Source organism: Apis laboriosa, unplaced genomic scaffold, assembly GCF_014066325.1.
Source record: "Apis laboriosa isolate Shangri-la unplaced genomic scaffold, ASM1406632v1 scaffold34_cov151, whole genome shotgun sequence".
Taxonomy (NCBI): Eukaryota; Metazoa; Arthropoda; class Insecta; order Hymenoptera; family Apidae; genus Apis; species Apis laboriosa.
This window is the reverse complement of record NW_025222928.1, coordinates 7,871,296-8,015,474: the sequence shown is the minus strand read 5'-3', so window position 1 is coordinate 8,015,474 and position 144,179 is coordinate 7,871,296. Positions and strand designations below refer to the sequence as shown.

The 144,179-nt window shown below is 26.2% G+C and overlaps 20 protein-coding genes across 26 annotated transcripts in view; 9 read left to right on the top strand and 11 right to left on the bottom strand.

The window, feature by feature from the left end:
- Positions 1-30,646, bottom strand: part of LOC122714787 (acetylcholine receptor subunit alpha-like) — a 79,593-nt gene extending 48,947 nt beyond the window's left edge. The window contains exons 1-2 of one of the 3 annotated variants that reach the window (XM_043936451.1): positions 30,169-30,646; positions 11,437-11,489 (exon numbers count right to left, since the gene is read on the bottom strand). The gene's annotated coding sequence lies outside the window, so the exon portion shown is untranslated. Of the gene's footprint in view, positions 1-11,436; positions 11,490-11,634; positions 12,121-30,168 lie in introns of those variants that run through there. The other 2 variants (XM_043936453.1, XM_043936454.1) reach the window with 2 other exon arrangements.
- Positions 30,647-32,760: 2,114 nt separating this feature from the next.
- LOC122715120 (dynein regulatory complex protein 9-like) lies at positions 32,761-35,036 on the top strand. Its single transcript, XM_043937042.1, has 6 exons — positions 32,761-32,918; positions 33,022-33,111; positions 33,258-33,498; positions 33,619-33,825; positions 34,105-34,236; positions 34,836-35,036. The coding sequence occupies exons 1-6, from the start codon at positions 32,761-32,763 to the stop codon at positions 35,034-35,036; spliced, it is 1,029 nt and encodes a 342-aa protein (XP_043792977.1).
- Positions 35,037-37,563: 2,527 nt separating this feature from the next.
- Positions 37,564-44,270, bottom strand: LOC122715345 (AP-3 complex subunit delta-1). The gene is made up of 14 exons (XM_043937468.1): positions 44,012-44,270; positions 43,801-43,896; positions 43,555-43,683; positions 42,761-43,171; positions 42,253-42,326; positions 41,510-41,953; positions 41,205-41,432; positions 40,965-41,127; positions 40,461-40,643; positions 39,803-40,187; positions 39,459-39,727; positions 38,783-39,355; positions 38,184-38,609; positions 37,564-38,106 (listed from the first exon to the last, which is right to left on the bottom strand). The coding sequence occupies exons 1-14, from the start codon at positions 44,105-44,107 to the stop codon at positions 38,014-38,016; spliced, it is 3,570 nt and encodes a 1,189-aa protein (XP_043793403.1). The 5' UTR covers positions 44,108-44,270; the 3' UTR covers positions 37,564-38,013.
- A 613-nt stretch (positions 44,271-44,883) lies between these two features.
- On the top strand, positions 44,884-48,009 carry LOC122714844 (zinc finger protein 345-like). Of its 2 annotated transcripts, none has more exons than XM_043936552.1 (3): positions 44,884-45,171; positions 45,607-45,948; positions 46,017-48,009. In XM_043936552.1, the coding sequence occupies exons 2-3, from the start codon at positions 45,646-45,648 to the stop codon at positions 47,967-47,969; spliced, it is 2,256 nt and encodes a 751-aa protein (XP_043792487.1). In that variant the 5' UTR covers positions 44,884-45,171; positions 45,607-45,645; the 3' UTR covers positions 47,970-48,009. The 2 variants fall into 2 exon arrangements, with proteins under 2 accessions (XP_043792487.1, XP_043792486.1); XM_043936551.1 differs by having other exon boundaries at positions 44,884-45,191.
- Positions 48,010-49,609: 1,600 nt separating this feature from the next.
- On the bottom strand, positions 49,610-51,038 carry LOC122714744. The gene is made up of 5 exons (XM_043936383.1): positions 51,024-51,038; positions 50,777-50,853; positions 50,460-50,651; positions 50,191-50,378; positions 49,610-49,863 (listed from the first exon to the last, which is right to left on the bottom strand). The coding sequence occupies exons 2-5, from the start codon at positions 50,849-50,851 to the stop codon at positions 49,686-49,688; spliced, it is 633 nt and encodes a 210-aa protein (XP_043792318.1). The 5' UTR covers positions 50,852-50,853; positions 51,024-51,038; the 3' UTR covers positions 49,610-49,685.
- Positions 51,039-51,571: 533 nt separating this feature from the next.
- On the top strand, positions 51,572-52,204 carry LOC122714747 (BLOC-1-related complex subunit 7). The gene is made up of 2 exons (XM_043936386.1): positions 51,572-51,914; positions 52,025-52,204. Exons 1-2 carry the CDS (start codon positions 51,777-51,779, stop codon positions 52,202-52,204), a joined length of 318 nt encoding a protein of 105 aa, XP_043792321.1. The 5' UTR covers positions 51,572-51,776.
- Positions 52,205-52,854: 650 nt separating this feature from the next.
- LOC122714743 (ubiquitin thioesterase otubain-like) lies at positions 52,855-54,722 on the bottom strand. The gene is made up of 5 exons (XM_043936381.1): positions 54,328-54,722; positions 54,209-54,261; positions 53,593-53,892; positions 53,292-53,492; positions 52,855-53,163 (listed from the first exon to the last, which is right to left on the bottom strand). The coding sequence occupies exons 1-5, from the start codon at positions 54,368-54,370 to the stop codon at positions 52,966-52,968; spliced, it is 795 nt and encodes a 264-aa protein (XP_043792316.1). The 5' UTR covers positions 54,371-54,722; the 3' UTR covers positions 52,855-52,965.
- A 398-nt stretch (positions 54,723-55,120) lies between these two features.
- LOC122714746 (DNA polymerase epsilon subunit 4) lies at positions 55,121-56,090 on the top strand. Its single transcript, XM_043936385.1, has 2 exons — positions 55,121-55,463; positions 55,848-56,090. The coding sequence occupies exons 1-2, from the start codon at positions 55,209-55,211 to the stop codon at positions 55,986-55,988; spliced, it is 396 nt and encodes a 131-aa protein (XP_043792320.1). The 5' UTR covers positions 55,121-55,208; the 3' UTR covers positions 55,989-56,090.
- A 3,047-nt stretch (positions 56,091-59,137) lies between these two features.
- On the bottom strand, positions 59,138-62,933 carry LOC122714741 (dnaJ homolog dnj-5). Its single transcript, XM_043936379.1, has 6 exons — positions 62,640-62,933; positions 60,729-62,263; positions 60,190-60,631; positions 59,809-60,024; positions 59,501-59,730; positions 59,138-59,414 (listed from the first exon to the last, which is right to left on the bottom strand). The coding sequence occupies exons 2-6, from the start codon at positions 62,249-62,251 to the stop codon at positions 59,288-59,290; spliced, it is 2,538 nt and encodes an 845-aa protein (XP_043792314.1). The 5' UTR covers positions 62,252-62,263; positions 62,640-62,933; the 3' UTR covers positions 59,138-59,287.
- Positions 62,934-63,955: 1,022 nt separating this feature from the next.
- On the bottom strand, positions 63,956-65,469 carry LOC122714745. The gene is made up of 5 exons (XM_043936384.1): positions 65,337-65,469; positions 65,134-65,250; positions 64,815-64,919; positions 64,657-64,736; positions 63,956-64,130 (listed from the first exon to the last, which is right to left on the bottom strand). Exons 1-5 carry the CDS (start codon positions 65,392-65,394, stop codon positions 63,996-63,998), a joined length of 495 nt encoding a protein of 164 aa, XP_043792319.1. The 5' UTR covers positions 65,395-65,469; the 3' UTR covers positions 63,956-63,995.
- Positions 65,470-65,673: 204 nt separating this feature from the next.
- LOC122714742 (calumenin) lies at positions 65,674-67,795 on the bottom strand. Its single transcript, XM_043936380.1, has 4 exons — positions 67,300-67,795; positions 66,431-66,998; positions 66,196-66,311; positions 65,674-66,082 (listed from the first exon to the last, which is right to left on the bottom strand). Exons 1-4 carry the CDS (start codon positions 67,399-67,401, stop codon positions 65,894-65,896), a joined length of 975 nt encoding a protein of 324 aa, XP_043792315.1. The 5' UTR covers positions 67,402-67,795; the 3' UTR covers positions 65,674-65,893.
- Positions 67,796-68,944: 1,149 nt separating this feature from the next.
- Positions 68,945-71,925, top strand: LOC122714988 (tetraspanin-2A). Its single transcript, XM_043936828.1, has 5 exons — positions 68,945-69,174; positions 69,799-69,996; positions 70,179-70,355; positions 70,522-70,707; positions 70,805-71,925. The coding sequence occupies exons 1-5, from the start codon at positions 69,088-69,090 to the stop codon at positions 70,880-70,882; spliced, it is 726 nt and encodes a 241-aa protein (XP_043792763.1). The 5' UTR covers positions 68,945-69,087; the 3' UTR covers positions 70,883-71,925.
- A 392-nt stretch (positions 71,926-72,317) lies between these two features.
- LOC122715076 (flocculation protein FLO11) lies at positions 72,318-90,732 on the bottom strand. Its single transcript, XM_043936993.1, has 9 exons — positions 90,666-90,732; positions 78,697-78,787; positions 77,764-77,937; positions 77,346-77,572; positions 77,043-77,207; positions 75,602-75,980; positions 75,215-75,371; positions 74,553-75,141; positions 72,318-74,466 (listed from the first exon to the last, which is right to left on the bottom strand). The coding sequence occupies exons 2-9, from the start codon at positions 78,740-78,742 to the stop codon at positions 73,330-73,332; spliced, it is 2,874 nt and encodes a 957-aa protein (XP_043792928.1). The 5' UTR covers positions 78,743-78,787; positions 90,666-90,732; the 3' UTR covers positions 72,318-73,329.
- Positions 87,234-95,019, top strand: LOC122715077 (alkylated DNA repair protein alkB homolog 8). Of its 2 annotated transcripts, XM_043936996.1 has the most exons (8): positions 87,234-87,300; positions 87,404-87,477; positions 92,805-93,036; positions 93,162-93,281; positions 93,417-93,614; positions 93,733-94,118; positions 94,220-94,375; positions 94,446-95,019. In XM_043936996.1, the coding sequence occupies exons 3-8, from the start codon at positions 92,811-92,813 to the stop codon at positions 94,998-95,000; spliced, it is 1,641 nt and encodes a 546-aa protein (XP_043792931.1). In that variant the 5' UTR covers positions 87,234-87,300; positions 87,404-87,477; positions 92,805-92,810; the 3' UTR covers positions 95,001-95,019. The 2 variants fall into 2 exon arrangements, with proteins under 2 accessions (XP_043792931.1, XP_043792929.1); XM_043936994.1 differs by lacking the exons at positions 87,234-87,300; positions 87,404-87,477 and adding an exon at positions 92,551-92,730.
- A 693-nt stretch (positions 95,020-95,712) lies between these two features.
- LOC122715012 (putative high mobility group protein B1-like 1) lies at positions 95,713-98,319 on the bottom strand. 2 transcript variants are annotated; one of them, XM_043936877.1, is made up of 8 exons: positions 97,991-98,319; positions 97,848-97,876; positions 97,124-97,206; positions 96,582-96,756; positions 96,327-96,445; positions 96,100-96,242; positions 95,858-96,032; positions 95,713-95,789 (listed from the first exon to the last, which is right to left on the bottom strand). In XM_043936877.1, exons 4-8 carry the CDS (start codon positions 96,688-96,690, stop codon positions 95,727-95,729), a joined length of 609 nt encoding a protein of 202 aa, XP_043792812.1. In that variant the 5' UTR covers positions 96,691-96,756; positions 97,124-97,206; positions 97,848-97,876; positions 97,991-98,319; the 3' UTR covers positions 95,713-95,726. The 2 variants fall into 2 exon arrangements, with proteins under 2 accessions (XP_043792812.1, XP_043792810.1); XM_043936875.1 differs by lacking the exon at positions 97,848-97,876.
- Positions 98,320-99,298: 979 nt separating this feature from the next.
- On the top strand, positions 99,299-101,657 carry LOC122715037 (exosome complex component RRP45). 2 transcript variants are annotated; one of them, XM_043936913.1, is made up of 9 exons: positions 99,299-99,364; positions 99,461-99,555; positions 99,822-100,044; positions 100,216-100,433; positions 100,521-100,748; positions 100,859-100,992; positions 101,085-101,164; positions 101,234-101,360; positions 101,435-101,657. In XM_043936913.1, exons 1-9 carry the CDS (start codon positions 99,299-99,301, stop codon positions 101,497-101,499), a joined length of 1,236 nt encoding a protein of 411 aa, XP_043792848.1. In that variant the 3' UTR covers positions 101,500-101,657. The 2 variants fall into 2 exon arrangements, with proteins under 2 accessions (XP_043792848.1, XP_043792849.1); XM_043936914.1 differs by having other exon boundaries at positions 99,336-99,364; positions 99,441-99,555.
- Positions 101,658-101,806: 149 nt separating this feature from the next.
- LOC122715004 (histone deacetylase complex subunit SAP30 homolog) lies at positions 101,807-103,552 on the bottom strand. The gene is made up of 4 exons (XM_043936860.1): positions 103,521-103,552; positions 102,935-103,209; positions 102,186-102,413; positions 101,807-102,058 (listed from the first exon to the last, which is right to left on the bottom strand). Exons 2-4 carry the CDS (start codon positions 103,103-103,105, stop codon positions 101,930-101,932), a joined length of 528 nt encoding a protein of 175 aa, XP_043792795.1. The 5' UTR covers positions 103,106-103,209; positions 103,521-103,552; the 3' UTR covers positions 101,807-101,929.
- A 9,755-nt stretch (positions 103,553-113,307) lies between these two features.
- LOC122714915 (high mobility group protein DSP1-like) lies at positions 113,308-127,516 on the top strand. Its single transcript, XM_043936696.1, has 5 exons — positions 113,308-115,661; positions 122,645-122,869; positions 125,000-125,163; positions 125,345-125,519; positions 125,627-127,516. Exons 1-5 carry the CDS (start codon positions 115,074-115,076, stop codon positions 125,735-125,737), a joined length of 1,263 nt encoding a protein of 420 aa, XP_043792631.1. The 5' UTR covers positions 113,308-115,073; the 3' UTR covers positions 125,738-127,516.
- Positions 127,517-129,300: 1,784 nt separating this feature from the next.
- Positions 129,301-141,236, top strand: LOC122715315 (protein mini spindles). Its single transcript, XM_043937407.1, has 31 exons — positions 129,301-129,516; positions 130,327-130,394; positions 130,505-130,698; positions 130,874-131,080; positions 131,170-131,289; positions 131,375-131,550; positions 131,629-131,852; positions 131,943-132,137; positions 132,560-132,740; positions 132,810-132,922; positions 133,025-133,235; positions 133,305-133,468; positions 133,558-133,709; positions 133,844-134,062; positions 134,189-134,372; positions 134,519-134,722; positions 134,786-135,790; positions 135,914-136,117; positions 136,214-136,349; positions 136,415-136,608; positions 136,686-136,903; positions 137,667-137,840; positions 138,075-138,246; positions 138,345-138,503; positions 138,572-138,759; positions 138,900-139,062; positions 139,153-139,326; positions 139,422-139,571; positions 139,690-139,864; positions 139,940-140,083; positions 140,885-141,236. Exons 2-30 carry the CDS (start codon positions 130,338-130,340, stop codon positions 140,056-140,058), a joined length of 5,832 nt encoding a protein of 1,943 aa, XP_043793342.1. The 5' UTR covers positions 129,301-129,516; positions 130,327-130,337; the 3' UTR covers positions 140,059-140,083; positions 140,885-141,236.
- Positions 141,237-141,752: 516 nt separating this feature from the next.
- The window catches only part of LOC122714943 (transmembrane protein 165), a 2,673-nt gene continuing 246 nt past the window's right edge, over positions 141,753-144,179 (bottom strand). Inside the window, exons 1-6 of the mRNA XM_043936750.1 lie at positions 144,037-144,179; positions 143,759-143,960; positions 142,681-142,856; positions 142,370-142,552; positions 142,107-142,212; positions 141,753-141,949 (exon numbers count right to left, since the gene is read on the bottom strand). The exon at positions 144,037-144,179 is cut by the window's right edge and continues 246 nt beyond it. Coding sequence (XP_043792685.1) covers positions 141,873-141,949; positions 142,107-142,212; positions 142,370-142,552; positions 142,681-142,856; positions 143,759-143,960; positions 144,037-144,174 — 882 coding nt within the window. The 5' untranslated portion in view covers positions 144,175-144,179 and the 3' untranslated portion in view covers positions 141,753-141,872. The remainder of the gene's footprint in view (positions 141,950-142,106; positions 142,213-142,369; positions 142,553-142,680; positions 142,857-143,758; positions 143,961-144,036) is intronic.

Here is a 144,179-nt window from a genome sequence, read left to right as displayed (position 1 = left end):
GAAATTTCAAATTCCAAATTTTTCTCTATCCCATTCTTGACATTGAACGAAACATTGGACGATGAACGAGAAGTTCGTTACAAGGACGAAGAGAAGGATGACATAATTGGAATTTCGATCATTGGCGTAGACAGTTGATTCAGCAAAACGACGAGAGAACAATAATTCAGGCGTTTCCTCGAAGACGGGAGTCTTCGTGGAGATGACTTTAATCGCGTCACCGAATCCCACCGGCCGGTTTTACCAGCTCCCGGGATCGACCATTATCGTAAATTAGCTTCAAAGTTGCTTTCAAAACAGGCCGCGAGAGGGGCTTATTGTGCTGGGCCGGCCCATCTCCTGGGGTCGTTGTCTTAATTTCGTTCCAGTTTCTTTGTGCCCGGCATGCAGGAACTAATTATCGATACTTGGCAAGTCTCCAAACTCTCGACAGTACGCCGTTATATATATATATATATATATTTTATATATTCTTGTAAATTTATTACGCGAAGAAAAAGAGAGAGAAAGAAAGAAAGATGGAAGGATCTTTCTTTCTTTTTTATTTTATCTTAACGGGGAGAAAATGGTCGAGGAAAGGAGGGAGGATAAATAAACGGGATACGTGATTGGGTTTCGAGAAAATTTCATCTTCTGAAAATCGGTTCGATTAAGAGCTGCTTCTTTGATAAATGGCGTCGCTTCGGTTTCTTTCGTGAATAAACGGAAGAGGTCGCTCGATCTGGGAAAAAAGAAGAATTGAGAAGTTTTTAGTGAAAAATAACGCGGTTGAAATTGACGAAGGTATATTCGGGTGTCGCTTATTTGATCCATTTAGGGAAGGATCTTGGTATTTGAAAGGATATTCCGCAGAGTGTAATAAAACTGTTGAAATTGTTATAAAAGTGATACAAAAATTCCTGCTCTACATGAACGAGTTCGAATCTTTTAACGAGCAAACTGTTAAAATTTCTGCCCTAATTTATAAATTTAAATTTTAAATTTATAATTTAACGAACTTAATTAATAAACTTATTATTCATATTAAATAATTAGAATTTAAAATTATTAATATAATTTATTTATTTATTTTATATATATATTTTCGTTCCAATGTCGAAAAGAAAAATGGAAGAGTCTTAATGAATCATATAGAAGACAACAATTTTTTATCCAAATTATCTTAACCAGCTTTGTATAGAATGCCTTAACTTTTCTTTAACTTTTTTTTTACCTACAATTCCTTAATTCATTTACAAAAAGGATTTAAAAATTTCTCTTAATAAAATATCAAGTATTAAAAAGTATTTGAAAGAAGAATAAAAAACATTTTAAATTATTTTAGAAACTGTATTGTATAGTCTAGCCCGTTCTTTCCAATCCGACGACGAATAAAAATTAGCACGGGCAGAAGTAAAGCAGAGCTGTATTGGTGCGCTGGTTCGGTTCAGTTCGAGTGGAAGGGGAAAAAAGGAGAGGGGAGAAAAAGAAGGGAGAGATGGCAGTTTGCTCAGTGGCTTAAAAGGCCGTTTGCCTCGAATCCAGAAGGTGCAACTCTGCCAACAAATTGAGTTTACACCGTTGGAGCGTTTGCTTCGAGGCAATCCCTGTACGGGAGGATTCTTCCCGAGGATGAATGGAAATGCTCGAAAACTCGATCGAACACTCTCGGACGATAAACGTTCCCGCGTGGCCAGGCTTCTCTCCACGCCGCAAGGAAAAATAAAATTGATCGCCTTTCTCCGCGATATCGACACACGGGCACAACGTTTCCCCTCCTTCTTTGTTACGCGATGGTATCCATCTAATATCTATCGCAGTTTGCGAAAGGGGAAGTGGAGCTGAATGGTGACGAGAAATACAATTCTCTTTTGTAGAGATGACGAATAATATTTATATCGAGAAGAGAGAATGTTTGAGAAGAGAGCTGTGTATATAATTTTGATTAATAATTTATTTTATTTTGTGCCATCCGTTTGAAAAAAAAACGTTTCCGTTTATTTAAGAAGGAACATGGTAGGAAAATAAAATTACGTAAAACGTGATTAAACCGTAGTTTCGTGCCAGTGAGTTTCCTCCAAGCAAGTACGATTAATCAGTAAATTTGATTTAATGTAATTAAAGTTTTTCTTTATTATTTATATCATAGAAGATTTCCATAAAAATTCAAGTAAAAAATTGGATCATTTAATTCAAGATAATGCATATGAAAAAAAAAAACGTAAATACGCGATAATTTTATAATTCACTTTCGTGAATAATTTTCGACGAGAGAGTGAAATGGACATGTGCAACGTTCTCATACTTACTTACTCGTGGAGGTTATCGCTTCAAGAGTTCAAACACACGGAGTCGCAAGTGTGTTTTTCATACTTTGGAAGCCGTGTCTGGTTTGGATTTGGCCTTTTATCAAGTGAACACGGAACGCCGCTCATCATCAACCATGAAGCGAATTCGCCTGGTTCCTCTGATAACGAGATGAACTTTCGACTACTTCGCAGGTAGTCTAGGTGATACATGGATCATTAGGGAAACTAGTCTTACTAGTTATCATCAGTTCACCCCGATAATCTTGGCCGCGCCATCGCTAACCTCGTCTAACCTCGTTTTCTATCTGGCATCACGTTCCGACCGAAATCTCTCTCTTTCTATACTCTCTTAGAAAGGAAAGAGCGTGGGAAAAATGAGCAAGGAGATAAAAAAATTAGAGGAGAAAAGAATTCTAAAAGAAAAAGTAATAACGCGAAGTTGGAAAACTATGCATCCAATAAAACTAAGACTTTCTTGAATAAAGGAAAAGATACAATGCGATGGATGGAATCTTATAAAAAGCATGTATAAAATGAAAACGCTTCGAGAATATGAAAAAAAAATAACATGAGCGAAAGGAAAGAGGATAAATAAAAAAAAGAAAAAGAAAAAAAGATATACAAAAAGTATCCATCCAAGTGTACGCACGGATAAAACATAATAAAAAGAAGAAACATCCACCTATATCTAAAGAAAGATATTAAAGAAAAAAAAAAAAAAAGAGAGAGAGAGAAAAGCCAAAGAGTCGTAAAAAGGATCGTAGAGGAGAGGATTAACCGCGTAATTGCGCACGGTTGTTCGAGCGTCCATCGCGTAATTAACGCATCCTATTAACACTCGTGTATACACAGACTCACTCTGGAATTAACTCGAAACTGGTTCTAGAACTAACGCGTGAACTAAAAGGAATGCCCTCTGGTAAAATTACTTAGTCGTGTAGAGAAAGGAAAAAAAAAAAAAAAAAAAATAGTACAGCATCTTTCATAAAACTAATTTATGTTAAAAATTTATTAAAAGGAAAAACGGTATATTCTTACTATGAGCCGTTTCCTACGTTAATAATACAACAAGGAGGAAGGAAAGAGAGAGGAAGATAGAGACAGTTCTCTACCGCTTGTCAATTACGAGGCTTCCGATAAAAGGAAACGAAATAATTGTTGTTACAGGTCGATAGCTCGCCGATAATTTTAGCTCGTCGGTTGACCGAGAACTCGAACCAGCCTTGTTCTAATTTCGATCCCGCTGTTTCTTGGAAAGGACACGAGGCGACGCGGATGGACAAAAAAGGAAACTATCCCAAGAGCATCGAACGCGAATATTCGTTTCTTTCCCAACTTTCGCAGTTCGGAGAGAGAAGTAAGCCGATAAGCTCTCTCGGTCGAATCGTAAAATTCGCGAGAAATCGTTTTCTTCTTCTTTTTTTTTTTCTCTCTTTTTCTTTTTCAATTGGCAAAGAAGACGGAAGAAAAGATGAGATATTTCCTATAGCAGATATTTTTATCTATCGCGAGATCTCGAGTCACGTTTGCTCGTAGGAGGGAATATAAAGAACGTTCCTTCCTGGAAAAGAGGAAATGCGGCAAAAAAAGGCGATCGCCTCTGAACAAACGATCGTATTCTGGACATCCATGAAATAATTATGACCTTTTCTCAACCCTCGGCCGAAATTCATACGATTTCCAATAGCTTTCTTTCTCGTTCACGTTAAAAGGATCTCTCTTTTCTCTCTCGTTCGACTTTTAAATCACAATCTCCACCATTCCTCTGTTCGACAAATCGTCTCACGATTCCTTCTTCTTCCGATGAGAAAACGTCTTCCCTTCGCCTCATCCATTCACCATGACCTCTCGATCCCTCCTCCCTTAACGTAGACGGAGGTTAATCCCTTTGTTTTGGGATCACCACATTTTTTTTCTTTTTTTAAAGTACCCGTCTAACGTAATACAACAATTTCTTTTCTTTTTTTTTTTTTTTTTTTTTTTGAAAAAGAAAATTTTACATTATTAATTCCTCTCCACGATGAGAAAATGTCTTCCCTTCGCCTCATCCATTCACCATGACCTCTCGATCCCTCTTCCCTTAATGTAGGCGGAGGTTAATCCCTTTGTTTTGGGATCACCATTTTTTTTTTTTTTTTCTTTAAATTACCCGTCTAACGTAATACAATAATTTCTTTTTTTTTTCTTTTTTTTGAAGAAGAAAATTTTATATTATTAATTTCTCTCCAGAAAACTTCCCTTCGTTTCATCATGATTCTCTCGATCCCTCTTCCCTTAACGAAGGCGGAGGTTAATCCCTTTGTTTTGGGATTACCATTTTTTTTTTTTTTTTTTTAAATTACCCGTCTAACGTAATACAATAATTTCTTTTTTTTTCTTTTTTTTGAAGAAGAAAATTTTATATTATTAATTCCTCTCCACGATGAGAAAACGTCTTCTCCTCGCCTCATCTATTCACCATGACCCTCTCGAACCCTCCTTAACGCGAAGATTAATCCTTTTGTTTTGGGTTCACCCATTTTTATTTTCTTTAAATTACGCGTCTAATAAGATAATGCAACGATATCTTTTTTTTTTTTTTCATTAATTCGTTTCATCGAATAATGTTGGAAAGAGTTTCAGAAAATTTACGGAATCTCCAATCATCCTAGAACAAATTTCATTCATAAGGTATCGATCATCCCCTCCTTATAATTTCCCAAATTATTCGCGCCTTGATGCACGCGATCGAACGACGGCCAAATTATTTCCGTTTCCAGGCCCCGAGGTTTAAACCTCGACTCCTGATGGACGCCCACGAACTTCCACCCGTTACGTCCAGTCCGCTCGAAGCCAAAGTTTCGAACGAAATCGGCGCGGCTGGACCGAGCTCCGCCCAATTATTCCCACGAGCCGCGAAAAAATAGGATCGGGGTGGGGAGGAGGACGAGCACTGCGACTGACAAGCGATCAATTCTTTCGGCCGGAAGCAGGAAGCGAAATCCCCCAAAGAGCCAACCCTTCCCTCCTGAAGTTCGTGAAACTTCATCCCACTCTTCCTCTCCCCCCTCCGATTATCCGTTTTCCATTCGATTCGAACGATTTTCTATCTTATTCCTTCGTTCTTCGACTTTTCCTTTCGTTCGAACGAATCACAATCGTGGAGAAAGGAGATGGAAAATAATGATGAGATGATGATGATGAGACGTATTTTTCCTTTTTTCTTTTAGAGGAAATTGAAGAGAATTTTCGTCATCGGTTTCGTTTGCTTGCGAAACGAAGAATGTTTTGAGAACAAATGGATGGAATGTTGCTTTTAAGGGAAACAGTGGTGTTTTGACGAAGAGAAGAGAAGATAAACGAGCAAAGAGCTTCCATTGGAGTTTGATTGGATTATTTTACATTAAATTTGTAAAATAAAAATTTTACAAATCGCACGCGCGTGGTGAGTTCAATTACCGGCGGAAGAAATCGAGTTAATTTTTAAAAATGGAAAATTGTTTGTTTCGTTCAATTTCCTCTCATTTCTTATTTCCTCCACCATCGGGGATTCTCTCACCAATAAAATTCGATCGTTTCAAAACCACGCGCGATAACGCGTTCCCGCTCTTTTATCGTAACGCGATAAATTTAAAACGAGAGGCAATATTCGTCAGTGAAATCGTTTCAATGCACGAGAATCAAAAACGATCGAATGCGATGATCGATCATCGACGCTTGATTATGTTGCACACGCATCAACGATGTAACAATTGATTATTACCAACCGTGATATATTAAATAATCACGATAATATCGTTCCGAAAAGCAAGATTTAAATCGTGCAATAGAGTCGGGATAAACGGGATGTTATCCTCCCCAATCCGGTTAGATAACGATTTTTCACGGGTCGAATAACAATTCGAGAAGATAAGTTCGATTTCAATTCCTTCCGCGATACAATTCTTGAAGACGCGTGAAAATTTTCGGAAATGATGGAAATAAAGCCTCGAGTAAAGGCGTCGAAAGAAAGAGAGAAAAAAATAAGGAAAATTATTGTATAATGAAATTGGATCAGATACGAAGGAAACGAGGAGTGTATGATTTTATTCTCGTTTGCCTAATTTCTCTTTTTTCGTTGCTACTGCGTTCGAGAATGCACGACCGAGTGCATAGAATTGTATATTAGATATAGGTAAGGATTTTCACGAGTCGAATAACGTTCTCGTAATGTGAGAAGATAAGTTCGATTCCAATTCCTTTCACAGTACAATTCTCGAGGACGCATGAAAATTTTCGAAAACGATCGAAGCAAGCCACGAGTAAAGATGTCGAGAGAAAGAAATTACTGCGCGTTCGAGAATATTGAGAGATCTTAGATATAGATAATGATTTTTACGAGTCGAATAACGTTCTCGTAACGCGAGAAGATAAAGATTCTATTTCTTTCGCGATAGAATTTTTCACGAGAGAAGACGCGTGAAAATTTTTGGAAACGGTAGAAGCAAAATCTCGAAAGAAAGAGAAAAAAAGAGAGGAAAGTTTTGTCAACGAAATTATTATAGATTAGATACGAAGGAGACGAAGAATATACGAGTTATTCTCGTTTGTCTAATTTCTCTTCTTTCGTTGGTAGCGCGGTCGAGAACTTAGATATAGATAATGATTTTTACGAGTCGCGAGGAGATAAATTTAATTCTATTCCTTTCGCGATAGAATTCTACATTTCGAGATGAAGACGCATGAAAATTTTCGAACGATCGAGCAAACCACGAGTAAAGATATCGAGAGAAAGAAATTATTGCGCGTTCGAGAACATTAAGAGATCTTAGATATAGATAACGATTTTTACGAGTCGAATAACGTTCTTGTAATGCGAGAAAATAAGTTGGATTCTATTCTTTTCACGATAGAATTCTTGAGGACGCGTGAAAATTTTTGCAAACGATCGAAGTAAAGCCTCGAAGGAAAAAGAAAAAAAGAGAGGAAAGTTTTGTCAACAAAATTATTATAGATTAGATATGAAGGAGACGAGAAATATACGAGTTATTCTCGTTTGTCTAATTTCTCTTCTTTCGTTGGTATTGCGCGTTCGAAAACTTGGATATAGATAACGATTTTTACGAGTCGCGAGGAGATAAGTTCAATTCTATTTCTTTATATATAATATAATAGATAGAATTCTACTTTTTGAGACTGAAGACGCGTAAAAATTTTTGAAAATGATCAAATTACGAGTAAAATACATCGAGAGAAAGAGAAAAAGTTTTGTCAACCAAATTACTGCGCGTTCGAGAATGCACGATCGAGTGGACAGAATTATTATCCGCTCAAAATCCTTGGCATCCTTGCAGAGAACGGATTCAGCTAAGATCGAACTTATATCCTTTAACACCCTCTCATTAAGTTTCATTAAATTTTTCCCAACCCTCTAATACCTTCGAAAGAATGCCTTTCCCTTTCCCTTCTCTTTTATTGATCTTTTCCATCGGGCTCGAAAATCGAATCGAGAAAATGAAAATTCGACGAGAAATTCTTTAAATATTATAATATTTAAATAATATTATTCGAGCAGGAGAACGATATTTCTTTCTCAACTCATCTTTCCCTCCGCCATCATCCATACCCCGTACACGATGAAATCGTGGGGAGAGGCAATCGAGACGCGGTTTATTTTTCCATTCACGAAGTGGAAAAAAAGAAGTATCGAGATAGGAGAGAAAAAAAACAGAGAATCGATCTTTCATCGATGGACAGGGGGGAGTCGGTGGCAATTATTCTCAACGAAGTAGCACGTTTCCGGCAATTTTCACGGACTGGTACGCCGTCTCGAATCGAGCAACGTGCGCCCTGATGATTCGTGCTTCTGTCTGTATATCACCTATATATATATGCACTGCATTACTGTATCTCTCTCTCTTTCTCTCTCTCTCTCTCTATATATATATACATATATATACTATATTCCTAAATAATACGCGTGTGTGGGAGGTGGACCGATGGAGGTGGAGGGTCGTCGGTGTAAAAGCAACGACCGGAGCTGACCTGAATCCACGGCCGGGGCGATGAAAAGGGAGCAACAAAAGCTGCACGCGGGACGAGGACGAGAGTGAAAATACGGAAAATAGGCCGTTGTGCAGGGCCACCTTGTGCAACTATTTTGTGGAACGTCGATTCCTTCCTACCCTACCCTGCCGTAGAAGAGAAGAATCCGTAACCTCTACCAAAATCTAACCTAACCTAACCCTCCCTTCTTCGTCTACCCGAAGCGGCAACCATGCCAACTCCTCCTGTAATCCTTTCTTTGGATGGATGAACGGACGGTTAATATCGAGCAACGTTCAAAACGTTCTCTGAAACACGTCCACGCCACGAAGGGAGGAGAAATAAGAATAATATAGGGAGCAGATTCAGACGAAAAATTTTCGAAAGGAAATTTAAGAGGTGATTTTCCATGCCAATTTTCAATTCTTTAGACACCGTTAAAGTCCGGAAATACGAAGATAGCTTGGATCGCGTAATTAATACGCGATCTCCAATTAAACGAGCGACTCCGCTCGAGAGTTTCCTATGCTCGATCAACCGTTTGTCCATTTCGACACGGTCGCCCGTGGATAATTATTTCCAACGAGGGGAGGGGAGGGGGGATCTCGTCCCTTCCCATCCTCGTCTCCCCGATTAATAATGCAAGTGCATAGCGTTGTATCGTACGCTTCGTTCCCCAAACGGGGATCGAATATCAAACTCGTTCTATCAATTAATGCAATCCTGACCGTTCATTCAACGTCGCTCGGCTGCCACCGCTGACTGTTTTAAACAAAATGGAAAGTGTGCATCAATTGTATACGTAATTAACGTGTACGTTTCTTTTTAGTTTTTTTTTTTTTTTTTTGACTTGCTCGAGATAATCGAATTACCCTCGTTGTACCTCTCGTTGTATTTACGTTATATTTAAACGGGGAAGGAGCGGATAAACTTTTTTAAATGGAAATTCAAATGAGAGGATAAAAGTTTATCAAGGATGCTTCCTACTTAATACTTGTAACGGGCTTCGTGGGTTTTCGTGGATTAAAAAACGTTGGATGGAATTCGCCTGTGTGGGCGTTGAAAAATATTTTCCTCTTCTCTATTTCCTTCTTCTTCTTCTTCTTTTTTTTTTTTTTTTTTAACGGAAAGAAGATGGTGTCAGCGTTCCGTATTCCATTATTAATAGTTTTAATAATTTAACGATATAAGCAAAAGGCTTTCGATCAAATTTTATTTATTTTCGAATAAATTTTATTTATTATTTATTTTATACCGGAATACGTTAATTTCTACGACGATCGACTTCGAAAAAAACAAAGAGGCGCTGCTTCCGTGTTGACCAATCCACTTTCCCGCGGATCCTATCTAACGTTTTGTTCAACCAAAGCGTGTGTACCAAGCGAATAAGCATCGTCCATGTAGCCCAGTCCCTGCGTAAAGTGGTAATCGATGTCGAACCACGCTTGTTTGCTTACTTCCTCCCCCCCCCCTCTCACGGCACGCATGCACGTGGTGCAACGCTCACCCGCTCGATGTCGAATCTTGGAAATAAGGGGACGATATCTTTTCCCCTGTAAATTACAAATTTCTATCACGAATTGTTTATTTGTATATCGAAAAGTTTTTGACGACAAACAATTTAAGAATGGTTAAGGTTAAGATAATGTTAAGATCAGTAAAAATCCACGGTCTTCGTGGTACGAGGAAAAGTCACGTTTCGCAATATAAATATATATATTTCGTTGTAGAAACATGTACAGTTTATATACAGAGTATATACCGTGCTTTAGTAATAGAAGCGATGGTAGAAATTTCGCGAAAGGGAAAATGAATTTTGAAAAGATTTTGTGATTTTTGATTAATTTAATTTGAATATATAATAATATATTATTATATGTAATAATAAATATAATAATTAAAAAATTGTATAATAATTGATATATATATATATATAATAATTAAAAAAATTTATGGAGAAGGAGCACATTTTGAATATACGACCGACCGATCAAAAGGCACCGCTTAGAAACTTCTACTAATTTATTCACACGTGCCGTCTACCAAAAAAAAAGAAAAAAAAAAAAAAAACCATATTTTCTGACTCTTGGTAAAAGAGAGAGTCTCAGTTTTGTGAGAGCATCTTTCCTCCTCAACGGAAGTGGAACAACCCTCTACACGCACATACACATACACACACATATGGTCAAAGAGAATCCATCGTAAAGAAGAAAGGTGTCGGAAAGATGGATCTTGCGTGCCGCCGAAAAATCGAAAAAAGGAGAAGTTTTTTATTTTTTTTTTTTTTTAGATTCGAGGCAACGATGCTACTTTGAAAGTATAATTCTTAATTCATTGGCTGAAAATCGTTCGCTCGTAACAGAGGCGTCTACAATTTTGTTCGGCCAATTTCCTTCCCTTCGTTGTCGAGCATTCACTCTTAGTCGGATAGGTTGATTGAGTCAGATAAACGAGGTGGTCGTTTAGAAGACCGATTCCTCCATTGTTTCTTTTTTTTTTCTCTCTCTTTCTCTTTCGATTAGCAAAGATTATTAAACGTATCGGGATGAATTTATAATAAATTTGATCGATTATTTTTAAGCCGAATTGTAAAAATCAATTGTAAGAATTCGAATCGATTGATTTCTCGAATATTTTTAAAGCAATGGATTTAATGTTTATAACAATTGAGACAGATTCTTTTTCTCTCGTGCTCGATTAACAACGATTTCGTTATGTATCGAGATGAATTTGGTAGAAATATTTTTAAAACGATGGATCTATATTATACTTGGGACGAAGTAAAATCAATTATTTACACGAATTTAATCGAATATTTTTAGAGCGATGTATTAATTCTTATACTTGATATATTAGTTGCTATATTACTATTAAAACATTTAACGTACCGTTTAAATTAAGAAATTAAGAAATTAAATCGCAAATTAGTTCTTGTTAATAAAACTCTAAATTATCGTTCTTGATTTAAGAATTACCCATGGTAAGAAATTTTTAATCTTATCCAATCATAAATACATGTATTCGTCCGACGGTTAAAATAACTCGACGTGCACCGAGTCACTTTTATTACCGGTAGACAAGCTTTACGATTATGCCCCACGCATAAAAAGGAATCCTCTATATCGCGAAAAACTGACTTTCTTACCGTAGGCTGGGTTGACGTGTAAACGCCTGGGAGCACCGCTATTGGACGGTTACCTATAACACAAGAGTAACAAAATTTATGGAGATGAGAAGCACCGCTTAATACGAGAAATCTAAACTTTACCAAGTTTTGTAAAAAAAAAAAAAAAAAAAAAAAAAAAAAATAAAATAAAATAAAACCTTCTCTTTGGCAACTCACTTTCGGCCACTTTCGATCTCGAGATCAGGCGTATAAGACGTGTAAATTCATAACGACGAGATAAGATTAACCGAGAGATAAGATAAAGTTTGCTCCAACTACATTTCACGTTTAATAAATCGATGTACAACGAACGAATGCCTCGACCAAAAGGAACGAAGAGTTAATGATCAGTGAAATTGCGTTCGTAACACAGTATAGACATCGTTGCTTTTACGATCTTCGTTTCCCCCATCGTCCACAATACGATAAATCAACCGCGCGATTCTTGCCCGGTTTTGCCACCATTATTATTCCATCGAAGAAACCAGATGCTGAATTTAAACGACATTCCAATTTGAAAAATTCGTCGAGGGAAGCGAACGTTTAAACAAAATGTTTTCGAAATGATCTCGACGGCACCTGTTACTCTTTAATGTCATCGGGACGTATTTGTTTCAATATTTTCCTCGACATAGCATAGGATGGAATAGAATCGACCGGATCGAGAATTAATATCCCGCGCGGAAATAATTCTAGATAAACAGAATCATTCCTTTCCATCCGGACAGATCAATATTTCACCAAGATATCGTTTCACGAGGTCGTGTATATAATCGAATTTGCCGTACCGAAAAATTCATTTATCTTTCGAATGATTTCGTGCCGCGTGTGCATAGGCGGAAGTGATTAAAAATGAAACGAGATATCGAACGCGTCTCGCTTGTTTGCACGCTCACTCGATACTCTAATAATATATCCAGATACGTGAGTGTCATTCCTCTCGCCTAACTATCCGATATTTATCCAGCAGAAAAAAAAGAGAGAGAGAAAAAAATATGGAAATTTTTGTATTAAATATTTTTCAAAATCAATCAGAATTGTTTTTATGGATAACGACCAACTATCACCAATCGCTCTTTCTCTCTCCCTCTCCCTCTCCCTCTTCCTCTTCCTCCCCCCCTCTCCCTCCCTTTCCCCTTCTTTCTCTCCATCGTTTCTGTCGTTTCTCGTTATCTCCGCATTCCATACAATAGGAAGGGGAAAAGAATTGTAAATTCCAAGTGACTTCGTAAGCGCGCTTCGAATCCGACAGATACCGACAGACACATCATTCGTCCTCGATCGACCGAGGAGACCGAGGTCTTATATTTATTATTATTATCACGAATGAACGAAGAGAACGGGAGGGGGAAAGAGAATCGAATCGAACCGACTACTGTGCACGAGCCGACGACTTTATATTCAAGAACATATACTCGCGTCTCTGCTCGCCCTAATACGTCGCGCGCCACGACTACTCGACTGCGTTGCTCGGATAACGCGTAGATCTCGACCGCCGCCGATCGATATTTTTCATTTTCTTTTACATCTCTCCCTCGAAAATGTACTTTTAGGAAGAGCCTAGAATGATATTCTTTATATACCAGATGCCAGGATTCAGAAAACGTGTAAAAAAAAAAAAAAGATGGCGGGCGTTTCATTTCATTTCGTATACGAAGAATATTATTATTTTTCGAGTTTAATCAATTTAGAATCGGTTCTTCCCTTTTTCCTGTCAAATATTTTTAATATTTTTAATTAATAAATTTTTATCACTTTTAAAGAACTTTTACGAATATATTCTTTATTAGATGTCAGAAATTCGGATAAAAAAAGGGTGGCGAGAATTTTGGGTACATTTTAATATTATAGAGTTGAAATTCTATTTCATTTCGTTTTGTGTACGATTTTTTCGACTGGAAGAATCGTTTCTTCTCTCTTTTTTCTCCCAAATATTTTCACTAATGCCAAAAAACTTTTATCAGATACTACTAGACACTCGAATAAAGGAATTCGAATGTGTAAAAAAAAAAGGCATTTCGTTTCATTTCGTATGCGAAGAATATTAGTTTTTCTATTCAGAAAGAATTGATTGTTCCTCCTTTCTTCCAAATATTTTTAATACTTACGATTTTTAAAAAACTTACGAAATTTTTTATCAAATACTCGAATAGGGATTTGGATGTGTAAAAAAAAAAAAAAAAAAGAACAGCGTACCGAAAAATTCAATTTTTTTGAATTTTGGGTAAATTTTAACTCACAGGATTGAAATTCTATTCCATTTCATTTCGTGTGCGAAGAATAGTATTTTTTTTTTTTTCGATTTTTTCAATTTACGAAGAAGTTTTTCAATTTACGATTCTTTCCCTTTTCTTCCAAATATTTTTAATACTTATCACTTTTAAAAAATTTTTTTATCGAAAGTTTTTACTGTAGTCTTTCGAATACAGGATATATACAAAAAAGAATGGCGGATTTTGCGTGAATTTTAACGCACAGGATTGAAATTTCGTTTCGTTTTTGCGTGCATAGAATACGACTTTTTCAACTTTTCGACTTAGGAAGAATTCTTTCCCCCTTTTTTTTTTTTTTTTACATTTTCCAAATATTTTTAATAACTTCCCCATTCCTTCGGCATTTATGAAAGCATGTAAAATAGCTGTTTAAAAAAAACACCCGAAAAAAGATTCTTTCAATTAAAAGAAAGCTCATAAAAAAAACTCTCCATCCAATTAAAATAACGTAAAACGGGTAAAAAAAAAAAAGGATATTCTTCGAATTAAAAAACATAAAAAAAAAGAAGGGGAAAAAAAGACGCTCTGGAAATATATAGTCCGCCCAATTAAAATAAAAAGATGCAGTTGGGATAATCTTCCCAAAAATTAAAAAGGAAAAGCAATATTCGAAAACACGATCAATTTTAAAATTCGTTGCATTAAATATCGATCTCTTATGGTAGAATGATAGAATGAAAATATAAGAGAAAAAAATTATCAAGAACTGATTAAACGGAGACATTAACTTTTTTCACGCTCAATCGAGAAGATCAAAGACAAATTTTTGTTCGCTAGAATTGTTCATTAGAATTTTATGTGATCTTTTTTTTTTTTTTTTTACTTTTTCTTTTCAACTCTTCTTGTACAATCCCATAATGGGATTCTCCACCTCTTTCACACATTCGGCAAAGACGATGCAAAAAGACTGTGCAAAAAGTCTGCTCCAATAATTCGAGATCCTCGGCCCGCTTTGAGGCCGAAGGCGGTCAATACGCTTTGAATCTTCTCTCCTTAATCTCTAAGGCAACGTTATTTCGGGTCAAATTTGTCCAATTGGATCGATACAATACTCGAATTTTCCCTCAAACTTCCACCTTTCGCTCCCTTTTTTCTTCCACATTTTCGAAAGATTTTCCATCTCGAGCTAATTTTCAAACATGTAACATCTTCGAAATTCCCGTGACTTCCTTTTTTTTAAGTCTCTCCTTTTCCGCATTTTCCGAATTTAAAAAGAGAATCCAGATTTTGGAAGTTCGAATCGATGTAATATCTTCGAACGTTTCGAAATTCCCGCCATTTCTTTTCTTCTTTTCCGTAGTTTCGAATTTAAAATTCAGAATTTGGAAGATCGATTTCAAATCGAATTTTGAATCGATTTTGTTCGAAAAAATATTCTTTCTTTTCCGCACTTTTAAATTCAGAACCAAATTCAGAGAATTTGAATTTAAATCGAATTTCGAAATATAATATTTTCGAACATTCCCATCATTTTTTAAAATTTCTCCTCTTCCTTTTATTTTCGAATTTAAAATCTAAAGTTTGAAAGATCTCGAGTCGAATTTCGAAATATTCGAAAAAGCTCTTTCTCTTCTTTTGAAATTCACAATCCAAAGTTTGAAAGATCGATTTTAAATCAAATTTCGAAATGTAATATTTTCAAATATTCCCGCAAAATTTACTATTGCGATATCGCGATAAATTCGAGATGGAAATTTATCTGGTCACTGGTTCGCGATAAATCTGTGATTGTTGCGATAAACCTTCCGCGAACGTTTTTAAAACGTTTTTCACGAAGATAGAAATCAGTTTTTCTTTATCTTTGATACATGAAAGTTGGAAGTATCGTGTATCTTGTAAACACAAATCTGAAAATATTGATAAGAATAGAAATAAGAACATAGAGCAACGTTTAATATTGTCAGGATAAACAAAAGATTCAGCAGCCAATTAATGTAAGTTATATTCTCAATCTGAAAGTTGGATAATTTAAAAATTTCTTTAATCCAAGAATCGAGTCACCGTTAAATAATTACTCGATCAATTGATTTTTCAAGTCACTTTTCAAGAAAGCATAAATAATAAAGAGATTCTTAAATTACGTAAATCATCATCTTCAGAGAAAATATAATTTAAGGATTGTTCAATCCTTCGAATATATTTCAAGAGGATGACAGACTTAATATTCTTCAAAGAGAAACGCGAAATGTAGTAAAATTTGAAAGAGGTAGAGAAAATAAATTACGAAGATTCGATTTAAAAATGAAGGAGAATGCAATATAAAGCAAGAAAGAAGAGAATTTCTTTCGTTGAAATTAAATCGTTCCCGTTTACCAAGAGAAAAAGATCCCACCACGAGAACATCAAATAGAACGTAAGTATGTGTGTACGAAACATTTTCAAGCAACTAAAAATATCTAACACTTTGCACTTCGAGAATCGAGCTGACATTATTGAACTCGAGTAAATAAAAATTAAGCATTACCATCCAAGGAAAAAGATACAGGAATACATTGTTTTCTCCATTTTTATTCATTTATTTATTTTTTTTTCTTTGAAGATAACTTTGTATGTTTTAAAGCACATGGATATTTAAAAAACATTTTAATTCAACCGAGATTAACGATCGAACACGATATTTCAAAAAGAAAGAAAAATGAAAATTTAATTTCCAACAAATGAAACTGTTAAAAGCAGACGAGACGAGTAAAATACAAAGTACTGTTCATTGGTGGAAAGAAATCTCACGAAATGGTAGGAGCAAAAAGGGTTCTTTTTAGGGTTCTTTCCTAGGATTGTCTTTCTCCACTTCAGACACTTTGTTAACAATCCTGACATAGCAGTGGAAGAACTATAATTTGAATATTCAAAATCGTAAAAATTATTTTCATTTTCATGAAATTATGTATTAAGATAATCATCCAAAACTGGAAGCTAAAATATTTTCGAAGCTATCTAGGTATGTTAGATTTTCATTTTATTCGTATACGTACAATTATTATCTTAACTACGTTTTACATTAACCAATCAAAACAGCGTTTTTTCCACGAGACTTCTTTCCACCACAGTGAACAATATTATTCACTGTTGAAAAAAAGTCTCGCAGGACGGCAAGAGAAGTCCTTCAAATGCTTTGTTGACAATCCTGACACCACAAGCTTACATTATTAGTTAGTGAAAAAGCTAGAATTTGAATATTTAAAAATCATAAAAATTAATTTCATTTTTATGAAGTTATGTATTAAGATAATTATACAAGACTGAAAAATATTTTTGAAACTATCTATAGTTACAAATCATAATTAGCCTACACATTTTATATTATATCGATACATTAAAATAATATTCTGGATTCTACGTTATGCACGAGGTTTAGATACAGATTGTTGTTTGGATTATATATATATGGAGTATATATGACAAATACCACGGTAGAAACAAAATGCGTGTGGAAGTAGGCGTTTCCTTTCACATTAACCAATCAGATCCGCGTTTCTTCCACGAGTCTTCTTTCCACCTCAGTGAACAATATTATTCACTACTGAAAAAAAGTCTCACAGGACGGTAAGAAAAGTCCTTCAAACGCTTTGTTGACATCATCCTGACATCACAAGCTTACATTAGTTAGTAAAAGAGCTACAATTTGAATATTCAAAAATCATAAAAATTAATTTCATTTTCATGAAGTTACATATTAAGATAATTATATTACAAGACTGAAATATTTTTGAAACTATCTATAGTTACTAATCATAATTAGCTTACGCATTTTATATTATATCGATTATCGACATTATCGATTATATCGATTATATCGACATTAAAATATTCTGGATTATACGTTATGCACGAGATTTAGATACAGATCGTTATTTTGGATTATATATATATGGAGTATATGTGACAAATACCACGGTAGAAACAAAATGTGTGTGGAAGTAGGCGTTTCCTTTTACATTAACCAATCAGATCCGCGTTCCTTCTGTGAGTCTTCTTTCCACTTCAGTGAACAATATTATTCACTGCTGAAAAAAAGTCTCGCAGGACGGCAAGAAAAGTCCTTCAAACGCTTTGTTGACATCATCCTGACACCACAAGTTTAGTAATGGAAGAGCTGTATTGTAAAAATTATTTTTATTTTTATAAATTTACGTTAGAATAATCATCCAAGACTGGAAACTGAAATATTTTCGAAACTATCTATAGTGTGTACAAAATTATATTTATAAATTAAATTATTGTTACAAATCGTAATTAGCTTATATATTTTATATCATATCGATACGTTAAAATTCTATCCCTATGCGCTAATGCATCGAGGTTTAGATAGGGATCGTCGTTTTGGATTTATCTAAAATAGACGTTTCCACCAATGAACAGTACATTAGTTGGAATTTAAATTTCTATTCGTTACATTCTCCTTTAGAAGGAGTTTTACCAACGAGTGTGATTGCACTCTCGAGAATCTTTATCGAATAAGAAATCGAACACAATGCTACATGTGTTTCACAACCATTCAGTCCCGATCGATAAAGTTTCTCCTTGGAAGAGGAGAGTATACATTAGGCGGGCTGGTGTAAAATATGCGGAGGAAACGCGACACTCTCGACCGGTCTAATAAAATATTCGATACTTTGCATGGTGAAAACTCCTATCCGAACTGTCGTTTCGAATTTCCACTCTCCCAAGAGTGAAACTAACTAGAGCGTTTCACGAAACAAGCGCGCAGTCGGGGAAACGATTCGCTCGAACGCGGAGCCAACGAGCAAACCATCTGTTTTTGTCGGAATAGAAAAAAAAAAAGAAAAAAAATTACCCCTTTACAATTCCCAATTCGCAATTAAAACTGTAAACGATTGGAACGGAATTAATCGGCGAGCTGGAAACATCGAAACGTTGGGTTGAAATTTTTGAGCGTGAAATGTTTACTTTCACAATCGTGCAAAAATATCTCTCGCTTCGAATCTCCTCTTCGTTTTTCGACAACATTTCATTCCATTTTCGAAACTAATTATAATACCAAGTCTCACTTTTGCCCGCCCACGGATCCCTTTACAATCCCTGTTAAGGACACGTGACGCATCTACGATGAGAGAAGTCGTTAAAAGAGGATGAAAGGTTATTACCACGAAAACTTTTGGAATAATGGGTAAGGATCGGAAAAAAAATTAATCTTTCTAACTCCGATATCATTCGTCAAGAAATTTTTTTTTTTCGTGCACTTTCTCTATTTTCGTAATACGATCCGTTTCTCTTCGAAAAATATCAAGTTGTTAAAAATAGATGAAACACAACATGTAATTATTAAACGAAAACTTGGAATACAAAATAAGGATCGGAAAAAAATTAATGTTTCTAACTTCGATATCATTCGTCAACCACAAACTGTTCCTTTTCGAAAAATATCAAAACGTCTGGCCGTTAAAACGTCTAGCCGTTCAAGAGTCAACAAACGCGCTCCTACTTCTTTCCTTCACCCCTTTTCTCTCTCTCTCTCTCTCTCTCTCTCTCCTCTCGTCGCGGCGGCAGTCGCCTCATAATTAACCAAACTTGTTGATGCGACACGAGGGGAAAAGCACGACTCTCCCCGGCTTTAAGGCCGCGGGGAAGAGAAAGTCAACGAGGCGTCGTCACTCGCCTTGGACGCGTTTTCCGCGGAAAGGAGAACGCGTCGCGGCCAATTAATAGCGGAAGGGAAAGCGGGCGTACAGAAAGTCCCCACGACTCTCTGTCTCTCTCTCTCTCTCGACGCCACCTCTTCGCGCTACCTGTCCTCGACCCTAGTTCGCTCCATCCGCCTCTATAGTTTCAGTAAACTCGAAGAGAGAATCCACCGCTCGAAAACGTCGCGGTTTAAGCCTTTGAGCGTTCCCAGCGTCCCGACAAGCTTGGAAGTTGGCAATGATGTTTAAGAAGGGGACGGCCTCTCGGGAAAGGGATTTCGATGTTTTATGCATGGATCGTGCGCGTCGGTTGCGCGGAAAATTGAAATTTGATCGCGGTAACGATGGTTATTCCGTCTAAAAGTAAAACTTTCGTCTAGTATGTTTTTTTTTTTTTTTGATTTAAGGAGGAAATACAAGGGATCGAAAAATAACGTAATTTTAAAAAGGAAAATATTGTTTGAATACAAAGAATAAAAAGTAATTCGATGGATGAAAATTATTTTATTGAATTTCATTGGATTTTTCTTGTTTACACCGAGTATTACCGTTTCAAGTGTTATTTGCATCGCGATAATTGATTTTCGAAAATTAATGGAAAATTGATGGAAAACAGCCTCGTCGCGTGTGAAATTCGAATCGCGTGTTAAATATATGAATTTTGTAGAGGATTAATAAGCCAAGCGTAAATGTGTAATTTAATATACCATTAAAATACGTATAAAATAAATATAACTAAATTTCATAGGATTAACGGGTGACCACAAATCAGTAGTCTCCGATTACTGGTTGTCGCGCTATAGATGATGCCTGACCACAATCGCTTCAAACTACTGAATCCATACTGGAATAGAAGGCCACGCGTCTGTCTAAACATTACTTACTCTACTGTGCGATATTTTTATATTTGCGTTCGCCAAAAAGAGTCGATTAACACTAAAGATTAACTTCCAACTTACATTACTCCTAATTTCAGCCTAAATTGAAGAGAAAGAATTTTTTTTCATTCTCGTCGCACACGCGATTATTGGCCAATGGACAATAAACAAATATCGACGAAAATGAAACGGAATAAAAACAGATTTTAACAAAACTTTCTAATCGAAGAAATAATTTGTTAATAAAATTGTTATTGTGAAAAATTGTTCTCAGCCGATAACAGCGCGTGACACGAGGAAAAGTGGAATAAAGATTTTCGAACGTTTCGAGAAACGAAGCGAAAGAAAAAAAAAAAAAAAAAATTCTCGAGATTCGATTACAGAAGTATTCGAAAAAAAAAAAAACAAATCGAAGCGGAAGGAAAAGAATTTTTAAGGGGGAGAAAACGCTCGGCTTGTCCCTCAAGCGCAAAGGGACGAAAGGGCAAAACTTCGTGTTTTAACTCGTTATAAAATAAGTTACAACGGTCAACGAGAAACGAAAAACGGAAACGGGGCACAACGAGAGGAAAGAAATTGTACCATAATTTAATTAAACTGTTGCAACTCGGCTTTCGTGTCGTGGTCATGAGATATGCTCAGAGCTCAGAATTCAGAATGAAACTGAAGAGAATTCCCGGGTCTTGGGGCGCGAGGCCGCCCAGGCCCTCGCAATTATTCTTGTCGGCTCGTTTCACCGAAACTTGCCACACTTCTTCTTCGAGCACGGGCACAAAAGCTGTGGACGCAGGCGAGAGGGAGGCAAAACAAAGGAGACAGAAGGCAATAGAAGGCGAGAGAAGAGGAAGAAGGGAAAAAAAAGGAGGAGAAAGAGGAGGAGTTAAGGAGAACGGAAAAAGGGGGGAAAAAGTTGGGGAAAACGTTAAAAAAGTTAGCCTCAACTTCCCCAGAATCTAATTTCTCGCCATTAAACTTGTAAAATGTTGTTCGAGTCCTCGAGTATCTCGATACCTCTCGAGTAGATCCTCTTTCCCCTCGAGTGAATATTGCAATTCATCCGCCTTGCGTATCCCCTCCCTTCCCAGTTCGACTTAAGCCACGAAACTCTTGCTCGCGCTCCTTCTTGCGAACTGTCCTCAATCAGATTTATGCAGATTCGACTTGGACAGGGTGTAGAGAATATTATCTCGAATGGAATAATCGGATCCTGTATCGAGGATTTAGAAATAGACCAATGCGGTGCTACTTATCCTAAAAAGGTTAAAGTATTAGGTGTGCAAATAAATTCTTTCACCTTTTTTTTCCAAATTCAAGATTTTATTATATAAATCAGGTACAAGATTACCCAATCGTAACTCCCAATCTTTCTGTCGATTCTTCTCGCGTCTGGATCGAATTTTCATCGAACGATTTCTCCAACTCACCGTCGTCGAACTTTCTCGATGCACCTGAACGATAATCGTTTTCCAAATTAAAATTTCCGGCTTTAAATCTTTGGTACTACTTTTCACATGTTCTGTAAGATACAAGGTTCTGTCCCAGTGCCATGCACAAACCATTTCAATAGCTTCGATAGCCGATCTCCTGAATCGCAAAAAGTAAGCAATGACGGGAACAACGCTTCTCGCACGCCATTTCGCTCGAAATTATTGCGTAGGACTGGAAACTCTTAGAGCGCTCGTCGCGACTCTTCTTGAAAACAAAAGAACGCTCTTTCAGATGGCGCCACGAACGGTAAAGTAATTCGAATTCGGTGAGAAGTTACGATCGTAAAAATAAAGAGGAAGGAACTTATTTGCACATCTAATACATATATAAGCGATGTTGAAAATATCGTAAATTAAAGGATAAACGTGGAAGGAAAAATACGAGTAATTCTCTATTTCTCTTGCATTTAAACCATTTACAAGCGTCATAACGTCAATCGAATTACCATTACAGAGGGAATAGACGAAAATTCCAAGGTGGGGGAACGAAGAGAGAAATACCGTTTCAGCTGTTCACACTCGCGAGTTGCCTCGTCGTGCTTTTACGTCACCCCCTCTGTGTATTCGGAACACTTGTAGCAGATAAACGGCAGACAAGAGTTGACAAGAGAGACAAGAGGCTGCGCCAGACTTTCTCCCGAAAGCTTTGAGCTCGACTAATGCGGCTCCCTCTCTCTCTCTCTCTCTTTCTCTCTTATTCTCCCTCAAAGCCACGCTTTTGAGGTGTCCATTGTCACTGGTTGAATTTCTTCCTCGCCTCCAGTTTGCTCGGAACTAAATTATCCCGGCCAATGACGGGATTAACCCCTTCAAATGTCTGAATTCTACGTATTCGAGCGCGAGAAAAGAGAAAGAGAAAAATTTTAAAAACACATTTTTCTTTTCAAATCTCGGCACAAAAAATTCGCCACTCGCCGCGCTTTCGATCGATTGAGTAAAAAATTATTTATATCTAAAATCTTCGAAAACTATAAAAAAAAAAAAAATGTTTCGTAATTGGGATCAGATCAAAAAATAATTTGGACAATTTTGTTCGAAAGATTAAGATTGTTTTAAAAACGTGGAATAAATCGAGGAAGTCAAAAATCTGGATCGGAACGAGGGAGGGAGGGAAGACGTTTGGAAACGTTGAAAGAGCAATTTTATTGCGCCGTTGTGTGCGCCGCTTTATGCAATTACGCGAGTCGTTGCCGGGTCATCGTGAAAACGCGCCGTTCATCTTGTCTTTTCTCCGCGCATACTTTCCCTTCCTCGATGCTCCCCCTCCTCGTGTAATTTCGAGTTGCTTTTATATTCACATTTCAGAAAGGAAGGGGAAACCGCCTTCAAGACAGAGAAAATCGAAACATTTGATTCGGTGATCAACATTTTAACGTTTCCTACATGCTCGCCTGTATCTTCATTACGAAGGAAAGAAATAAATAAAGGAGAATAAATTTTCACGTATATTTATAAAAGGAAGATCGAATCAAATTTTATTTTCGAGATCGAATATCTTTGGATCGACCGAAGTGGGGATCGAGAACAATTGGAATCAAATTTATAACTACGTACGAAATTCTACCCGGTCGAGTTTGATTTGATTCGCGTCACGAAGGAAAAAAAAAAAAAAAAAAAAAAAAGAAAACGTCGAGAAATGATGAACAGTAGATTAAGAGCGCGGAATGGATTTACTCGTTCGATTCCACTCGGTGATCGTTTCTAGTTTCCTTTGATTTACAAAGGATCGTGATTTTCAGTTCGATGATATTCCGTTTCGTTACAGCGTCTTTCAGCGTTCGAATCCGGAATGACGGATGAGAAACAATAGGGAGCGGATAGTGAACAAAAGGAAGAGGAAACACAAAAAGAGAAAGAGATAGGAACGAGCAGGAACGAGAGGAAGAAAGGATGGAATAAAAGGGGGAAACGAAAGCTAAAAGGTAAACGCAGATAAATACGAGCGAAGAGAGGAAATGCGAGAAACAAGTGGGATCGATGGAAGCTGACCAGAAAATTGCATCGTATAATTTAACCCATTCAAAAAGCTCGTTAACACTAAAGGCTTCCGTTTGCTCCTATTAGCCGCGTCTTTTTATATCTTGTAAATAAAAAAAATAATAATAAATCTAACGAATTACTTTAAACTTTCGTAGAATTTTTCATGATCTTGTTTTTAACGAAAAAAAAAAAAATTACCAAACGAGAGAAATTGTAATTTGCTCTCGCTTAAGTTATCTCGCGTGTTGAACGCTTGTTTAGTCTAGACGAAGCCGCGAATGGTACACAGGCTAGTTGATGGTCAGCAACACTATCTGTTTACGCTAGTAAATCCCCCTGTACACGGTACAATGTCGCATCTCCCTCGCGAAATGAGGAATTAAGCGTCAAGGAGGCTTCACGCTTGTCCATTATCCACGCGATTACTGTAGACTTAATTCCTCTCTTTGAAGTGAAGAACGTCCATAAGCGTCCACAAGACAATAGCCGCTTCTCCTTATATCAGATTGCGTGAAACATTTTTATTCCTTCTTTTTGCTTCGTTTTACAAATTGTTAGATATATCTATCATTAGATCGTTAGATATATCTATCATTGAATTAAAAGAGAAATTTTTTTTTTAATCAATCCAATTTTATATTTTTTTTGCAACATCTATCCGTCGAACAACGAAGATTAATAAAGAAAGGAAAAAGTTTCTACGATTCAAAAGCAACAAACAACACGATTCGCGATAAATAATATCCCTTCAGAGTCTAAAGAAAAGAACTTCAGTTGAGCAACGATTAAACGGTGTCGTATTCAACAACAAAAAATTAATGGTTTTTCCGTGGCGAGGCACGCGCGTATCTTCGCCGAGGAAATCGAAGAGGGCGCTCTTCCAGCGAAGAGAGAAAGAGCGACGCTCCTTTATGCGTTGATCGAGTTTCTATGAAATCGGAAGAAGTTCAATGGGTATTATTACCGCATAAGAGGAACGTGGCCCGTAACGACGGTAATTCCACCGGTCGATAAGCGATTGTGCCGGCCTTAAAGGGAGAAAGATAAGCAACACGTGAAAAATCTTTTCGCGTTCACATGCCGCCGTCCACTCTTATCGCGAAACCTTCCAAGGAAGCCACAACGAGAACTCGTGCCTCTTATCGCTGGTTAGTATAGTCGCCAAGTGAAACGAAAATCGAAAACTCTCCGCCTCTCTGTTTTCGATTCCAAACTAGAAACTTGGCTCACTTCGCACGATTTTTGTAAACATCGTTAAACTTGATGTTGGAGTTTAAATCGTAACCGTATTCTCCAATCGAATCGGTCTCATCACTCCATTCCTTGGCGACAGATGGCGCCAATAATGCTCTAGTTTAATTAATGTTACTAAATAATATTACTAAATAAGTCTAGTTTAATTAATGTTACTAAATAATATTACTAAATAAGTAGGCGGGAGATTTGAAATTGAAATACAAATTATAAATATTTATACGTGTACAAAGAATATTATAGAGTGGAGGAAATTCGTTAATTTTACGTAATAAAATTAGCGTTTAATTTTCGTTTTAATAAATATTCGGAATTTATACATATCCTTGTTAAGTACATAATTTAATATTTGATAGCTTCAAAAATTTTAATTGAAATAAGTCGAAACGATAGATTTTGCGCGAAAGAATTCTTCGTTTAGATAAACCTGAATTTTATCCAAGATTCGAGAATAAAATCTGAATCTCCGTCGTGAGACAAAATAGACTTCAACCATATTTTTTCGGTCCCTTTGTGCTCCAAAATTGGTCGAAATTCTTTACAAGTTTCTCATGTACACACATTTTGCTGAAACGTAATTTGAAATATCTTTCCTCTAAATCTCTCAAGCTGTCTTTCTTTCAATAAAGAAGAAACACAAAGAAAAGAAATAATATTCCACGGAACTCGTTGATACTAGATATCCTCTTCTTTCTATTTTCTTTTTTTTTACATTTATTTTTTCAATTTTTCCTTTCTTTTTTTTTAAATATAAAAAAAAAAAAATTTAACACGTCTGCGATATTTTTTTCTGTTCACCGCGATTCTTCTTTAGTTAACCATCAACAAATCATAGCATACGATAAAATTCGAAAAATATCGATAAAAGTTGTAATCATTTCTTTGCATGCGAGAACTATTGTTCAGTTATCCATTGAATCCCAATAGGATTCGAGATTTGTTTCGCGGTAACGATTTTACCGCCGCCAGACCTTTTACAAAAAAAAAAAAAAAAAAATCTAAAAAACTTCGTACAGCATGTAGATTTTAAATCAAATTCGTTTAAAGTACAAGCAAACAAACATTTCATAATATTTTAGAAAATTTATCATAACATACGAGTAACTTCCTTTTCGAATCATTCCTCCAAACAAACATTATAATAATTTCGACATTTCCCAACAAACATTTTTCCTATTAACTAGAAAGAAAAATCGAAAATATTCCTATACAACATTATTATATATATATATACATTCGAATACAACAGTATAATAAATATTAAAATAAATAAGCATTAAAAAATCACCAATTATACGAAAATAACAACAAAGATACGTTACATCGAATGCGAGTAGGAGATCCCTTAATATATATCCAGGAAATCAGTACGCAACTCCTCTTCCGGATCTCGAGGAGTTTCCGCCTCCCATCGGAAATCGCAACCACCACGCCGCTTCCGGTCTGTTCGTTAACAGGGAATCTTCGGTGGTGCAGGCTCGCGTGAAACGATTCGTGCAACCTTGCCGATACGCTGGCGGAATGGGTAAGTAGGCTGTTAGCGCAATACGAAAATGTATACGACGGAGGTCTATTGCAGAGGCCGGGCAAGAGTTCACTGCGACACCGGCTAGGTTCGGTGAAGAAAAACTTTAATTATATCCACTTATCGAAGTTTTGTCTCGAGTGATCACTTCTACTTCGATCCGTTTCCATTTCGAAATATTATAGGTAATAGGGCTCTCAATGGGGGTTATCTCTAGGGTTTAATTTTAACCTCGAATCGAGTTACGTATTACTTCGAAAAATAACCGCGAACAGTTCGCGCGGTGAGGTGAAACGATGGAGGGTTCAACTATTAGTGACAAAAAATGAAGAAGTAAGAAAGAAACGTGTATACGATCGATATGATATAGAGCGAATGATGATGTCACATGTTCGTCTCTATCTGTCATTTATCTCAAAATTTATTTTTTGAATCACGCATAAAACATGCATGAAAATTACTTTCAAAATTTTCTCGATGAAGAATACACGATATTCCGTAGCGAGCGATAATTTCTTGTTGAAACGACGGGCAGAAAAAGTTGATGGACTAAAAAAAGTTAATTGCTCGTGACGTAAATTGTGTCTAAGAGAGGGAAAAAGGTTTTCGCCTAAATAAGTTGTTGGGTGAAATGAAAAAAGAAAAAAAAAAGAAAAAAAGAGGGCGCATCAAGAACGGATAAAAGGAAATGGGTTAGATTAGGTCGGTCGTAACGAGCAATAAAACAATACTATGAGAGGAGAGGTTGAACGGAACCCTTTGATTGTGCGTGGAAAATGTCGTCGATTCGGTTGCGCCTTTATCGATCAAATTTCTCTCGAGCGAACCCCCAAGCATGGGAGGCCAAACCGTTTCTACAACGTTCCTCCTCCACCTCCTCCTCCACCTTCACGACTAGCCCCGCTTGTTTTCCTTTCACCAGGGTATATTTCAAACAGTACATAAAACCGTTATCAGAAATGTTTCTACCTCCGTTTATGCGCCTCGCGTTTCTCTCATGAAACTGATAAAGGACAGGTCTCGAAAATCGTGCTATGCCGTTGTAACGTATTGTTGTCGGGATTTACGGCTGCGTAATTGCACGACAATCTCCCGATTAATCCTCTACAATTCTGAGTTGAAATTAATTATAAATGTTGAATTAATCTTGATACGGAAATATTTGAAAATTGATTTTAAAACAGAATATTAGGTAATGATCTTTTTTTATCATTTGGAAATTTTATGATATAATTATTGAAAATTATTTGTTTTTTTTTTTGTATAAACTTTAAAAATCGAGAAACTTGTAAAACTCGAGAAAATTTTTGATAAAACTTTGACATAATATGAAATTTGAATTAACGATTATCTAATTTCAATTTCAATTTTTTGAACAATTATATTTTTAAATGAGAATATATATGAAAAACTAGATCAAAACATTGAGAAGCAACGAATGTTTTGAAGGAATTAAAAAATTATTAACATTTAATTAACGAGCCTTCTTAAACAAATGACAACTGCATCGATAAACCATCGTAACCAAGCGAATTCGATGCGTCGTCCCGTTTCAATGGGACGACGATAAATAACCGAAAATGATCACGCCATTCGAGTCAGTAGTAATTCTAGCAATAAATCCGACAGTGCCGTTTAACCAATAATCGCGAACGTCATCTAGGGAATCGAGGATTACGGTTAACGGCACATGAACAATCAACCAATCACATGTACCTAATATTTACCATATATACCGAGCAGAACGATTAAGAAATTTATCCACGTACAGGACCGTTCAATCTTTCTTTATTATAGGACGTAAAATTTAATCGTTTGAATAAAAGATTCTCTTGTTCTAGATAAGTCAAAATACCGATTGATCTTCATAAATTCGAAACCAAATTTCGCTAAAATTCGAACAATTATGAATAAAACGAGAATTATGTAAGCGTTATTAATACAACTTAAATTCGCGCGTATCGAAAAATGTTGTCGCTTTCAATCGATTTTAATAAGTTGTTTATTTATTTTGTATCTTATGTTCGATTTTACAATTGGACATTAGATTTCATGACAAAAATTTTGAAAAAAATGTATAATTTGTTTCCAGAATACATAAAAAAAAAAAAGAATATGCTGAAAAGTGAAAAATAAAAAATATATTTATTATTTAATCTTATAACGATTATTTATATTAATGATTTAGTTTCCAAGTATATAAAGATATAAATTCATATTTTTATCGTTAGAATTTGTTTTTATAAAGTACTTTCTGATATTTAGATGAACGAGAAATTGAATATAAAGAGAAAATAAAGAGAAAAAGTAATTATAACTACATAAAATAATTCTTTTAAGTTAGCCGCACTACACATTTAATAATGGCGTACTTAATACGTGGCAATGGCCGTTCTTGACGCGTGTGTAAACTAACTACTCGGCCATGAACCCATTAATTAAAAAGATGGTGAAAGAAAAAAATTCTTTTCAAACTCGCATGTTCCCAAACGGAACAACAGAAAAATAATCATTTAATGATAATTTTTGGGATGAATTGCATGTTTGACTAGTTTGTTTATATTTGTGTATTCTTCGAGAATTTTTATCAAAATTTATTATTAATAAATTTTAGAATATTTCTTGAATTAAAACTTGATCTTATTTAATGTTTAAATTATTTCATATATAAAAAATTATAAAAATAGAATGACGAATGATATTTCAATAAAAAATATTGATTTCCATATTTTTTTATTCTGAAGTATACTTAAAGATTAACAACTTAATTAATTTCATTAATTAAATTCAAGTATTGATATGCATTGAAAAGCATTACAGAAAAATAAATTCTGCAAAAAACGAGGCTACCTTGTATAATACAAATAAAACTATATTTCTTACAAACTTTCGAATATTCTTTCTTTTCGCGGTATAAACACGAGGGCGTACCGAAGATTCTGTAACTAGGTTAACCCTGATAGAATTAAAGACGCTGCATATCTACTGCCAGAGATTCATAAAATCGTGCAAGAAGCGATTTAAATTCTGTATTTACCTACAAAACTGCCAGCGGGAAAGTGCAATACGAATATTTACGTAATTTGCCTTTTATGCCTGTCAACGCTGAGAGAACTCAGCGAGGACTGTTATCCTCGGTTGCTAAATTAGGTAGATTTAAGCGCCACACAAGTGACTGTAAACTACGAGACTACTTAACGCGAAACGAAAAGTCTATCTTGAAACTGTTTTTTTTTTTTCCTTTCACGTTGCACAAAAATCAAAACTATATTATATACAACGCGTTTCTCATGCAGTTCGAAGATTCGTAACTAGGTTAATCTTGATAGGTATGGAATTTCCCTTGGGATTCCTAAATCGGTAAAGGCATCGAGAACACCAATAGATCGATAATTTCACTTATCTACATCGACCAAATTATATTCATAAAAATTATATATACAAATAAAGTGAAAAAAAATCTTACAATAATTAAAAATATAAGTGAATTGTTTCAATCGACCTTTCTTTCTCCCGGCATTTCAAACGTATCACATTTTCGCGGCATAAACACGAGGGCGTTCCAAAAGCAACGCAACTAGGTTAACTCTAATATCCACAGTGATATAAATGATCTTTGACGAACACGAGTAAAAGTTCCGTAGAAAAAAAACATAAATATTCTTTACTCACCCGCGAAGCAGCTGATCGAGACTGACGACGACGACGTCGGCGGCGCCGATGACGATGACGACGATGACAGGTTATAACCTTTGATTCCACCGTGACCGAGGATCCCTCGCGACAGGTCGACAGCTCGAAATATCATACGCGATTGTGAAGAATGATATTACTGAAAGGAAGAATACAATCCGAACCGCGTATCGACTCGTCGACTGCGGCAATACCACTCACTGCACCGTTCGCCACGAGTATGCACAATGAAACGATAGATGAACATACGATGACAACGAGGACGACGACGACGACGACGAGCAAAGGGTAGAAAACGTTTCTCTGCTTTCACCACCGACACCGCCCTCGCGCCTCACCACACTCGCCGCAGTATTACGCATGCGTGACGCCGCCTCGATTGTGCGCATGTGTACACATCTTATTCCTGTTTCCAAGCTTTCGTAGCAAAACGGAATTCTCGTGCACGGCGAAACTTTCGGAAGCACATTACATTCCCGTTACAATGTTTCCGACGTGTTTCTGTCACCTTTATCAAACTCTATCCTCCACATTTGTCAGTTTTCAAGCTTAAAGTACCATCATTCTCAATGGCTTTACTATTTCAGCAGATAATTAATGAAACTTGAATCATATTTTGAAAGAATTCTTTTGAAAGAATTCTTTGTAACTATTCGATTTTATTTCATAAAATTCTTTTGTTTCTCGATTTATATTTGTTTCATTTGTTGCTTTTTTTGTTTTTTAATTAAAACAAGTATGATTCGTGCTAAAAGATTAATAAGTTATGCTAAATTAAATCAAATGAGAATTTAAAAAAAATTTGTTAGCTTTATTGACTATTAGAATGCAAATTAGATGTAATTTGAAGTTAGCGCGCATAATAGTGGAGCGCGTCGATTATATATATGTATACACATTATCTGATATAAAATATATTTAAACCATTCTGCTAAAATAATTTATTTTTACTTCATAGATTGTCTACAAACAAATATCAAAAGATTCTTTACGTTTTATCTTTTATAATCTTTAAACGAAAATATGAATCAAAAATTAAAAAAAGAAATTTAAAAATATTGTATTCATTTTATACTGCTTATCTTTTTATAGAACAATTATGACAAATTCATTGCCACCGTGAGATTAAAATATGCGAGATTAAAATAATCTTTCTAAAGAAAGACTATTATAAAATATGCATAATTTAAAATAAAAATTGAAAAAAGAGATTACTTTTTTTTTTAAACAAAAATTTGTTCAACAACAGAATATTATATCTTAACTTATATTCTTTTTCAACGATTTTAATGAATTACAGATAACATAAATATCTCAAGCCGCGAGTTGGTATAATATATATATATATATAACTTTTAGACAATGCAGATTCGATTAAAGTTCAAGGTACAAAAAAGTTTTCCAATTAGAACGGAATGTATTCGAATGAACCTTTCTTTTCTCGACAGCCAACTACCCGGCTGAGACAATCGACGAATAGCACCAAGGAAGAAAGTTGTCGAGTGTCCACAGAATATCTTTCCCAATGAATTCTTCAATCGAGCTTTAACATGGAAGACTATCTATAACGTTTCCCAACTGCTTAACTATTTTTGACTCGACCTTCTGCCGCAGTTCCTTTCCTTCGAAAGTACTTGAAACTTTTAACAAAAAGGAAATAATGCAATTAATAGTTATTCTCAGTAAAAGAAAAGTAATTTTAAATTATTCCTAAAATATTAAAAAAAAATCGTATATCCGCCAAATTAAAATTTTGACGATACGAAAAATATATAACAATTCAAGCGGTTCGATCAATAGTAAAAATACAGTTGAACCGAAAGACGCTCGAATAAAACGCTGTTTCCAAGGGCGACGTACCAGTAATGGATCAAACCGTATCACGTGTTTTGAAACTCGGCGAACCACCTTTCTCGAATATTCAGTTCCGTCAAACGTGCGCCGTGTCATGATTAATTTTACGTATTCCTTTTATACGTGTATTTTAATTAACTGGACATCAGATCCATAGCATTTACACTAACGACATCTATAACTTTAATTTGGGACTCGGGAGTTGAGAAGTGAGCGAGTGAGTGACCGCAATGTGTTAAAGAAGAAAGAAGAAAGGATGAAAGAAGAATAAAGAAAAAGAGTAATTGCGATTTTTATCTTTACCGTTTAAAACAAGCGGTTGATTTGCATTTAAATGAAATGTAAGTTGTTTTTAAAATTAACTAAACTAAAGAAAAAATATGTAGCATACAGGCTAATTCATTTGAATGAATAAAGAATAAAAATCAAATGGATAAATGTAAATATATAAGTCGAATAATCATATTGGTATATCAATAATATCAATATTATAATTGTAATATGTATCCAATATTTTCGACATTGAATATTTTACTAGCAACACAAGCGTTAAATTTATTAAATAAACATCTTTTTAACTCTAATTTTTTCCCCAAAAGCTTGTTTCAAACAAAAATTATCAAAGATATAATTCCATTTGAAAAAATATTAAGAAAAAGAGAAACGTTAACGCGAGATACAAGATAAAATTCAATGTGAAGGAGAAAGAGATACTCAATGGCCACGAATGGTTCTTTACGGTTCTCCCTGGCGGAACGGCCCGTAATTTTAGCAGCGCTCGAGGAGTTCACGAATGCGTTGACCATTTACCACGGAACGCTGAGAAAGCCCACAAAACACGATAACGATATTCTTGTCGACTGTTTACCTTTTGAGTATGCTAAACCAAAATGCTAGATCGAAATTTTACCGATCACGATCGAAAAGTATGTTCTTCTTAAAATTAAAAAATCAATTTTATTTTTATATTCGTTGCAGTGACTTGAAAGCAATGAATCCCAAAATGGAAATTATGGAAATCGACGATGTTAAAGAACGAGACATTTCGAAGAAAATTCACGAAAATAGGTTGGAGAAACGTACAAGAAAACAATTCGTAATAATACGTAATTATGCGTAAAAATAAATGATAATTTTTACTTATTCATTTCTTATTCGAAGCATATTTTAATAAGAAGATGATAAATGATAACACTTTAAATTTTAACGTTTAGTTTATACGTGAAAAGAATCATGGAGGAGTTGAAAATAGAAATACGAGAACGAGGGACGTTCGAATTATTAACCGAAGAGATCGAAAAGATCGTGACACGCGAGAAAGAAGAGGAGTGTTTTTTCAAAGAGGAAGAGAAATTGAGAAAAAGTACAGCAAAATTGCAAAGGATAATCGATGAGAGAAAGATTGTTAACGAGCAGGAGAAAATACGAATGTTGAACGAGCTTTCAAAGGAACAGGTATTCTTATTTTTTCTTGAAAAAATCTTTTGAAATCTTTTAATTTTATAAACAATTATTTTATTCGTTATTTATTTTATTTGTTATTTCTGTTATTTATTTATTTATGCAACACAATAGGATAACGTGGAAAAATTAAAATTAATCTCGAATATGGAGTTGGATTATGTTACGGAATGGGAGAAAGCAAGATACGAGCAGAATTCATTGCGTTGCAACATGGAAGTAAAAAAATTGGAGAAGATGTTAAAAGATCAGCGCGTACGTGAAAAAAATGAACGGCGAGTTCACGCCGAATTAACAAAATTTCTGACCCAGGAAACAGCAGTGAGCGTTATTTCTATTTCAATTATCATAAACAAACTGCGAACTTTTACACAAACGTGTTTTTCAATTACGTTATTTCATACAAAATATATAAATAAACATTTTCTATATTACATTTTCTTTTTTTTTTACAATTTTATTTATAACAATATATGAAACACGAATTGAATAAATGTATATAAATTTCAAACATCGAACATAACCTTAAAGCATTTATGATGTTCATATAAAAAAGAAAGGAAATTAGATAAGATAAAAATTTTCTTTTTAAATCCACAGTTACTAGAGAAAAAAAACAAGGAATGGAAAGAGCGATATATTCAAGAAAAAAAGATCTACGAGAAGGAGATCCAACAGCTACGAATTGAAATAAAAATAATTCAAAAAGAGATGGATAAACTTAAAGAAGAGGTAGCTCGATTTCTATATCAGAGTTCCATGTTTGTTTGTTTTTCTTCAAACGAATATATCAAATTGATCATTGTTCGATCGGAATTTTTTTTTTTAACTTGTAACTTGTATAAATTTATACAATCACGTATAAATTTATATTTTTTTTTCTTTTTCTTTTTCTACATTTTACATAATAAAGTTATCGTTGTCATATTAATTGTAAATCAAAACTCGACACTTTCATAAGCGTAAGAATCAATGTATAACGCGGAAATTCTTTTAGGAAATCGATAACTCGTGTCAAGAGTCTATTTGTGATTATTTTAAATCATGTTAAATTTCATTTAAATGAAAAAATAATAAAGGGAAAATAAATTAGTATTTTGGTTAATTTTTTCCATTATAGTCGACAGTTAGATGAAAGAATTAAAAATTATCTGCAACACTATTGAAATAAATGGATTTGTTCATATGAAAAAATTAATACAAACCGAAGATAAATATAACTACACGATACTTATAAATTTTTTTCCATATTTTTTTTTATTTCTTTTTATATTTGTTCTTCTTTGCAATCTTTAAGTATTAAATCGATTTTTAAAATCGTATTTTTACAGTATCGATGTAATCAAAAGTTCATAAACACGTATCTGGCGGAAAAGGAGGCATTGAAAAAGGAGAAGGAGCGATGGAAACGCATGCAAAAAAGCGCAATCAAGATTCAAGCTTGGTGGCGAGGCGTTATGGTGCGCCGGAAGTTGGGACCATATCGACTTGCGGAAAAAAAGAAAAAACGATCAACTAAAACAAAGAAGTAACCCTCTTTCCGTTTTATTTACCCCTTAATGCCTGTACAGATATGATCTTCATCCTTCTTAGAATAATATTTAAAAATAATATTTTTTTTATCTAATTTTGTTTTGTACATGTTTTATCTTTTGTCGATATATTCATTATAAATAGATATATTTAAAAAAATGTGTGAAAAATGAATTCCTATTAGATAAAAATTTAAAAGAAATATTAATTTATACAAATATATTATAATTCAATTGATTATATAAAAGATAAAGAGAAATGTGTGTCGTTTATTAAAGATAAATTTTTACTTAAAAAATGAAAATCATGAAAACTAACTAAAAGAAACTAACTTAAAAAAAGAAATCAATAAGTTATTCAAATTCAATCAATCACAGATAAAGAAAAAAAATATAATTTATAAATATCTTGACAAACGATTTAAATGATTATGATTCTGCTCTAATTATTATTTCATTTTTTTTTATTCTACTATATATAATTTTGTTTAAAATTTTTTATTTTTTATATTAAATAAATAAATGAAACAATTAAATAAAATAAATAATTTTGAAAATGAATATTGATATCTGAATGATTTTTTTTTAGATTTTATTTAGATTTTATAAATATTTCGATATTTGATTCCATAATAGCTTTAATTAAAATTTTCTATAGTTATCTTCTATTATATAAATTTCCAATACATTTTTTTTAAAATTTAAATGTTTGTTCATTAGGCGGGAATCATAGATTATTATTCGATATTCGATTCGATTCTTCGATATGAAATAATAAATTATTTCGAGTTATTTAAGAAATATATATAACTACGTAAGTCAAATCAAACTCAATCCAAAATCAGATTAAATTTCTCTGTCTATTCTCAGCTAGCAATCAATTTAAAATTCTTTCAATTAAAATATGTGAATAAAATTGGAAAATAAAATTCAAAGAAACAAATATATTTAATACAGTCTGTATTCGATTGTTGCTTTATTTTTTTTCATGTTAATCTCTAACCCCTAAGTCAATTATTAGTAATACCGATTACCATTAGACTACATGTAGCCACATAATTATAGAATGAATTAGTAAATAATTACCTAACTGTTAATTGAACACTTTCGCTAATCACAAATTAATGTATTAAATATATACGATAAAAAAATGATATATTAAAAAAGAATTAACTTTTATTTATAAATTTAGATTAAATTTCAATTTTAAACATATTTAAATATTTAAAAAAAAAAATATAAAGTTAAAATTAAAAATAGTTTACATGAGATTTTTTCTTTTTATAAGAAAAAATTGTTTACATAAAATATATTTTCAAAGATAAAATCTATTTTTCTTTATATATCAAGTACAAAGAGTAAGACAATTTTTATGAATAAGTTTAACAGATTATTATTCGTAAAAACGAATATTATAAACATCAGTATACATAAACTATAATTAATGTAAAACATGATATCAATAATTTTCTCAAATCAATATGTTATATATTTAATATTATTTATATATAAATGCAAAAAGAAAACAAAAAATTATTTGGCTTAAATATATCTTTATATTGTTATGTTTCAAGGACGAAGTTGTTACTGATTAATCATTTTTGGCACAGTAAATGTCATTATAACAAAATTTATGTTCCATGAAAATTTCTTGATTTCAAATATTTTAAAAAATAAGTAATTTAAAAATTTACACAAGAAAGAATATTTAAAGCAAAAAGTTTAGAAGTAAAATATTTTAATATTTGTATTATTAATACGTAATAGTTCTATTTCTCATTGTTTACATTGTCTAAATGCTGAAGGATTAATTTCAATTTTTATAAATCATTTACTGGCATTTAACGTTAATGTTTTCAATGATTCATTAGTACTTATTTGTTCTTTATGATTTTAAATGATAAATAAATCATTGAATGTTAATGAGGAGCAATGCAATTAAATTATTTTCTTATATAGAACATTTTTTCATATAAATGAAATTGATTTTTGGAAGATATTTAAAATAAAGATATTGTTTATCAGCATACAAGTATCAGCTATTTACATTTGGTGTTCCACATGTTACTGTATTGCGTATTTATATGCTTATCATAAATTCTTATATGTATTAAATTATTGATATTACAAAGTCATTACATGCAGAAAGTATATATTCCGCTGAGAAACATCGATGTACATTCACACGAGTCGCGAGTATCCATGATGTATTTTACAGTTCAATCAGAAATTCAACAATGTAATGATATTAATTTTTAATAACATAAAATTGAAGATATCAGCGTATAAGTAGTTAATTTTTAAAAATATGTATAATTTTCATAATTCATTACAATATTTTACAAATGAATATTCTTATAAATAATATTTCACATAACTTTATCATGCTTTACTTTGGCAAGATAATGTAATATTTCAATGCTATGAATTATATAAACATGTTTTATTCATATTTATATAAAACAAGATCAATTTTTAAAAAAATTGTTAAATAACAATATTTACATATAGTAAATTGTACAAAGAACTTTTTATTACTTAAGAAATGATGAAATTAATTAAAATAAATATTTAATTTTATCACTACTATCTTATTATTGCACTTTAATTTATAAATTGAAATTACATATAAATAAAATAAACTACTTTCATTCTGATGTCTTCAATTCCCAATAATAAATCTCTTTCTCTCTCTTGAAACGTTATCTTACACACTTATTATGTGTGATATTTATACATATACATGTATTTGTTTACATGCATATACTTAAAATTTCTTTACCTAAATTAAATTTAAAAAGTTTAGATAAGATTTTTTTCTGAAAATATTCGATAAGTTTGCAAAGATGATTTCCATAGCTATATATAATGAATACTATTAAAATTTCATTTTACTATTGAGTTATGCAATGAGCATGAATGTAATGAATAAAGATAGGACTCGTAAAATACGGAAAAATTTCAATTTAAATTTATATTATGTCAGGATCCTTAAAATTTCGTCTCCAATTCCTGACAATAACGTATTATTGTCACCTTTACCTTCAATTACCAAATTTCTTGATGATTTCTGTAAAAAAATTTTATTATATCTTTATTAAAATCATTAATAATATTAAATTTTAAAAGATAAAATGTTTTACTTACATTACATTTTAATAAAAGGCACACATGATGTCCCTTCAAAGAATGTCCATATAAAGATGCAGTATCATTGATTTGTTCCACAAGTGTAAGATTACACTTATTACAAATTAAATTTAAAATAACATCAAAATCTTGAGAAAGAATAATTTCTTTTTTAACTTTATATATAAGTTGACCACTTTTAAGTAATTCTGTTAATATATCCTTATGTGAAAGGTGGCCAACCATGAATTTACCGCACGTTAAATGTATAGTAAAATCAAGTTTTTCTTGCAACGTACTTTCTTTGCTTTCTAACATATACGTAAGTGTGCCTCTCAACCTCTGAGCAAATGTTACATCTGAGATTAAAATAGTAAATTGTGTTTCTTTAGTGATCTGTGGAGGCAATTGGAATGGCAGTTTTATACCAAATTCATCTCCAGTCTAAAAGAATCATATATATTTATTAAAACAGATTCTTTATTTTATTATTATAGCAAAAAGTAAATAATAAGTTAATAATAAGAAATAATATTTATAAAAAGAAAAAGGAAAATAATAAATTTTGAAAATATATAATTTTTTTGTTTAAAATTTGTTATGTATAATTAACTTACATTTCTCATTAATCTCAAAGATGATGTATCTGGAACATCAAAAACTAATTCCTTTACAGGCTTTTGACAATTATTCGTAATGAGTATTGACGCAATTAATTTATTTGATTCATGAGGAATTTGTTTTAATTTGTACATTATAGATAGTATTTTATTATTAGCTAATTCTTCATATGAAGTAAGTGGTTCTAAAATTGTATTATCCTCAGAATTTGTAAAATTATATCTTAGATCTGGTAATATTTCTTTAGATGGTGTTGAGATTCCAGCTGTTTCTTCATAATCTGAAGATTTTTTTGAAGATTCTTTTTTACTTTTAGATTTCTTTGATTTTCGATGTTTTGAGTTCTCATCTGTCTTTTTATACTTTTCTTGACTTTTTGATTTTTTGCGTTTAGTATCTTTCCATTCTGATTCTTTTTCACTGAGAACTTCAGAATACTCATTAGTAACAGGTGGTTGAATATTTTCCGAAGAAGTATTATTTTCCAACCACATATTAGTAAGTTCTAATTGATTGTCATAGCATTTATCTTTAACTTCTTTAATCTTCTTTTTAGATTTTTTATGTCCCTATAAAATACAATAAAATAATATTTAATTGTGGTAACAATTTCTTTGTCAAAAAAAAATTTATATTTAATATTGCAACAAATGAACAGAAATAAAATATTACTTTTTCTTTTTTCTTTCCTTTAGATTCAGTAATTTCTTGACTCAAATTATTTTCAATAACTCTATGTTCTAAGACAGGTAATCTTTCATCATCTCTCAAAGGTAAATCTAGATTAATATTTAAAGCTCTATGTGGATCATTTATATCCACTTGATCATAATCATCGCTGTCACTTAATTCTGCACCTGGTGGTAATTCACCTATTCCAGTATTTACTACTTGAATAGGATAAATATCATCATGCTCTTCTTCCGAAGCAGGCTTCTTATCTGAAAATTTCATTTTTACAATTTAATATCTTATAATGATTATGAATTATATGTACATATAAAATTTCAACATACTTTTCTTAGATTTTTTCTTTTTCTTGTCATGTATTTTATATCTTTTATGATTATTTGTAATTTTTAAAGAAATTGGAATATCTAACTCTGCTACGGGAATGTTTTCAAATTCCTCATAAATATTTGATGAATTATGATATGATGTGGAATTTTTAAATGTGCCTTTCAAATAATGTGGATTGTTTTGTTGTTCCAATTTTCTAGCTTCACGGCGTTTTTCAAGTTCTTCTGCTGATGGTTCATTAAATTCACGTTTAGAATAAGAATCATTAATTTTCTCTGTCTTAATGAAAATGTCATTCATATCTAAATCTTCTGAATCTGAACTTTCTGATGGTGGATCATTGATCCATGAATCTAAATCCAAATCTTCAGGAATTGGTACCTAAAAAATATAAGAATATACATATAAATAATTTTACATTTTTTTATTATTGCTAGAAATAAAAAAAACAAACATCTTTTTAATACTTATTTAAACGTTATATTTATAATATATTTAATGAAGAAGACAAAAAAAATCGAAATAAAAAAAATTAATTATCGATTACTAATTACAACAATTCAATTTTATTATAATTATTATAATTATTTTAAAAAAAAAATTTTTACAATAAAATTATGTAAAAAGATAGATATATATATATATGATTAATACCTTTCTTTGTGCTTTTGGAGCAACAGGATTAAGTTCTCCTTCAAATGTTTCCATTAACTCTTGTGCTAAACCAGGATTTTCTTTTAAACACTCAAGTAAAACCAATGCAGAACTAGATCTTTCTTGTACTTCTAAATCCCCACTGCACACAAAAGCAGCTATTTTATCTTTTAATGTAAAAATCTATAAAATATAAAACAAATATGTCATAATTCTGGACAAAATATTCAACATTTAAAATTTTTCAATATTTAATATAATTAATATACTAATATAATTAATATAATATAATATACTAATACTTGTATAAAATATTAAATAGAATGAATTATTGATTAAAAATTAATAAATAATTGATTAAAAAATTATTTATTACAGATTATTTATTATTATTGATTATAAATTAAAATTATACAATAAAAATGAAATAATAATAATATTTATAAATTATTTTACAAAAACAATAATAAAATATATAATGTATCATAAGATAATGTATCATACCTGTTCCATAATCTCTATATTTTTATCTTTTTCAGCCTTACATAATGTTGCTGTTGCAAGTTTTAGAATATTATGAACATAAACAGCTTGAATATGCCCTGGTAAACTAGAAGCTTGTGATCGTAACATTGATTGTAATGTTGCTATAGGATCTTCTAGTTCACTATTAATGGAATGTATTATCAATTATATTTTAAGTAGAAAATTAATATGAATAAAAAACTTTTTTTTACAAAATACCTAGAAAACTCCCCACAAATCCATGCAGCAGCATATAAAACTTCAGACATTGTTGCTCTTGGTTGACCTGTTAGAAGATATGAATTTTCTAACAATAAGGCACATTGTTGAACTGCATATTTTCGTATAGCTTGTACACGAATTGCTACATCAAGTAATTGAGTTGCTACTAATGGTCCATGTTTGGTACCTTCCATTCTTGTAAGTTCAACCAATACAGATATGTACCTATAAATATAAATAAATATTATATAAATATAAATAAAATATTTGTTAATAATTAGAAGATTTGATGATTATTTTACCATTCAAAGTAAGTAACAAACTGATAATTATTTTGTGAACAAATTTGAATAATTTTTGAAAGTAATTCATCTCTATAAGCAGTGCCTTCAGCTTTATCCATATGAACCATTAATTTTTTAACAATTTCCATTAAATTTTTCTTTGAAACCATTCCATATAGTAAGTCCAAGGCACGCAATCTTATACTTTCATCTTTATCATCCAAGCATTGCATTATAAGATCTTTATGAGCTTGTACACTTTTTGGATGAGTTTTCAAAATTTTCGACATTGCTAACAATCCCAAATATTTTAAATTTTGATCAGAATCTTCTATCAATATCCTCAATTTTTGAACACATAACTGTATTGAATCAGAATGATTTGGCATACCAGACGAAATTGAAATTAATACAGCAATTACAGTATTTATACATTCATATAGTAGAGACATTGCAGATGTACTAAAAATCAATAATACCATATAATTAATTCCAAATTACAAAATTATAATAATTATATAACTATTATATAATTAATAATTTTAAAAAATTAAATAACAAAATACAATGAATTATATAATTTGTTTTTTAGCAATTTAAATTATTTTACAAAATATGACTACAACAAAATATAAATAAAAAATATTATAAAAGACAATAAATATCTAACTTTTCCACATTGAAAGCAATAAATATTAAACTAGCAATAAACAAACAAAATAATATATTTATTTATATATAGACAAAAATACATGAAATACCTGTGTATCAAATTTGTAAGGGGTTCTATTAATTTTTTGCCAAGCCTAGGTTCTAGTGGTGTCAATGCGCCAAACTGGAAATATAATTGCAATCTAAGAAATATAATAATATTTAACACATGAATATTTCTAAACATGTAATTGATTTACAACATATAATTTGTAAATACATATTAGAAACAAAAATAAGCTACTAAAAATGCAAATACAACTAATATCTATAATTTACTATATTTTATTAATAAAAAAATAATCAACTAATATGAAAACCTTGAAATCAGGTCAATTAGTGGTTGAGTGAGTCGCCGACCCATTTTTGGCTCAATCAGTGTTATAGTGGAGAACTGAGCATGTGAAACAAGACCAATATTATTTGGCTCATGTTAAATATATATGTATACATATATATTCATGTATACAAATATTTATTAATTACAACAATGAGCCTATGTCATTAATCTGTTTCACTTTATTAATATAAGAATTTTTGAAATTAATATTTACTTACCAGTTTGATAATTTTTATTAGCATCCAATTGTTAGTAGATGTTGTCATGAGTTTGAAAAAAACAGGTGCTAAACTTAAATAGTTTTTTGGATTTTTTCTTGCTAATTCACAAACTACATTAACAGCAGCACTTTGTACACCACTATCTGGATCTTCTAATTTTTCTTTCAATCTAGGAAAAGCAGGCCTTAAAGCCTCTGGAAATCGTAAGAAAACTTTGTACATCATTAGCACTGCTTTTTTGCGTAGATATGGTTTTGTAGATGTTAATAATGTCATTATATCATTAACTAAATCACGTGCAAGATCTGAACTTATAAAACAAGAGAGACCACTCAGAGCCAAACCAGCATCATACTGATTTTGACTATTTAAATCTTTACGAATCATATTTGTAGTTAACATCAAAAGCTGTAATAAATCAAAAATTTATATTTGTTAAAATCAATTTCATTATAAATTCAAAATTTTTAGAAACCTGACAAATCTTCTTTGTCATAACAGAAGTTATAAAATAATTGAATTATTTACTTGTATACAAAATATAGCATTATTTTTACAAATATGTGTATTATATGTGTTAAATGTATGTGTTAAATCTAATAAGAAATATCAATTAAACATACATTATTAAAAAAAAACCTTTAATATACATCTTCTACCATAATTTTTAACAAAAATTTCATTTTTTATAAAAAATGAAACATATATCTAATTTGAAATGAAATATGTAAAATACTTATCAGATTTCTTTGAAATTTAAATTTTATGTCAATTTCCAAATAATATCATACTTCTGTATCTGCATGAAAACTTTGACTTGCCGCTAAATATCCAATTCGTTTATATGTAAATTTTGCAGATGACATCACTTCAATTATATTGAAACCAGCCCAACTAATATCATAGCCTAACATTTGAAGCTAAAAAAATTAAAATATATATGTATATATGTATATATATGATGTATATATTAATAATAGAATTATATATTATCTTGCTCTGTATAAATTGATAAACTATATAAATCTATAACTTACATATGTTAGCTTTGCTACAGCATTTGCTTTTACTGCAACATTATCTTGTCGTAATTCTTGTTTAATTTCTTCTATACACTGTGCAATATATTTTGCCTATAATAATATATTAACATATTATTTAGATAAAAATTTATGTTAATGGTTCAAATAAGGTTATGTCCTTATAATAAATCTTAAAATAATATATAAGATATAATTATAAATTTACCTCATTTTCTTTATTGTTTCTAATTCCACGTACTAAATCGGTCAGATTTTTATCGAACATACGTTCAAAATTTCCTTTTACTTTGCGTAGAGCCATAATGGCATTTAAAAAATAAATATATTTCCAATAATGCTTAAAATCTTGTTTTCTACATCCGCCTAATATTCCGACTTAATCGGATAATTTGCATCGATTGCATTACCGTATGTTAGAAATCTCAAACTTCAATCACAGTCTTACATTTACATTTTTTGACAGATCGGCGGATAAGAAAGTTCCACGAGAAAGTCAAACCTAAGAATTATCACAAATAGACAAACCACTCAACAATTGATTTATCATACATAAAATTCCTAAATTTTGTAAAATTATAGATCTGCTAGTTACAAGCTTTTTCTTTCGATTGGCTATCTAATACAAAAATATAAAATACATAAAATGATTCTATACTTATGCCGAGTTTAAAATAAAAAATGTATATTTATTTCATAAAAAATTAAACAAAATTTAATATTAATAAAAAGTTCCCTTATTAATAATGCATAAATTTATAAGAAATATATTAATAAAATATTTTATAATTAACATTTAATTTATAATATATAATCAGTTGTTAACAAAAATAAATTAAATATTTTAAAATTAAATATAAATACAAATAAAAAAATATAATATTTTTTAATAAATATTTTGTTATTATATTATCTTGTAAAAATTATCTCTAAATTATATTGCATTTTATTACATGAAATAAATATTATCAATTATTGAAATATATATACATATACATATAAACTTTCTTTGTATTGACCCATCTAACAGTTCACTAAGTCTCTAGATTCCTCATTTTGTGCGTTCATTTCAGATTGCTCTCAACTTTTGTAGTATATCTTTGGGAATACATAGGGAAGCCATTGAACAAAGAAATAGAGAAGTATTAAACTTTTTCATAGAAAAATAACGCAGGAACGAATAATATATAACTAAACGTGTGACATTGTTCTTAAATATACAGTGAAAATTTTATGAAAACTGTGTTTGATAAAATTTTAAAAGATAAAATTTATTCAAAGAAACTTCAATGTATTCACCTGGGCATCACTGTTAAAGCATTATCTCAACATCGTGGCATGTTTTCGCGGTGTATAAAAGATCCGAAGGTTGAGAACCTCTCATTTTTGTATGTTAATTTTTTTTTATTTATTTTAAAAAATAAGTTTTTTTTAAATAAAATAATTTCATGTTTTATATACATTCTAATTTTTTATTACACATATATTATAGAATATGTACTAACGCCTCTCAACACTTATTTTATCACAATGTTTTTAAACTCTACAATAAATTTATAATAAATTTTTATTTTTTATTATCAATAACATATTGATTACAATATTGTTATTTATATACAGTTTTTAAATAAATACTATATATATTTAAATTCAGATTTAATGAAAACCCAATATAATGTCATAAATATTTTTTTTTTATTAAAAGACAATTTAAAATCAAAAAATAAAAACTGTTTTATTAAAAGAATATATTTTTTTATGTAGAAATTATTAAATAATATTATTTTTATGAATTTTTTACAGGAAATATATTAAAGATAAATTGCTTTCTACTAATAAATAATGACAGAATATTTTGATTTACCACTTAATATGGACAGAATATGTAGAATTTGCCTTACAGAAGGTACTAATTTATCACCTATTTTTTGTACGGATCAAGAAGTGAATGATTTTTCGGCTCTTCCTCAAAAAATACAAGTTTGTGGATCAATAGAAATTCATGAACAAGATGGATTACCTTCTTTAATTTGTGATATTTGTATTTATAAAGCAAGTGTCGCTCATGAATTTAGACAACAATGTCAACATTCTGATGCCAAATTACGAATGTATTATAACAAACCATCTAAAATTACTATTGTGGTAAATATATGATATATTAATATTTTATATCACATAGCAAATATAAACAATGAATTTAAATATTTTAGGATACATATACGCAAACTGAATCTGAGATAAGAACATTGTTATCTAAAGAACAAATTAATCAAGAGAGTTATTTTGTAAAAGAGGAAATGCATGTAGCATCAAATTCTCAAGAATATGTACAAACTAATGATTCATATTGTAGAGATGAATCTAACTTAAACACCAGCCAAATTGATATGCAGAATGAGAAACTTTTTATTTGTTCTATTGGATTTGAAGGACCTAAAGAAATTGAAAAAGAATCTTGTACCTCAGAAAATAATATACATGAGACATCTCTTACACAAGAAATCAATAATGATATTTCTGAAACTATAAATATGCAAAATAAACCAGAAGAAAATCAAGATATCAATCAAAATTTAGAGGAAGATGATAGAAAACAAGAAGTAGAATTTTTTGATGAAAATATATTAAATGACAATGTTAAAGAAGAAGAAGAAGTTGTGCAGAAACGTACTTCTACTAGGAAAGTAAAATCAGTGCCTAATAAAACTTACAGCGAAGATGAAATTCATGATAATTATTATGACTCAAGTAATGATGGTGAAGATTCTGGAGAATTAAAATTTAAATGTAAAGTATGTGCAAAATGTTATAGCACACAAAGAGGCTTAAAGAAACATTCCCTTGTTCATGAAAAGAAACATAAATGCAATATTTGTTCAAAAATGTTTTATAGATTAGAGAACATGGAAAATCATAAAAAAATACATGCATCAAAACCACTTGCATGTCAATTATGTCACGCATGCTTTTCTAAACCTCAAAGTCTTGTACGTCACTTAAAATCTCATACAGAAAAAGTAAATAATATGATTAAACAAATTAGTACAGATGAACAAAAAGACAACAAGGAACCAAAAAAAGAAATGAAATTTGAAGATGATACAGATGATGAAAATGGTACTGTAAATGAAGTTTATGATTTTGAAAATGCACCTGAGTTGTACAAATGTGAAATTTGTAGTCAATATTGTTCTTCATTAAAAAATCTGAAAAGACATAGTCTTGTACATGGAGATAAAAAATATTCCTGTACTGTATGTAAAAAATGGTTTTTTAGGCCTGATACATTAAAAAAACATGCAGAAAAACATGGTCATGGATTATTAGATAATTTAGTAGATGATAATAAATTTTTTGATTCTGATGATGATTCTTTCCCAAATACTACTCAAAATACTTTACAAGAAAATGAAAATGTTAAAAAAGAAGAAAGTGATGAAGATGATTCTGGTGAATATAAATGTCAACATTGTGATAAAATTATGGCAACAAAGAAAGGTCTTAGACGTCATGTATCAATGCATAAACCAAAAGCTGAACCAGTTACTTGTGAAATCTGTGGAAAGGTATGTGCTAGTCAAGCTCGTCTTGTTCTTCATCAAAGGACACATAAACCAAAAGAAAAAGTTCCAAGAGAATATTTGTGTCACATTTGTAGTAAGGTGTATCCAAGTAATTCTTCTCTAACTTATCATATGAGAACTCATACTGGTATCAAACCACATGTGTGTAAAACTTGTAATAGTGGATTTACTACAACAACCAGTTTAGCAAATCACATTAGAATTCATACAGGTGATAAACCATTTGTTTGTCATGTATGTAGTGCTGCATTTGCTGTGAGTTCAGCTTTTAGACGACACTTGACTCGACATACTGGAGAAGCAAATTATTTGTGTAAAACATGTGGTAAAGCATTCAAAAGACTAAGTACTTTAAAAGAACATACTTATACTCATTCTGGTGAAAAACCATATGTGTGTAAAACTTGTGGAGCTGCTTATAGCCATAGTGGTAGTTTGTTTGCACATCAGAAACGTTGTCGAGCTCAATATGGAGAGATGGTTGTAGATGAACATCATCATACAGTTGCTCACCATATTCATGTAAATAATGTGCAATCTGCAGTACGATCACTTGCTGTGATAGGACAAATGTTTTAATAAATAAGTTTTATTATATCAAAAAAACAATGGTTTTGCTTGTGCATTATAACAAATTATATACATATACATACATACATATATATATATATATATATATATATATAAATTAATATATGTGTATAAATTATATTATATACATTGAAATGTGCTATGATTTATAACATATATAAGATATGTATACAAAATTATTGTAGAAATCGTGCACTTATGTAAATATATAAACAGCTTTTTTTACTAAAGAAAATTTATTTAGATATTCATATATTTAGAAACTTTGTAGATTGATGTTTTATTGCAAAATTTATTTCTTCATTTAAATAATGGTTATTGTGAATATTTTTTAATTATATATGAATATTTTTTTAAGTTTAACTTTAATATTCATAATTATAAAAATATAATTGCAGAATTTAAATATATTAATAAATACATTATTTATTTAGAGTGTCCCAAAATCATATTGAAGGCAAAAATAGATGAATTTCTTATATTAAGAAAAAATAGTGAGTTCATATAATTTTTTAATATAAAACCTAATTATTGATATAAAAATAGATTTAAAAAAAATTTGAAAAAAATTTTTTTTAAAATTTAAAAAAAAAATATTAAAAATTCAGGCCTATGGCGAACATATAAAAAACTTTTTAACAAAATCTATTCAAATTTCAATAATTAAATATATATTCATATATATATATACATATATATATATATATATATATATATATATATGTATACACAATAAATAAAATATATTTTGCCATTAATTTCGATAGTTTTAATTTATTTTATAAATATTTATATATGTTTAGTGTCAATGTCAATGAATTGTAATTATTATATTCAGATCTTAACTTTTTTAATTTTTATTCTTTAAATAAATTTAGCGAAAATTTTTTTATTTTCTATTATGATTTTAGAACACTCTATATATAAATTGAATGTATAATTTAAATAATTTTTTTTATATGCAAATAATTGAATAAAAGTAGAAAATTATATATTACTTTATATGTCATTTACATTTTTTCGTTTTTTTTTTTAAATTGAATTAAGAAATTTATTATAATATTGGCAGTATTATAATTTTGTATAAAAAATTAAAGATTTTTTTTATATATATTCATGTATATATTATACAATTACTTAAAACATTTTATTATTTATATATATATATATATATATATATATATATTTATTGGATTATATGAAAAAATACATTTAACAATCGTATATTAAAAAAAATAAATATGCAATATAAATATATTGTGCCATTAAAACATATAAATAATAGAAATTTAAAAAATTTTTTTTATTATTTAAAATTTTACTTTTTTTATCTATTTTGTATTAATATAAAAAATATTAAATTTTAATATTTAAATTAATTATTTCAATAAATATTGAATCAAATATAAATAAATGCTTTGTGAAATGAATTTATTTATATATAATGAATTTTGTTTACTATTTATTTATATAAGAAATTCAATAATAGTATAAAATTAATAAAAAATTACTTTCTTATTTATTTATTACATAATAAATACAATCATAATTTAAATCAATTTAATTATAATCAGAAAAATAATATTATATTTTTTGAAATGAAATAGTAAAAATTACAAACATTAAAACAATAATTAACATACAAACATTATACAAAATTAAAATAAATATTATAAAGATTTTATTTCTTGATTTGATTTGATTTTATTTCTTTTGATCTGATTCTCTTTGCCTTTTCTTTTTAAGCAATTCATAACGACGCCAAATAGAAGCTCGGGTTCGTTTTAAAACTTTCGCTAAATCTGCATATTTCCGCTTCTGATCAAGGTTTGCATTATGTTCTAAATAATTCAAAATCATTTTATCTTCTTCTGGATGAAACCTTTATATATTAAATATTATATTAACATAACAATAATAATAAGATATAAAAATAAGATATATAAATAAGCATTATATTATATAATGTATAAATTTTGTAAAATCTGAACTATATTATTTTTAATCAAATAAAAAGCATTCAATATCAAAAAAAAAATTATTTTATTATGATATAAGTATTTTTATTTTTGATATAAAAAATATAAATTTCTTTTTTATATAATATTTAATAGAATGTAAATATTACGTGATATAAAAATAGGATTTATTATATAATAAAAATTAAAATGTGTATCGGTATTTAATATAAAAAAATTTTCTACATTACCTTCTTTGAAAATGATTTGTATATAAATTTCTAAATCTGTGATATACACTATATAAAGTTCTATTTGGCAAACCATCAGCTAAAAATTGTACAAATTTTCTTCTTTGTTTTTTACTGCGAATATATGTTTTATTTCCTTCTCTCAAGAGTAAAAATGGTTCAACCTTTTTAGAATCCCATTTATGCAACTATATTTTTAATTTGATCACAATAAAAAATTTTTTAATAAATTTTTTTGAAAACAAACATATAATATTCTTCGAACAAACCTTACAAAATTCTTTCCAATTATTACTAATTATTTTATCTTCTACCGAATCATAACATCCTTTTTTAATGAATGTTATTTGTTTAAATCTTTCTATTTCTTCATTTTTTAGAGGACGAGATCCTGCTCTAGTTTCAATTTCATGTTGTGGTAACACAGGATTTTTTAATTGTACATTCAATCCTTTTAAATACTATAATAAAAAAATTTGTATAATTACTTTAACTTAATATAATATGTTGATTTAAGATTATTAACATATTAATTTATTAAAATTTTTATATTGCATTATATTGCATCATCTATTAAATACATTACTTGTGTATCTTCTTTACAAAGTTTATTTGCTTCTTTAATTTGTTGTACAATTAAATTGACATCATCAATGCTCATTTCTGAAATTTATATTTTAATAATAAATGCTCATATATATCATATGTACATATATATATATATATATTTAATACGTATTATTATAATATTTTATAATAATATGTAAATTATAATTAAAAATCATAATAATATAAACTATTTATTATTTTTTTTTCAAAAATGTTTTTCATACTTCGTTTCGTGTTATATTTTTATGAACTATAAAATCATTATTTTATAATTATAAAGTCATATAATATTCAAAATATACGTAATTTATAAGTTATCTTCTACAAAATTTTTACTATATATATATATATATATATATATATATATATTATATATAATATAGCTTAAATTAGATTTAGGTTAAATATATTTACCAAGTCGACTTATTGAAAGTAAACAAAATAAAATAATCAATCTAGGGGAATTCAATCGATTCAATTAATAAAATTGAAACTATGAAATAAAAAGATATCTTTCTGCACATAAATTTATTCGCAAAATTCAATATAAACATAAATAATGCAATAATTTCGAACAATAAAATAACGAACTTAATTCAAATTAGTCAACGTCTGAAATATTGAATGATAAGGCTACTCTATATCTAGTCTGTGGTAATATTTATCAGCTGATTTTATTATTTTGATTATTGTATTTTAAATGTCATATAATTTATTTGTTTACATGCGATTTGCAATTTTTTATTAAAAAAGAATTTTAATGAATAAGATTCTAATATATTATTAATTTTTAAATATTATTTAAATCTATTATTAATCTATAATTAATAATTACAGACAATAAAAAATTATAATATTTACATAATTTAATACATGTGGTAATAAGTTATCAAAATGAAGATATGAACTTAAATTTACTATAATAAATAAATTAAAATTATTTATTAATTTTAAAAATTAATAAATACTTATACACTATGGCTTCAGCTTCAAGTACAAGTGCTCGAAGTTTATTTGTTGAATCAAAAATGAGATTAGCTGATAGAGTACAAGTTAATGTGAACAATATTGCATCTCTTGCCAGACAAATACAAAGAGGTTCAAAAAGTAGCGAAGTAAAATTTAATTATATAATTTTTCAATAATTCTATTATCTATTATTTTATTATCCAAATATATAATTGTATAAATATTATTTTTTTTTATAATTAAAATATTTTTGTAGATAATAATGCATAGTGCAAAAAATTTTGCACAGCAAGAACATGGTGTAGAGATTGCAGAAGCTAATCTAAAAAAAATTGCTCTTATAACTACTCATTTAGAATATCAAATGGAATCTATTAACAGAAGTTTTATGACTTTGGAAGAAGTTACTGAACAAGTACGTGCTATGCAAAGATAAATTATAATAAATATTTACCATATTTTTATTTATAATATATACTTAATGATATATTTTGTATTTTTGTATTATATTATTATTATTACTAATATATTATATTATTATAATATGTTTTAATTAAATATAATATTGTATTATTACTACTAGTAAAACAAATTAATCTATTAAAATTCAGTTTATATAATTGTATATATATTTTATAATATATAATATATAAATAAGATTATATGATTTGTATAATAGAGTTCAATTTTATGAATATTTATATAGTATTATAAAACATTGTTTACTTAACATTTATCTTTAATTTGTAATAAAATTTAATCAACTACTATATTTCATAATTATTATAATAAAAATATATCATTCTTGTAATATATATAATAGAAATTTGATATATATTATATATTTCAAATTAAAATATAAATATTCAAGATTTATTAATATAATTTTTGTTATTTATTTAATGCATTTAATAAACTTATAATAAAATTATAAATAATACAATATATTTATAAATTATAAAGATCAATTACAATTTATTATTTAAAAAGAAACAATTTTTTTTACATAAAATTTCATAATTTTATTGAATATTCTATAATACTTAAATTAATTACTTACAATTATAACATATATTTAATCAAACTTCCAAAAATTTTATGAGATTTAATTACATACATAAGATATAATTTGCTAAATAATTGATCTTTGTCATGAGATTTTTTAAAAAATTGTATGTAAGTTTAATGTATCATTTATCAAGGATATAGAATATCATAATGACCAGGACGATATAATAAATGAACGGCAGGAGTAGCACCTTCAGGGAAATCATGTGCTGTTACTTCAGTTCCTGCACCTCGATCCATATAACGAACACGTACTCCAGTTCCTAAAGCAGTACTCATAGCTATGATGTGAATATGATCAGATTCTTTGTACATTGGTTCTACTTCCTATAAAAATAATTTAATCAATACTAATTAAAATGTAAGAGATTTTAAAATTTTCTTAGAAAATTTTACTAATCATAATATCTTATATACAATTTTTTTATGATAAATAACAATACAATAATACTCACTTGACGACAAAATTCTGAAACAGTACGTTCTCCTTCAATAAAATGCTGATAAAAATCAGCTTCTCGTCGTAATTGACCAGAAGTAATTAATCTAAGATATACAACAACATAATCAGAACAACCTTGTTCATTGAAAAGTTTATGTAATTCAATATAACTTGACTCTGCATCTTCTCCTACTTTATCAATTACATCCATAAACTATAATGCAAAAAATAAAACATTTATTTCTGTAAATTTAAAGAAATAAAAAAACAAATCATAAATTTATTATTTATAATTTATAACAATACATATTTACCGTATCATGAAAATCTTCAACTGTAAATTGAGGAAAACCTAATGCTACCAAATTATCTTTACTTTTTAATGCAAGTTCTCGAAATTTTTCATATTCATCTTTATTTCCAATTAACTTTTCAAGATATGCATAACTAAAAGCTCTAAAAAAGCAATTTCCATCAGGTCTAGTTCTCCTAATATATGAATATTTTTGACCTAATGCTTTAGCTTTTGATAAATATACTTCATCTTCAGAATATTCACGTTCCAAACTTTTTATAGATTCTTTTTCTCCAACTAAAGCAATAGATTCAGAAATCTGGAAAATAATTTTATATTTTCATTCATAAAATAATAAAGAAATTCATATAAAATAAAGAAATAAAGATCAAATATTAAATTAAAAAATTTATATTTGAATTATAATTATATTTTAATTACATATAATCTAGGATATAGTAAGATAATCAAATAAACAAATGATTTAAAATCAAAAAAACAAAAAATAAGAACGAAAATTAATGACAATTATTGAAATCTCATAAACAAAGATATATAATTTTTCAATTTAAATATTACTTAATAATCAAGTGAAAAAAAAATAAATTTATACAGTAATAATAATATATATTAACCTCCATTTCGATTCGCCTTTGTTGTTGAAGAATCAACTCATCTTGGTTGACATCTGTAATAAAACAAATATGATAAGTTATATGTTCATTCTTTTGAATTTTAATTTATATTTGTGAACCTGTATTTTCTGTTAATTGCTCTTTACAAGATTTCTCTTCCATATTTCAAGAGGTTTTCATAAATTTTGAAACGACTGTCAAATTATCAGTCGTAAATAAAAGCCCAATGTCCATGTGGAAATTGAAAAGACATCTACCGTTGTATTAAAATGTTTTAGATTGGTAACTATATCTCTTGATAGTTATAGCATAGTACATAATTTTTTAACAGAATAGATTTTTAAATAATTTTTTCTATATGTTATATATTATAGTTAAATTCATTAAAATAAAGTAGAGAAAAAAAATTCTTTTCTCTTTAAAATCATAATAAAGAATACTATTAAAAATTTTATATTCTACCACTAGAATATCATGTTCTCACTAGATTAATATAACCCGCCAAATATTAAATAATATACAATATAAAATTATGTGAGTATTTAATTTTTTGTTTTTGATATAATTAAAAATTAAAAATTCTGGAATCATTATATATTATATATTATGAATATATAATGATAACCTAAAAGAAAAATAAGATTAACTATTCAAATTCTTATGAAATTTATAACTTTCAAATATTATTTAATGTTAATTAATTTATTTATTATTTATTAATAATGTTTAATTTTAAAAGAATATATATTAATATAAAATAATATTACATAACAATATAAGACCTTAAAAATTTAAGTACTACATTTCTATACATATAATATTATTTTAAATGGTTTGGAATTTAAAAATATAAATAAAGTATGAATAATATAATCTTAAATATTAATAAATTAATAACATTTGTTCCTTTAATAATGATTTTTAATATGCGTTACTCAATAATCGAATTATTTGGAAATTTTATTATTAAAACTAATTTTGTAACTGTTGCAATTTTGAAATGAAATCAATATGTATAAACATGGCACATTTTGAAGAGGAAGGAAGTGTAAGTGACAAGGAATTAAATGAAAGTATTAGTAGTACAGGAAAAGAAAATTCTCAAGAAGAAATTGAAAATAATGCTCGTATTGATGAAGAACAAAAAGAAAAATTAGTAAAATTACCATTAGGTAGAATAAAAACAATTATAAAAATGGATCCTGAAGTACATATGGTTAACCAAGAGGCTGTTTTCTTAATTACAAAATCTACGGTAATTATATTTTATTTATTTACGGAATTAATATAATATTGTTTCTATCTTAAAATATTAAAAAATTTGTAATTAATAATCTTTTAATAATTAAATTATAAATATAATAAAATTATTTTCCAATTTATATTTAATTTATACTTCTTATTTTTATAAACAATTAAACAAATTATATTATATTATATTATATTATATTATATTATATAATATAATATATAATATTATATTAAATGAAAATTGTAATATGTAATAGTATATAGTCTATATTTTGATATTATATATATATATATGCTTTATTATTTTAATTCAATTTTAATATTTATTAAATGAACTAATTTTTATAATAAATATTTTATATCTTAATCATTAAATTTTATATTACAGGAACTTTTTATTGATTCTCTTGCTAAAGAATCATATAAATATACAGCACAAATGAAAAAAAAAACAATACAAAAAAGAGATGTAGAAAGTGCAATTAATAATATTGATGCACTTGTATTTTTAGAAGGAATGTTAGATTAAAATTTAATAAAATATTTAATTTTTTTATATTTCAATATAATAATAATATAATAATAATAATAATAATATTATCTTTTTATTTTTTTTCAATATTATAATATTGCATTGAAAAAAAATTATATATATACATATATATATATATATATATACACAGAATATGTAAATATAGCTTAAATATTCCATATTTAATACAAAGAAACATAAAACAATTTAACTTATCATTAAAAAATGAAAGATAAATATATAATATTATATTTTATAATTTATAGAAATTAAGGCTATGATAATGAGTATAATAAAATTCATTTGTTTTTTATGTACATAAATTAAAATTTTATTAAATTTATTATTAAGTTTAATATTTAATTAATTAAACATATTTCACATAACAGAAATGTTTTTTATTATATTTATACTAAAATGTTAACATCCATTTAAGATGTATTTTAATATCCATTTTATTGTAAAACTCATTTAATACAATTATATAATTTCATCTGCATGTACAAAGAATTGCATAATTTTATTATTATACAAATATTTAAATAAGATTTATAATATTATACATATGAATATATCTTTAAAATATTTTCACATTTTATTAAATATTTCTAGGTTATCTGTAATGTACCTTCTATGATGTAGGATGAAATTTGTACATTGGAATTAATTTTAATTTTCATTTTAATTGTTGTAATTTGTATAATACAAAGATTAAATTATTTAAATTATCTTATTTAAAATATTAAAAAATATTTTCCATGTGGAAAAGAATATTTAAATTTTTATCTAATATATATTTATGAACAACATAGAAAGAAAAAATCAGTCTTATTTTATACATGCCAATTAATTAGTTTTTATTTTACCATAAAAATAGAATTATTAAATGAAAATATTTATTCATTTTTATTTATTTTATTCACTTTTTCATTCTTATATTAAAAATAAAAATAAATAACATTGCATTTATTTATAAATTATTATTTTACAAAAAGAATTCAATAATAGTTTAAATTATCCATTCTGATTTTTCAAAATATTTTAATTAATTCATTTAGTTAATTAAATTAATTAACTAAATTATCTAAATAATATCACTTTATAATAAAAAATTGTTATCAATAAAAAAAATATATATATATTTTTTAAAAAATATCTATCATAAAATTTGATAGAAATTATATGAATTTTCTGGTTAAATGTGTTATTATGAACATTTCTATTTGTAATTTTGTTTAAAAATTTTGTTAAAAATCATAAATTAAAAAATATAAAAAATTATTGCTAAAATTTTATTACAAATAACAAATTTTTATTAAATATTTTAAAACAAAATATTATAAATTACAAAATATTTCATCTAATATTTACTAGTACGCATATAGTTTTAACATAAAATTTAGTAAATAAATTAAATTAAAAAGTAAAAAAAATTAAAATAAATAACAAGTTATATTATTCTATTTTAAAAATATTCTATTTTTGATTCTATCTTGCAATAAACATTTATATAAAAAACATTTATCATGAAATCAAATGAGATAATTCATCAATTAAATGAGATAATTCTTGTTTTAATTTTATCAAGTAAAATCAATTATCATTTATATAATATTTTTTATCAATTTGCTAATTTGCATATATATAATATTTTGAATATGTACTACATATGTATTACTAGTAAAATTTTATTATTATTACATTTAATAATAAGATAGCATTTTTCATATTGAATTTATAAATTCAATTATATATTTTTAGCTGGTTTATAATTAAATTATATTATTTAAAATATTTTGAAATCAGGTGATCAGAATGTACATTAATATTAACTTATTAATTAATTTATATAATTAATTAATTTATATAATTTATAATATTAATTTTTTTTCAGAGTATTTTCTACTAATTTTTTTAGCAATTTTAAATAATGATAAAAATATATATTTTTTCAGAATAATAATAATAAAAATAATAATCAATATTTATAAAAAATTATAAGTATAAAGCAAATCAAATAATGATTTTAGTAGTCTTATATTTTGAAAATTGTTAAAAAAATATTCTTAATAAAAACATTTTTAATTTTGAATTATATTAATATATCTCTGTCACCTAATTGTATTTTTATCCCTGAATCTTTTTTTTATATTATTTAAAAAGATTTTCTTTAAAATATTTATTTCATTAATAGTAAAAATAAAACAAAAAAATTTTAAAACTTTGCAATTTTTACCATAAATATTTCATTAAACAAATTCATTTTTCTTACAAATGAAATAATGTAAATTTTTGACTTCTAGATAACATTTTATTACATTAATCATGTGTATTTAATTATAAAAAACAAAAAACTTAAAGCATATAAAATTTGTTGAATTTATAATAAAAAAAATTGTTCGATTTTTATTTATATTACATGGTTATGTCGTTTTATAAATATTAGCTTAGTAATAGTTTACTGAAATAAATATATTATTCAAAGCGATTTAAAAGAGATTTTAAATTCTTTTCATTGCTTTCAGTTTCTTTAAATTCAAAATTCAAAAATTATTGAAATAACTTACTATAACTATATTTTGCATATTATATTAAAATGATATATAACATTAATATAATATTTGAGTATTATATTTCAGTTGAATTGAAAGATTATTTATATTTTTATAAGAATTGAAATTATTATTTTTTATATATTTTTGTTTTTCTTAATATAATCTACAATTAGAATTGATAAATTCTATATTTATAAATATAATGATTGTGAAAATGATTTATATATGGGGTTATTATTTTATATGGATTAAAAATTAATCCTTATTTTTGAAATTTTAATTCACAATACATCTTAACACTTGAGTATGATTGCAATTTTTTGTATTTTAACATACATTAAATATGTATATTTTATTAATCTAAGATAGTATAAGTTGATTTCATATATAAATTAATAATTAAAATATTTGTTTTAAACAATTTTTCTAACATTAAACAAATGTTACCTAGTTATTAAATAAATTGTAATTTGCAATTGCATTTTTGTATAAATATATACATTTGTTAGAAATAAATTTTCATTGCAATAAATAAAAAAATATTTTTGGTAACAAAAATTATGTAAATATCCTTTTTTTAAATTCATTCTAATATGATTTCAATATTGTGCTAGAGTTAATGAATATCATTTATATTTATATGAAGGAAAGAATATAAGAATTCATTATGGTATTATATATATTACTGTATAATTATACATGACGAATGCTAAAAGATTAGGAAGTAACTTGCCATATTTTTTACTTCTTGCGTTTAGTTTTACGTCGCTTACAGTCCCCTCTAAAAGAACTTTGATCTGGTGGACTTGAATTTCCGGTCTTGCTGTGATTGTATAAATTATTTAAAAAGTCTTCAAAGTCTGCTTCACTATTCAATGTGAATAATTATTTATTATAGTGTTATATGTTATTAAAAATCATAAAATATTTATGAATTTAATAAAATTTCAGTACCTGGTATTCGGATCTATTTGTTGACGTCTTTTACCATTATTGGGCGTTTGTGACGGTGGTCGTTGACCTAAGACAATTCTATACTGAACACTATGTGTATTTGCTCTTAAGTGTTTTAAATTACCAGCTTGACAAGCTGCCCAATCAGTAACATCATATACTGCTCCTTCCATACAAGCATAATAATGCCAAAGAAAACCCATTAAACGAGACTCTGCCCAGATATCTCCCTAGTTAATTTATATAAAATAATTTAAGAATTATTCAATATATTTGTTTATATATATATATATATTTTTGATAATTACTTCTTTTGCGCTATGACGTATTTTACATTGAGCACAAAATCGCGCTGCATAACAAGGACGTTGTGTTGGAATTCTTTTATGCCTTAAACCACAATTTGTACATCTAATTGTATTTGCTGCCTGTTCCATCTTTCTATGAAGTTGAGAAAGTAAATCACTTAATACACCCCAAGCTGCTTCAACTTGTCTAGTTTGATCAAATGCTTGTCTGCGTTCCTAAAAAATATTAAAAGTACAATATAAATATTATGTAAATATTAAAAGTACAACAAAATTATAATAAAAATAATAAAAATGAATTATGTATGAAAATATAAATTTTTCAGAAATATATATAATAAATATATATATATATGTATATATATATAAAAATATATATACCGGTTCACCAATTATGTCAAATGCATGTACAAGTATTTTGAATGCTTCTTCTGCACCAGGCTGATTATTTTTATCTGGATGAACCAAAAAAGCCTGTCTCTTATAATATTTTTTAATATCATCATCTGAACATGTTGGTGTAACACCAAGTATACTATAAGGATCTTTTCCTTTACACGCTAATAATCTTTTCATAGCTTCTTCACCTGTACTAGGTAATGCAATATTGGCTTCAAGACCACCATGTATCCAATTACTATTTTCTTCTTTTTCTTCACTTTTAGTTTTTATTTTACGCCAAAATGCAAATTTACTATTACCAAACCAGTTATCCAATTGCTTACCAACAATATTTAAAATACGAATTTTTGAAAATGTTATAGCCATATAAACCCATGAGTATTTTAAATATAATATAGTGTGATACCATCCACATTTTGCACTATAATGTAAATATATATGATCTGATTATTCAGATTATGTAAAATATATTAAAATAATAAATACAGAATTAAAATATAATATTTTTCATTACTTACAGTAAAATCATAAGATTAGCACTCATACTAATTACATCAGATACTAAATGTAGCAACCAATGAAATATTTTTAAACCAATTTTAATCCAATGACTGGCATACTTATTTAGATTTTTATATAAATCTTTGACTGGTGATTCTTTATTTTCTCTTCTTCGATTTCTTTGAGCTTTTTTGATTTGTTGTGTTTTTTCAGTCTGAAAACGTTTTGAATTTTTTTCTTTGGTTGCTTTTTTTTCTTCTTTATTCATTTTATTTACAATTTGTTGATTTTTCTCTATTTTTTCAGGAGAAATAGTTTGACTGGAAGCATTTATTATATTTAAATTATTATTTATTTGAATAGGACGTTTAAGAATATTTCCAATAGATTTGGGATTATTATTTTGAATTTTTGAATTATTAAGTGTTTCTCCTTTTTCTATTTTTTTAGACATTTTAGAAACTTTTTTTTTTTCAAATTGATTTGATCTATCAAAAGTATTTATTTCATGAGTTTCAGTTGTTGAACCAAGATTATCTAATGATACCCAACGTCTTGGAAGATTTGAATTATTTTTTTCTAAGATTTTTCGTGGTATTTGCATTTTTGGAGAATTATGATCATCACTTCCAGATGAATTTTGTCTCTTTAATGTTGTAGATTTAGATTTATTTTTTGAATTTTTATTAGAAATTTTTTTATTTACAGATTCTGTTTTAGGTTTTATAGATTGAATTGTTAAAGGTGATGGAGGTGTTGGAGCAGATTTTGTTAGAACATCAGAATAAGAAGGTCGCATAGGTTTTACTTCTGCTACAACACGAGGTTTTTTGTGTTGAGAATCAGTTGAATTTCTAGGTAATTCTTCAGAATCTCTAATATCTATATTTGATTGTACTACTGAAGTTACATTTGAAGATCCACCAAAAGGACTATATGTTCCAGATTGGTTTGGTACCCAATTACCAACTAAATTTTCAATTAATTGTTTTCCATTAAAATTTTGAGTTGGTAATTCAGGTGGTATATTTATATGTTGATCATTAAAAAGACCATATTCTCGATCAATCATATTTTGATTTCTGTAAGATGTCATATTTGATAGCTGACATTGTTCTGCCATAATTTGTGAAGCATTTCCATAAATCACATTAATATAATTGCCTCCTCCAACATCTATAGTACCAATTAAATCATTATTTTCATTTATACCTAAATGATTTACCCCTGTTTGGGATGGAAAATAAATTGAATCTGTTGGAGAATCATAATTAGATATATCTTGCATATAAAGAGGGGCACCCATTGGAGACATGGATTGCATTGTGGGTAAATTAGAATGAGGAGATTGACTAGTAATATAATGTCTTGTTTGATTTGAAGAATAATTTCCCCAATTATGAGATGTAGTTTGCTGTGGATTTACACCAAATTGAACATAATGACCATTAGAACTTTCTAAGTCTGAAGTCATAGCTTCGATGATTTTATCTAAAGACATACGTTTAAAGCCAGAAGGTGACTGTTGTTGTTCTGCCATATTGTGATGTTTCTTTAAAAAAAAAAAGAAAACATTATTTGAAATATATGCATACATAGTAAAAAAAGATAAAATATTGTAGCAAAAATTATTCTATTAAATATAAACTTTTTTTATTTTATCAAAAAAAAATTATTCTGTGATAAATTGAATTTTATTTTTCTTTTTAAAAAAAAAAAAAGATAAAAATGAATAACTTAAAATTGTTTATAGATTGCATATAAAAGAAGAAATATATATAATAAGACAAAAATATCAAAAGGAAAATAAAATAAATTTAATTTAAATTATTAATAATCAAATGAAATGATTTTAAATAGTTCAATAACCTAAAGCAAAAGTTTTTGTTTCGTAAAATCGTGTTAAAATATAACGATATAATGCTTACATTTGTTGGCAAGTATATCCATTTATATTATACTCAAAATAAATAGTTTCTTAACATATTGCAAACAAAATATTATATGCAAGTGACATATACAATTTTAAAGTATATACCATGCGGTTAATACAAAATCAGTCACTGTATTTCGTGGTCCGCACTACCAGCAGATTCATAAACGGATCATATAAATAGTTTTCTTTCTGTATACATACAACCATATATAATATTGTTACGAAAAGTTCCTAGATAAATGGATATGTTCAATTACTGAATCGTTATGGCTTCGACATATAGAATCTGAAAATAATTTTTATTAAGAAATTTTTACTTTCTTTATATTATATTTCGTTATTTATTTCGCTGAAAATAATTAAATTCATAATTAAATAATAATCTTATAATTTTAATATTTTAGTTATTTTTACTATGTTGTTTTATTACATGTTTTACTACATAAGTTTTATTAAGAAATAATATAATCATAATATTTATTATTAAAATATAAGTTATCAATATTTTAATCTGCAATTGATAAAGTTATAAATAACTATATAATCTTATTATTTGATATTTATTGACTTTATACATAGATAAAGTATAATATAGATCCAATATTTGATGCATTTTTTTCCCATGCCTTGAGATATAAAATAGAATTTTTCTTTATTATTTTCGTATTATTCTCAATATTACCGATTTGGCTTAAAATAAGATTAATAATGGTTGGAATTGAAATTAAATTTCAATATAAAATTACAAATAAGAAATAGAATAAATATTCTGTTATAAAATTTAAATCTATCAATATCTTGCTATCAATATCTCGAATCAAAACATTCACATCATATATTATGTTTAATGAAATCGTCATTTTAGAGATGTATAATAAAATTGAGAATGTAAAATATATTACATTAAAAATTAAGGCATATTATAGTTTTGAATTTAATATCCTATATAAGCTACACATAGCGAAGTCGAAAATTAATTAATTAATTTTTTATTTTTTTTTGGTCTATAAAATTTATATTATCTTAGAAATTGATTCTAATAAATTTCCAATATTGACTATTAATCGAAAACCGACAAGAAAAAAATAATTACCTTTGTACAGAAAAATTCAAATTGTTGATAAATTATAAAATTTTATTCATGTATCTTCGATTTTATTATAAGTACTTACAAAAAATATAAAAAGATAATATTAAAATATTCAAATATAATAATATTTATTATAATGTATATATATTATATAATATATAATATAATAAATTATATAATAAATTATTATAATAAAAATTTATAATAATAACATATTATAATTTAGTTTATAATTTATTTATAATAAGTTTACAAAAATTAAAATAACCTTATAAATATAAGTAATAACATTGTGTTTACTAAAATAATAGAATATTTTACTGTTACTGATGTGTTACAAGGTTTTCCTTTTCTAGCTTCACAAGCACACATTTCAAGTACGTAACCATTAATCTACAAAAATATTAGTATATAAAAATTTTATATAAAATAAAATAAATTTAGACAAAAGTTATTATATCATTGTGGTAATCTAGACATAACAATTGCATAACTTTAAAAATATTATTATTCTTAAAAAAAACTAATATCATTTTATTATATTTACAATGAAATAGTAAAAAAGATAATGATATTAAAAATAAAACATAATTACTTTTAAATTGTATTAATTATAAAAAAATATTTAAATATTATTAATATAATAAACTATTATTATAACATTATAACTAAAAAATTATTAAATTGTTGAAAGAGAAATAAATTTAATAATTATATATATAATTATTATATTAAATTAAATTACAAATTACAAATATTTCTTTTACAAATTATAAATATTTCTTAGATTAATGATATTATTAATCTAAAAATTTATAATTTTATAGTTGTATCATTTGTTTTTTTAGACTTTAGATTATATTATTTATAATTATATATATTTTATATATAATAAAATAATAAATTTAAAAATACTTACTTTTTGTTCATAACATCCTGATGTGATAGCTAGTATATTATCTTCTATTACTTTTCCACAAAACGATGTTGTATTAACAACTGCAATTATTTTTATCTTTATAAAGTATTATATTTTTTAATACAAATTTTTATTATATAGAACTATTATATACTTACTGTTGTTATCAAAATAAAAAGTATATTTTATACAAATATTGCCAGTCATTACAGAACATAATTTTTGTTTTGTTTCCCACAATTGATTTACATCTGGTGGTTTTTCTAAAATAAAATTAATAATTATTATATATAGTATTATATGGTATTATTATATATATTAGTTGTTAATTAAAAATATATATAAATTAATATATAAATTTGAAATAAGTATTATTAATATAAATAAAAATATATTATTATTATTATTATTATTATTATTTTATATAAAAGTTAGATTTAAAAAAAATCTATTATATAAAAAAAAAAATAATTTTACCTGTATAAAAAGGGGGAGAAATGCAAGGGCTATTTCTGATTGATGAACAATTATACTTATTAGAATTTTCAAATATTGGAGCTATCCATGTATATTCAAAGCAATTTTGTCCATTAACTACAAAATATATGACAAATTATTTTACTATTCTTTTCTAATTCTTTTACAGAATTGCAAAAATTAATTATTTCAAAAATCATTACCTGATAATAAGTATCCTTTATAAATAATTAAAAATACACAAAAATAAATTTTCATCATTTTGATGTTTTCAGTATTTTACTTTACTAATCATTTCATTGACCATATTCAACAATTTATAGAGCTTATCTGATAAAATTAAGCATTATCATAGTGATGTATCAGCTATTCATTGTATAATATCATATTGAACTAGATAAAGATTAAAGAGAAAATTACAATTAATATTATGTATGTAGAAACATATTAGAATATTAATTAATAATTAATAATTATATTATTATAATAAATAATTATAATATAATATAATAAATAATTATTTTAATAAGGGAGACAATATTTAAAATATTTGAAATTTATTACAATGATTAATATATATTTACATTTTGATGTAATGATTTTTTGTTTACAATGAGGTAAATAAAAATCAGCCATTTTCGATTCTTAATCTATTAGTAAAGATAAATATCTCTAATAAATGCTTTATAAATGTTCTTCATGTTTCAATTATGTTATTTTGTTTATTTCTAAGAGTATTATTCGAAAATTATGTATGATATTAGAATTCATCATGTCTAGTTAATGCTTCACCAAAATCAGTTGCTTGAGAACCAACAAAAATATCGTATTTTTTCAATATTTCATCTTTAGTAAGTTTTTGATCTGCATCTGTATCTGCTTCAAATATGAGATGACGAGATTCTGCCTCTGCATGATCAAAATCAGCTGGAATAATCCAAGTTTTAACCTAAATCAAAATATTTAATTAAATAAAAATTGATCGCATTTTAATAGATAGATTATATGATTGCATTTTAATAGATAGAATATATATTTTATATGCAAAAATATATATATCACCTCTTCCAAATCTAAGAAACCATCACCATCTTTATCACGATACATAGAAAATTGCTCTTTTTCATTTTTTACCCACTCTGGTTCTTCTTCACCTTCTGCACCATCATATACATCACCTAAATAAAAAAAATATTAAATTGTTTAATAAAAAATTGATTTTAAATAATCTCCAACAAATATTTATAAATTATATATATTTTATAAATTAAATATAAAGAAAAATATATTCAAATACCAATATATTCTGAAAGAGATATTTTGCCATCACCATCTTTATCAATATCTTCCATGGTTTCTAATACTACAATATCCTTTGTATGATCAGCTTCTTCTACATGAAGGAAAGCAGCAAACTCTTCTTTTGTAAGAGCATCATCACCATCTAAATCTGCAGCTGTCCAACGTCTGCGATCTTTTTTAAGCATAGCAGCATATGAAAAAGTATTATCTTTAGGTTTTTCGTGATTTTCTGCTTCCTGTTCATCCATATCTCCATAAACCATTGCTAAGTATTCTGTCCATGGAAGTTTCTCTTTTTCTTCAGGATTATGAGATTTCCATTGATGTTCAATATTGTTCCGTATATAACGTCGTTGAGAATATAATATCCAATCTTTAAGTTCTTCTCCAGTAACATAGCCATCATTATCTTTATCTATTTTATCAACTATTATTCCTAATCTTCTTGTACTTTCTTCAGGAGTAAGCTGATCAAAAGTTTTTGCTTCTTCACCTAAAAAAACTTCATGATCATAGGCAGGATTATGTTGAGAATTGACATAATGTTCTTCATTGTTTGGTTCCTAAAATAAATCTTATTTAGAAATAATGTGAAAAAAAGGTATAAATAAATGCATAATTATTTGAATTAAATATTCATTCATAATATATATGATATTTATCTTAATAAACTTTAGCATAAAAAAGAAAATATTATGAAAAGAGTATATATTATATGTATAAAATTATTTTAATATAAGGTTATGTATAAATTTGTATATATTATTATCAAAGAAATTGTTTTCATTTTTGGATAACTGAAAATGAAAGTCTTTTATTGTAAAGATATCTAAATATTTTGAAGCATAAAAATTACAAACAAACCTTATTAATAACTCGCGGCTTGTGATCATTTTCCGGCTTTGGAATTGCCGTTGCCAAGAAAGAAAAACCAATCAAAATTTGGAGAAGCATGAATTCTTGCATAACGCACGTGAGCACGAGAATATGAAAAGAGTATCCAAAATTGGCAAATAAACAAAATTATTGGAATCTTAAATATTAAAAGTACTAATGATAGCTTCTTTTTTAGTTTTAGTTCAGCTTACTCCGACTTCCACATCAGCAAAGCTTAATGTCTTGCTTGACGCTACATCCCCACTTCTCAACTGTATATTCATTTTAGAAACCATTTCTGATGCTGATGCTGAAATGTCTTTGTTCCATATCACAAGCATCATAGGAGTATTACACTCATAGGATACTGTTGCCTAGCTTGTGTTGTGTCGAATGCTATCAAATTAACCCGCGTATGATTACGCATGACTAGTCTACGTAATTATTAATAAGCATAAAAAATGAAATTTTGGTCAGAATTGTAATTATTATATATTAGAATAGTTTAAGATAAATATTTAAGATAATTTAATTATCATAAATATTATATTATTAAGTTAGTTATTATATTGATATTAAGTTAATTTTAAAAATTAATTTTTTTCTTTTAATTTTGTTATACATAAAAGACTTTATTCAGCAGAATTCTTTAAACAATTAACAAAATAATGTGAAATTTTTATATTATTGACGATCATTTAAACGAATTAACAAAAGATATCTTATAAAAACGATATGCATATTTATATTTAGATATATTTATATTTCGTATAAATAATCATATTGTGATTGTGTAAATATTTATTTATTTATTTTGATAATTGTTTACATTGAATTTAATGATTTAATTTTTAGCATGTGTTTAATTATATATGTCAATTAATCTATCCATTCTGATTATTAAAAAAAAATGATGTATCTAATGGATATGAATCTTACGTCTAATTTTAGATTTAACATTTGTAACATCTGATATTTCAATTACTATTGAGAACTACTATTAAAAAATAAAATTTTATTATCTTTAATATACGTAATTAAAATCAAATATATATTATATATTATATATTTATATAAAATTTTATATAATTATAATTTATATTTTAGAAAAATACAATATATTCATATATTTTAATATGAAAAAATTATAAATTTGTATAAACTATGATTAATTAAAATTAATTTAAATTTTAATTATTATTTTATTATATTGTTTACAGCGAATCTAATAATGTTTAATTTTTATTATGAATATTAAAATTTATTTGATGTTGGATATAAATTCTTTTTCAATACTTTTTAAAAATATTGATACATATGTATAATACCAATTAAAATAAATACATTTACAAATAAATAAATTTTTAATATTCATTTATCGATATATTCAATTATCAATTATAGTGTTTTTATTTTCGAATTCACTTTTCAACAATATACATTTTTTCAGATGAATAAGAAATATCAATAAATCGTCTTTAGCTTTTTTTTTAAATCGAGTTATTCCAATAATAATTTCCTGTAATGAATCATTTGCAGCGATTCTTTTTATCTAGGACGCGCTTATCCAGTTATCTTATATTTGTCAGCGATAAAGAGAATACTAGCTAAAAGAATCAGGTGTAAATTGTCGAGAATACGTTCATAACTAGTGTTCACGTTTTGATATCATTTTATTACAGTGATTTTCGCGAAAAAAATTCTTATTAAAACGTATATATTTTTGAACGTAAAATTTATTTGAAATATCCAATTGATAAAATAAATTTTTAAACGATGGTTGCCAAAACTTCTGGACCTCAATTAGAGCAACGAATTCAGTGTATAAAATTTATTATTTTCTGCTTGAATGCCATCATATGGGTAAGTAAAAAATACTTTAAGAAGTAGTATGATTATGTTTCTATATTGTTATCTAATGTTAAAATTAATATTTAATTATCAAATAAAGATTTATTCATTATTATTTTTAATCCAATTAATCCAATGTTTAACCTAACGACATAATTAAATAACGAAAATTAAATAAATTTGAATTAAATAAATTTGAAATCTCGTGTAATATTTAATATTTGATTAATAGTTGATTAATATTATTATTACATTCCTAAATGTATATAAGAATGCAATTTAGTTTAAAATAGTTTATATTAAGATATGAGTACTATATCTTCGTTATGTTTATATCAATATGAGTCAGATTTGTAACAATCATATCTGTGTTTATCAGCGTGAATATAAAAGTGTAATGGCTTAAAACTAAATATTAGAAATGAAATAAAATAATTCGATAAAATATTCCTTCTTTTTATGTCCTTATAATTCTTCTTTTATTCTTTTTTTTTTTTTATTAAATTAAATTGATTACTATAATAAATAAAATATTTTTAAATTATGTTATATATATTGTCATTGATTAAAATTAAAATGTAGAACTTATTTCAATTATTTGAAATAATTTTTTAAATATTGTTACACATTTCTTAGTTACTTGGGAGTTCAATGTTTGGATTATGCATGTGGTTAAGGTTGGATCCAAATTTTCAAGAATGGGTCAATTTTCTCGAGATATATGAATTTTATATCGGCATTTATATCTTACTTGCGGCTTCGATATTTATCGTAATTATCACATTCATTGGCTGTGGAGTTGCTCTTATGGAACATATTCTTGGTCTCTACATTGTAAGATATATATATATATATATATTATTATTATCAGCTTAAAAAATAATTTAAATATCTATACAAAACAATGTATATTTCTTGAAAAATAATTTTATTATATATTTTAAATTTTAAATTAGAGAAAAATATCTCGTATTTATATGAAAGAAATATTAAAAATTTATTATTTATTTTTCAAGTATGCAGGATTGCAATTATTTTCCTATATCCTCGGCTTGGTAGGAACTTCAATTCTTCTCGATTATTCAACCTACGACAGTAAAATTCAACCTCTTATACGACGATCTATGACAGCTCTCATTAATAATTATCAAGACCCAAAAGCAACGTATATTCTACAATTGATTCAAGAAAGCGTAAGATATTATATTATATTTTTGTTGGAAATTAATATCTACTGTTTCTCCTATGTTGAAATAATTCATTTCAAATATAATAATTTTTTTATAATAATTTTTATATTTATTATTATTTTATATTATTTTTTATATTTAATCAAATATAAAATTAATTTTAATATAGATCGGTTGTTGCGGTGCCGACGGTCCGATGGATTATTTAACTTTGAAAAAACCATTGCCCACTGAATGTAGGAATACGGTTACTGGAAATGCTTTCTTTTATGGATGCGTCGAAGAAATTTCATGGTTTTTGGAAGGAAGATCGGGTTGGTTGGCTGGTTTAGCATTGGCTCTATGCATGCTCCATGTAAGGGATCAACCATATTTTATATTCATAAATAGATGAGTATTAAAAATAGATTGTAACTTATAATTTGTTATATTTCATAAATTAAATTTTCCAGATAATAATAACAGCCCTTACTCTAACATTGGTCCGAGCTATTAAAAAAGAAGAACAATATATCACATTTAAACGTTAATTTATGGTAATTTAATGGTAATTTTCATTTTCATTACATCACATTTCATAGTAACGTGTATTAATGTAATCCATTCATGAAATGAATGGAAACCTATAAAGGAAAAAAAAAAAAAAATAGACTGACGAATTGTAACAAATTTAAAACATTTTTTCCGAGAAATATGCGGAATAGGTATAATATACAAGATATTCCATTTGAAATTTTTGCAATTATCTATCAAATTTTTAATAGTAAAACTTATTTTGTTTCAACATAATTTGATATAATCTATTTTTAAATCACATAGAGGTACGAAGCTTAATTTTAATTTTAATTTTGTTAATTTTTTTTTTATTTTAAATCATATTTTAATTCGAATTTAAATTTCACTCGAAACATTTTTGAAATAACGAATAATTACGATAGATAATTGAGTCCAAAATTTCGAACGGATGGAAATTATATAGAATATTTTTTTTAACGCAATTTATATTTTTATTTTTACACATATAGAATGTTCCAAAAATATGAAGGCCAGATAAGTGAAGATTCTCGAGATAATTTCAACGAATAATATTTTCCTCTGCAAAAATTTTGCATATTGGCCAATCGTGCGTCGATTAATTAAGTTGCTACGATAATATAAGAATATTTGCCACGAACAAATCCAACAAACAATGTATCGAGGAAAATTGTTGAATTATTGATGAATTATTCAAAATGAATAATTACTTTTCTAACAAACGAATGATAAATAATATTTACAATAATTACAATATATAGAAGATATTCATTCGAATAAGGAGAATAGGAAGAGAAAAAACGACAAGGAGAATTGATAAAGAAGGGAAAAACAAAGTTTTTTGCAAAGGAAAATGTTGCTTGAAATTACTTCAGGAATTTTCAGTTAACCAATGTTCCAATCACATTTTACACCTAATATAATAAATATTCTATCAACTAGTGTTTTTAAATGAATATAAAATATAAAAATAGAATTTCATATTGTTTAAAATGACTATTAATTAATTAAATATATTCTAGTTTTTGATAAAGTAAAAAATATATATGTATTGGTTTTACATATGTATTTACTTTATTTACAAAATTTTTAATGTACAATACTAATATCGTAGTCACTATAATTGTAAATTTATATACAATGTTTTTATTATCGGCCAATTAATATATTTCTATACATCGAATAAACAAAATAATTTTTCTAAATTATAATTCGTTTTCGATATTTGCATATTATATATTAATTAAATTTTATATATTATTATCTAAAACGTTATTCTTCTAGAAATTAATTCAATTTTTGAACATTGTGTATAAATGTATATAATACGATATTAATTAATTTGTTTCTGATTTAATTATAATTTTTATAAAATGTATTTTTTAAAAGTATCATATTAATTTGTAATCAATACTTAGTTCATTTGCAGATTTATATTTAACGAAAAAGAAAATTCGTAAAATTTTGCTTCAAAATAAGAAAAAAAAAAAATGAGAAAAATATCAATTCTAAATATTTCTAAATAACCATTTCAATAATATTTATTTTTCACTTATTAAGTCATGCACTTTAATTTATAGACGTATCTGTAGATACACACAAATATTGAAATAGCGCATAATAAAGATCATAAAATGTCGTTTGAACTTGTAATCTTTTTGTTTGATTAAATTGCTCATGTATTATAATGTGGCATGCAACACGATAAACGATTAATTTAAGAAGAAAAATTGTTATACCTTTTTTGAGTAATCATAAGACTAATACACATATTTAATACCTGTATACCTGTAAATATATCAAACATATATAATTTTCTTTAAAATTAATCAGTCTTTGTAAACGTATGACACTATTAAGAAATATTTTATTATTCTATCTTTTATTAAAAAAAAAAATCGTATTTTTATTACTTTTAAATTTGATTTCAAAACTTGAACTTCGTCTTGTCGCAAATGATGTATTGCATGTCGCATTATAACCCATGAATATAAACGAATATAAGCGAATCTTAAAAAATATATTACAGATCTGTAAAGAGCTATATTTCGATTAGCACGCGAGAAATCATTATTCCTCCGAGAATAACTCGTACCTTACGTATTACGTACATTAAACGCTAGATTTTAAATATCTTAAATAAAATTACACCAAGGCACCAAATATCTGGTCACTAAAAATTGAAAAATTGATCGATCGAATAATAATGCATTTCTCCACTATAATTTCTATACGTATCCGTATAAAGTTGTCATTGTCATTTTATTTATTTATTTATTTTTTTCCCAATCACTTTCACGATCTTTCGATGATTTATCCGATCCAAACTGTTCCTTTTTTCTCCTTTCCCTTCCACAAAAACAACATTCGGAAAATAACATTCCCTATTATTTCTTCATTCGTATATTTCTCCGCACGTTGAAGCGCGAACCTGCGTGAAACTTTATCCCACGAATGGGAAAGGTGGGTAGCCGACAGGCGGTGGATAATAGCCAGGGAAAGGTGCGACCGTCGGTTGAACAGGAACGGTTGTCGTGACGTAGGTGGTAATTTCGGTGGGCACTATCCTACTCGAGAATAACGTGGTGTAAGCAGTCTTCGCCCCGAAAGTGAGTTTCAACACTTTCGAATCGGAGAGCGTTGCAAGAGTTTGGGTGATCAGTGGAGCGCTGGTCACCGTGAACTGCGGTTGCTGCGGGAATAGTGGCAATTGGGGGGGCAATTGTGGAGGCAACTGAGGCGATAAAACAGGTGCTATAGTGGATGTTCCATATTCGTAGGACGTGCGTGGCACAGTCCCGACTGGCCTCGACAACGTCGAGTATATCGTGTTTCCGTTGTTCACTACCGGGATCACGTGGGACTCGTAGAGAGTGTCGAGGACGACGATTGGTCGCGACGTGGTGATCACTTGTGGTTGCTGTTGACCGAAATATTTCAACAGAGCCAATTGATCTGGAGTCAATTGGGACTCTATGGAAGCAGTCTGCGTCTCCATAGACTTCACTTTCGACGAGGAAATCGATTTAAAAGGTTCCAAGTCTGCGTCCATGTCGTTGCTAGGAGCCACCACTCTTTTAGGAATGTCGTCGTCGTCCCTGTCCTCGTCACCGACGTCCAACTCTAGATGAAGCTCGCTACCTGCTTCGTCCAATTTCGAGTTGAACTCGTTCAACGCTTTGCTTGGAATAAACTGGTAGATGTCCATGGGCGGCAATGTCTTCGTTGCCGTGACAACTCGCGCTATGTTATACGTTTGAACGAGAGTGATTTTGGTCGTGTTATTGCCGGAAACGACCGGGAGCAGATGAGTTTTGAGCAACGTTTGAGTTGTGGAGAATGTTTCGGTCAATGTCTCTAAAGGTGGTGTCGCTTGCCCGGTTTCCAAAGATATTGCTGGAAGAGTTGCCACAGCCGAGTCCAATGGCAACGTCGTTTCGTACGCCGCTCCCGTATTCGCGAGCAAATTTTCGGTTAATGGTTCTGTCGGGGATATCGTGGTGGACGGATCCATCGTTGAAAATGATTTCTTCATCGTCGACGTAACCGTCACGTAACGGGTATTCCTGAGCGTTCCAACCTGCGTTATAATAAACGATATATTATATGAAACGAGAAAATTTGTAATACAACGAAGATAGGAACATAGGTTTTTCTCTTATTTACCTGGAATGTATACGGCGATTTAATAGTAGCAATTTCGAAATACACGTTGCTCATATCGGCGGCCGTCGAGATCTCGACATTGATCGTTTCGATCGGTAAAATTTGTTGCTCGGAATGTTGATCCTGAACGCTTACGCTGGCCACGTCCTCGCTTTCGCTCGGGTCCAATTCATCGTCGCTCCCCGTCTCTTGAATTTTTCTCTGACTGTTAACCGCTTGGCCGCTCGCCACCGAGGTGGACATTGTTGGCAAGGGGGGCGAGGACGCAACGGTAATCTTTCCCTCGTCCACGCCAGATGGAGCCTCAGTTGTGCTACTTTCGACGGATAACGAGCTTCGTTGATCCTCCTCTATATCCACTTGCTTTCGAATAGCTATCCTCGGCTTGGGCGTCGTCTTGTAGGACCAACGGCCTTGGGTTCTTGGCAACTTCGGTTTCGGCAAAGGATTCGAAGCTATTGGTTGCTGCTCGTTCTTACCTTTGTTACTCTGCTTCGAGGGCAAACTCGAAGGTTGATTGTTGGGCCTGAAACCGGTGCGGCGGCGAGTGATGGGCGGCTCGGTGGTCGTTGTCGGAGGATTTCGATTTCTGATCGAAAAATGTTCAATTATCGATTCTCTCGATTCATAGTGACCGTCATAATGTTCGTTACGATACTAACTTGTAACTTGGCCTTGAGGTAGTGTTGCTACGATTCTTGGTCGGCTTCGATTTTTGCACTTCCCCACTATTCTCGTAATCATCGTTGATTTTATTCCGGAATTTCGGCCGCGATGAATTCGGAGTTGAATTTTTTCGAGTACTTCTTACCGTGGAACCTAATAAACGGAAAAAATAATATTTAAATTTCATTGAACAGTATTTTCTCTACCAACTAATATATATTATATTATAAAAAAAAACAATATAATATAATATCGTAATAATATCGTAAAGATCGATAATTAAGAATTTTTATTTTTCTTTTAAAATAAATCTTATATTCTTCTTAAAGCGCGGAAGAAAGAAGGGAATGTAATAAAAATTTTATCAAAATTCTATGGTTTACCAGCCGGAGCGCTAAACAAAACTTCGAGAGGTAAGGATGATTCTTCTTGCGGATGGGTTGGTGTGGGCTCCAATTGCGGTTTCAACTTTCCCTGTTGAGGCCCGATAGTCTTTAAGATACGTTGCGTGCTCGAGGGACGGATTTTGCCTTCTGGAACCGGCGGCGTGCCAGAGAGTATTCTCGACGAGCTCTGAAGCACCTGGGCGTATTTTCCATTTATGTAAGTACCGATCACGCTTGTTTCGTGAACAGTAGTCAGTCCATCTTTAACGATAGTTCCACCGAGCTTCGTGACCAGCCCAGTTGGATTCTCCTTCTCCCGACGACCAGTCGGCCTCGGTTTCCCGTGAGCTTTTGACGATGGCCTCAAATTGATCAACTGCAAGATTAAAAAATGGACATGATTTTGATCTTGAATTAATTTAATATTTCCAATTGTTATATTAATTAAAATACTTTCATTAAAATGATTCGATTAAAATATTATAATATGCTAAGATTAAAAATTTTGGAAATGAGTTGTTAATGTTATGATTTTGATCTTGAATTAATTATTTTAATTAAAATGATTCGATATTCGTTAAAATATAATAAGAAATTTTGGAAATGGATTGTTAATGTTATAAGTAAATGTTTTAAATAATTTAACTTGAGAGTTGAGAGTTGAGACGATGTTGATTGAATCTTACTATAGGAATCGACATTTTTCTTGTATGACGCATTAGGTAGATAGATTTTTATCGAATGAACTTTAAGTATAAATCGATGAGCTTCAATGGTGAAATCGTTTATCAGAATGCTATCTAACGATGAGACACAACTTTCACGTGGTTCATGACCGATATTGCACATTAATAAATTAATAAACGGATGAACAAATATATATATATAAATGAATTTCAATCAAAGGAAAATTATCTTATCATCTTATTATCTCGCGTACTTGTAAATGCATAATATTATAAGAAATATAATTTATTACCGCGTAAAACACGATAAATTATCTATCTTTCTTAATTTTAATAATGAAAATATTAGAATCTATTAATTTAACAACTGGAAAGAACTAGATTTTCTGGTTCAGTTGACTTATCTCGTATCTATTTATATACAACCAACAATTCGTGTCAATGTTAATAACATGCAAGAACTCGATAAAATTATATTACTGTTCAATGGCTTGGAACACGGAAGAATTTTTCCATAATTTTGTTGCGCATACGAGTTTTATTATTCGAAAATACCATAAAAATACTATAACCAAAAAAAAAAAAGAAATCGAAAAATTCTAATTCTATTCGCAACAAATTAATTCTTAAAGCCTCAAATAGAATAATAATAATAATAATAATAATAATAATAATAATAATAATAATTCGAGAGACTTCTACAGTTGAAAATTTTAATGAAATTTTTTTTTTTTACATTCGAATTTATTTACCTTGTACGTCTCATCGACTATTTCCGTAGGTTGCTTCGACAGGAAATCATATTCGGGTTCCGCAAGATTGTTCTTAATCACGGGCGCTTCATCCTTCGACTTTATTTGCACTTGCGAGGAAACTACAGGACTTTTTGTCATCGCTTGAGTTTGAGTCTTTGGCTCCTGCAAATACATACGCGCATACATACAATATACAGGATTCATCAAATATGAAATGAATCTTGATTTCGAAATATTCATTCGATTAATATTACACGAAATATTTTTAATATTCACGAAAAATATTAACATTAATCTTACTTGATTTTTTGCAGTTCTCAATCCATTATCCTCGGAGGAATTAATGACGTTCTGTTCGATCACTGAATTCACAACAACCTTCGTTCCTTTGACTTGTTTTTTCGTTTCTTCCTCGGAATTAGTCTTGTACGTCTTGCTTGGTTGAATAGCGGGGGCCACTTTTTCCTTCGTTTCACTCGGCTTCGTTTGGATAATCGAAACGCTGCTTTTCTTTTCCTTTTCACCGCCTGAAAAGCGGTGCCGATAAACAAATAAAATCATCGAATCATATTTCCAAATTTTAAAAATATTTCTTCCAACGAAAATCCAATTTATCAATTTATTAAATTTCTCTTCCTCTTAGAAAGATGATAGGATTGGATTAAAAGACGCTCTCCCCCCCCTCTCTTTGGGAATAAAGAGATTCGTGGAATTATACCTGATGGCGCGCTTTGCGGGCTGAACACCATCACCGTGTTCCCAATAGTGGTAGTAAAATCTAAGAATCCATAGACGGTTTGTGTAATAAAGTCATCGTTCGCGACTGCCGGTTTGACCACTACTGCAGTCTCGACCGAATGACTCTTGTAAACTTGGGTCGCGCATTCTGTAACTATAAAAAGTGAAATCAAAAAGAAATTCCTTATCTCATTATCTCGTAAACAATTCGATCGTCATGCGAGGAATCATTGTAAAATGTAATTACATTTACGTAATGTATTGCATTACGAAATATGGTATGGTAATTTAACGCATGGTTAATTTTATTATTAACACGAAAAATAAAAAAGAAAAAGATGAAGATGTTCTTTCTTTTTTTTTTTTAATTAATAATTTTTTTTTAATTAAATTGCATAAGAAATGTTCCCATTCCTACAATACTTTGTTGTACTGTAGAGAAATTCGTGTCTTCGTCTTCGAAATTTACATTTGAATCATAGTAGGTTTGAAATGGCGTGTCCGAAGTATCCGACGCTGTAACGAAACGCTTACGAATCGAAGTCCTTTGCATTACAGAAGAATACGTGGCATCCATGTATATACACGTCGATACATGTGGCAACGTGTGGGAACGAATAGCCATTTGGCAATAAAGTTACGCCTTAGAGTTAGCTACGAAATCTTTTGATCGATAGAAATAGCACAAGTTGGATGGAAGTGTCGTGAAAAATATATATGGATATCACGGACGAGGTTGAAAAAAAATTTCAAGTGAGAAAAACGATATATAGTTTTTAATGTTTGATGGCAATTTTTATTATTAAATCTAAAAAAGTTTATACGCGTTATTCTTACTGCTGAGTTGCCTGTACTTACAATTAACGTTTTATTAATGTTAAAAATGTCAGAGTAGATTATGATAAATACTCACCATATATTAGAGATATAGCAATAATAATGTACCTCGGCGGCATCATATTCAGTTTGATTTCATTCTCTGTCAAAGCAAATGAATTTTCAATCTGAAATTAAATCGAGAAACATAAAAATAAAATACATGGAATTGAAATGAAGTAAAATTTTCTTTTTTTTAATAAAAATTGACATACGTAGATAAATCAAGTCATAAATTTTCTTTAATCCTATTTTTTTCATTTCATTTAAAAAATGCAAATTAAATTCTAAATTTCATAAATATTATTTACGTTTAAAATTGAAATTCACGATTGAAATTCATTTTTTAGTAGACAAAAAAAATTAAGTTTACAATATAATAGAAATATATTTTTATATAATACAAGTGTGGTAATGAAAGATTCCAAGAAGGTAATCATGGTGAATGCATAAATAAATGGCTTTGTTGGGTGCACTTTTCAAACGTTACACGCTTCATAGCCCTCGACATTAGCATAATGGATTTTGTGCAATAATTGTCTTAAATACAAATATCCTACGCGTAACGTGTCACACAAAATTGTCATTCATGAGAAGGATATTATTATATTCTATGGATAGAATTGTAAATAATCGTAGAAAGAAAGAGCTTACATCACTCGTATAAAGTCTAAAAATAAAAATTGAAATATTTACTGTTGAATTATCTTATCAGGAATATTCTAAATTAAAATTTTTTATCATTCGGCAAAAATAATTTTGTATTTTTGAATTTTATACCTTATATCTAAAAAAGAAAAAAGAAAAAAAAACAATACCTGTCTTATATAAATTCCTAATTATGAAAAGTGATAAATTATCGCTTTAAAATTTCTTTTGCAAAATTTTATAAATTTCATTTCTTAAAATATGCAAACATTATTTATATTCTTTCGAATATATCGTATCGTATCATTAAATATTCATAACAACAGATCAATACAAATTAATAATCTTGAAGTTTATCTTACATCCTTGCAAAAAACCATGCACACGTTTGCTTTACGCCAATTTTTATATAAGTTGAGTAAACGTGATTACATACAGAGGTGTTTATTTTAAATGTATCATTGCAACGCGTGCAACGCATCCTCACGATGTATGAATGGCGTCCTGAATGATGCGCTATCTCACCGCGCATGCGGTATAGAACCCATGTACCGTTGAGAAGGCAACGAAATTGTTGCATAAGAGCGTTGGTAATCGGTTAGCGTGTAACAATAGTAAAAGGCAATACCGTTGCAGCTTAGATGTTTAACGGGCATGACTGGAATTCGTAATTCTAGATCGATTCGATTAGGCTAAACGCAACATCAATTTTTCCTTCCTTACAAAGATTTCGTTTATAAAAATTGTTCTCGATCGATTGTAATAATCTTTTTAAAGTTATTTTGAGACTTCGACTCGACCAATTTCATAATCAATTAATTGTCTTTTTCAACTGGCTAATTTTAAAACGACTGACATTTTGGATGGGTATTGTAGAAGCGTAAAGAATGGAAATGATCAAGGTACATTTTTAAAAGCTAATCGATTGTGACTCGTTCATTCATACGTGAAGCGTGAAACATCGAATGTAATTGAGGTTTCAAGGTAAATTTTTATAAAGAAAAATTTAGTGTAAATAGATAAAACGAAACCACTATTAGAAGAGTTATCGCGAGTTCATAACCCGTTCCTTTCACTTGTATTCTCCCAAGATATTGCGGCAAGGTGTTCCTATATAATCTACACACTCGTGGTAAAAAGCGCGAGCAATCCTTGATTCGTACGTTAGTTATCGTGGAACAGTCCAATAACAGGAAAGTTGAAGTAATTATCGACGATTCGTTGTACCCTTTCTCGTTCACTTCGATCTCTTTCGTCAAATGCATCATTTCGGCGAACAAAGAACTCGAATTCGATTATCGATTAATTTTTTTTTTTTTAAATAAAAATTGTAAATCTCCTTGTTTTATACATTACTTGCAAAGCTTAGATGAATATAATTTCTACGAGATACCAAAATTTGTATTTGTGACACTTCAAGGATTATCGAGTTCCAAGTTTCCATGACGTCTCCGCGAGCCAAGGAGTGGTCTCACAAATGCATAATATAGCACGCCCAAGTAGAATACAAAGAGATATAAAGTTGGAACATGTTTACATTTATATTAATTGTAATAAACAGAAAATTTGCTATTCGAAAATTTTTCTATTCATTCTGATATATTATTTTCTTTTTTTTTTTTTGTAAATTATACATTATAGATCAAGTTCCATTTTAATCAATAGTATAAATTACAAAGATCACGATCGAGAAAGAAGAAACGTACACGTATTACATGCAGATTTCAAGTTAATTTAGAAAAATTAAAAATATAAATTTACATCATTTTAAATTAAATATTTAATTTAATTAATTTATAATCAATTTATAATTACAATATTTTGAATTAGAGTTAATTCTCTCTTTAATTATTTAAAAATTATAATAACTATAAATTATGATAAAATTATAAAGTTAATTAGCAGAAATTCCTCTGACGTAATGTGGAATTACAAAGTGGATAAATAAATATTCAAACAACGAGAGTTGAGTCAATAATAAATTAATACCTAATTAAATCATTTTTTTGCTCGTTCCTTTTCCAAGTTAAACGATCATTTTTCATTCATCGGTATCTTGTTTTCTTTTTCTTTAACACATCTTCAACTGGCTAATTTTAAAACGACGGATCACTTTTTTTTATGCGAAGTAGTGGTGGTGGCCATTGCTTAAAAATTCAGACGGACACCATTACTCTATCGCTGCTCCCCCCGTGTCTGGAATTCCAAATAAAGAATTCATCCAAGTCCAAGTTAACGTGTAACGGTCCTTCCACGTCCTTCAAGATCCACCTCGGAGGAAAACTATTCGTATAATTTGCAATCTCGTCTAATTTATAATACCATCGGATGATAATACCTCGATGATAATTATAGATAACGACAGTGATGTACAACCAGGATATCACAATGTAACGATGATTTAAAAAATCATCGATAATTTATAATTTTCTATAATTCTAAAAACTAGGATTCTAAAAATCGAATTTCGAAAAAATTTTAAATTTTACGCCCCGCGTTGCATTCGCGTTTCTTAATAACAATTTTAATAATAATAACAATGATCGATAATTATTAATAAATTGACTCGAAGAACGACAGATCAGAAAATTTCACGCCTTCGAAAAAAGTTAATTTATATTCCTTTCAGAAGTAAAAATGATACGTAATTTTTAAATTACGGATTAACAAACGGAAGAATGATTTTCGAAGGGTTTTCAGGATGAAAATTTCGGGGTGGCTGTGTCTCGACGTGGTCACGCGTTTCCATTGCATTTCCTCGTTTCCTGGCGCAACCGAGCCAGCGTGCGTTTCGCAAAGAAAAAGTGAGCGGACACACTCGGCTATCTCGAGGCGTTCGCATATCTCCCCTGGGCGATTCAGATTTATGTCGTTCGATCACGTGAAACTTTCCGCATGAGTTGAACGAGATACTACCACCTATGGAATGGAAAACGAACTTCATCCATTATCTGTCATTTGCCCCACTTTTTCACCATTCATTTTTTTTTTGTATTCTCGAGATCGATTTCACGAAAATTATATTAAACAGAGCTCGATCGAATTGTGCACGCAGAAGGTGTCGCTTCTTTCTGCGCTTGGAAACGGATTGAACGGAAGTTTAATTGCTATCTTTGGCGTTCGATTTTATCTCTTAATAACAATTTTAATAATAATAATAATAATAATATTAATAAATTGGCTCGAAGAACGACGGATTAGAAAATTTTAAGCCATTAAGCCATTCAAAAAAGCTAATTTGTATTCCGACTCCTTTCAGAAGTAAAAATGATACGCAATTTTTAAATTAACACGGAGGAATATATTTCTCATCGCCTTTTTTGGCGACAGCTTATCAGTTTGATAAATAGCTGATTCTATGTTATTATACGTGTATGATAATAATGGAATATGGTAATTGGACAGGAAGCGTTAATCGAGCTGAACACACGAGTCTAATACGCGCGATAAATTATTACTATTTCTAAGTAACTCAATCAAACGTGGCGTGCGTAATATAACGCGAAATATAAATTTCTTGCTCCCCGTCATTCGGTCGTTGTCGTGCTGTCTTTCAAGGCCATCCGGCAGAACACGTATTCGACTCACCCACTCGTGAAACTGAATTACCTCCACAATTTTTCGCTATTTGACTCGAATAATAACAGAGAGAACGAGATAATAAATATTTAACACGAGAGATTATTATTTCTCTCTTGCTATTTAAAAATATTAAAAAATAAATAAACGAACAAAAATCATTAAACAGAATATTAAATAATAAATTAGAACGAATTTTTAGAATTTTTAGAATTGGAAACAACTTGTGAAATAATGTATTTTACATATGTGAAATTACACGATCACATATATATATATATATATATAATTACACTGTCATTTCCTTGAATGCGTTAAAACCGGTCATCAATGGAGAACGGGATTTCTGGCCAAGATCCAAGATCATGGTCATCGGTTGACCATCGATTGCTTCCATTACCACGATTCTTATTCTTCTCGATGTTATTTCAAGATCAAATTTCACAATAAAAAAAAAAACGATTTTTATTCCACGAATAAAAAAATCATCGCTTTCGTTTACACGATTTGATTGAAACGAAACGAGAATTCGTTATTAACGAAAACGTAGAATCGTATCTCTCTCCCCGAGTTTGACGAGGTGGATTTTTCGTGCAATTTATCCTCTATTGAAAACAATGGAACGAGATCCGTCGTAAAGAAAAAAAAAAAAAAAAAAAAAAAAAAAAAACTTGAAACGAATTCATGGCGTATAAATAAAAGACGGTTGTTGAATGATTTTGAATAACCGAAAGGGAAAGTACCGATTCTCTAATCTTTTACAATAGAGAATATTGAAAAAGGTCGTAATTAAAATTTTATTTGAAACGAGCGGTATGCATAAACCATAATTACACGCGCTACATGCCGTGCGATCAATGAAACGGCGATTTAAAATCTGCGAATCCATAGAATTCTAATAATATTTATTATTGTATAGAAACTGAAACTGTGATTGTGAGAATCCTTAGGAAAGTACTTTCCCATGCATGGAGCACCTCCATCGTCGAGAGAAAAGGTTAAACTTATGAGATGGCAGAAGCTCTGTGCGTTTACTACGAGGTAAAGTAAATTGCTATTGGCTCATCAAATGCGCCCTTGTGCAAAATAATAGAATAGAAGTATCAAGGAATATGTAAATGGCGAAATAATAAAATCGAGTTAATGCGGCGTTTTCCCAACCTTTGTCGAAGCATGGCTTTGCGACCCCTTAAGGATCCTTAACAGGACTCCATGACGTGTGTATCATCGATGTTTAAATTATTAAGAAAAATGTGAAATCGAGGCTCGTCGTACAACGCGATATATTTGAAATATTTGAATTCGTGTTGCTGCTCGATTAATCTTTTCAAAAAGTTTCAAAAAAAGATTATAATTAACGTCAAAAATATTATTAAAATATTCATTCTCTGTCGAGACGTTGAAAGATGTTCGAATAATTTTCACGAGTCGCTCGTGAAAACTTTTTCAAGTTCAAGGGAAGAAATTTTGAAAATTACAAAAATTTTGTCCTCTCTCAACAACAAGGTCAAGAATCATGGCTGGCGAGAGAGAGAGAGAGAGAGAGAGAGAGAGAGAGAGAGAGAGAGAGAGAAGCTTTCTAGGTTTTATTGTGAACATTTTTATTCCCAAACCGAGGTCGCATATTTTTGCATGAACAACTGGTATTCGCGCGAGGACTTCTGGTTCCAGGAACAGCAAACTGCAGTTAACGGCAGATAATACAAAATATCACTATAGAAAATTCGAATTCTAAATCTAAATTTAAAACGATAATTATTCGTTAATATTATATTTAATATTTCTAAATGATATAGATATTACTTTTAAATTGAATAATTTTGAAGAAACACTTTGAAGAAAGACACTCGTAAAGAAAAATTGGTTTTCGTATATTTCTATACATATATTATCTGAAGGTAATCGAGATCATTTAAGCATGAACGATAATTGAATAAAAAAAAAAGAAAAAAAAAAAAGAACAGACTGGAATGCACAAGGAACTTTATCTCTTTTAATATTTTTCTCTGATATATATATGTATATATATATATATATATGTATATCGTAATTCAATAAGAGGGAACTTTAGTGATTGTAAGAAATAAAAACGATTCTCACATTAAGAACTCGCTATATTATCTTGCGAACGATCGTTCTTTGAAAGCAATTCCCAGCAGGTGTGATTGTTGCGAGAACAATTCTCGAAAGAATCTTCCAATTGTCAAGAGCCAGTTCACATCTAACGATTAGATAACTCATTCTGACTCCACGCATCTCAGTATTCGCCATCTTCTTCGAAACAATGTTACAACCATAAATTAACGACACTTGTTCACCGACTCATTGCAAAAAAACATTCTCTTTCAACAAGCTGTTTCTCGATGAGCTCGCTGAAAATTAATGTTGATTTTAATTAATTCTAAATCGATAAGAAAGTTGATTTTCCAGGATATTATCTATTTCACTATATAATTCTTTATACAGTGGCTCACGAAAGTGTAGTATTTAAATATGTTATCTCGCTTAAGGAAATTTACGTAATAGGTAATTTCGAAAATTCTGATTTTAATGAAAGTTTGTATATATATATATATGTATATATATATAAACGAAAATTCTTTTTAAAGCGAGTGAAATCAATTCTCAAAGTTTCAATATTTTTTTATTTTTTGAATTTTAAATTTTATAATTTGCCAAATTACTTCGCAATAGAACACTCAATTTTTAATATTTTGTAATTTAAAATTTTGCTTCATTTCCTGCATTTTCCATTATTTCTTTCTTTAAAGCGATATTTTGATTAAAATTTCACTAATCTACTTCAAATTTTATACTATATCATAAAATTCACTATTAAATTTAATTTAATTCTACTTACGTGATTTAATGTAGAGAAATGTACGAAAATATTGAAAAAAGTTAACAAAAATGCTAAAAACTGTATTCCATATAATATATATATATATATATATATATATATATATATATTCTTTCCAACTTCGAGTTTTCAAGAAAAAAACTATATTTACGCCGAGAAGAATGTAATACAGAGAGGTGTCGAAAGAGAATCATAATTCCTCGCGTTCTTGAACTTTTTAACAACTGTCTGATTCACTATGATACGAAGCAAACTTTCAGAGAAAGGAAATCGAAATGTTTTGAAACGTCCCATGTTGGTCTGGTACTGTTGCCACATCGAGTCCAGTTTTAGTGCTTTTGGACCGGTAATACGGCTAATGTGTACATTTTGCCTCGTTTTTCTTCCCTTTACGGGAAAACCTAGGCGATCGTTATTTTAATTACTTCCCGCTCGAACGTACAGTTTTGGAGATGGTTGAATTTTGTTTCTCCAGTTTCTAACAAACAACGGATGAATCTTGATAGCGGAAGCTCGATTTCACTTTTTCGATTATCAAATTAAAATTCGTTTTTTATATTATTTCTTTGTTTATTAAATAACGTTATAAATCGCAATAATGATAACGAATGCGATATTGATTTATAAAGCACAAGGATACAATCAAAAAAATATGTACAAAGGACTTATAAAAAAATGTATGAGAACTGTGCTATCGAATAGCTTAATCTGATCTATTACTTCCGCTTTTCTTCCTCAGTCTTGCAGAAAGAGAAAGTAACAATCCTTTCACTCTTTGAATCAATAAATATCAGAATTTAATAATATTCATATATATATATATTTTATTTCACATTTCAAATTTAATATTTTCAATCTTTCAATTGACACGAATAAATCGTTTTCTTATCACATTGTTTCAAAGTTAAAACGTTCTGTTTTCTTTTCGCGACATATCCTTCTCCGTATATTATACTATACATATATATTATATATGCCTCTGTGCTATATCGTCCAATACTTCGTATCCTCCTCTATCGTCGCTTAAACACGAAACTCCTTGCAATATAGAATCAGATGTTATCCGCATAATCCTGTTATCTCGAGTGCTTTGACTTGGATAGAAGAAAATTCTGTTACATAAATCGCGATTTCACGTGAGACAAGAGAGAGAGAGAGAGAGAGAGAGAGAGAGAGAGAGAGAGAGAGCAACATTCCGAAAGAGAGCAGTGAAGGTTTTGCACGCAAAGTGTCTTGCGCGCAGTCCTTGTAAAATCTAAATGGATCGTGGTCACGAGTAAACGTTAAACGATGCACGTGTCTGTACACAAATATCCGCGTGGTGATAGAGTGCACGTGACAATCGTGGTTAGAAAGCACACGATCCTAGTGGAATGTCAATTTACCGATCAACCGTTAATACCTTCGAATGGAAACCCGCGGAGACAAGTGGCTAAAGAGAAAAAAGAATTATTTTCTCTTTGTCATAACTAACCTAACTCGTGTTAACTCGGTTTCTCGACCGAGTTTACATCGGACAGTCGGTCGGAGAATTCAACGATGAAATCAGTACGAGTAAGAAAGTCGTATTGGCAATATTATTCTTTCCTCTGACAAAATTTAAAAGTTGATCGTTCATCGCAAAATTTTTAAACGAGTTTTTAAAATTATTTTCAAGGATGAACAAGACATTGGTATTAGTGCAAATACTTTTCAAGAATTTATAAAGGAAAATAATATTCAGCTAATAAAGTAAGTTTTATAAGTAATTTTATCATGAGATCAGTATAGAAGTTCTAATCAGTGTAGAATTAAAAATTGGAAGGAGTTTAATTATTTTTCTCTACAATATGACATAATCAAAGAAACTCGCAAAAAGAAAAAAATAGAATTTGTATGTTCATTCGTCAATATTCATATTTATATATAAGAAATGTTAATTGGCAAAAAACATATTTCTAGTGCTAATTTCGACTAACTCCCTGAGTTTCATTTCGTAATGTGGAATCGCAGAATAGTGTAACGTAACGCAATGTAAACGATGCCCCAATTATAATAAGGAACGTAAGCACGTGCTAGCTATACACACGTTCGCACAAATTGTGATGTACTTTCACTTGGATTTCGTTGAACACGCTTGGTGTGATAGATATACAGAAAGATAAGCAAACCGTGGTTACACCTTCCGTACCTGAAAACTCTGTGAGTTAATTGGCAAAACTAGTTAAAAAATTTGATCATTTCATTAGAATTTTTTCGAATCGAATATAAAACAATAAAGATTAATGGGAAATGCATAATATGTAAAAATATGTCAAATATAATATCCAATGTAAAATATTTATCAGATAATATTGAGAGATTAAAATAAGTCTTTGCTTAAGTGTTCCATTTTGTTGTTTATATTTTATTTTTGTAATGAAATAAAAGATTGCATGAATATTCGGACATTATTTGGACATTATCATCAATTTCGATCGTTTACAACACTTTCTAGGTGGAAAATATTTCATATGTCGTAAATGCAATGAGAATAAAAAAAAAAAATAAACGAAAGATTTAAAGGAGTTCATAAATTAACACTAACTTTTCTTTTTATTGACTTTACAGACTTTGATAAAGTCGTTTTTTTTGCTAGAACCATAAAAGAATACGGAAAAAGGTGTGTCACGCAACATGAAAAAAAAGAATGAAAAAGTTTTAAAATATATAGAAGGATTATTTGAATATTCATTATATGTATAATCAAAATATTAATACGATATTTTACAATGTAATATATTTTTCAAATAATATTTTTTTTTATTATTACTATTATATCATATTTTTATTATTAACGAAAATAATTTGCAAATTTCAAATTGTAATTACTCTTATAAAAATTATATAGTTAATTATATAAATTTTAAATAATTTAATGCCATTATTTTAGAAGATGAAAAACTGCATTTATTCGTCCAAAAAGTATATAAGTTCAATTTTAAAAAAACGATATATATANATATATATATATATATATATATATATATATATCGTTTTTATATTTGTATATATATATATATATATATACACACGTAACTGTCATAATAAAAATTAAAAAAATATTAGAAAATAGTACAGAAATATAAAATATATTAAATTAAATATATTTTCACATCCTAAATTTCTTTCTAGAATACGGTATATCATGGTATAATTAATGAACAAGGGCAATGCTAGAAAAATATCAATGATATAATCTCTAATTTATATTCATAAATGCATTCATCGATGATTCATAGGTTAAAAAAAAAAACAATTATATATTTATATTGCGAAGATGAAACGTGGGAAATTTAATTTCTTTTTATTTTAATACTTTTTTTTACGATCCTTCTAATTTTCATATTATAATTTTCAATTTAAAAAAATATATATATATATGTAAAAAAAATATATGTAATGGGAATGCAAGGATAGAAAAAGATTGCTCGAAAAGAAATTTCTATAATACATTTTTCATAATCGAGCAATTAGTTATTAAACGATATTATATCACGACCATTACATAAAACTATTTAATTTAATGATCATATACTTTTCTATCATAAATAATCTATAATTATATTTCATTTTTATTATGGTATTATTATGAAAATCATCGCGATGAAATATTGGAAGATAGACATGTAAATTTTTTAACACAATCATGATATGTATATCATATAAATTATTATATGTTATATAAATTATTAATATAAAATTATTATAGAATATATTTATAAATTACTATCTTTTAAGTAAGAAAAATTTATTTCTATCGTTTTCTTTAAAAAACTTTTAATCCTAAATTTAATGTTTTTGTAGAATAATTGTACTTTCGTGTAATATGCAATTAAAAAAATTTTAAAAATACAATTAAACATTTCAAAAAACATGTTACAATTTAGTATTGAAAAGAAGATTTATTCTATTACAGCAGGATCTCTTTTTCTACCGATATGTATCTAAATATTTACAAATAGATTGAAAAATATTTGAGCGCATATTTATTCAAAGATACTTAAAATTATTAATACATGGAAAAATATTATTATTATTATTTTTAAAAATATTTCGAGTTTAAATACTATAATAAAAAATATATACGCTTTCACTTAATGCGAATTAACATTAAAAAGTCAATCTAAATAAAATTTAATGTGATTTTCATTAAACTTTTAATAAATTTTTATAAGTTATATTTTATAATTGAAGAAAATAATATAAAGAAAATTTTTTGCTAATAATAACAGCACTTTCTCTGGTATATAACAAATATCGAAGTGATACATTTCAAGAAGAGAATAATCGTAAATTGCCGTTCTATTAACGCTTTTGTTCATAAAAAAATTTACGAATTAATTTACTAAATTATTTTGAAATATTATACAGTATTGTCCATTAATTCTTATTCTTAATAGATTCACAATAAATATCATTATTATTCAATTAAATAGTATATTTTTCAAAAATATATTTCTACAAATTTTATATAAAAACACAAAAAAACTATCAAATATTTTAAATAATTAAAAATATTTAAACATATCTAAAATATAATCTATAAATAATCTATAATCATGCTTTATCAATGATAAAGTTCAATTATTTATTAAATTATTACAATTAAAATCCAAAACAATATTCTTTCATAACGTCTCCCCTGGAAGAAATTTAAAAGTGCAATTCGAAAAGGTTGATTAAATTTCTAATGCGAAATCAAGTATAAATTTCTCGAATCTGAATTAAAATCTCAACGATTTCTTGAATCAGGAAACGATTTTGAAAAAATCGATTATATAAAAGTATCAAAAGCAAATGGTTATATAGACTTCGTAACGAGGGTTGCCGAGAGACTACTGTCTGAAATAGGGGGGAGCAAAATGGATTGAAGCGCAAGAAGAGGGTTGTTTACTTACCAATGGCGCGTCGCCGTTGATGTTGATTAGAGATGTTCAGTGTGAGAGAACTCGTTGGCGTTGCGATGCACACCGCTCAACATTCCTTTCAGCTTGCCTTGGAGTAACTGGACAGCAAAGCGGTTTCCCTCTCTCGAATCGCATAGACTTCTTTACATTCTACTCCAGCCTCGATCATGGCTTTCACTTCATCCGCCGAGGAAATGGTGAACCATGGATCGCGCGATCATGTTCGTACGCGACATTGTTGGTTCAGCATCGATAAGACCTGTACCATCTTCGGTGAATCTGGATAGAACATGATCTGAGTAACGCTCTTATGGAAATATTTCGTTGATAAACAAAAGCGTAATGGATGAAGCAATAATTTTTTTAAAAAGTTTTTTTCGCGATTCTATAATGATCAATTTGACCAGAAATCAATTTATATCAATAAAAATCTTGATATTTTTTATTTTTTATATTATATTATATTATATATTTTTTTTATATTATATTATATTATAAATTGAATATCTCTATATATCACGTATATTAAAATGTTTATATATAAATATATATACGTTATCATTATATATCGTAATATATTTTATATACATTTCTTTTTTCATATATATCGTATTATATTTTATATATATTTTTGTATTTTAATGTATATCGCATGTATTTTTTATCGTTATATTTTTTATTTTTTTTTTTCTTCCAAGAAATTTTTTTTTCCTGTTTTCCTTGATATTTTTGTAAGTTCCCTACTTTATACATTTACATTTATTTTCCAAATATTTTTCATAGAAATTTTTTTACTAGAAATTTTCAATCATAAAAATGTGAATATATATTAGAAGAAAATGGAAAAATTTAGTGATGCCATCTCGCGGATAAATGCTAGAAGCTCTGACTGGTATTAAATAACAGTGTATAAGGAGGTATTTATAACATCATAGAGGAGAGTAACAGTACGAGAAAGATAAATAAAATGTGTCACATTATATTTTTGATTATATAGTTTCTAGTACTTCCTATCACGCTATATTGCTATATTGCTAGAAATTAATTAATAAATAATTTTCTACTAAAAATATTTGGAAAAATATTTATATTTTATTTATATTTTAAAATTAAGATCTCAAAAAAGTTTCGTATTAATTTTAACAATTAATTTATTACTAATAAATAATAAATAATTAATTAAAAAAAATTTCAAATTAAAATTAATATAAGAAACTTCTTTGAGATTTCAGTTTTAAAATGCTTTAAAATACAAAAATTTTTGATAAAAAATTAATTATTAATTAATAATTAAAATAATAGTTTTCTTTATAATTCTTGCATAATGTTCTCTGTGACATGAATATCTCCTTGCATATTCTGCTATACTAATAAAAAATCTAAAGAAGTTTCTAATATCCAAACATGAGATGGCATTACTATCTAAGTTTTAATTTGTTTTTTTTTTGTTAAACTTATAGCAAAAAATACTTTATATTTCTATATTTCGTATCAAATCGAGAAAAATTTTGTATATCACATTTTTTTCAATTTTATTCTCCTGATATAAAATTATAAATCTAGATTAAAATTTTTTGTTATCAAAGATTTCAATTTTATATTAGAATAATAATCTAAGAAAAGATGATATATAAAAGTTTTCTATAATTTTTTTAAGAATGAAAATTATTTATAAGACATATCGTGTACTTATAATCTGCATACATGTGAAATTATAATTGTTATATATATTTTTGGATATATTAATATTGGAATTTTATTCTATGGTATATTTTATTCAATCGATAATGTTGAAAGTGATATTAAAATGATAAATATATAAGCAAGTGCTGTTCTTTCCGATACATATATATAAAACTATATTATACATATAAAACTAAATTTAATTAGGGTTAATATATTCTATACTTTGTCTCTATTTAATTTAACAAATTGATAAAAAAGAGATTAAAAAATGGAAGATAAATTAACTAAAAAAAGTTATCGTAAACAAAAACGAGCATATCATAGGCTTCTTAGAGATATGAACATTAAATGTTGTAATAATCCTACACAGGTTATTATTTATTTATGAGATTTATTTATAAAAACATTGGAAATATTTTACTTTATCATTTTACTTTATTATAGTATATAATGATTTGCAATGCTGGATTAGTAACTGGATTACAAAGAAAAACATTACAAGATGTGATAAATCTATTTGTTAATAAATATGATTTAATAATGTTGCCAAATAAGTCATATTGTTTCATTAAATTTTATTCAATAGAAGATGCTATATATATACATAACAAAATTCATGGTAACATTAAAATTAATGGACAAAATACACCATTGTATACAACATTTACAGAATCAGGTATTTAATTTATATATATAGAATATATTTTAATTTTAAGTATTAATGAAAATATAACATATTCATCTATAGATAAAGAAATAAAGAAAGATTTTCAATATTTTGATATTATATTTTTGTTTTAGTTCCTGATTTAAATTGTGAATGGTCTTTAAATCTACCTTCTGGTATTAAATTAATTGAAAATTTTATAACTGAAGAAGAAGAAAAAATGTTATTAAGTACAATTACTTGGAATAATGAAGGTAATAAAAATCTTGTTTTTATATAAAAAAAATGTTATGTTAGAAATTAAATAATAAAAATTAAATTAAATAATTAATAATTAAATTTAATAATTTAATTATTAAATATAAATTTGTTTTTTATTTAAATTTTAGGATCATCTGACTTAAAACATAGAAAAGTTAAACATTTTGGATATGAATTTCAATATGATACAAATAAAGTAGATCTGGATAAACCTATTATACCTATACCTAAAAATTATCAATTTTTACAAACATTATTTAAACAATATCATGATGTTTCATATGAATATGATCAACTGACAATTAATCATTATTTACCTGGTCAAGGTAAATTTTAACTTTTAATGATTAATATTAATCTTTTCAAAAAAAAGTATAATTAAAGTATAATTAGAATTATAATATTTTATATTTTCATATTTTAATATTTTATATTTTATATTAGGTATTCCATCTCATATTGATACACATAGTGTTTTTGAGGATAGTATATTATCACTATCATTAGGTTCAGCATGCATAATGAATTTTAAAAAGGAAAATAAAAAAGCTTCTCTTTTTTTACCTCCACGTTCATTATTAATTATATCAGGAGAAGCTCGTTATGCATGGTCACATGGAATTTGTCCTAGACATAATGATATAGTACAAACTTCAAATGGAATAACAACTCAATCACGGGGAACCAGAGTATCATTTACATTTCGAAAAGTTCATAGGGGTGATTGTTGTTGTAACTTTCCTGAATATTGTGATACAAAACAAAATAATTCTATTACTATTATTGATAATAAAATAGCGCTAGGAATAGAAACCTCTTATGTACATGATGTATGTATTATAAAATATCTTTTATTCATATCATATGATTTTATTTATATTATATATATTATATTACTTATATTATTTATATTTAATAAATTTTCATATAGGTTTATGACAAAATTTCAAATCATTTTGATGAAACAAGACATAAACAATGGCCCAATGTATCAAAATTTCTTCAATCTTTAAAAGTAGGTGATATTTTATTAGATGTAGGATGCGGAAATGGTAAATATCTCTATCAAGATAAACATTTATTTAAGGTATGAATTATTCATTCTATAATTGTATATAATATAATAGTATATAAAATAAAAACTTTTAATAATATAGGTTGGATGTGATAGAAGTTATAATTTAATGAAAATATGTCGGAATAAAAATTTTGAAATATTCCTATGTGACTGTTTATATTTACCCTATAAAGATAATAGTATGGATGCAATAATATGTATAGCTGTAATTCATCATCTTTCAACTCATGAACGACGAAAACAAGCAATTTTTGAATTAGCAAGAATTCTTAGACCAAATGGAAAATGTTTAATTTATGTGTGGGCAAAAGAACAAGAAAAAGATTCTATCCAAACAGCTTATTTGCGATATAATTTAATTAAAAAAGAAGATAATATTTCATACACGCAGAAGTTAACAGAATATGGTGTAACATTACCAATACATGAAAATCGTACAAAATTTATTTGCAATGACATGCTTGTTCCATGGAAAAGAAAAGGAGGAGGAAATTTCCTTAGATATTATCATGTATTTGAAGAAAATGAATTGTCGCAATTATGTTTAGAAATACCAAATTTTACAATAAATGAAGCATATTATGATCAAGGAAATTGGTGTGTAATTTTACAAAAAAAGAATGAAATCAAATAAATTAGTTTCTAATAAAAAATTATGTTAATTATACCTTTTCACAATTTTAATAAAATTTGAAAAATAATGTTTAAAAAATAAAACAAGAATTTAAGGATTATAAATGCTTTAAATGATTTTATCTTTATTGGAAAAAGAACAAAATACATGGAATATGTGTTCTATACAGGGTTTTAGATATAAATAGTCCCTGATATCTAATTTTATCATTATAAACATGAATAATGCATAATTAGACAAGAAAAGTGCACTGTACAAAGCTCACTCTGCTTGACTTTTATTTGCTATTGTGCTTCAATTGTATAACATATTTAATAGCAATATAGATTATCATCATTTTTTAATAATAATAATAATATTATTATTATTATTATCAGCATCATACTTTTCATTATCATTTTCATTATTATTACTATTGATATTAATATTATTACTTGTATTAGGTATCATTTGTAAATATATTAGCACACCTTATTCACAAAAAATAATATCCAATTACAAAATAAATGTAGAATAATTGCTTTCAAATACTATTTGAAAAATAATTATAACCAAATATGATAGCTTATAATTTTTTTTCAGATTTGTTAATGCCAACAGTGTACATAATATATACAACAATTGACAATACTAAACTATTAATAAAATTGTTATACATTTTTAATTGGCGAGTGCTTGTCTTAGGGCAAAATACATTGTCCCTTCTTTTTTAATAGATTTAAAAACTTATACAGGTCCAACTTCTTCAGGATCATAGTTTTTTACTCTTTTATTATATGCAATAATTTCCTTAAAAAATAAAAAATTAATAAAAATTTTATTTTTTAATTAATAAAAAAATTTAATAAATTATTTACTCTTTCATATCTGGCTCTATCTTCTTCTGCTATTGCCATATACTTTGATTTAGTTTGAAGGTCTGTACTCATCCATAATTTACCCAATTCTTTGGCAATGTCACCTACTCCCATTTCTGGATGTAATTCTCTCATTTTCCCACGTAACTCTTGGCAAAAATAGAAAAAGGCAGACCTAAAATAAAATTTATAAACAAATATTAAACTATCAAAATATTAATCAATATACAAATACAACATACAATGCTCTTTTAGGTGCATCTTTATCTCTATATCTTTTTGTTCCTCTACGTGTTGGTCTCTCTGTTTCTTCATGGCCAGTATAATGTCTATCATAATAATACATTTTCTTATTGCAATGTGCTCCATCTTCAAGATGAACGATCTAAAAATATAATATAATTTCATTAATATGTATTTTAAATGTACATTATATAAATTATTATCAATGTTATTTTATAATATTTACTTCATTTTTTACTGGAACTGCATTAATTATAAAATTTTTACTTTGTGTATTAGACCACTTTGCTTGATTATTTGAAACACTAGATACATTTCCAGGTTTCATTACAGGTTCACCACATTCTAATAATTAAACAATTAATAAATATATTTATAAGATAATTATATGTTTTTTGATTAATATTTTATAATTTTATGCTTATATTATTTATATGAATATTTAATGAAAGTTTTCAAATATATTAAATAAATTTTTCACCTTGTGTCATATTTGTCTGACCAACAATCATTGTGTCTCTCATTCCAGAATTCAAAGAATTATCACCCGTTTTTGCAAGGTAAACATTTTTCCTATCATTTGATTCCATAATTGTATGAAATTCTTTATAATATTTTGACCAAGAAATGAATGATTTATCCAAAACCACAATAATCTACACATAATATTTTATATATTTTATTGATTTATTATTTTAAATTTTAATTAATGTAAACAAAATTGAAATTTGATAAAAAAATATATAAAATAAATAATAAATCAGATAAATATGATATAATTTATAAATCAACTATAATTATTTCTTTATTTTTAAAATATATAAAATAAAATATATATTTTTATTATATTATATTATATTATATTATATTATATTTATATTATATTATATTATATTATATTATATTTATATTATATTATATTATATTATATTATATTTTTATTATATTAATTTTTTTTAATAATAAATATTAAGCATTTAAATAAAAGTTTATAATAATGATAACATATTAATTATTACTTACCACAAATATAATTTATAGAAAGCACATAACAAATTGTTGTCATGACCTTAATAAAACAGCATCATTGATAATTGTTTCAAGTTCTGCAGGAATATAAAAATGTATAAAATTTAAAATAATGTAAACTATATAATAAGCATGATACATATATTTTTTTTCTAGCAAACCAATAATTAATACAAATAATATAAATTTATAATTTGATTTTAATTTTTAATATTGATTAACATATTATATATTTTAACACTATGTATGTAATTTATTTTAAATATAATAATTATAAAATTTTCTGTATTTGTTTATATAATTTACAGTATTAATTACTGTATTTGTTTATATAATTAGTATACAGTATTAAGAAAATTTTAAATTTTATAAATATTTGATTTTTATTATTTAAATATAATATCTAATAAAATTATCTAATAAAATTTTATCTAATAAAATTATATTTTATATAAATTTATATATTTTTTATAGTTATAATTTGTCAAAAAATTCTATACAAACATATAAACACCGAAACTTTTCATTAAGTCAATCAAAAAATGGTATACATTAACGTAACACACATACCTTTTTGAAAAACAAGATATTAAAAATATAAAACACTAAGAAAAAGAAAAAAAATATCATTAACAAAAAAAAAAGAAAACAATGAAATATTTGGAAACATTAAAGACATATAAGTAACGAAAGAGAGATAAATGTAACAGATATTTACCTACAGATGACGTACAAAGGCAATCGCTACTACAACAACAATATAAAAGCTATCTTACGATGCATTACTCAGAAAAATGAAAGAATAGTCAGTAGAAGTGAAAATAAAATTAGATATGCTTTTTAAATGGTAATACAACTTACCAACAATAACTAAAAGCAAACGTTATAAAAGATTTCGAGAAAAATGATTATAAGCAACGCGAAACGTAACTTATTAAGCATCCATTCCACAGATCGGCCCTATCTATATGTATCTATCCGTACGTATCACGCGTACCGTGATCAGCATTATATACGAAACGCGTATGATATCTAAATACAACTTTTACCAAACACTAAAATTAAGATTATGTGAAGTTTTAAAAATTCACAGATACAATATTCGTCAGTTATTGAATCATAGAATTCGGATTATTGACGACAAGACTCAACGTTAAAAACAGATCGTATAAACTAAGCTGATTGAAGCAGATATGACCGGGCATGGCCACTTGTGTAGTGTAGATATATATATATATATATATATATACAATACGCGCGAGCGCGTAACTAATACATCAATTTTTTAATATTATTTACTTTTATAATATCTTGAAATTATTATTTTGTTATTAAATATTTTATTTCAGTATTTCGATTCTAATTAATAAAATCACATTAAAATTTAAAAAGAATCAAAAAAAAAACAATTTTTTAATAAGAAATATTAAGGGACGTTCATATGTTGAATGATGATGTCAAATGTTATCAATATATATTATATTTTCAGACAATATCGATTGGAAGAAATCATATATTATAAGAATGAAAAATCAATTTAATATATGTTCTTTTATATTCTAATTGAATAAATGTATATTTTTCATATTTAAACATTAATTCTCATTATTTAAGATTATTATTTAAAAAAATATAAAAATTACAAAAAAATTGTAAAAAATGTTAATAATTATATATAATTTTTAAACTTAAATTAATAATAAATATATAATCTTACATATAAAAATTATATTTGTTACATATCGTAATAATAAATAAAATTTAATATTTATAAATAAAATTAGTAAAATTAATTTTAAATTTTCTTAATTAATTTTAATTATTTTTTATTATTTTCCATTATTACTTTTCATAGTGATAAAATAATATACATAATCTATTTATAAATCGATTATCTCGAAAATAAAATATCGATTAATAAATTTATGTTGTCAGCATAAATGTCGATAATAAAAAATGAAATGGGATAGTGTTTAAAAATATTTATATTTTATTTACAACTATATTAACATGAAAAAGAAAATTAATTTATATTATAAATAATCAAAAATAGTGATAAAATAACAAAATATAAAATTTATATAATAATCATTATATCATTATTTGAATTAAAGGTTATACTTTTTTAAAATCTATATATATCTTTATTGTAAATAGATATTTTAAATCATGAAGGAAATTCTATTATCAAATTGTGAAAAAAATTTTGTAAATAAATCAGTTGAACAAGGAATAGTATGTAATATTTTATTTTATAAAATAATGTATAATAAATAAAATAAATTTTACTTTATAAAATAAAAGTTAAAAGTTTATTAAAATGTGTTTTAGCGATTAGATGGTAGAAGTTTATTGGAAGCACGACCTGTTAAAATTTATTTTGCATCTAATTGGGGTAGTTGTATGGTTTTGCTTGGTCAAACAAGGTAAAATTAATGTCAATTTAATATATGACAATCTTTTAAAAATATTATAACATTTAAAATTTATTTTTTTTTACATAAAATTTTTCTATATTTGATATTGATCAATAAACATTAATTATAGATTATATATTTATTTTATATTTTTTATTTTATATATATAAATGATTTATTATTTAAATATTAAAAAAATATTATATAATATTATATTAAAATATTATATTAAAATAAATATTATATAATAATGTAAAATAACAAATTTATTACAGAGTTATAGCACAAGTAACTTGTGATATTCAACAACCAAAGACTTCTCGTCCTAATGAAGGAATGTTACATATAAATGTTGAACTTAATCCAATGGCTGCACAACATTTTGATAGTGGTAGACAATCTGAAATTTCAATATTAATTAGCCGCCAACTTGAAAAATGTTACCAAGATTCCAAATGTATAGATCTAGAATCTTTGTGTATTATAGCTGATAAAAAGGTAAAGTATATTTTTTTAAATTAATTTTGATATATTCTTTTAAATAATTTTGAAAATTTTTAATAATCTATAATTACTAAAACTCTTGTAATTAGTATATAATAAATTATATGAAGAAATGAATATTATTAAATTAAATATAATATTATTAAATATTAATAATTAATATAGGTATGGAATTTGAGAGTTGATATTAATGTTATTAATCATGATGGAAATTTAATTGATTGTGCTTCCATTGCAACATTAGCTGCTCTTTCACATTTTCATAGACCTGATGTAACTTCAAATGGTGAAGATATTATTGTTCATCCATTTTCTGAAAAGGATCCTTTACCTTTAACATTATATCATTATCCTGTATGCGTCTCTTTTATAACATTTGAAAGGTTAACTATTTGATTCCATATATGTTAATGAAAATATGTTAATAAAATTTTTCATAAAATCATATTTATTTTTATTTTTATTTTTAGTGGAAATACAGTTATGGATCCAACATATCTAGAAGAAAGAATTGGAGTAGCTCAACTTACTCTTGGTATAAATTCATATAGAGAACTTTGTAGTTTACATTTTAATTATTTAACAAAAACTATGACTGTAGAAGATGTAATATCAGCAGTTTCTAGTTATGCAACAAATTATGCTGTTCAATTAGTGCAGCAGATTAAAGAAACAGTTTTTAGTGATATAAATGCAAGGTGAAATTTTTATTTATTATTTTGTATAAATATTAAATATATGTTAAATTATTATAAATATTAAATTATTTATATTATAAATATTAAATTCATTTTAAAAACATATTTAGGTATAAAAAAGATAATCAAAATACAAATCGTTTTAAAGAATGTATAACAACTAAAAAATTGACTACAATGAATAGAGAATGTATTAGTATCAAATTACGCAAATGGGATGAAATAGAAAAATTGGAATCTGATGGTAAATAATTCTTTGATTTTTAATAGCGAACAATTGTTTCAATAATCATTTATTAATTATATTTATATTTAAATAACTATATTTATTTTAAGTTAACATGGGAAAAGAAGTTACTGAAAATTGTACAATTTTAAAACCTGGAGAAGGTTCTGCTGAGTTAATAACAGATACAGTAAATATTCATTTAGTCACAAAATATAATTAAATATTAATATAAATCAACATTTTAAAATTTTTACAGAGTACATCATTTGGTGAAGGTGGACCTAATACATGGAATGTATCAGAATCTTCAGAAGAAGAAATAAGTGATATTGAAATCACTGATGAAATAAAAAAAGAAGAAAATAAAATTATAGACAATATAGGTATTTTGCATCATATTTATTATACTTTTTTTTTTTTTAGTAAATAATTAATTAATCAATTGTTATTATTTCAGAAATAAATGAAAGTAGTGAAGAAGAAACTATTGAAATCTTAAATAAAGAAGATTTAATGCAATGACTAAAAAAATAATATATAAAAATATAATATACATTTTTATTAAATAATAAGACTTCTTTTTCAATGAATGTAATCAAAGTTTTATATCATTACAAATTTTTATTATTTGTCTTCAAATGAATTTGTAAATGTTATCAAAATATGAGTAAATATTTATACAAAATTTCTGTGTTCAAAATATTTCAAAAAATGTTCTTTCTACAATAAAATATTTTTTTTGAACAAAATTGTATAAAAATTTATCTTATAAAAAGAACACAGTAAATAAACAATATTTTAATATATATTATTATATATATATTTCTTAATGTATTTTATACATAGTTCTTATAAAATACCTATTCCTATTAACAAGTAAAAATCCATACATATATTTTTGATCTTACTAATAAAATATTATTACAATAACAAAACTGAAATGAGGCCTAGGCTATGTTGTATCATTACTTAAACCATTTTTTTGATCCAATTTATTGGCATTAGTTTTTACTGTATAAATAAAAAAACTTAATGCTTCTTTTTCAATTACAGGGATAGTTTTAAAATGCTTCATAAGTGTCTGAAAAGAAAGAATATACTTCATATATATATATATATATTATAATTTTACATATTATATGAAGATTATTTAATAATGAAACATGCATAATTTTTTAAATATATATTTTATATAATAATATACTTACATCAGCTAATTGAGCTTTATTTAAACCTGGACGTGTGGAAACTTTATAATGTCTTTTATACCGTCTTAGTGTGCCAACTTGTAATTGAAAAAGATCAACTTCAGGTAGATCATTATCTGTCTCACCTGAATCTTCCTCTGAATCCTTGCGTCTACGTTGTTGTTGTTGTTTAGATCTTGCACATTGTATTACTTGCTTATGGTAATCACAAATGTATATATGACGTGCCTAATGATAAATGAGACACATAACAGCATATTATTTTTTGATTATGTATTTAAAAATCTTTTTTAAAATTAATTATTTGTATAAAAAGTTACAAAAAAAATTAAAGAAATATTAATAAAATAAAAATACAAAATAAATATAAAAACATTACATTATTTTTATTTTATTTATTAATTTAAAATATATTTTATAATTTAAAATATGTATGTAACTTAAATTATATATAATATTTAATTATATGAATATTATCAAATTATTAATTATCAAAATTTAATAAATATTTATATCAATATACTTTATAGCATATTCAATAATATATTCTAATCATTTTAAGATTCCAAAAAATTTTAGAAAATCAATTATGAGCACTAAAATTATATCTATTATTCTATAAAAATAACTTGTATGAATGATTATACAACAAAATATAACATAAAGTCAAAGAAAAAATTTCAAAATAAAGTTAAAAAAATGATAAATATGTGTATGTTAATATAATTTTTTCTTCATTATCATCTTACCACTTGATCAAGATTAAGTTTTAATCGTCGCTGAGTTACAGTTTTTTGAATACGTTTACTATAAGAAGCGTTGCCAGCTGGCCGAGTACATCGTTCACCCTCATCTACAAGGCAACAAATTTGATCAGCAGCTCCTCTGGAATCTTCTTCACCGGTACTGAATCCATTCATTTTTTTTTATTCTTAACATCAACTAAATCGGTATGAAGAGTATTTAGAACTTTAACAACCTCGATATCTTTTGATGTATGTGTTTGCGTCAAAAAACAGCGTGACTAAAAGTAAAATATACTCGATGATGTCTACTTTTCACACTCATAATTTTTCGTTGAATTTCATTTGTTATTGATAATTCTTCAAAGAAATTTATATTTCAATTGCCAGTGTAAAAAAAATGTTTATTTAATGTAAAGATTCAAACAAGAAATCGATAATTTAAATATTAGAGTTTGCGTATTACGAAGACTTCAATATTAAACGATGTCATATAACATTTCACTTTCTTTCTCTCAAACAATTTAACATACGAGTTGATTTTATATATATATTACTGTAAATATTTTAAAAATTTTGTTACAAGACAAACATTTAACACTACTGTCTCCTCGTAATACGTTTATGTTTCTACAAATTTCTTTAAAGTTCTCTGCTACAGCACTTCACCGCGTTTTATTATTTACACATCTACATTGACTCATACAATACTGTTTGAAGATATGTATGCATATATATGCATAATGTAAATAGGTATATATGTATATATTTATATACTATGTGCATATACACATAAACGATATGACTTAACTTTGAGAAATGCCTGTTTAATAAAATTCAATTCTACCAACTTTATATTTCGCTATTGATAGAAAATAAATATATATATATATATATATGTATATATATGTGTATATATATATATATATATATATATATATATACATATATATATAATTTGATTAATTAGAATATTTTATTGTATTATTTTTTTTATTACAATTATTTAATTTTTTATTCAATTTATTATGAAATTTATTATATGTATTTTCTAAAATTTTTTATATTTTTTAATATTATTTGATATTTTTAATTTTTAATCTTATAAATTACAAAAGATAAACAATGTAATAAATAATAAGTAATGCGTTTTAAAAAAAACTATATGTAAGAAATTCTAGAATTAATAAAGTTTCTCTAGTTTTTTTCTCTTTATATGTTGTTTATTATAAAATAAAATCAACAATTACATTAAATGTACATATAAAAACATAAATGAAAATAATTTAACATGTTTATAGCAAAAACTATCTATTATGAATTGGCATATATTATTTTAAAAATTATTATAATTATTATTATGTTAAGATTAATAACATTTATAGATATTTCATATTTCAGAATATTAAATATAATGTGCAATTTTCAATTATTTTATTTTAATATTTTATATTATAAATTCTCTCTCTCTCTCTTTCTCTCTTTTCCTTTTTCCCTCTTTAATCTACATAATGTATTTATAAATTTTTATTATAGTATTATTATAGTATTAATTTATTATAGTATTAATTCTTCTCTTAGTAAAATATGATAAATATAATTAAAAAAAAAAAATAGATTATATTTATTTTAAAATAAATGTAAAAATATTTTATAAATATTATTTACTTATAATAAAAATAATAATGCATAATTATTTTTTTATATCAAAGATTATTAAATATAAATATTTTAGAAAATTTAATAAAAAAATATTCTTTTTTATTAATTGTTCGATAATACAAAAAATAAAAAAAATAATTCATTAATTAGAAATATATATTAATGTACATATATATATATATATATATATACATATGAATATTGTATGCATCACGTTGGCGGTACTGTAATTTGCGCCTTAATATTTAGCTTTTGGAGCCTAGTGCCATCTACAATAATAATAAATTCTAACCTTAATAATTTAAAATATTTATTTATTAAAAGATGTTATTATTCTAACTAAATATATTATACACATTTTATCATTAAAAATATATTTATTCAGTATGATAAAAAGAAATATTGTTTAATGTGAAACAAATGATACAGTGTAGACGGTTTTCCATGCATGATTTTTCCCGCCCTTTCCACTAGCAGACATTTTATTGGGGGGGTAAAAAGAAACGCTTCAAAACATAAAAGGTTGATGCTGATTGGCTTACTTTTTGCGGCTTATCTGAAATAAGCCAATGGTAATACAGATTTTCCCCATACACTTTCATATGCCGCACAAGTGGCGTGGGGTCGCGATATTCGAAGCTGAGAATCCTTTTAGCTGTAGAGGATCGTTCAGGTAAGAAAAATCCAAATATTTTTCTTTTCGAGTGTTGACAGATTTCAGCGACCAATAATTGATTAATAAGCTATCATCATAGTATGATACACGTAATACGAGCAATTATTTAGTGAAGTGCTACTGTGTTGCATACTGTGCATATACCTTTTATTTCTACCAGCCGTCATAGCAAATGGCTGCCCAGAGATGTGTTTAGCAGGAAGGTTCTCGTGTACTTTGTTATTATTATATATAGATATGTGAAGAAATATCGTGTGACAATTTTTGCTGTCGTGAAAACATAGACACTCTAGATTTATAATGTAAAATGTGGCGTGGCCTATGTCATGAGTGTTTCGTCATAAATCAACCGTCAAGGCTATAACCCGCGTATGTTCAATCTCTGTTTGGCTACTTGCGCCATGCATTGGCATATATGGGATCTTGTACTATAGTAGTCGTCATAGTTTTATAACGTATAATTTGATGTTTAATGTTTAAATTATGATAATAATCACAGTGTGGTTGGAAAATTTGGAAAAAATAAGAAGGAGTTTTAGTCATTAGTTTGTTATCCATGACGTAGTTTACAATATATTATAGTGCTTTTGATTTCCCGCTCACATCCAATTCTCTATTCTATTAAAATCATATGCATGATCGATAATGATATATTCATGTTCTATTTTATTTTATATGATAATATGAATTCAGTGCATTTATCGTTAAATCGTTTGCATTATTTATAGTAATCGAATTTATTAATATTGAAAGAAGAAAAAGTGACTGTTATGCATAGTATGTTTACACGTAAGCGTCTTTTAAATATCGTTTAAGTATCTGTTTTTATTCTGTATGCCATATCATCAATGAAACCTATATTCTGTATAAAACACCAAAATAATTTTGCCTTCTTTCTTTTTTTTAATTAATATTTAATTTGTAATTCTAAAATATATTTTTATTAGTCTCTGAAATTTGTCAATATTACTTATCTTTTACATATCTAATATAAATATAATATTCCAGTTTATTATATATATTAAAACATATGAAGTTGATTATATATAAAATGGTGGGAATATAATCAATGTACGGAAGACATGTTTGCAATACGCAAACGTCACTGTACTTGTGTGTGCGTAATATGAGCTTACATACAGTCTAGTAAAGATGTATATGTGATATTATACTTATTCGTCTCTTTTGCTTATATTCACAACACGTTATCACAACTTTTTTTTTAAGATATATATATATATTTTTTACATTCATTAATATGTGCTTGGATATATTAGAATTGTCGTTCATTGAGTTGCAATTTCTGTAATTAAAATATTACTATTTTTCAAATACTATCTATATTTAAACATCTGATAGAAAATTATCAGTAATATTTTTATAAATATATAAATTAATTTTAATTATACTTATTTAAATCTTCATAAACAATTTTATATTCTTTTTATATATAAATTTTTTATATATAAAATATTTAAAAGTTTATATATTTTTGAAATAATTTTTTAAATTTAGTATAATTAATCTATAATTTTTTAGAAATATAATAAAAGATATTGATAATTATTTTGAAAGATAGTCTTTCTATTTAAATAATGAACCAGAGATAAGAAATTTAGATTTATAAATTTCATGCTTTCTTAACATAAACGAAAAATTTTCGATATTGTTTGAATTTAGAGTTTTAACTTAATTTTTTTTTTTTTTTTAATAATAAAAATTAAATCATTTTATACCAAAGTTATAGTACATTATTGTCATAGTAAAAAATATAAAATAAAAAAACAATTATAACACATAAGTAATTAATTTGTTGCAATTATATATAATTAATATTTTAAATTATTATTATATGTTATATATCATCTAAAAAAATATATATAATGTGTAATAAATTTATATATACAAAATTCATATATAGCATATGATATTATGAAATCAAGAATAAACCAGTTGTTCGATTTTATGTATATTTGCCGTATTATATTATATATAGATACGGATAATATTACCGCCATCCATATAAATAATCATGTTTTATAATATGGATACATTTATTATTAAGTCAATATAAAAAATATTAATTAATGTCGGAAAAATGTGAAAAATAATGGATAGATTGTGCACTATGTTCTCGATATAGCTCTTATTTCTTTGTGTCATAGTAAATATGTATATCATTTTACAATTCTTAATATAATATTTTTCAACAATTACTATGCTAAAATTTAAAACTTAAAATATATTCTTTCATTAATGTAATTATTATATATTTTATTATTATAAATTTTATTAATATTGTTTATAGAATAATGATCGTACAATGATATTATAATCACTTAAAAAAAAAATACATTTTTAGAGAAATATATTGATATAAATGATAAAATAATTATCCGGTTTATTTTTCGAATTTTACTTTAAAATAGGAAACAGTACAAATTAATTTCTTGTATGTATATGATTAATTATATAAACATTGAATTTTATTATCGTTATCCTATTATTTCATTACATTTACATGTCAGTGTAATATAAAACATTATTGTACTGTACAATACTATACGATACAGTATCTCTATATGTAACGTGTATTAATAATCGATTATCGAGTATCAACATTTAACCAATGTTTATATACTATAAAACTTTTGTGTGGCTACTATTAATACTTTGCTTACGTGATTAAAGTTATATAAATTTTACATAAATTTTTTACAAAAAACAATGTTATCGAATTATCTAATATCTAATATATACTGTCAATGAAAATAAAAAATATTTTAATTAAATTTTACATAATAGTAAAAATGTTATTTTTTTGCAGTTTTTATTATATATTTTTTTTTCCATATTTATTAGTATTTTTCTTAGTTTCGTTACTTAATTTTTGATAATCCTTTAAATATAATTATCGTATACATGTATTCATATAAAAGAACAAACAAACGCTAAATCTCACATATAGAAAAATTTTAAATATAATCAATTCTATATAAAAATACTAAGCAAATTACAAAATTATACTACATGCATTCTTATTGATGTCAAGTACATTTTTATTCTGAAAAGGTTAATCCTTTCATTTGAATATGAATTTCTTATTTTAAAAAATTGCAATTTCATTTTCAATTTTGTAAACATAAATTTTTAAAATAATTCAATTAAAATTTTTTTTATTTGTCCAATATTCTATAATATATATTTATAAAAAAATAAAAGTACACGATAAAGATTCTTTTTACTTATTTTTTAATGACACAATAAATTTTAGATATTTTACTTCAATATTTCACTCTTTCGAAACATACTATCTTTGCTACATCGTAATTATTATACTGCTATAAGACATACTTTCATATTCCCGTGGACCATTGACCTACATAAGAGTTCCTGATACTTCCTAATTGACGGTGTACATCTGTTCGAAGATTGTAGTTTTAAATTAATTTATTATTTTAACTGTTTCGAAGATTATTAACCTAGGTTATTAAATTTTTTTTAACAGACAATTGAATTACTTGTTAGTAATAATATTCTAAATGTTTTTATGTTGCATTATATTTTTAAACATTTTTGAAGAACTATTATTAATTTCAATAACTATATTTCATTGTTTAATTTAGCAAAAAGCAATTTTATAAACACAATCCATGTATTTTTATAAAAACAAAAAATTAAACTCTAATAATAAATATATTTATGAACTTTTGAAAAAAATGACAATATTTTTAGTTTTGAAAAAAATGTAAATATTTCTAACAATATAAAAGACTCTTTCATCGAAATTATATCTATTCGAAGAAATTTTATACAAAGCAATATAAGTCATTGTTTACAGTCTCTTTCGTACATCAATTTCCCATTTAGTTGTTACCTGTTTGACTAGTTTTATTTGGCAAGTATTATTGCAGTCAGGTATGTGGGTGAAGTTAGGAGAATTTTTTTTATGATAATTGCTATAACTAATATCTTACATACCTACCTTTACGGCGTCAATATGTTTACTTCTTAAAGAATGCCATTAAAATAAATTCTCTTTTATATATACTCTGAAAAATATTGATAGATTTTAAAATAACAAATTTTGATGAAATTGTTTATATAAACCAAAATAAAGTTCATCATAATATGAATTATAAATATTATTTTAATAATAATTCATTCAAATTTTTTTGCAGATAAATTTTACATATAATTTAAGATTCTCATATACTCAAGTAATATCAAATCAAGTTAAATGATTCATCATAATTTAATTTTTAAATGTTTTCATATAAATTTTTATATAAATTATGATCAAATTAGTATAACATTCTATTTCTATAAATTTTCTATAAAATTTATTATTTTCAATCTGTTAAGTTTTTTTTATTTTTTATTTTATTTTTGTATTTAACATTTATATATTTGATATTATGACATATTTATATATATTTAGCATATATATTTAACATTTATATTTGATATTATGACAATATATATAGATTATTATATATAGATATATATTCAATTAATTTCTACTTTGTTTATGAATTAAATATTTTTTATTTTTTACTATATTTTTTAATTAATATTTTTTTATTATTAAAATTTTTTATTAAAATATAATACTTATATCATATTTATCTATATAGAATGAAATTTTTAGAATAAAAAATCTAAGTTTTGTAAACATTTTATATAATGTATAAAAAAGTTCATTATATATATTATATTGCATATATTATTAAAATATTTTATATTGTTTGATAATATGTATGAATATTTTAAAAAAGATAAATATCTAAAACTATGAAATTAATTTTATCTTAAACATACGTAGTATCGTTGCATAACGTTTCGTGAAATGTTTTCGTATAGCTCCAATTTTTAAAGTGTTGTCATTTCAAAAAATATGTATTATATATTATATACAAATATAATTTTTAAATTATCTTTACACAAAATATTTAATAAATATTTAAAAAACATCATAATTGATACGATAATTTTATGAAATATTTTTTATTCTTTATTTGTTGGACGACTTTCTTTTCTTTTTTTAATTTAATATTGAAGATTTAGTCTTCATGTAAAAATATTCCACTTAAATTATAACGAAACGCAAGAGCAGTTTCAAATATAGGAATAATAAAATTGAAAGTGATCTTGCGTAATTCTGACAGGCACGTTCAACGTTATACGTATACTATGTGTAGCTCGCAATTACCATTTATTCGATGTCAAGAAAAAACAGAAAAAGGTTGTATATAGATGTATATAGATAAATTCGTTTTTTATATATATTAAAATATATATATTTATATATGTATATATATATATATATATATATATATATATGTATATGTTTGCATTCGAAAAGTAAATGAAAAAGGATATTAAATATTTCATATTGTTTCTTTATACAGGTGCATTGGATAAATGTAAATATAACACTCTTGTACACATGGCATGAAATATGTATATATATATACGTATACATACGTTTGGCATTGGTCCATAGATATATCATGTTCTTTTTCTTACGCCAAATTATAATAAAATTTTGAATCGCATGTTTAAAGTTATGATACACAATTAAATATAAAAATATTTTGATTAAAATGATAAAATTCTTATTGATAAAATTGATCAATAATATACTGTCAAAAATAGCCAAATCTTTTAATTTGCATTAAGACGAATAGAAATATGATTTATTTCGTATTTTTGTCAAACAATTTTGTTATTATTTTTTTTTTATTAAATGAATATTTAATTGAGTGTGTGTGTGTGTGCGCGCGCGTGCGCGCGCGCGCGTGTGTGTGTCAATTAAATGTAATTCATTTAAGATGAAAATTATTCACAATGAATTTAAATATATCATTGACATTATGATGGATATTTAAGATATTTATATAAATATTGCATATTCTAGTATTTATCCATATAATTTATATGAATATATATATATATTTACATTTATATTAATAGAAATATAAAAAATATTCATTATATTTTTATAAAAAATTATAATTTACTATTTTCTATAATTTCAAAATGAATAATTTCAAAACAATGAAAAAATTAATTATTCTTATTAAATAAACTTATAATGTTTCTTATTAATTAGTATTTAGATTTATAATTATATTTAGAACACATACAAATAATGTTGTATAATATATATATATATATACATTATATATATATATATATATTTTAAAAATGATATATTGAGTCTTGAATTAAATTAAATGTACTAAATGTATTTTTAATTTTAAAATCTTAAAAAAAAGATCTCATATTCTATAAAAACAGTGAATGTTCGTTATGAAATATCTATTTCCCATTAAAAAATATTTTATTTTTTTTTTAATTCATATCAATGGATTTACAAATATTTACATTAAATACATTAAGATAATTTAAATTGATATACTAATGCGAGCTCAACGAATTATACACATTTATTTACATGCATGAATGTTATTTACATGTGAACATTCATTTTTATCATTTTTAAACTTTATATATATTCAAATTGATATAAAATTTTATAAATATATTAGTATAAGTATCTTTTATTTTTTATATTTCTTTAAAATTTCAAAAATTTTTTGTTTTAAGTTTTTCTCAACCAATACTTATTAATTATTTATTTTTTATATTTATTGTATAAAAAAAATATATTTTTATTTTAAAATATATTACTATTTTCAAATTGCGATGTTTTGTTATAAAATAAAATTGCATTCGATTATTTTTTCATTCTAACAGTCTTTCGGAATTGAGAGAGATCGGTTTGTTTCGGATGGAATCGACTTGCTTCGGTCGAACAAACATCGCGGTACCAACACGAGTTGAGAATTTGAAGCCAGGACTCTCGTTGCTTGCTGTGCCTTTTCTCTTTCATCATATGTTTCTTTTTCCCTCTCTCTTTCTCCTTCCTTTCATCATCAATGTCTCTCTTTTTCTTACCATTCCACCATTTCCCTTGTTCACCATGCCCCTTCTTGCATTCGTTCGTTACGTTGCCTAGCCCTGGGAATGCGCGGTCCCTGTTTCTCTCTGTTTCTCCAATATACTTGTGTGCTCGCTCACTCCTTCGATTTCTCTCTCTCGTTCCATCTCTGTTTCACTCGCTCATGCGTCTTATTGACCCGGACCCGGTTCTCTTCTCCTCTCTCTCTCTCGATTTGCCGGGTTACCTCCAACTCACCCGCCTCTTGATTGGGGGTTGAGTGGGAAGAAAGGAAGCCCGACGTAGAAATCCTATGATATACATTTTCATTTTGTCTTGTTCACGATTTTAAAAAAAATTGGAATTCCAAAAGCTTGCGCAATTTATGTTGTTTCTTACATATTAAAAATTTCTCATGGAATTCGTTTAATAATATTTGTTGCACAGTTTGTTCCCACGATTTGTTTTCATATTTAATTAATAATAATAAATTTGATTTTTTTTCTGATAAATTAGAAATTATGGGGAATGTGTTGGCTATGAAGTATAAGTTTATAGAATATATATTAGAAATTATTCCATATATAACATTACATTTTATGTGCTGTTTGAAGTTTAATATATGTACTTTACATTGTTAAAATATTTACATTGTAACCATACTTTTCAAAATAACATTTAAAGTAATGAGGAAATTTAAATAATGAAGAATTTACGTTGAAAAATTTATTTACTATTATATTTATTATTATTACGTTTTATAAAAATATGATTTATCGTTAGAATTATTTACTATATTTTATTTTAAGAAGTCAATTGAAAAAGTATATTTAAATTCTAATTATTAATAAGATATCATAAATTAATAAGATATTTAAATTTTTTCAATAAATTTTAGAAAAAAATAAAATTAAGAGAAGAAATGTTTAAGTTGAAATGTATTTATTAATTAATAATGCTTTCATAATGATTCGTTATTACATTTATACATTTAATATAAACATTTCATGCTTCTAAATGAGATGTATACAAACAAAGTAATTTTATTCAGTTAAAGAGAATTATAAAAGATTTTTTTACATCTTGTTTTTATTCAAATTTTTAAAAGTCCTTCTATATCGACTGAGAAGTGACATGAAGGAAGAATTCTTCGGTCGGTAAAGCCGACTTGACACGCAGGAAAAAGGGTGCGCGAAAAGCAGGAAGTACCAATGTGGAGCAAATTCCAGTGACCGTAGCAGTGTAACGAAACTAAGAAGGGTAAAAAAAGGCGCGAGAAGAAAGAGCGCACGGCGACAAGTCAGAGTTGGTGTGTCTTCCTCTCCCTTTCGCTCTCTTTCTCTGCCTAAAAGTTGACCTCGAGTTTCAAGGGTAGAGAAGGGTTTGCAGTCGTTTGCCCCTCTACCTTACCGGGGACTACGAGCCATGGCTCTCGAATTCTCTACGAACGGAAGAGAGAAAGCGACGTTGCCTTGATGTCAGTAGTGGTAGACTCCCGCCATCCCCACCATGGTTGAAATGTAGTTCGATTGGTCGGTGTACTCGGGTTTTCCTTTGTGAGCGGGCGGGTGAAAGCGTGGCTTGGCAACACTGCATGAGTTCGCCGGCGTCCGCTGGAAGGAAGGCTAAGCTCGTGCGCGTGGAAAAAAGATAGAGAAATGTGGAGAAAGAGACAAACAGACAAGTAGTGAGTGAGACTTCGGATCGGAGTGGAAGGGGAGTAGATTGGAGAAAGAGAAAGAGAGAATATACAAGCGTCCATCCAGCCCGTCCTCGCCAGGTTCGCCCTCTGTGTGTGCGGCATCGCGTGTAGAGTCGGTGGCGAGAGAAGCAATCCGCGCGTAAGCTTCTCCATGTGAAAAAGCTATTACGCGTTCTACTACCACTGTGCAATTGCTAGCGTCGGTGTGTATATACACGTAAAAGAAGCATTGCGTCTCTACGCGAGCGTGGTGTCGCATAGAGCGTAATTAGCACCGTGTGTATGAGCAAGTAAAGAAGAGACGTCACGTTTTCAAGGAAGAAAAGGGCAATATACATATTTTTTACGTAACGGAAATGATAGTGTAGTCATAAATGAATGATGATATATATTTATACTTAACACTTATCGGTGTCTACGAAAAGAAACATTGTGTCTCTCGAATGAAAGGTTCCATGAGTATTTAGGGGAGGGAAGAAAAGAGAAAGAGAACGGAGAGCAGAGACAGAGAAAGAGGGAGAAAAAGAGAGACGGATAGACGCACTGTATCTGTCGATGGTGGGGAGACAGAGGGAAAAAGAAAGAGCTAGAAGGGGAGAGAGAGCGCCCTCCCCTACCCACCCGCCCGCTCTCCTCCTCTACCCGCCATACCTACTCACGGAGCTAACGAACGGTTGAGCGTAGCGTCGAGTAGACCGCATCCCAAGTATAACGTACGTATTCACGAGGACCTCCTCTATACATCGTGGAAAAAGCGTGTATGAAGCCGCCTGTGCTACCAGGAGTACTAGTAGTGATCGTGTAGTGCGCCGGCTGGACAAGAGAAACGTGGTGTGACAGTGAGAGCACGGTAGCGCGTGCGGTGCGTGTCGCGATACACGACGGTCACAAACAGGACTCCATACGAATGTGAGGGTGCGTGTACGTATGTGTATGTCTGTGGACACCTTCTCGTAAGAGCAAGCGAGCGAGTGCGTGCGCGCGCGCGCAGCGTTCGCGTGCGTATGTGTGCATGTTCTGTATGAGGGAGACAGAGGAGCGTATGTGTGGTGCGTGAGTGCGTGTCGTGTAATTTCTTCGTGCATCCTTCTTTTCCTTGTTGGTGGTACCGCTTGGTAAACGAGGCCGAAGTGACAGACAGAGCATCCGCGTGTACGATATGTCGGAACACCACCGCGTTGCCGGTGGCTGGGGCACAGCGAGCCCAGGAAGCCGCGAGGATGCCTCCGGTGGTACCGCCTGGTGGCCTTCGGGTTTAAACACTGTATCAGCCGAACAACAACAGCAACAACAGCAGCAACAGCAACAACAACAAAATTTACATCAACATCTGATGAATCAACAACAGCAGCAATTAACGCAACAGCAGCAAGCACAGCAACAGCATCATCAGGATATCGTTAGGAGTACCGCTGCGGCTACCCAGCAGCTTTTCTCCTACAAGATGGCCTCCAGCTTTCAGAACCCAGCCACCACGGGCACACAGTCGAATCCCGTCTCGACATCTACGCCGGTTGGCTCCTGCATGAGGGGAGGCTATGATTATAGATTAGGAACGGGGCCCGGAACAGGCGGAGGTGTACCTGGTACACCTTCCGCACCACCGCCTGGCGTACAGTGGTGGTACCCAGGTGGAGTTATGGACGCCGGACAGAACAACCTGCATCAGCAATTGCAGGGCCAACAACAGCAGCAGCACCTCTCGCCCATTACCACACAAACGTCCACGCCCCCCGTTATGTCCCCGGTATGTTGCGACCACGATCGACCCCCTTTATGCTTCCTTTTTTTCTCATTATTGCCTGCTTTTCAATTTTATATTCTTAATTTATTATCCTATGTATTATATATATTTATATATATTTTTCGCTTATTTCTATTTGCGCGGGATTCTTTTATGCACCTGAAAGAAAAACGCCTGATTCCTATCAAATCTCTTGCATTGCTTTTTAACCAATAGGTTTAATATCTATGATTCTAACTTATTAAAATATGTTGTGGTTTCTTTTATAACGTTGCATCTTTGTTGTATTTCGTTCTTCGATTATTTTTTTTCTTTGGTAGATAAAATGAAAAATATTAATAATTAAAATATTAGCAATTTAAGTATTTAAAATATATAAAATTTTGGAATTTTTCTGGAATTTTATCTTAACATACGATATATATAGGTTAATTAATTATAGTAAGTTTTAATTTTACTATCTTTTTATTTATTTTGGGAAATTGATTAATCAATTTCGACTAGTTGGGCAAGCATCAGTATTTTATTTTTTTTTTTAATTGAAAAGAAAGAAGTGAAATAGCGAGTATAATTACAGTAATTGTGATAACACGTGACTGAACTTCAATTTCTCCTTAAGTATAAGTAATATTTTCATAAAGACATGCTTTAATATAATTCTAAGAATTTTGAAGTCTTGTTATTCTTTGTTCGGCTATAATAGTTTATGTGATCATCATTGTAGTCATACTTTGACTCAAATAATGTTTTGAATCATTATGCTTTTAACTATGTTATCGAGTTATTTACTTTGTTATTGTTATTAAGAAAAAAAAATTGTGAAGAATAATGCAAAGAATAATAAAATTATTTAATTTATTTTTAAATTATTAATAATCAGAAAAGTGAAAATGATGCACTTAATAATATTTAATTGAAATTTATAAAAATAAGTATTTGGTAACTATTATTACCAAATATTTATTTTTATAAATTTCAATTTTTTTGTAGCTTTATTAAATTCTAATACATCATTACTTTGACACAAAGATGTTAGTTTTAGATCTATACTTAGAAGAGAATGATAATTAAGTTAATCATTAATACTTGATTCGATTTGTGTTCAAAAAGTCTTAATAACCGTTTCTATCGTGCTTACTTTCGTACTATCGTCTGCGTTTCATCCTGACTCGCGTCTCTTGCCCCACCGACCGTTGTCCGCTATTGATTCCGGGTTTCGTGCGGCCTTCTTCGTACGTACGTTCGTAGCGGCTCTTGCCATGCCGGTTTCCTTCTTTTTTCGATTCCTTTGATTGAAATATTTTAGACATTCATGATTGGAAATAGAAATTCTAATTAATTATTGTTTTCAAATCATTTTATATTCTAAATTTGTAGAGGAACTTCGAAATTTTTAAATAATCTTTTCTTCATTTTATTCAGTTTTTTTTATTAAATATAATCGATTATTTTTTTATAAAATAATATTTTTTTATTAATACATGTCGATGAAAAACGAAAAATTTTTGTTTTTCTTTTCAGAAGAATGAAAATTCAATATTTGATATTTTTTTATTAATATTTGTTATCGATAGTTAAAAAGAAAAAAAATTTTAATTCATAACTATATCTTTTTAATGCAGAGATACCATTTTTTAATTAGTTGATTTGATTAACACCAAATTTCAAAAATCTTATTTTTCAGATTGCGAAACTTTTTCTATGATTTTCTTTTTATTCGTATATTTGTTATTAATAAGCAAATAATTTCGAATAATATTTTCGAATTTTCGAATCGTATTTTCGAATTATATATTTTCGATATATTTCTATTCGAATTGATTTTTTGCATTCATATTTAAAGTTCATATTTCAATTCGTTTTATTTATTTATATATATTTATAACGGAAAAAAGGAATTTTAAATGAATATTTACTTCTTTTATTAAAAATTAAACAATTTAAATTTTTCATAAACGAAAATATATTTTTTTTAATCTTTTCTATATTTCTTTTTATTTGAAAATATAAGAAAAAGAAAAAATAATTCTACTTTTGAATAATTTTGAAGTTAGAATTTATTTGATGTATATTATTTTTTTTAAATTTCTGTTTTATTGAATTTTATTGCAATTATTTAAATATATTTTTTATATAAATATTTTAAGATTTAAAGAAAAAATGAAGGATATTTGATATCACAATTCTTCTTTGACAATTTAAGATTTATTTCAATCTTAACAAATTTGAAATTGGATTTATATATCTTAGAATTTTGAAATAGTTTTATTTACTTGTTTTATTTACTTAAATTAATATTTTAATATATAATTATGTAAAATAAAAAACATTATTGTTTATCTTATATGTTATTGTAAATACACAATATATTTTTTTTTAATTTTTCGATCATTTTTAGTTATTTTTACTCGATATTCTATGATTCGTTCAATCATTATCTCTACCAATTTTAATAATTTTCACTTTATGTTCTAATCTAATCAAAGATAAAATACGTGTGTTTAGTACAATTTAATATTTATATTGCGTATCTTTTAATCGCAAAATTAATGATTAGTTAGTTTATAAATTATTTAAAAATTAAAGCAAAAAAAAAAGAAAAACATTAGATTGTTTCGAATCGTAACTTTTCTTTGTGTACACCTTTTTAGCCATAGAACTATTGTACAAGAGTAGAAATAGATGTCAATATATATGTTATCACATAAAAAGAAAACATAGTCTTATAATAAATTGAAATTTGTGAAAATATTAATAAGTAATTGATATTATTTTATTAAATATGTATGCGATGCATTAGAATCAGATTTTTATTATTATATTCAAGGTAAATTTATAATATATTAATATATTGTCAATGTTCTATTTGAACATTTTATTTATAAAACCTAGAAGAAAAACCATATTAAAATTTATTATATGAATTATTTTATTAATCTTAATATTGAAGAAATATTGTTAAGAATATCTTGCTTCAAAAATTTTCAGGTTTTTCAATATTCCAATAAAAAGTAATCAATATTGTGAAGCATGAAAACGTATTTGGAGCAAAATTAAAAGCGGAGCTCGAATGAAAGTTAAGATTAAAGTGTCTGTATCTATCAAGCGAAGAGAAAGTCAGAAAGTTGTCCGAAAATTTAAGATTATTGCGATATAGAAGTAAACGGAAGAAATAAATTTTTTCTTCGGAACAAAATGTTAAATATCATTATTAAAGAAAATCTCTTTTATTTTTCTTTTCGAATCAAAATTGAAATATGCATATGTTCAAACAAATGGATATTTTTGAGAAATATTTTTGAGAAATATTTTATTTCTTACAATACTAATTTTATTAAGATATTAAAATATTATTTATTTTGATAAGAATTTAAAAAAATATAGTTAAAATATATATTTTATAAATATTATTGGAGTTTTAGAAATTTTGAAATTTTTTTTAAATTTATAATCTAAGAATTTTTCATAATTCATTTCGTTGAATTCTGCAGAAATTTCAAGAGTTAACATTTTATAGGTTATACTGAATATATATGTATTTTGATATTGGAGAATAACGGATCAATTTTATATTATATATAAAATATTTAAAAAAATATTAATTATATGTTTTAATATGAATTATAATAAGAATTATAATAAAAATTTTAGTTCGAATTCCAATTTGATTTAAAAACCAAAAATTTTTGTATAAAGTGTAAAGTAAAATGTGATTAAATAGAATATATCAATATAATTAGAAACGATACTAGCATTTATTTAAAGATAAAAAGATATTTCTAATTTTTAAAATTATTTATGAATATAGTTTTTTAAATTTCTATTTTTAAAATATTCAATTAAAATTAATTGTTGATATATATTAATATATTTTAATTAAAATAAAAAAAGTAATATAAATTTTTGAATTTTAAATCAAATTAAATTAATATCAATGAGAGAAATTATATATTTATATTATTTGATAAATTGTGATTAATTTTCATATTTCTTATTTATTTTAAATGAAAATTTATTCTTTAACTGAATTTTTATATCGTTATATTATCACTAAAAAATAAAATAAAAAATAATTTACTACATATTAGTTGCTGAATTATGTTAAACATTTATTTTATATAAAAAGAACATTTTATTTTATATAAAACTATTCGAATAAATGTTATATTTTAATTTCTTAGATATTTTTAGAATAGTTAATTTTAATTTTATATTCCAAAAAAAATTAAAACTGCACTTTAAAATTTTTTAGAATATTTCTAAAATTAATTTTTTTTATTTTTTTATTAAAATTCTTATGAAAATTATATATATTCTCTGATCTTTTCTTTTTCTTTAATATATTCGAGTACTTATTTCGTCGATTCGAAGATATTATATTGATTCTGATTAATAGTTTATTGATTGACTATTGCAGATATAATTTACACAATAAAAAATTATTTAAAATACTAATTAATCACATAATTTTAAACTGAAAAAATGTTTCAGTGATTTAAATTAAAAATGAATTTTTATTATTAAGTAAATTATTAAGTAAATAGTATTTTATAAATAAAAAAAATTTAATTATTTTTTAGTTAGTTGTTAATTAATTTTACTTAGTTTTTTTTGGTTTCTTTTATTTGATATTTTATGTGATTTTCTTTATTTATGAATATAGAAAATATATAAAATTAAAAATTTATGTGTATATATATATATATATACATAAATTTCTTTAACCATTAAAATTAAGAAATTAAAATAAAGAAATGTAAATAAATACATAAAGATAAATTATTTTTAACTATTGATTGAAATTAAAATTAAAATAAGAAAAAGATTTTAAAATAAATAATAGATAATAGATAAAATAAAATAATAAATAATAATGTAAAAAAAATAAAAATGTCCTATTTTAAAGATATAGAAATAAAAAATTTCAAGATATCGAAAATAAACTTTTTCATTACAATTTTAATATTTCGATATATTTTGTTTATTTCTGTTTATATTCAAATCATCTGAAGTATTTTTTTCTATAATTTATATCAATTAGATTCGATGATTGAACTAAACTCTAATATTAAACAGATGGGATAGGTATCAATTTCTATTTGACCGTACGGGTAAATGTTTGTTAAATATATATATAGTAACATGCAATCTAAAAGTAATTTTAGTTGATGCCGAAAACACGATCTCATTTAATGAAGTTTATACATCAATGTTCATTACGAATATTAACAATGTTCGCAAATTTTAACTTTTTTATACTCTTTCATTCGTTTCGAAAATTTTTTCATGATACGTTCTCTTTATTTTTTACTACATATTAGCTGCTGAATTATAAATTATCTTTTTTTAATTACAATTAATATTACAATTATTGACTTAGTACATCTTCATATCATGTGATAAAGTTAATTAATAAAATAAAATTAATAAAATAAAATATTATTTTATAATATTATTATAAAATATTATTAAATTGTACATATATAAATTATTTTCATTTATTTATTCTTTTTTTTGTTTTTAATTATTTATTTTTATTTTGTATGAATTTGAATGAGATTTATGTAACTTATCACAATAATTATTTTTCATAATTATTAATAATATATTTATACACACTTTTTAGAAAAATTTTTTATATTATTTATTATATAAAATTATATTATTTATAAGTTATTGTTAGTATTATAAGTTATTTATAAGTACAAATTGTGTAGTTTTAAAATATTTTAAAAAAGAAAAAGATTTTATTTTTTTTTCAATAAATATGTTACATCAAATATATTTTTAAAGAATTCTATTTAAATATATAAAATGAGAATGTTACAAGTTCTTATATTTAATGTTAAATTTTTTTTTATTTAGAATTAAAAATCGCAGTTTAAATTTATTTAGAATTAAAAATCGCAGTTTAAAATAATTTTGAAATAATAACATAGTGTTGTTAATAATAGTATACTTCTATTTTGTTTAGTTTGATAATAATTGTTTAATTATTTACTGAAAACATATCTATAATAAATATATTCTTATCATATAATTATATGATATGTGAATAATTTAAAATATTAACTTTGAACAAAATATTGTTTTGATAAATATTTGCTATCTATATATAAAATGTAGTAAATATTATTTTTGATAAAAAAAAAGTAACAGATGTGTATTAGTAATATAATATTTATAATAAATTTGTATCTAAGATTTATCTAGAACAATTTGATAAATTATAAACTTATACGAAAGGATTTTATTTTTTTAGAATAGAATCTTAACTACCTAGCTTCTAGAATTATAACGTAGCTGCACGCAATATATTATGCGCCTAGTATTATTTTAGTCTATACGAAGCAATATGCTTTATATACAGAGAAGAAATTTGACTAGAAATAAATTATTTTATCTTTCAGAATTCAAATATTAGAAATAGAGTAATCATTGATAATATAGTGCACGTTACAATAGTAATGGGTTAAACTAACATAAATCATATATGTAGATGCGCCTTTGTACGAACTAATTATTCGATATTTTAAAAAATACATTTCCTCGAAAATACGATTTTACAAATGACTTTTAATCTCTATTTAGGAATTTAACAATTTATATATATACATATATGTATATATATGTGAAGTTAAAAATAATTAAAAATTATAATATATATAATTATATTAAAATATAAAATAAAAAATAAAAAGAAAGAAAATTATGGAAATATATAAAACTTTAAAATATAACATTTTGAATTAATATATCACTTTTACAATGATGAATTAATATTTTTGCAAAAGAAAGAAAAAAAAACAAAGAAAAAAAATTTTTTAATCTTTTCGTTTTACATTCAATGTAAAACATAAGTAAATGTTCCTCTTTTTTTTATTCCTTTTTTTTTCTTGTTTTTAGAAAATATCTTTTAAACAAGGGACATTGATTGTTACATTGTAAATGTTTAATAATTATATCCTTTGATTATTTCATTACAGCACCAGATACAACAGTTATCGCAGCAAAATAATCTTCAGCAAAATAACGCTCAGAGTTTACAACAGCGAGACAATATGCCGAGAGGAAAAGATTCAAAGCCAAGGGGACGGATGACTGCATATGCGTTCTTCGTACAAACGTGTCGACAGGAACATAAAAAGAAACACCCCGAGGAAAAGATTGTCTTTCGGGAATTTTCTAAAAAGTGTGCAATGAGGTGGAAGGTAAGGAATATTATATTTTTTTATAATTTGCTGTTTAATTTAATTGAAGAATTATCCGATTAATTGATTTTTATCAACTTTTAAAGTATGAATATTTAATTACATTAAATATTAATTAAATATTAATTAATTAAAGATATCAAATTAGTCACAGTAATTCTTAACTTATTTTTCAATTATTTATTAATTTTTTTCTTTTTTTTAATCTCAAATATTTTTAATATATATTTTTAATAATTTATATTATATTATATTTATATTTAATAATATATATTTTTAATAATTATCATTATAATAACATTACATATATACATAACATTATCATTATAAATAAATAATCATAATGTTAAAAAAAATTAATGATAGATTATAGATTGTAAAGATGTAATCTTAAACAAAAAAAATGAGATTTTAAAAAATTTCAATTAAATTAAAATATATATTTCTGATAAGATAATTCTTTGCATAGTCGTTTAAAATATAAGTAATTTTTATTATAATTAGTTTGTTAAACATGTTTCAGGAAATAATAATAGTTTCTGGTGTTGTTCGCCGGAGTAAAAGTGTAACTAATTTAAGTAGTAATTTACAGTTAACTGACCTCATCTGGAGTTATTATGCGTTGATTTCTTTGAAGATAACTTATCCGTATCTTTTCATATAGTATAAGACAAACTTTTAACAGAATCATTTCGAATACAAGATTTTGTATATTTGAAAAACGAAATTATTTACAATTATTGAAAAATATTTTAATTAATGAGAAAAAAGAGAAGAGGAAAATATTTTATATAAGAATAAAATTAAATGCTAGTTTTTTTTATAAAAATGCAATGATGAACTTGAATGTTTATTTTAATAAATAGAATTCTTATTTAATCGATATATAGTACTAAAATATAATTTTTATAGAATATTATATATGATTATAAAACTTGCGTTCAATACATGCGTGAATCTTACCTAAATTCTAGTTAGAAAACTAGTTTTGACATGATCTGATCAAGAACATTCGGATTAACGGTTAATCATATACCTATGATTTTATCATGAGTAAGATTAAAACTAAGACCGGTTTACAACTCGTTGTTTCTTAGATTTTGTCTCTTATATATAACAAACATTATGTCAAAAAGCTAATAGTGTGTTATTCACATGTATGTTCTTTAGTCTTCCAAATTCTTTGTTCGATATTTTTCTTTTTATAAATAAAAATAGTAATAATAATAATACATTAAAATTTAATATAAATTTTTATTAATAATTATTCAATAATAAACAAATAATAAAATTATTCAATAATAAATAAATAATAAAATTATTAATTTTTATTAAATTTTTTAAAAATTTAAAAATGATTAAAAATATTAAAATATATTGATTCGAATTGATTTATTTTATTTAAAAATAATTTTTCATAATAATTATGATTATTAACTAATTGTTGATAAAAATTTATAAAAACGCATGTATAGATATATATTGCAAAATTTATAGTAAAAAAAGAAACGTATTTTTTATTCATAAATTCCACAAATATGAAAAGTCATTTTGAACAGGTATTTTTATAACATCTAATTATTCTACCTTTTGAAAAGAGAGTAGTACTTTCTGTACTTCATTCTTTTAAACTACAGACCAGATGGTATATATCAAAATTAAAGATATACACTTTTATTATTTTATTAAAATGATTATATCAATTGTAAAATTTAAAAATATATAATATAATTTTCTAATTATATCTGATTATAATATATCATATATAATTATAATAATATAATGAAAAAAGAATTTTATTTGATAATTTTTATTAAATATTTTTTAAATAATAATTTATGATAAATATAAATAAAAAAAAAGATCATATTTAAAAAATTTAGTATATATGTCATATTTTATTAATGTTTTTTATATATAAAGTTAATTATGATATTATATATTATTACATATATATATAATATATGATGTATTTACAATTTTCAAAATATTGAATGAATAGATTTATAGATCAATATTTATACTGCTATAAATATAATTACTTTATATATATATATTTTGAAATCAAAAGAAAATATTTTTATATTTATAACATATATTTATAATTAAATATCTACTATATGTTTATAGACTATGTCAGATAAAGAAAAGAAACGTTTTCATGAAATGGCAGAAAAAGATAAAAAAAGATATGATGCAGAGATGCAAAATTATACACCACCAAAAGGAGAAAGTAAAGGCAGAGGCAAAAAGCGCAAACACATCAAAGATCATAATGCTCCTAAAAGATCACTGTAAGTAAATATTTAAATATAATTTCTTTTTCTTAATAATATTATATAAATTAAATATATGTAATATATTTTTTTGTATATATATATTTAATTATTTTTAATTATTTTTAAAAATGTAATTTAATAAATAAATATATTTAAAAATGTAATTTAAAAAATCATACTATATTTTATCTTATAGATCTGCATTTTTCTGGTTCTGTAATGATGAACGTGGAAAAGTAAAAATGCTAAATCCTGAATTTGGTGTAGGTGATATTGCTAAGGAACTTGGTAAAAAGTGGTCAGATGCAGATCCTGAAACCAAATCTAAATATGAGGCTATGGCGGAAAAGGATAAGGCTCGATATGAAAGAGTATATATAATATATTTGATTTATTTTTTTATTAATAATATATTTTCAAATTATTCATTTGAAAATATTTATTTTAAAACATTTATTTATAAATATGTTGTATTTAGGAAATGACTGCGTACAAAAAGAAAATGAAAGATGGTGCACCTGTAGTAGGAGTTCCAGCAAATACTGTAAAAAGTGACAGTGAAGAAGAGTATAAAGAAGATGATGAATAGCGGATGCACGACAAAATTTCATCTATCACCCCGTGTCCTTGATCCTGAAAGCATACCTCACCTACTGTACGTACCATTGATCTTAGCGTGAGCGTACTTACACCACTAGGAAAACAAATAACTAATCACCAGTCCCTGATTATTTACAATAATAATTAAATACCCGCGATTATAATAATTATTTTAAAATTGTATGTATGACAGATGTGAGAGAAGATCGTATGAATGATATTTGTATTTTAACATATTGATAGTAACATGTAAAATGGCGTAGGATAGCAGAATGAAAAGATATGGTGCCCACTTTCTATCAGGTGGAAGGCGCAGGGGCTCAATCATTGTTGACATTGTGTCCAAACTATGTTAAAAATTGACTTAGTTATAAGGATACGGCGGCTCCATAGTTGGGCGGTATCATTCGTTCATGGCGAAAACAGTTCGATTTTATCAGTTCAGTTCATTCGCTGCCAGTGTAAGAAGACTTATTGTATATCCTTGTACAGAAGATTTCTTTAAATCAAATATGTCGCAGGTGGGGCATGGGGCTGCTTTGTATGAATGTAATTGATTTAACTATGTGTCGTATAGTTGTAAGTATTAGGATAAGTATATATTTTATGCAACTTCGATTCTACATCTGCGTCAATATGTGATAGTTTCAACAAACAATGTATTCTAAACCATGAGATTGAGCCTTATAGCTTATAAGTAATTGAAATCGAAACAAAATATCTAATTCACAACTTTATGAAATCAAAATTGGGACGATAACCCAGCCATGGAGCAGTGGTATTGTAAAGTACTATTGTAAAAGATATAAAGTGTGAATAACTTCTATTCGCAAGAAAGTGGAGCATAAAAATAATTCAATTTATTTTATATAATTGATGAAAAACTTTGCTTTTATGTTATCTTAGTCATATAATTTCAATTTTTTTATAATCATATGAAATAATGAATTTTTGTTCTTATCGAAATTAATGACAGTCGTTAAAGACAAACTAAAATAGAATTTTGAGTTTTAACAAATTGAAGTAGTCCCTGCCCTTACCATCGTCATTCTCCCTCTCATATTCATTTTCCAATAAAATAAATACGTTAAAAATCCTTTCAGAATCGTGTGATTCCGTTCATCATTTAAGAAAGTAAGAAATAAGGCGTGTCTTGTATTGCCTCGAGTCATCTGGTGTACAGCAGGCTGTATTATAATAAATTATTGTGGTTTCTTGTAATATTAACATTCCTAGATCCTAGTATGTACAGAACTTAATCATTGAGATTAGAGTCAACTGTGTAAAAAGCATACCAAAAAAAAAAAAAACAGGCTAAATAATGCAAATATAAATTTCGTGGCCAAGATTGGTATGCAAAATGAATATACAAGAGGCTTCTTTACAGTCAGACTGACTTGCACCTTGATTTGGCTCAGCAGTACTACTTTTTGACATAAAAGCTTTTCATCTCCCCTGGCACATTGTCATATAATGGATAATTATGTGATTATATAAGAACCTGTTCTAGAGGGAGCTAGAGGACGAATACTGTAAAATATGAAATTGTAATATTTTAATACTGATTTGCAGATGTGCATAATTTTAACATAGCTGGTTAAAATGAATTGTACTGATACAAAAATATCCATTTGATGGAGATAATTAATAAAACAGATATTGAAAATTATGGCAGAATTTTCTGTGTTATTATAGGGGAATTATAACAGTTACAAAAGAAATGTTTGTTTTGTATATCTCTTAGGATAAATAAACTTTTAAAAAAATATATGAATATGTTTCTGGTATTCTCCAAACCTGTTTCTAAGTATATGTGCATATGTATAAAATATTTGATTCTTAAAGCATTATTAAACTTAAAATATCAACATTTATATACATTTATATACATTTATATAAAAGTATATATATGTGTTATCTTTATTTGTTTATGACATAGAATATTATTTTTTACTACTTTTTACTGCTTTCTTATAATATAGAATATGTTCATTTTATATATTTGTATTAGTACTAATTATATAAAAATTAGCAATTATTCTGAAATCGAAAGTAATGTATTAATTTATTTAATGTTATATATATAGTACATGTTTCAACATAAAAGAATGTCATTGTATTTTATAGATTCAAGTAAATTTTTATTATCATATAAGTATTATTATAGATTATAAATATACTATATAATATTTCAAATATGTATAATATTTCAAATAAATTATTGTTACACTTAACATAAATTTTTTTTATTGATAATGTGCTAGAACAATTTATTATTTCATATTTCATATATATTTATAATTCAATAATGTGTTTAATACTTTAATAAATATATTGAATAATATTTATTTCGTTTTTAATTTTTATATAATATTATTAAAATAAAATTTATTATTGCATTTAATTACAATTAAAAAATTAAATATTAAAATAATTATAAGAAAATGTTTAAATATTTATTAATATTATCAATATATTTTAAACATTGTTATATATTATTATTAATTATAAATATGTATCTAATTTAAGCTATTAGAAATATAATTAGATTTAATTTTTATAACAGATATAATATAAACATATATATTTTAAAAGTATATATAAAAGTATATATATTATATTCAATAACGTGTATGAACGCGCATGCGTATATGTGCAATATATATATTATATGTATTTACAATCACTCTATGATATATGAAATTTATATTAATTTAATGATAATATTATTAAAAATAATTATAAAACAATATTATGTTAACAATATTATAAGTTATAAATAATTTATGAAAACATACAAAAATTTGTAATCATATTTAGATATAACAATATATAACACTATATATATATATATATATATATATATATATAAAACTGTATAAATATATTTTAGCTATAGAATTTTTATAAAATCTTTATTTTTAATATGATATATTAACATTTCAAATTAAATTGAATGAATAAAATAATTAATAATTAATTTTTATTTAATGTTTAGGTAAGTATTATTATAATAATTGCATTAAAATACAAGATTTTATAATCTATATGTTTATTTTTATATTGTTAAATGTTTATAAATTGTAAGAATAAAATATAATAATATAATAATATAATAAAAACAATATATAATAAAAAACATTGTAACTATTTTTATATTGAGTGAATTTACAAGTCAATAATGCAAAATAAAATTAAATACATATATATTTTGAAGAATGTATTATTGTATATATAATATACAATTAAAAAAATTTTAATATTATTTAATAAATATTATTATTTATATTATATTTGTAATTATATATTACTAAAATATTTTAATTTTTTTTAATGGAATTAAAAATAAAAGAAAAAAACACTAAATTGTAAATCTCAATATATGATCATTTAGGACTATTTGATAAAAATATGTGAAATTAAAGAATTTTTATATTGCAAAACAAGGTTAAAAGAATGAAGCATAAGATGAAGAACAAAAGAAATTGGCTTTTAGTACCATCTATCGACGAAAGTAGCAAACTGCAACATTGACCGGGTTCAGAAATTCGTAGTTTCGAAAGATATAGTTGTCTTTTTGTTTGCTTTTAGCTTGACGGTTGTAAAGAGAACTTACATTTGAAAATTAAATGTAAACGATTCAACGGCCACTGAAAGGTCATAACAGACCTTACAGTTTGGTTACGTGAATATTTCGAATGAACTGAATCAACATTTTTCTAAGAACGTTCTGTCAAAAGATATTCTCCTATATCTTCGTTTTATAAGGTAGGTCCGAATTTTTAATGACGAATCCTTACGAAGAATACTCTTTGTTGTATATCTCTTATAAAAAACAAAATTTCTTATATTTTGTGATTTATTTTATTAATATAAAATATGATATATAAAGATAAATTAATATTTTCTTCGTTATGTATGAAATATATAAATTATTGAAATTAAAATATATTATTGTGCAATAAATTTATTTACAGCAAACGATATCTTTGAGTTATAATTTTAATTTTTATATATAAAATTTAATTATTTTAAATATTTTACGAAAAATATAATCAATATATAAATAAGATTATAACTTTTAATTTCTCTATTTTATATGTTAATATTAAGACTTGAGTAATTCAATTTATTATTATTATTATAATTATTATTATTATTATTATTTTTCTATTTCGTATTTATAAATAAGAATAAAATATTTACTAAAATATATTTATATATCAACAGAAATTGCTGTAGTTATAAAATGTATTTTATTTTTTAAAAATATTGTCTATTGAAAGTCTATTTCACATATTGATTATGTGTAATATATATTTTATTCTAATTTCTGCAATCATAAGTTAAATAAAATTGAATCTGAATATTCTATATATTCTTTAAAAGTTGTATAAAATTATATTAATTATTATTTATAAAAAAATTATATAATATTCATTGCAAATAATTTTATTATTAATATTTTTGATAAAATATATAATTGTATTTATAAAATATTGAAAATAGATTTAATTAAATTAAAAGATTAGATTAAAAAAAAATAAAATTAAAAAAATGTAGATATTCTCTTTGTAGATTTTAAAATAATGGAACAAGATACAGAATATATTAAACTACCATTAGAGGAAAGATGCGTGCATAAGGTAATGTAATTCTTGATATAATTTAATATTTACTTTAATAAAAATTTTAAAAAAATTTTAATAAAGATTTTTTGATTCATTTTTTTAATATTAATATTATTTACATATAGTTATGGCGAGCACGTTTGCATGGATATAAAGAATGTGTAAATACATTCCAATGTATTGATGATGAAAAGTCTCCAGAGTGGAACAAATTTTTAGGATATATCAAAAAGTTTGTGATAGATAGCAATGCAGCTGCTCAAGAAAAAGGATTAGAAGCAGCATTAGCTTTCATTGAAAATGCTGCAGTAGCAGGAAAGTATGTATTTTTAAATTAAATACATATATACATAAATATATAATTTATTGTTCTATTTATTCTCTATTATTTTATAAAATGTCATATCAGAAAGCTTTTTAATATATTTTTGTGTATATTAAAATATATATATTTTGATACTTTTAATAAAATTATACAAATCGTAATTTTATAGAACTGTGGGGGAAGTTATGAATGGAATAGTTACTAAATGTATTGCTGCTCCTAAAGTCAAAACAAAAGAATTGGCAGTACAAATAACACTGATGTATATAGAAATTGAAAAACATGAAGCTGTACAAGAAGAATTACTAAAAGGAACAGAAGCAAAGAATCCAAAAATTGTAGCTGCATGTATTTCAACTTTAACATTGGCTTTAAGGTAATTTAAATAATATATTTTATTAGTAACATATGAAAAAAATTAGTTCAATATAACTAATAATCCATTTGTTTTTTTTTATTTTTTAGGCAATTTGGACCAAAAGTGATTAATATAAAGCCTTTAATAAAGAAAATACCTGGTTTTCTTGAAGATAGAGATAAAACTGTTAGGGAAGAAGGAAAATTCATGGTTGTTGAAATTTATAGGTATTTTAATTTTATTTATTTTTATTTATTATTATATATTGTATAATATGTGGTAACAAAAATTCATTTATTTTACAATATTTAGATGGATAGGTGCTCCTTTAAAGCAACAATTGAATACATTAAAACCAGTGCAAATTACAGAATTGGAAGCAGAATTTAATAATTTAAAAGAAGAAAAAGTTGTACCTATTCGATTTTTAAAATCGCAAAAACCAAAAGCAATATGTATTACAGATTCAACAAGTGATATCGGTGAAGGTAAATAATCTAAAAATTATAATCTTATATATGTAATTTTAATATTTCTATTTTTAATTGAAAATTTTTATATTTAAGAAGGCAAAGATGATGGTGATGGTGGTTGTGTTCCGGAAATTGATCCTTATGAATTGTTAGAACCTATTGATATACTTTCTAAACTTCCAAAAGATTTTTATGAAAAACTTGAAGCTAAAAAATGGCAAGAACGAAAAGAAGCTTTAGAAGTTTTAGATGCTTTGGTAAAACATCCTAAATTGGAAAATGGTGATTATGGAGATTTAGTAAGAGCTTTGAAAAAAGTATGCATCTATTTTATTACTCTCTACTACTATTATATTATTATTAATATATTAAATATTATTTTGTTTATTTTTAAATATTATAAACAGATTATATCCAAAGATACTAATGTATTAGTAGTTGCATTGGCTGGAAAATGTTTGGCAGGATTAGCAGCTGGTCTTAAGAAACGATTTCAACCTTATGCAATAGCTTGTCTTTCATCAATTTTGGAAAAATTTCGTGAAAAGAAGCAAAATGTTGTACAAGCACTCAGAGAAGCTGCTGATGCTATTTTTCTTAGTGTAAGTATAAATATATCCAAATTTATTCTAATATTCTACAATACATTTTAAATAAAACTAAAATGTCATACAACAAAATATCCATAAATGTTTTTATTAAAGAATTACAATAAAAATATAAAACATAATATAAACATTATAAGTATTATATCATCTAACGTCTGATGCTGATATATCGAATTTTATATAGATTTAATTTTATTACTGTTTTAAAAATTTATTTATAATAGTTTTGTCTAATTCATATGCAATGTATTTTTTATTTGTATAATATGTGTTTTTTATTTGTATAATATATAATGTTTAATTTGTATAATATTTATAATTCAAATGTCTCATATTTATATTCTATATAAGATTGATTAATAATATATATAATATCTTGTAAGATTGATTAATAATATATTTTATATATCTATTAGGTTTCTATTGATGTTATATTAGAAGATACACTTGCGGCATTGGAAAACAAAAATCCTGCGGTAAAAGCCGAAACTGCTATTTATTTAGCAAGATGTTTCTCTCGCACACCACCACCAACTTTAAATAAAAAATTATTAAAAGCTTATACTGCTGTACTCTTAAAAACTTTAAATGAACCAGGTATATTTTGAAATCAATATTTCATTAATGTTTATTTATATTTATAATTTTTAAATTTAATTATTTTAGATCCAACTGTACGAGATAGTTCTGCAGAGGCCCTTGGTACAGCCATGAAATTAATTGGTGAAAAATCTATGATGCCATTTCTTACGGATATAGATAATTTAAAAATGACTAAGGTTAATTTAGAAAATTTATTATAACAAATTTTTCAATTATAGAAAAAATAATTAGATTTTTTATTTAAATTTTATTGCTTTATATTTATGTTCTTTTGTTAGATAAAAGAATGTGCAGAAAAAGCTGTAATACACGTTAAAATTCCTAATACATCAAAAGTGAGCACAGAAAGACCAAATACTGCACCAAATAAAATTGAATCGATAGAAAAAATTAAAGAATCAGAATCAAAAACTACAAAAAAACTTAATAATAATACAATTAAAAAACTTCCTTCTAAAAAACCATCTACTTCGTCTTTAACTAATTTAGGTAAACAAATATGATAAATAAAGTTTACGATTTTAATAAGTATAATTTAATCTTTATTATTTATTTCAGCTATTTCTAAAAAGTCATCTGCTACTAAAATTCAAATAGAAAAAAATTATAGTGCTGAAGAGATAGAAGAACTAGCTCTTCAATTACTACCAGGTGATATTCTTACTGGACTTATTGATAGTAATTGGAAAGCTCGATTAGCTGCAGTTGAACAACTATTAGAGGTACTTGAAATATTTATATAATTTATTTAATAATAGATTTATACTTTTGTAAAAAATATTAATTAACATGAAATGTAATATTGTTTTAGTTTGTAAAACAAATAGATTCAACGGAAATACCTATACAAGTTATTGTACGAACTTTAGCAAAAAAACCAGGTTTTAAAGATACAAATTTTCAAGTTTTAAAATTACGACTAGAAATAGTAAAGTTTTTGGCAGAAAATTTTCCATTTTCAACGTAAGATAATTTGTATATTATTATTATATTTATTAAAATTTATACATTATGTTTTCTTTATTCTATATATTCTATATATTATACTTTATGTATTATATTCTTCCTGCATAGAATATATTTATATTTTTTTATAGTACTATTTGTGAATATTGTATTATGGATATAACTGAAAAATTAGGAGATGCAAAAAACAGTGCAGTTGCTGGTGAAACTCTTTTAACTATAGCAGAAGCAACAAGTTTAGAATATGTAGCACATGAAGTAATAACATTTGCTTTTAATCAAAAGAATCCTAAAGTTCAACAAGAAACATTAGCATTGTTATGTCGAGGTCTCATAGAATTTGGTTGTGTGTAAGTAATAATTTATTTAATATAATATTTTTTTATAAATAATATATTTATTTAACATACACACACACACACACAGAGTAAAATATAGTAATAAAATTTAATGTATATATATGTTGCATGTTTTAGTATCAATGTTAAATCTTTAATGGAAAATATAAAAAAAGCAGTTGCAGCAACAAATCCTGGTGTTCGAACTTCAGCAATTACATTATTAGGTATATTATATTTATTTATGGGCAAACCATTACTCATATTTTTTGAAAATGAAAAACCAGTTTTGCGTCAACAAATTGAACAAGAATGTGAAAAGGTAAATCTATAATAAATTATTATTTGCTCTAATATATAATATATATTATATAATATTATTTTATTTAAATTAATATTATATTTATAATAATAATAATAATATTATATTTTTATATTTTATATTTAATAATGTAAATTATATTTTAGCATAATGGTGAGACACCACCTATACCAATTCGTGGAATAAAGAACAAAAAAGATAAAATAAGCGATGATGATGATGATATAGAAATTGATAAAAAATCTAGTAGTAACAGTGAAATTGATATTAATAATCTTATTCCACGTGTTGATATTAGTAATCAAATTACAGAAGGACTTCTTAATGAATTATCTGATAAAAATTGGAAGGTAGATATTATATTTTATAATGTATAATTATTTTATAATCTAAATAATTTTTATTTAAATTAGATACGAAATGAAGGTTTACAAAAAATAAATACTATTATATCTGAAGCAAAATTTATAAAAAGTTCTATTGGTGATTTACCTCAAGGTTTGGCACTACGTTTAGTTGATAGCAATAGTAAAATAGCTCAATCAACTTTAGGCATATGTCAAGCTTTAGCTGTTGCAATGGGTTCTTCAGCAAAACAACATATTCGAGTTCTTTTCCCTGGCTTTGTACAATGTTTAGGAGATAATAAAAATTGGATTAGAACTGCAGCTATTTCTTGCATAAATACATGGGGAGATCAATGTGGTTACAAAGAATTTTTTGATGGTGAAATGATTGGAGATGCTTTGAAATCTGGATCTCCAATACTTAGAGCTGAAGTTTGGAATTGGTTAGCACAAAAATTACCATTGATTCCTGTAAAACAAATAGCAAAAGAAGAACTTCTTGTATGTCTTCCATATTTGTACAATAATTTAGAGGATCGTAATTCTGATGTGCGGAAAAATGCTCAAGAAGCAGTTTTAGGATTTATGATTCATCTATCTTATGAAGTAATGGCTAGAAATACAGAAAAGCTAAAACCAGGATCACGAACTGTAGTACTTGCTGCATTAGATAAATGTCGACCAAATTTGCCTATCAAACCTTTGCCGAAAAAACAAGCACCAAAAGAAAATAATCAGAAAATTGTTAAAAGTGCTGGAGCTTTGAAAGCTGCAAAAGCAGTAGTAAAACCTAAACAAAATCAATCAAGATCAAAACCTAGTAGTGCTCGTAAAAAAGATGATGATATAGATACTAGTCCTTTATTGGCTATTAATAATTTAAAACATCAAAGATTAATTGATGAACAAAAATTAAAAGTTTTGAAATGGAACTTTACAACACCGAGGGAAGAATTTGTTGAACTTTTAAAAGAACTTATGACTGCTGCAAATGTGAATAAAACTTTATTAGCAAATATGTTTCATTCAGATTTTCGATATCATCTTAAGGCAATTGAGGCATTAACTGAGGTAATTATTTTATTATATTTTATTATATACTTATTATATTAAATCTTTCATTAAATTATTATAAATATAAACTTTCTATTATAATATTTTTTATATTTGTAATAATATTTAATATAATTCTAGGATTTGCCTGATAATAGCAAAGCATTGGTTTCGAATTTAGATCTTATACTTAAATGGTTGACATTGAGATTCTTTGATACTAATCCTTCAGTATTATTAAAAGGTTTAGAATATTTACGAATGGTATTTAATTTATTAATAGAAAACCAATATCATATGTTTGAAAACGAAGCTGCATCATTTATTCCATATCTTATTATTAAAGTAAATTATTTCATATTTTATTATTTCGATAATATTATTATTTTATTATTTGTTTATTAACATATTTATCTCTATATATATATAATATTTATTTAGATTGGTGATCCAAAAGATGCAGTACGTAATGGAGTACGTGCATTATTTAAACAAATAGCATTAGTATATCCAGTAAGCAAATTATTTTCTTATGTAATGGAAGGCTTAAAATCTAAAAATGCTCGACAAAGAACAGGTAAATAATAAATAAAAAAAAATATAAATAATACTAAATAAATACTAAATAAATTATATTTGTAGAATGTTTAGATCAACTTGGTTCTCTTATTGAAAATTATGGATTATCTGTTTGTCAACCATCTACATCTGTAGCACTAAAAGAAATTGCAAAACAAATAGCAGATCGTGATAATTCTGTTAGAAATGCTGCTTTAAATTGTATTGTTCAAGCATATTTTCTTCAAGGAGAACGAATATATAAGCTCATTGGTCAGGTAATCATTTTTTAACTGATATTTATCTTATTGTTGTATATAATTATAATTTTTTATGATTTAATTTTGATTTTTAGATATCTGAAAAAGATCAATCTTTATTAGATGAACGTATTAAAAGAGCTGCTAAAAATTATCCAGCACCTCATAAATCGGCTTCTACCAATAGACTTTCTGCACCTTCAAATGCAACACCTATTCCTTCTAATGAAGACATTAAAGTAGAATTTGAAGAAGAAAACGAAGAAGAAATACTTGAACCTCAGCCTTCTGAACCATCTCAATCAAATGAATTGTAAGTTTAATATATATATATTACATATTTTTGCTTTAAAATTTTTATGAATAGTTATTATAAAATTATATATTTTATATATTACAATTTTTAGATTGTATATATATTATATTATACATTTAATTGTTTTCAATATCATTATTATATTACTAATATTAAATATATCAATTTTAATATATTTTTTATAATTATTTTATTTTTTTTATTCATTTGAATAAATTATTTGAATGAATTTGCTTTTAATAATTTTCCAGGGCAACAGAGATTGTAACAACAGAACATATAACAACAGAATCTTATGAAACTAATGAACCTCTTTCAAACATATCATCAGAAATAAATATTTCATCTCCAAATCATCATGAAGATGATACTAAAACGTTTGTGCTTCTTGTGATTTGTTTTCAATATGCTATGTGGTGGCGGGTGTATTTTGGAAATAACAAAAAAATGCATGTTTAATCTATTATGTTTTTAATTTAGTAGTGTAAATTTTTTTTTTTAATTGATTATTACATATATATATATTTATTTTTTCTTTTTAAATTTAATATTTTATGAAAATAATGATCTCATTAATTTTATAAAAATAATTTCATTTAAATAATAGCATTTGATGTTTTAAATTTTGTAGTTTGAAATTGGTTCAATATTAAGGTGATGAGATAATTTAGTATAGTAATGTTAAATTAAAATTATGTGTAATAAATAATATTATTATTAATAAAATTTTACATAACATTTATATAATTTTCATTTTTAGAAATTCTCCAACATCAACACAACCAAAAGTTTCAGGTCCATTTGGACTTGATATGGATTTTTTACGAAAAATTGAGTTAAATGCACCAGTAAAATATTGTAATCCTGTTCTTCAAGAAATTAATTTAACAGATTTAGATGAAAATCCCAACACAATAAATTTACATAAAGTACCGTAAGTATTTACTTTTTTTTATAATTATTTACATTTTCTACTTTAAAAAAATAAAAAATATAATTCGCAATTATTTTGTATTTTTATATTAAAAATGAAGATTAATTAATTTCATATTATTGTTGAAAACTATAAAAATAAATGATATAATCTAAAAAAATTAATATTATTTTTAAATGATAAATAAAATAAATTATTAGAAATGTTAGATTTTGATATGTTAAATTTTTTCAGAGTAATTCCTCTATCTCCTCCAAAATTGTTAGTATCAAAATCTGCATCAATGGCACAACAGCAATTGAATACTACTAATATAAGTAAAGAAGACAGTCTCGAACGTAAAATTCTTGCAATGGCTAGTTTAGATTTAGCTGTTGCAATACAATCAATGAATAGCATAGATAATGTTCGTATTTAAAATATATATTTTTATATTTATATTTTTTTATATTTTTTATATTTTTATATAAATTATCACATTTATAATCTTTAATTATTTTATAGTTGATAAAATCTCACCAAATTTTGAGTTTGCAATCAAAAGAAGATAAATTTATTGGCTCAATAAATATGCAATTAAAACTTTTACAAACTTATCCTTTACAACAAGGAGGCACAGATATACCTAAAGGTTTTAGAAATACATTTATGGTTTTACTAGCGGTAAGAATTATTTTATATAATAAGTATTAAATAACAAAAGATATAAAATATATTTATTGTGTTTATAGTTTTATGATACTGGAATTTTGGGAAAGAATGTTCCATTAATACATTTAAAAGAACTTGTGGATCAAATGATCAGTTTTTTAGCAGAGAACAAATTAAATCATTTACATCAAGCAGATTCATATCTTCGCATAGTTAATATTATTATTTGTAAAATAATAGATAACTCAAATCATACTACTATTATATGGTAATAATTTAAAAAATTTTGTTTATTAATATTAAAATTGATATATATTTTAACTGATATATATTTAAAAATATATTTTCTTATTCAAATTAATTTAATTAAAAAATTAATTAATTCTTTTTTATTTCTTTAATAATAAGTGTATTAATAAAATTACTTCATGGATGTGCTGAATCAGTTGCTCCATCCAAATATGAAGAATTAGTAATGAAGTGTTTATGGAAAATAGTAAAAACAATTCCTAATTGGGCTGCAGATTTAGATTATGACAGTATTCTTTTAGAAGTACATCGATTCCTTAAGGTAAATATATTTTTTTATGAATAAAATAAACATATTTTATGAATACTATTCATGATAATCGAATTATTTAAAAATATATTTTTTTTACAGGATTATCCAAGTATATGGTGGAAAAAACGAAAATCTGATACTCCATTACGTACAATTAAAACAATTCTTCATAGTATGACTCGCGTAAAAGGCAGTACAATACTTAGTCACTTAACACGAATAAATAATACAAATGAATCAGAATTGCATTCCTATCTTATCAGACTAATTACGGTTAGTTTATTAGATAGATATTGTAAGATTTATAAGATTTAATATCTTATAAAAAGTATAATAAAGTTTAAATTTCTTATAATAATGTTTAATAGACATTTAAACCAGATGAAATTAATAGTAATCCCAAATCGATTGTAAAATCCAGTAGCACTGGAAAAACTCAAGAACATTTATCAAAATTCACACATCAGCAGTTATCTGAAATATTTAAAAAGATTGGATCAAAAGAACATACACAAGAAGTATGTATTATCAATATTTTAGATATTATCCAATAGTTAACATTTTTTTATTTTTAATATTAATATTTATTTATATTATTTATTTATTATTTATATATTTTGATATTATTTTATATAGGGTTTAATGCAGCTTTATGATTTTAAACTTCAATATCCTGAGGCGGATGTACAACCTTTTTTGGTAAAATCGCATCAATTTTTCCAAGATTTTATAGAACAAGGATTAAGAGATATTGATCAAGCACGAAAAAATCAAAATCTTATAACACAAACTAATAATCAATACTCTACAGGTAAATATATACATTTATTATTAAAATTATCATATATTGTTATTATTATATGTATTATGTAATTATGTAATGTAGAAATAGCGGAATCTACTGGTTCTGAAGAAAAAAGCTTAATGGATCCATTACATAGGCTCGAAAAATTTCGAGCATCTGAAGCACAATGTAGAACTACTGGTCAGCCAAATCCAACATGAATTAACTTCATTTAATATTAATTAAGTAAGGATAATAAAATTTATATATAATATAATATAATACATAGTTTATTAAATATTTTATAATTTTTAAATATTTTAATTTTCAAAAAAATAAGATAAAATATTCATAATGTTAAAAAAAGATTTTATATTAAAAAAAATATATATAAAAAATATATAAAATATATATAAAGAAATAATTTTTTATTTTATAATATAATTTTTTTCTTGTTGAGTTAAAAAGTTTAGTATACTTAAAATATATCACTAAAAGTAATATGATGAAATTATAATAATAAATATATAATTAAATATGAAGCAAAGCATATTTAAAAATATATATAGATATATATATATAATATATATAGATATATATATATAATATATATGTATATATATATATATACATAATATACATATATATATATATATACACATACACACACATAATCTATAAATATGAATAAATATGAATATGAATAATAGAAAATATTTTTAAAAATAAAATAAATCTTTTAATTTCTTTATTGATGTTAATAATCAATTATTTATCAAGTAATTTTTTTATAATAAACTTTTAAATTTATATCTTTTAACTTATATCTTTATACATTCTGTATGTTGCATATAATAAATATATTTATAAATTATTAAATTACGCATCGTAAAATAAAATTCAAATTAAAACGATTATATATATTTTCAGATTTACATTTTTTTTTTCTATATTTTTATATTTCTATTATTTTTTTATTTTATATAAAAAATATTGATAAATATATGTATATTTATTATTTATGAACAAATAAATTATATTTTACAGGATTGCAGTGCTTAAATAACTGGATTAAGAAACAATAATACATAGAATACAATAATAAGTAAATAGTACATAGATCATGAAGAATAATCATTGTACCTAATGTACGTAATGTTACACTATCAGTGCAACATTATCTGTAGCATTTCTTGATTTTCTGAATAGATATACACATATATGTTATAATGCTAATTGCAAGAATTTTATGCGTTAAACTATTAAAATAATTGCGAACATGTTATAATACTCGTATTTCTCAATATTTGAAAATGACAATTATTTTACAGCTGATTTATATATTTCGTTACTTCTTTTAAAATAAATCTACTCATCAATATATATCGTTAATTCTATATTTATATATAAAAGAAATATTACATGTTTGACATTAATTAAAATTTAATTATACATAAAAATCATGTTTTTCGATATTTATAATCCTAATATATAAATGTGGATTTAATACATTAATTTTTCATAATATACATAAAATAATATAGTATTAGCAAAATAATAATAATAATAATAATAACAAAAATAATAGTAGCAACAGTAATAATAATAACAATAGAACAACAACAAGAATAATAATAGTAATTTAACATAAATGTCTTAAAAAATTTCTTGAAAAATTTATGTAATGTAAGTAGATTGTATATATATTCTAACATAAAATATTCAATAAAATAGCTTATAACAATATTACTTATTATTTTTACACTATATTTATACATTGTTGTTTAATGTTTGATATATTGTATCATTTAATCTTACAGTAATTTTATTCACATTATTAATTATTTATATCAATATAATTTTAAACATAATGTACAAAATATATACATAAGTACTTTTCAGAAATAAAATTTAGTGTACATTATGATTTTTACTATTTCATAACAGTCTGTACACAAATAGAAAAAATATGTACATTATCTTATAGCAAAATATATTTCATGACATATAGCTACATAAATACTGTATATTATTTTCATACATCTTCCGTAGGACTAATAAAAAGTGCTGTTAAAGCAAATAGTAGAAATACCAATCCACCAATTATGGTCACTAAGAATAATAAAAATATTTTTAATTATTTTTTTTTGTTTCTTTATTATATGTTAATATTTAATGATTTGTATTTATATGTATCTAGATTTTATGATTCTAAAATTTTTTTGATAATAATAATATATATTTTTTTAATATAAAAAAAGCATTTTACCTGTTCTCACTGAAATTTTTTGAGCTATCATTCGTCCTCCTAATACTGCCAATCCTGTGCAAAATGAGTGTCCCAATATTCCACCTATTACAACTCCATAAACATCCTAAAAATAATAAATTTTTATACATCTTTTATATTTTTTTTTATATAAATATAAGTATATATAAATATAATATAAATATAAATATATCCAAAATTTTTCTATGATTCTAAAATTATAAATATTACAATGTCAAATATTAAATATAAATGTCATTAACCTCTCTTGCTGCAAGTATAATAGTTGTAAGTTGTGAACGATCACCCCATTCTGCAAGAAATGTTAACGTAAATGCTTGAAGAAATATCCTAGATAGGAGCATCAGTGCACTAATTTTTGTTGCTTTCCTTATAACACCAGTTTCTGGATCTTGTACTAAAGTGCTTCCTGTTTCTTTTTCATACTGAAAGTGATGATATTTAAAAATTATTTAATTCCTGCAAAAATGTTAAAGGAATAGTTTCAAAACACTTATACTATAAAATCTAATGAAAAATTCTTTGAAACTATTTATATTTTTAATACTCATACCTCATCTTCTCGCTTTCTTAAGTCTGATTGTACTTCTTCTAATTCCTCTTGTCCTTCAGTTGCAGACATTTTATAACCATCTCGTAACATTTTTAAGCCAAATAAAGCAAAAAGTGCAGTAGAAATATAATATGTATAAACACTAGGAATTATAGTTGCAGCATATCCAAAAATTACTAAAGATCAAAAAAACATAATTGTTATAATTTTAATATAAAAATAAATAATTATAAATAAATATCAATATAAATCAATTATAAATCATCTCAAACCAAATAACATTAGAAATTAGAAAATTTATTTATTAAAAATTTTTTCATTTTGTTTTCTTTTATTAAATTTTCTATTATTTTATATAGGTATTATATTTATAATTATAATATATATGATACATTCTTTTTTATCATTTATTATTATATCATTTAAAAATATTATTATATATATATTAATATATGTACTAAAATATTTTTTAAGATCACAAAAATTGCAATGATTCTATTTAATTATTTTAATTTTATTTAAGAAATATTCACTTATAATAATCATTATATCATTTATTTTGTTCATATATTTGAAAAAAATATTTTTGAAATTTGAAAATTTCAGAAAAAATCAGCATTTAAAAATAAATAAAAAAATGTTATATAAATATATATATTATATTTATATATTATATTATATTTTGTTTTTTGAAGTAAAATAATAAATAATTTTCTTAACATTTTATAAATATAATATATATATATCATGAATATTTCTTTAATTTATATATATTAATTACTGAAACATTGCTAATTACAATCAAAGCTCATAATAATATTATTAAATTTAATACCAACAAATTCTTATAAAATTTAATATATACAAAATATAGAAGTTTATTATATTTCATAACCAAAATAAAATAGAATATTTTACATGAATTTTTTTAATTATTTTCAAATGCTAAGTTTATTTTTCAAGTGAATTTTTCTATATATAATATATGTATATATAGCATATGTATTATTCTGTGTGTATATGTGTATATGTGCATGTATGGTACAAAATTTTACAAGAATTGTATATTTAATAATACCTGAAAGAAGAGTCATTAAAGCTAAAGCACTAATTGCTCCTATAAAAACTGTCAATCTTGGATGTTTCATTGCCATAATAGCAGCAATAAAGAAAGTTTTGTCTCCCAACTCAGAAACAACGATGACAGATAAAGATGCTACAAATGCATGTAGAAAACCAAGGTTATCCTTGGTTTGTGATGGTATTGCATTTTCAGGTTTCTAATATATATTATGAATATTAATATATGAGTAAATATATATTATTTAATACAAAATAATTGAATTAAATACTTACCATAGATGTCATTATCATTTGAAATCTACCATCATATATTGGTTCACTTTCACCTAATACTATAGATAAAAAAAAATAGTTTATTGCACATATATACAAAAAATACTCATTTATTATTAAAAATCGGTTAAAGCTCATTGTTT

Coding starts and splice junctions, on each gene's coding strand:
- LOC122715120 (XM_043937042.1), top strand. CDS start 32,761: ATGGCCACGAATGGTTCTTTACGGTTCTCCCTGGCGGAACGGCCCGTA. Junction 33,112..33,257: donor AAGAAAATTCACGAAAATAG/GTTGGAGAAACG, acceptor TTTAACGTTTAG/TTTATACGTGAAAAGAATCA. Junction 34,237..34,835: donor TGGATAAACTTAAAGAAGAG/GTAGCTCGATTT, acceptor GTATTTTTACAG/TATCGATGTAATCAAAAGTT.
- LOC122715345 (XM_043937468.1), bottom strand. CDS start 44,107: ATGGCTCTACGCAAAGTAAAAGGAAATTTTGAACGTATGTTCGATAAA. Junction 41,128..41,204: donor ATTTGTGGGGAGTTTTCTAG/GTATTTTGTAAA, acceptor TTCCATTAATAG/TGAACTAGAAGATCCTATAG. Junction 40,644..40,964: donor ATATAGAGATTATGGAACAG/GTATGATACATT, acceptor TATATTTTATAG/ATTTTTACATTAAAAGATAA.
- LOC122714844 (XM_043936552.1), top strand. CDS start 45,646: ATGACAGAATATTTTGATTTACCACTTAATATGGACAGAATATGTAGA. Junction 45,949..46,016: donor CATCTAAAATTACTATTGTG/GTAAATATATGA, acceptor TAAATATTTTAG/GATACATATACGCAAACTGA.
- LOC122714744 (XM_043936383.1), bottom strand. CDS start 50,851: ATGAGCATTGATGATGTCAATTTAATTGTACAACAAATTAAAGAAGCA. Junction 50,652..50,776: donor TTTGTAAAGAAGATACACAA/GTAATGTATTTA, acceptor TTTTTATTATAG/TATTTAAAAGGATTGAATGT. Junction 49,864..50,190: donor ACAAATCATTTTCAAAGAAG/GTAATGTAGAAA, acceptor TAATATATAAAG/GTTTCATCCAGAAGAAGATA.
- LOC122714747 (XM_043936386.1), top strand. CDS start 51,777: ATGGCTTCAGCTTCAAGTACAAGTGCTCGAAGTTTATTTGTTGAATCA. Junction 51,915..52,024: donor GAGGTTCAAAAAGTAGCGAA/GTAAAATTTAAT, acceptor ATATTTTTGTAG/ATAATAATGCATAGTGCAAA.
- LOC122714743 (XM_043936381.1), bottom strand. CDS start 54,370: ATGGAAGAGAAATCTTGTAAAGAGCAATTAACAGAAAATACAG. Junction 54,262..54,327: donor GCAATTAACAGAAAATACAG/GTTCACAAATAT, acceptor GTTTTATTACAG/ATGTCAACCAAGATGAGTTG. Junction 53,164..53,291: donor TTTCAGAATTTTGTCGTCAA/GTGAGTATTATT, acceptor TTATTTTTATAG/GAAGTAGAACCAATGTACAA.
- LOC122714746 (XM_043936385.1), top strand. CDS start 55,209: ATGAAATCAATATGTATAAACATGGCACATTTTGAAGAGGAAGGAAGT. Junction 55,464..55,847: donor TCTTAATTACAAAATCTACG/GTAATTATATTT, acceptor TTTATATTACAG/GAACTTTTTATTGATTCTCT.
- LOC122714741 (XM_043936379.1), bottom strand. CDS start 62,251: ATGGCAGAACAACAACAGTCACCTTCTGGCTTTAAACGTATGTCTTTA. Junction 60,025..60,189: donor TTGACATAATTGGTGAACCG/GTATATATATTT, acceptor AATATTTTTTAG/GAACGCAGACAAGCATTTGA. Junction 59,415..59,500: donor CAAATAGATCCGAATACCAG/GTACTGAAATTT, acceptor CACATTGAATAG/TGAAGCAGACTTTGAAGACT.
- LOC122714745 (XM_043936384.1), bottom strand. CDS start 65,394: ATGATGAAAATTTATTTTTGTGTATTTTTAATTATTTATAAAGGATAC. Junction 65,251..65,336: donor TAAAGGATACTTATTATCAG/GTAATGATTTTT, acceptor TATATTTTGTAG/TTAATGGACAAAATTGCTTT. Junction 64,131..64,656: donor CAGGATGTTATGAACAAAAA/GTAAGTATTTTT, acceptor ATATTTTTGTAG/ATTAATGGTTACGTACTTGA.
- LOC122714742 (XM_043936380.1), bottom strand. CDS start 67,401: ATGCAAGAATTCATGCTTCTCCAAATTTTGATTGGTTTTTCTTTCTTG. Junction 66,312..66,430: donor ATCTCTTTCAGAATATATTG/GTATTTGAATAT, acceptor TTTTTTATTTAG/GTGATGTATATGATGGTGCA. Junction 66,083..66,195: donor GTTTCTTAGATTTGGAAGAG/GTGATATATATA, acceptor ATTTTGATTTAG/GTTAAAACTTGGATTATTCC.
- LOC122714988 (XM_043936828.1), top strand. CDS start 69,088: ATGGTTGCCAAAACTTCTGGACCTCAATTAGAGCAACGAATTCAGTGT. Junction 69,175..69,798: donor GCTTGAATGCCATCATATGG/GTAAGTAAAAAA, acceptor CACATTTCTTAG/TTACTTGGGAGTTCAATGTT. Junction 70,356..70,521: donor TACAATTGATTCAAGAAAGC/GTAAGATATTAT, acceptor ATTTTAATATAG/ATCGGTTGTTGCGGTGCCGA.
- LOC122715076 (XM_043936993.1), bottom strand. CDS start 78,742: ATGATGCCGCCGAGGTACATTATTATTGCTATATCTCTAATATATG. Junction 77,208..77,345: donor TGAGAACTGCAAAAAATCAA/GTAAGATTAATG, acceptor ATGTATTTGCAG/GAGCCAAAGACTCAAACTCA. Junction 74,467..74,552: donor AATCGCCGTATACATTCCAG/GTAAATAAGAGA, acceptor ATTATAACGCAG/GTTGGAACGCTCAGGAATAC.
- LOC122715077 (XM_043936994.1), top strand. CDS start 92,629: ATGGAAGATAAATTAACTAAAAAAAGTTATCGTAAACAAAAACGAGCA. Junction 92,731..92,804: donor GTTGTAATAATCCTACACAG/GTTATTATTTAT, acceptor ACTTTATTATAG/TATATAATGATTTGCAATGC. Junction 93,615..93,732: donor TCATTATTTACCTGGTCAAG/GTAAATTTTAAC, acceptor ATTTTATATTAG/GTATTCCATCTCATATTGAT.
- LOC122715012 (XM_043936877.1), bottom strand. CDS start 96,690: ATGGAATCAAATGATAGGAAAAATGTTTACCTTGCAAAAACGGGTGAT. Junction 96,243..96,326: donor CAGTTCCAGTAAAAAATGAA/GTAAATATTATA, acceptor TTATATTTTTAG/ATCGTTCATCTTGAAGATGG. Junction 95,790..95,857: donor ATAGAGCCAGATATGAAAGA/GTAAATAATTTA, acceptor TTATTTTTTAAG/GAAATTATTGCATATAATAA.
- LOC122715037 (XM_043936913.1), top strand. CDS start 99,299: ATGAAGGAAATTCTATTATCAAATTGTGAAAAAAATTTTGTAAATAAA. Junction 99,365..99,460: donor AATCAGTTGAACAAGGAATA/GTATGTAATATT, acceptor AATGTGTTTTAG/CGATTAGATGGTAGAAGTTT. Junction 100,749..100,858: donor TTTAGTGATATAAATGCAAG/GTGAAATTTTTA, acceptor AAACATATTTAG/GTATAAAAAAGATAATCAAA.
- LOC122715004 (XM_043936860.1), bottom strand. CDS start 103,105: ATGAATGGATTCAGTACCGGTGAAGAAGATTCCAGAGGAGCTGCTGAT. Junction 102,414..102,934: donor AACTTAATCTTGATCAAGTG/GTAAGATGATAA, acceptor ATTTATCATTAG/GCACGTCATATATACATTTG. Junction 102,059..102,185: donor ATAAAGCTCAATTAGCTGAT/GTAAGTATATTA, acceptor CTTTCTTTTCAG/ACACTTATGAAGCATTTTAA.
- LOC122714915 (XM_043936696.1), top strand. CDS start 115,074: ATGTCGGAACACCACCGCGTTGCCGGTGGCTGGGGCACAGCGAGCCCA. Junction 115,662..122,644: donor CGCCCCCCGTTATGTCCCCG/GTATGTTGCGAC, acceptor ATTTCATTACAG/CACCAGATACAACAGTTATC. Junction 125,164..125,344: donor AATGCTCCTAAAAGATCACT/GTAAGTAAATAT, acceptor TTTATCTTATAG/ATCTGCATTTTTCTGGTTCT.
- LOC122715315 (XM_043937407.1), top strand. CDS start 130,338: ATGGAACAAGATACAGAATATATTAAACTACCATTAGAGGAAAGATGC. Junction 134,723..134,785: donor TATCTGATAAAAATTGGAAG/GTAGATATTATA, acceptor TATTTAAATTAG/ATACGAAATGAAGGTTTACA. Junction 138,760..138,899: donor AATCATACTACTATTATATG/GTAATAATTTAA, acceptor TTTAATAATAAG/TGTATTAATAAAATTACTTC.